The sequence below is a fragment of the Tachypleus tridentatus genome, chromosome 7, assembly GCF_004210375.1.
Source record: "Tachypleus tridentatus isolate NWPU-2018 chromosome 7, ASM421037v1, whole genome shotgun sequence".
In the NCBI taxonomy this organism is placed as follows: domain Eukaryota; kingdom Metazoa; phylum Arthropoda; class Merostomata; order Xiphosura; family Limulidae; genus Tachypleus; species Tachypleus tridentatus.
The window spans coordinates 143,216,428-143,360,606 of NC_134831.1; the positions used below are offsets into that span (position 1 = coordinate 143,216,428).

At 33.7% G+C, this 144,179-nt stretch overlaps 1 protein-coding gene across 1 annotated transcript; it reads right to left on the reverse strand.

The window, feature by feature from the left end:
• Positions 1-3,676: 3,676 nt before the first annotated feature.
• LOC143256794 (rho GTPase-activating protein 8-like) lies at positions 3,677-58,230 on the reverse strand. The gene is given in 14 exon segments (XM_076514478.1): positions 3,677-9,068; positions 9,667-9,773; positions 10,994-11,122; positions 16,447-16,524; positions 22,224-22,300; positions 23,194-23,316; positions 30,058-30,100; positions 30,103-30,155; positions 30,912-30,998; positions 34,743-34,874; positions 37,926-38,013; positions 52,208-52,399; positions 52,716-52,817; positions 57,969-58,230. Coding segments are annotated over 14 exon segments (1,434 nt in total). The 5' UTR covers positions 58,021-58,230; the 3' UTR covers positions 3,677-8,897.
• Positions 58,231-144,179: the final 85,949 nt, after the last annotated feature.

Genomic DNA, 144,179 nt, shown 5'->3' on the forward strand with positions numbered 1-144,179 from the left:
TTCGCTCTTCTATGTAAAATATTTTCTCAACCCCCAACTAGCCGTTTTTGTATATATACCTGAAGTATTGCTACATGTCCTCATTCAATAAAACATAGGAATTGCAAAAAGTAGCTCTGGAGGGAAATTAAAAACAGACCACTCAGTTTCTTTGCATGTTTCTTGAATTTCATGCAAAGCTACACAAGGGCTATCTATACTAGCCATCCCTAATTTAGCAATATAAGATTAGAGGGAAGGCATCTAGTCATTACTACCCAACTGCAACTCTTGGGTTGCTCTTTTACCAATGAATAGTGGGATTAGCCATCACATTATAATGTCCCCATGGCTGAAAGGGCAAACATTGGTGGTGGGATGGGGATTTGAACTCACAACCCTCAGATTACGAGTTGAGCACCCTAACCATTTGGCCATGCTGGGCCACCACACAGATAAAACAGAGTAATCAGTTTCAGAGCAAAAATAAAGATGAGAAGCTGATGGGAGAAATATAATTTAGAAAATGTTGATTTCTCATACAATACTTTACCTCTCTCACATATAGCTGAAATCCCATACTAATGTGGTGGAGGGACTGGTGCAATGAGATGAAAAAAGGGTGCTGGAAAAGTAAAAGAATTTACCTTAGAGCTGGTAAGATGTCTGTAGAATGACCCTGATTGTCCATGAGCATCTGGATCAGGTCTTGTTTAGAAAATTATTCAACATGAGGAAGGAAGAAAATAGAGTCCAGAATGTCTCTCAAGGGGTCAGAAAATAATCCATACATGAAGTTGTATTGACAACACAGCTGGATGTGAAAGAGAGGAAAGAAGTTCAATAACAAAACAGGTAGAGAAGTGTAATTAGGATACAGAAGAACACAGGAGTGATGGGAAGAATCAATTGGATACACAGGCAAAAAAGGATGAGGGAATAGTTTTGAATTTGAACTGATACAAGGAGCTGCAAGCCCAATCTTTAAAAAGGGGGATGGGTATGGGTGGGAGGGAACATTAAACTCCCAACAAGGAAACATAGAAAAATGGGAAGGACAGAGAAAGGTATTGAAAAAAATGGAATAGCACAGTGAGGACTAAGGAGAAGAAAACATAATGATAATAGGAAAACTGGAAAGTATAGAGAGCTGCCAAGCAATAGATACTAATAAACCTTAAACAAATTGCCAAATGAAGAATTCTAGATGATAGAAAACAGAACAATAAGTGAGAAAGGATGGGGCAATAAATATGTACAAACAATACATGATACATGCAGAACAGAAAACAAGGGTAAGGTTGGTGTTATGGTAAGTGACAAATGCATTTATAAGGAGAATACCCAGATGAAAACAAAGCCACTGGATCACCCAAGAATTAAGGGAATATTCCATGGGTAATATTCTGTCATGTCTTGATAGCTAATCAGCAACAAGGTTCAGGACACCTGGAATATGACAGCTGTAATTGTAGGAAATGAGCCCAGAAGAGAAGGTTGAGGGTATAGAAACAGAAAGTGAAACTGAGAACCCTTCACAATATTATAGTAGATACAACTGTGGAGTTGTCCATATGGATGATAATTAGATGGACATATATCACCAAAAGAGAGTGATTCAAAATTCAGTTTGGTACCAAAATGTCCAGAAGATAAAAATGAAGGGTCAATTTGTCTTGGGACCATTGACCCAAAATTACAAGATAGTTGAAATATACTCCCAATCCTCCACTGGAAGCATCTGTAAAAAGATGTAGGTTTGGATGAGAGGTAGGAAAGTAATACCCTTTGTGGTGGTGGTGTTGAATCAACAGGTGAAGATTGTTATAATAAACGAATAAAATTAATGAGGGATGACAGGAGAAAACAAATGATGTTTTATTGATTGTTCAGTTCCATTGCATGTGAGCAGGAGCCAACTGGATAACAATTTCATGGAATCCCAAGCACTTAAGAGAGAGAATCTCTCATGTAAAGAGAAAAGGAGAGGATATGGTAGTGATACTCAATTGCTTCATGTCTTACAAAAGAGAAGGCTAGTCCCCACTTGAGACTGTGCAACTGGGGGAAGGACACAAGATTGAGAAACTGATTAAGACTTGAAATATCTATGACTAGATACCAGTCCACTGTTTCTTGGGAAGCAACAAAAATGGGAATAAAATAATAAAGAAGGATGAGAACCTTACTTGATAGCATCTTTAGCCAAAAGATCCAACCCTGTCATGGACAGATATTGACAAGAAAAGAAGATCTCTTAAAGGAGACAAAGTAAATGGAACAGGAAGTAATGGAATAGGAAAGCAAAATATAAAGGGTAAGGCTTTATGACAGAATACTCAGTACACAAGAATCTGCCACAAACAGAGGAAAAAGTATGCAAATTGAACTAAATGAACCCTGCTGTATGTTCCTGAGCCTATAAGATAAGTCATTGTCAAGAATGATGGCACTGAAATCCATGAACAATAGGATAGATGGGGACAGAAAAATGTGGACAAAGAAAGGAGATGCAACAGGAAGATGGGAGACAAAAAGAGATAAGGAGCATAGGAGAGGCAGGAAGCTAGTAAAGACAGAAAAGAATGCTGGTAAGATATTCCAGTACATGACCTCAGAGAATTAGGCACTCCAGTAAAATCACTATGATAGAAGAAAAAACCAGATGAAAGATTCTGATATAAAAAAGAACAAGTACTTGAGTAAGAAAGTCACATTACCCCAGCAAATTTTAGCAACAGATCAATCAAACATAAAGTGATAAGGCCAAGGAAGATGAACATGTCACTGAACAAGTATTCACTAAAACACCTCGGGAAATCCTGGATTACCATAGAAAGAAGGTGAATGAACAAGAAAAACACGTAAAGGAACAGAGGGTGCAAGACAAAGGTAGGAAAATTAAGCCTGACAAAATTGAACAGAAGACATAATCTGACCACCAAACTCTGAAGAAAAGATTGCTCAGTTTGGCAGTCTAAAAGAAGACAGCACAGCTTGAAGTTAAACCCAATCATATATAAAAGATGATGAGGTATGCAGAAGCAAAATTTGTTTAATCACATATTAACTTGAATTTTTGGAAAAGAAAAAACATAAAAGCAGTAGTCAAGTCACAAAATGAAGGAGAGAAAAGTAACATATCTGATAAATCCCATTTAAAAAATATGAAAAAGGCTTTTCTAGATTCACAACAACATGGAAAAAAAAATAGGTAAAGGTATCTTTTATGGGTTGAAAACATAGCTCGTGGCATTTTAGGTTCAAAGAAGGTCCAGGTTGCATGTAAGACACCACAACCCACCACACAAAAGCTGTCACCCTCTTCCCCCACACACAACAAAGATAAACCTGGCACCATTTTAAGCATTAGTCAAGCATGCACAACATCATGGTATTCCACATCAAAGTGGAAGTTACTGACACTTGTTAACTAATAATGTAGAAATAAAAGACTAGAAAACCTACCAGTGTAGAAAATGTTGGAAAACAGAATCTAACAATTAAAATGTTCACAGCAGTTAATGACTTTGTAGATACTTGTACAAAGAACAACTCCTGTAGTGAAAATTCCACAAGTGAAAAAAAGAAGTTCTTAGACATGAAAACCCAATCAGGAAGTGATGATTGAAAAGTTCAACTTTGTTTTTTGTGATGTAATACGATGCAAATGTAAACCATAATTACTAGGAACCTGTTTGTTCATACAGAATCATATTTAATCTCATAACAAATCATCTGATGTAATACATAATTCTTTGAATTCAAACAAAAGTTTTATATTTATGACACAACTCTTAATAATTTTCATATTAATGAAATGAATAATAATGTCCATAAGCCATTGCAGTATTTCATCAAATCCAAATCCACATAAATGTTTGAAGTATAACAATGTATGAAAATTATTTACATACAACTGACTACATTAATTTCTCCAAAATGAATTGACTTTTACACACAATATTCATAATTTAAAAGTTATACAACTTTCACTCTCAATAAAAAATACAGAGCACCATATCCATCTTTAATATCCTTCAAAGGATGAACTGACAATTGGCCACCAATGAGTAAATGCCTGTGAAACGCATTTCAGTAGGTTCTGAAAGTTCAAGCTCACTGAAAAATTAACTAACTAATAATGCTCTAGAATGATTTTCAATTTCAAAGTCACACCATTAAATTTCTGTAACAATACTGAAATCAGGATATTTTGTTCAAATATCATATTTGTTTATAACACAAGTTATAGACAAGTTACATGATATTTTCTGCACTAACAGAGCAGGTATTTTATAATATTTGAAGAAATGCAATAATGTTTAATTATATATGGATCAGGTCCTAGCAAACAAACAAACAGAAATATAACAGTAATCATGAAATATATAAGCATTTAATAATTTTCAAAACTCTTATAATATCATGAGCAATGATGGCTGATGACAATTTTATCAAAATACAAAAGTTTTTTTTATTATAGTTTGAAAAACAAATATTCAAGCTTTAGTATTTTTATAATATTTCTTTTTAAGAAGACTCAGTTTTTCATCAAACATGTTGCTGGTATGATAGATAACAAATGTATATCTTAAAAAAGTCACAGAACTGAGTTTCTACAACTTATTACAACTAACTACAGTTAATAATAAAATATGTAACTGTAGAAATCTGGAATTTTTCAACATGCATTATCTAACAAATATCCATCCAGGTATTTATATAAATAACCATGGAAATATTTTCTATTGATAACAAAGATATCAAATGCATCACAACCCAAAAGAAAGCCATGAAACTATGCATCTTTATGATTTATTGAGATTACTGGTCTCTTTCAGAAAGGGTACTAAAATATTTGTACATTAATAAACTGTAAGATGTTTAGTTTCTCAAATATCCAAATTATTGACAACTTTCTCCCTCTCTGAGGAATAAAAAATTAATCAATAACATGTTTCTTAATTATAGTTTTGAAGACATCAACAGGATGAATTATTATACACAAACATTCATATATGTATATATTAATATATACATACGACCAGGAATTCTATTATAATTAAAATATTAATATAAATACAACTGAGTACTATTAGAACTAGGGGTCAAATGCTTGTAAATAAAATTTTCATTCCACTTTACACCAACAAAGGATACATACAGTACTCCAAGAGTGCAGCAAAATATAAATGCTGAATTACAGCATCTTACATAAAAAATATTAAATCAACTGTAGCTTATAATTATAATTCATTTTGCAACAAATTATATGACGATCCATAACATACCAACAGGCCTTAGCAAATAATAACAGAAAATTATACAGGACATACTGGAACAGTAGCAACGAATCAACAGGTAGATAATATCTGTTAAGATTATTAGCCACAACGAGTGAAATTTTTACTAACAGTCAAAATTGATTTTGTAAGCACCATCATGACATAAAGAATCATTAAAAAAGCACTTTTAAATATAATGAATAATATATTTTTTGCAAGTATTGTAAAAAAAATGAATCAGACCCCAAGAAGAAAAACAAAGTTGGCTAATTTATCCATGCAAATGCTGTCTTGTCAGCCTTATATGAGAAGTTGTTTTATATTCTAAAAATAAGCAACATCATATTAATATGATTTTACAGCAAATAACTCATTAAATGTCAGGAAATCAAAGAAATAAAGGATAATTACTGTTGTATAGCACATATCAACAATTCATTGTTTATAAAATCCAAGTTCATTACAAAATTCAGAATAATAAAAATTATATCATTGATAAGTAACAACAAAGAGCTGCTAATAGACTGAAATACATGGGAATATATTTGTTTATTAAAAATTTATTTTTACTAGTAAGGAAATGCAAAGAAGTGACTCAATTCATGGAAAATTGGCACAACTCCTTATTGTATCTTACAGTGTCACAGTTAAACGTCACCATTGAAAGTCCCAAAATAATTTGAATACATCACTCACTAACAGAGAATTAGCCCTAAAAAAATTACCAAAGAACTAAAATATATGATCATTGTATTTAAATGAACCAGAACAAACTATTCAGTAACCAGAACTTCTCAAGTAATTGAGAAAGAATCAAGCATAAGAATCTTCCTTCATGTCTGTATACCTATTCTGATACCTCCATACAAAGCTACACACAGTTAACGTAATGAAAAAACACAAGTGACTTAAAACACCATCAATATTTTCAATTATCTGAGTGAATCATCCAGCTTTCAGGCTATTTTAGTACTTTTGTATGCAAGATGTATCCTCTACATCTATTACTTCACCAACACAAATAGTTGTTCAAATGTTCATCAAAAGATGCCAAATACAACATTTAGCCAGTCAGTAGTAAACTCTAAAACACTCATTTAATTAAAACAAAAAATGCAACAGATGTGGAACATCTCCATCTGTTGTAGTAATGACTTTAAAACAAAAGATACACTGAAAAAAAAGAAAGAGTATTTTATCTGTATACATTATTGTGCTAAAAAAGGAAAACAAAAACCAATGTTTGTTGCTCAAAAAGATGTAATTTTTCACCTAAAATCATATAAAAGATGTTATATACATATCTCACAAACATCCTCTTTGGACTTTATGTTCATTTCAGGATTAAAGAAAATTACTATGGCAATTGCTATTATGAAGATATAGGTTGTTTGTATTAAAAAATAAAGGCAGGAAATATTTTGCAATAGAATACGTAAAAGATAGCATTTCCCTACTGTGTTGACATTCAATCACATTACTGTTACTCCCTTCATTTGCAATAAAGTATACCTTACTCTTCTCCGAGTTTAGTATTTCGAAAGACTGTTTAAAACTTACAGATTAGGGACTAGAGTAGCTTTACTAGTGATATGATAGTCATGAAATACATAATGTGACAAGCATTTCCAAATATGCCCAAGTCACATCATACAAGAACAAAATACATTTCTAATAAAAGAACTATTACAACATCAGCTTATTAAAGCACACTCTTCAAATTCAGAAGATTAATAACACATTCTTTATAGTTTATCATACATTATTGTCATCATAATTACATGAGAAACCAAAATGGATTCGGATTCAATAACCTCAATTAATATTCATGTTTTATAGGAATTTCATCTAGTCAGTATAGTGTTTTGCTTATCATAAAACAATAGGTCTTAAATATATACATATATATATTACTTAATGGAAAGTAATTCTAATTTTTATTAACTTAAAAATAAAAATTAAAAGAAAATTTGCATAATTTTTATGAAAAATACAAATTAATGAAGTTATTTTTAAGGGAATGCATAGGCATTGCAATATATTTATTAATATCCAATGACAAGATCGTTATTAATTTTTGTTTATTGAAAACAATATAGTAAAACAATTATGACTATCAATTAATAAAAACAAAAAAGTAGGTAGTTAATTATCTGTTGTGTGTGAAAATTATATACATCAAAATGATATTTAAAAACCCATAAATATTTTTCAACCAACTAAACCAGGAAAACACAAGCAAAATACAACAATTACTGATATCAGAATGATGTGATAAGATTTGTTTTCTTCAACTACACAATATAATTAGTTTTCAGAATTGTGTTAATAATGTAACTGGAAATACATAAAAATATTCGTGTCTCTGTGTTGCAATGGAAACATAATAAACAGAAGAAAAGTCCAAGTTTTTATACTCGTGTATTCATTTCAAGCTGTAAAAATATTATTCAAGAAAGAAAAATATTGTGTCAATGTTCCAATTCAAAACTATTCCATAACATACACCAATCACTATATTTAACTACTTTTAGCCACTGCTGTCCAGGTTGATATTTATTTAATAGGAATGAAAAATGCATATATAAAAAGAAAAACTGAATTAGATATGTGTTATAATGGGAAATACCCAGGAATTACAATTATTTGTATACATTTCAAAAAATTGTGTTAAAGATGTAGAAACAAAAAGTTAGACCTAATAGGTAAAATGTATAAAGTTTAAAATAATTCTTCAGTCTTTTGCAACTTCTACAGTATCTTTACTTTTGTTAGATCAATTATAACAATTGCTCTTGCATTTACTTGTTTTTCCTGTTCTATGCACAGTGTGCAAATTCCAGTAACATACTCAAACCTATACAGCACGGGTAAAAAAAAATCAATATTTTTCTTATTTATTGGTTGTAGATTGGTACAGTTTGTAGCATGTTAAAATTTGTAGATCTTCATCAGCATCTAGTTAACTTTGCTGTAAAAACCACTTGTTTAACACTGACAAGAAATGCTAGTGGACACCATGTAATAATACAGTTGATATAGTGATTCAAATAGGGGATCCAATTTCATACACTTTAGAAAATTATACACAGTTCTTGAGGTTATGTCATATAATATTTCTTCTTCGTGAAGAGGAGTGATGATCTCTTTTTTGCAATACATATAAATAATGCTTTTTGGTACACACACACAAAAGCATACATAATCACTTGCGTTTTGTTTTCACTACAAAGGCTACATCATCCACAACAAATGCCATTGTGTTTTCTTTAAAATTTGTAAAAACAGTAAGAATAACTACTATAAGTAAAAAGTAAACTACTAGAGATTCAAAGCACATTATAAAAGATGATATGTTTCAATTTTATGTTTGGAGATTCATTTGTTTGATTATTCCTTAAATGGTAAATCATATTTAGTTACTACTAATCTTCCAAGCTGAAACTATTAAACTTGGATAAAATCTGAAAAAAACTTGGTAAAAACTAGTCTTTATCAGAACAATTTTATAACAAAAAACAATAAATGTCTTATAAAGAAACAGATCTATCTATAACTGCATTTAGAACATTGTTTTTCATTACTTTCATCCTAAATTTAGCTCAACTTTCACTTTTCTTCTCTCTGCAGCTACTTGGTAAAGATAATGTCATGATTTTTGAGAAGAAACTCCGTGAAGTGGTTAATACGGGAAATAGATGAAAGAGAGGCCTGATGACTCTGTGACCACACCAAGTTGGGTCCAAATACTATAGCTAAGTTGGAAGCAGTCATTTTATTCAGGTCACTGCATTCCATAACCTGCCCAGAATAATGAGTAAAACTGTGACAAGAAACCTGACCGAGAACTAGTTTAAACTAAAGTGTTATAAACTAAAATGATATAAATAGCTAGAAAGATGTGAAATTTATGAAAAACGTCACCTCGGAACATAAATAAGATATACTTTCATTTCCATAAAATTCCTTAGTATAGTATTACATCAAAAGCTAACAACCTATTTCCTTACTGTAACATTTTAATTGTAGGTTTTGTTTTTTTTTCCTTGCTTCAAATACAGAACATAAACTAAATTTGGTTTTATTATCTTTTTAACTGCTTTAACAGGGTGGCCATTTATCAGCATTCCATTGTGTGTCTCTCAAACACATAAATATGTATATTAAGAACTGGTCTATGTTATAATATCACACTTTACGCTTTCAAGATACACTGATATTTTAATAAATATTTCAATTTAGCTAGCTTAACAAATTCAAAATATTCTAATACAATAATGTTCAGATTAACTCTAGAAATATTACAAGTACAAATTATGTTCACTTTAATTGTATAAAAACTAATAGTTAACTACAAAATTTTCTCAAGTTAAATCCAAATTCAATTCTATCAACCTACCATGACCAGAAAATTTACTATATAATTGAGAAGCCAATAGTTATCTTCAGGTAATCTCTGTAACACTAAAGACTTGGCAACAGGAAGTTTTTCTGTCTGTTCCAATTCTATTTAAAATAAATATATAAAGGTGTGTAAAACATAACTTTCTTCTTACTCACACAATTAATTGAATATTTGAAGAAAAGATTAAAAGCAACCACACACATCTGAAATAGCACATTAATCAAATTTGTGTTACAATATAATATGGTTTCTAAATATGTCTCAAGGAAAAATATTATTAATCACAATCTAACAGGTACTGGAATAACAGCATGAGTTGTATGTAGATGTGGCTCATGCTTTTATGCTTGAAGACATGGATTTTATATTTTAATAGAAAAAACAAACAAATGACTCTCCCAGTATTTCAGATATATCTAATGAAATATATAGTCATCTATATTTTTTCTCCAAGCTTAATATAAAAAGTTATATGTTATTTACAAACTTTAATAAATTTGATATTTAAGTAGTTAACCATTCAAAATCCAATTATTTTATTTCTCATTTTATTAAAGTATTTACTGAACAAAACAACAAAATATACTTGTTTCCATATTATAGACATACTGAATAGTTAAAAGGGTACAAGTGGATCTCAGCTATTTATGAAGTTTTAATAATGAATTCTAACTAAAAACAATTACTCGAATAGTTTCAGAAAACAACCAAATCCATACAATACACAGTTTTAATTTAATCTTATGAACAAAGGTTTACATAGATTAACTTAAGTATAGCCCTGGAGTTACACAAGTCCAAGATCTGCTTAGGTTTTAAAGTTAAACAAAAAATATTCATAAACTAACTTAATTTGAGAAATCTTTAAAAAATACTTCTAGGAACCTTAATCATACAACACAATGCTTAGATTTGCTTTTACTTAGCTTAGGTGTTAAAGTAAAGTTTCTTTTCTATTTAGGGTACATTTAAATACTTTGAATTTATTAATCAACAATAAGGTCCTAAAATTATGTATGAAGAAGTATTAATCCAAAAACATGAATTACATAAATTGATTCTTGGTTATATCACTAATTTTATTAATAGCAATATCTATTTATAAGTAAACAGAAAAATAAAACAATTTATAAAAATAATATACAACTTTTTAACAAAGGTAGTTATACTAGAAAAAAACAAAAAAGACAATGTGTAATGTTTAACAAAGCAAAAATGAATTTTATTTCATAAAGTATTATAACTAACATCATTTTAATAATAACTGTTTCACCATTTATCGCATCACTGCTTTTTATAAAATCTCAAATTTTTTACTAACCTTGAAAGCTAATTATGTCATCATATAATTCAAATGTCAACAGTGGTTCTGGTAATTCTCTCAAAAAAGTCTTAATTATCACAGCAGGTACGTGGATGTCACTGTAGTCATCAAAGTTTACTATCTTACCTAAAATATTAGAAAATGTTAATAATGAGATTTACAGTTCCAAAAATAAAACATTTGTTTTATAAGTAGATCTAATTTTATCATTTTTTAACAGCTGTATAAAATTATATTTCCATGGGACATACCTTTCTCCATGTTAAGCACGATTTCATTCATTTTTACCACTAATTAAGTTCTAAAATATAAAAAGTTAATTATGATAGAACAAGTAATAAAACAGATATTAATACATGAGGGAACAAGTTATTTGTCATTTCACTTCCATTAATTTATCAGAATGGAAATCCCCTTTCATATCCATTTGGATCTCCTCTAAAATAATCAGTTAATAAACCTGGACAAAGTAGAAATTCTTTTCCAATTGCCAACAATGTTTGTAGTGTCAGTTACTAAGACACTAGCTAAGTACAGATTGGTTTTGTTTTGTTTATTTAGAATTAAGCACAAAGTTACACAATGGGCTATCTGTGCCCTGCTTTCCATGGGCATCAAAACCCAGTTTCTAGCTGTGCGAGTCCACAGACATACCGCTGTGCCCACGAGGAACATAAAGACTTATTATTTACCACCAAGAAAGAGCAAACATATAATCAGCAACCATAGGATGTGGGCATTCAGAATAAATATCTTAATGGTGTGAAGGGCAGTCATCTTGTACTGTCATATTATCTTACAGAGAGTTGAGTGATGCAACAACATCTCGTCAGATCTGTCCATCCTGGACATGCCATTGTTGTAATCATGGACTATATTGGCTTTCTTCAAAGTTTTATTATCCTGTTTCACAATATCAAATATACCTACTCTGTGCATGTTGTTTCTTGTGAATATTTCCTATTTGTCCATCCATTTACAAATTACCAAGGAGTCTGACTGCTTCATGTTTCCTCCAACTTTTCTGGACAACATCTTTTGATTTCCTTCATGGCCAAACCAGAGTGTTTTTTTTTACATTTAGATTGAATGCTCAGTCAGTTTTTCACCAAACATGAAATTGTAATAATTATTTGTGTACATAATATGATATTTGTTCAGGTAATTAGCTAACAGATCAAGTACAATTGCCACAGTCTATCTCAACCCAGCATCATAATCAAGGCCATTTTCAGTGTATTTGCACATTTTCAACACTAGACATCAAGAATCTCAGTTCATAGTTTTATTCCATATTTTTTGCATTTATTTTTGATATACTGTCAAAACAAGATCCTGCCATGCCAAAGTACAATGGGTTAACAAATAGACAAATCTTTTCTTGGTTAGTAAGTATAGATCATTTCATTATTGAAATGATTCATCAGAAGACTTACCTTATATAAACAATCATCATGAGGTTGAGAATTGTCTGCAAAAAGCCAAAAAGGTAAGAACATTTGGAAGTGGTTGCAACTCATAAAACCACTAAAAAATGATGTCTTGTATAGAATATCAGTATTTCAATAGCATTTCAAGGTAGGTTGACTGTTTTTACCCATGGGAATTAACAAGGCAAGAAATACCTTTATTTCCGTTGCACCTGTGTCCCTTCTAGTATTTTAGACTTGTTTCTCTCCACAATAATTGCTGTTTTGATTTTGGCTGTTGCACATGAATTTGTTTCTGTGACTGTGATATCTTGTAATTGTGGAGTCAGGAATAAGTCAAAATAATCATCAGATGAAACATCTTATTACTGAACTCCAAAACCAGAGTTTTAATTGAAAACAAAATCAGATGGATCTTTTGCAACATTCGACAAGTTATGCAATGGGACACCAGGGTTCACACCTCCAACTGCTCATCTATCCTGAACAGGAGCTACCTTTCTATCATGAACTGGTGTAGCAGAGCCACATCCACCATCTCTTATCTCCATGACTATGTGGTTTTCTGGTGTGAATCCAGTGGACTCTAGGTCTTCCATGTGCTGCCAGTGCTACATTGTTGTCACTTGAAAAATAAGTCTGGTGAAACTATTGGATTGCTATCACCTCTAAACTGGTTATCACTTTATCATCAGTCTACACTGGACATTACTATCACCTAAAATCATTGCTTATTTATAGGTAAAGTTTGAATATGAAGTACATATACATGTATATATGTGGCTTGGCAAAGGAGAGTAATGTAAATATAATAGATGACAGTCAACATGTTAAACAGAAAATAACCTAGTAACTTTTAAAGTGAGCAAATACTGAATGGCAGAGTTTCTTCTTAATTCTCTTCCTTTTTCCTCCACTTATCCAGCAATGATAAAAATGTACATCCTTGTGATTTGAAATTATATTTGTGAACATATTCATCTGTTTAACTCTTATCACACATGAAATGAATTAAACGTTGGTTCCTATACCACAGTGTACATATATATATATATATATACATTTACATCACTTATATACATATATGTATATAAATATATACATTAAAGTATATATATTAGTGAAAATAATTACATTTTAATGAAGTTAAATAGTAAAATAAGTAAAATCATAAGAAAGAACTATTTTTTGTAACAGTGTTCTTAGTACTTTACTAAATTCTTTTATATTTTAATTATGCAATTTGGAACACAAAATATTAACATGTAACAAAAAACAATGTCCTAAAACTATTATAATTTACCTGACTTATTAACTACGCTAAATGTGTATTAAACTATTTTCTTACCTGGTAAAGGTAATCTTGGAAATAGCAAAACATGAAAATGATGCAGAATAACTCAAAAACCAATCATAAGAATGAACTAAATTAAAATATTTTTCTATTAGTTATAAATAATACAACAGTAAATGCCACTGGGATGAGTATGCTAAAAGAGCAATGGCATGTATGTTTCAGATTATGGCATACAAAGCAATTGAAGCATAAATAATAACATGCTATAACATGTTTCAGATTATGGCATACAAAGCAATTGAAGCATAAAAAATATAATGCTATAGGTTTTTATTTTAGCTCATAGATATCTAATGTACAAGTCTATCAGGTCACGTCCTTGGAACTAAGAAAATAACACAGGAATCGAAAGAAGTTTTAAGATTGGTATTCAAAGCAAAGAATGGTCAAATGATACACAAAAAATGAAGACAGGGAATTTAAATTCTTCTTTCAAAATTAAGAAACTAAAACTTGCATTAAAAGTTTAGTTATAAACTATACTTTGATGCCTAGGTTATTGACCCTCACTGATAATATAGTAGTTTAATTAACCTTATATATTAACTCTGTAAAAAGAAAATGACAAGAACACTTAGTTCTATATTTAGTGGATTAGCTAGTTTGAACTGAATGTTTCATGTTATATGTAGTTTAATTATTGTAAAGCCCCATTGCACCAAGTATAAGCTACACTCTGTACTATAAGGTATATAATATTTAATTACATAGCATTTTGTATGGTATTACATCATATTAAATAAAATAATTTAATTAATTTCATTCTTCACTTGTCCAACAGAAGTTTTTAGTGGAAAGTGTGCATATTGGCAGTTCAACCATAATTTGTTGTATGCCACTGCCAACAAGGCCTTTTTGTTTTTCCACTGAATGCCTAGGTTATATCATTGTTTATGAGGCAATAAGACTACAACATGTACAGTAATAGGTGGTGGAATAGGACATTCAGTATTATTATATACTGATGATATCACATCACAATAATACATTATTATCTCATCACTTTGGTTCAGTTAACATCACATGCTATTTTCTGTTGTTGCATTTATTACACTATGTAACAAAATTTTTACTTTTTCTTGTTCTTGGGCAGAAAGTGTTATTTCCCAATTGCTTATACCTAAAATAAATGGAAAAGACTTATTTTTCTCTTCAAACTTTGCTCTTGTGAGCTGGGTAATGAAATTTTCAAATTTACCCATTTTCCAGAACGTTCCAGGTAGATTCAGTGCTGAGTAGCTGATAAAAGAATTTTCTCAAACTTACAAGAATTTTCAAGAACCTTTTAGATTTTTCTAGAACTTTCCATAGTAATATATATACAGGGGCTCACCACTCACCACTTCAGTTTAGTTCTAGCTGCCTAAGTGAACACATAGACCTATCTGATTTTATCAGAGATGGCATCAAGAAGCTGCAAGCATTTTTCAAACACATTCTGCTATGTGTGTGGTCAATTTATCAAGAAAAGAGCGAAAAAGTACTCTGTGACAGCATTTCCTAAAATGTGTGAAGCCTACAAGGCATATTATGGCGTGCCTGTCAGCGATCCAGACATACTGTGGGCACCTCATTTTACCTGCAAGCACTGGAAAAAACACTCTCGATGTTTCCCTGTTATCTTTGTCTTTGGGACAGCAGGAACACTGCACCACACTACAACAGGAAGCACTGGCCATAACAAACTGAGTTCTCTGTGAGGAGGCACAATGTCAAGTGTGAGCCACTAGTGGACCTTCTAAAGTTCTTCCCACCATTGCACATAAAATTGGGTCTTATGAAACAATTTGTCACAGCTCTTAATAAGGAGTCTGCAGCCTTCAAGTACCTTCGAGACTTCTTCCCTAAGCTGTCTGAGGCAAAGGTCAAAGCTGGTGTCTCCATTTGACCACAAATAAAGAAGATCATGGAGTGCACAGAATTCCCCAAGGAGTTCAATATGAAGGAAAAAAAAAAAAGCTTGGGTCAGCTATGTCGCAGTGGTTCGGGGCTTCTTGGGCAAACATAAGGCGAAAATTATGTAGAACTAGTTGAGGCTCTGGTGAAGAACTATGGCAAAATGGGCTACAGGATGTCCCTGAAAGTCCATATTCTTATCACTCATCTTGATAAATTCAAGGAGAACATAGGACCATACTCAGAGGAGCAAGGCAAGCACTTCTATCAAAATATACTGGACTTTCAATGCTGCTACCAAGGAACGTATAACAAAAACATGATGGGAGACTATATTTGGGTGCTAATACATGAAAGTAATTTATATTACAGTCACAAATCTCAAAAAACTACTCACTTCTAAACATTTTTTTCTACAACTTTAGTGTAAATACATGTAAATCTTGATTCATATGTTGTTTTATTCAGACCTTATGTAAATAAAAATGTGCAAATTTACTCGATTTTACATGGAAAATAGGTTTATTTCTAAATTTCATTATCCAGGTCACAAAAGCAAAGTCTGAAGGGAATAATGGTCATTTTCTGTACTTTTACAACATAAGCAATTAAGAAATTATGCATACTATCCAGGAACAAAATTTGTCTTACATAGTGCTATTGTTGATACAAGTATTGGTAATATGTCAAAATTATTTCATTTTAAATTGACAAGACCTTTAAACTTATCAAAATTTACAATAAAAACATCTACTCATACTACATACCTTCATCAAAACAATTCTGTACTGTTTTAAGAATTTGGGTATTGGCTGATCTCCTAAAGATCCCTTCAGTTTCAAGAGCTAGAAATATGGAGGAATAAATAACAGGACTAATTCACACATGTTCATTAATTTCTGCTCAGAAGTTCTCCTATGACATACTAATAAACTAACTGTGAAACATGCACTTCTTTCTGTCAGGTAAAACATTCGAAATTTTGATTTAAAAGAACTAAGTAAACAATACTGTTACAGTGAAAGACTAATTATTTATATTCTATACAATATGTTTTTAACATTAACTCTTAGCTGTATTATTTCTATCATTAACATCATTTGAAACACATTCACTGATACTGGCAAAGAGTGATCTTACAGTTAACTTGGCTCATTGGTTTTATTCTACAGTCTAAAATAGTGGATATATTCAGTAAATTACCAAATAAATCTAAACAAGTTATATTAATACCTGACACAGCAGTTTTATTTTAGTCTCAAACAGTGGATGAAGTTCAGCAAATGATGATTTAAATCTAGAAAGTGTATATTAACTATAAAGAACTCCAATTTTTTTTCCATGACATTCCACATGAAAATGCTATTCAATCTACTTTAAATAAATGTGTTGCATGAGGAATAATGTCAGCAATGTTTGCTATCATCAAAAGCATGTAGTGTACGAGCAGCCTTAGATTAAAGGTAGAAAATGTAAATATAACTCATCAGATTTTATGTCCTTGTACAGCAATACTCTATACCACAAACACTTTTGAAAGGTGAACCTTCCTTCTTCAAGGGGCAAACTGTTTCTGCTGTGACCATAGCAGTATTCTCATCTGGTGCTACTCGAGCTCTCCACGTCTATTTTCATCACATGCTATCAGAAATCTACATAACTAACTTGGCACTTCTCGTTTTATGGAGGAACATCACAGCCAGAATAAGTAATATAGTTAAAGTCATGTTGCATTAAAATAGTATGAAAGTTAGTAAATATACAGAAGTTCAAGGTCAACTACGTTGATATCACAGTTTGATCCTACAGAAAAAAAGTCTACCTTATGAAAGTGCTTATGTTATGGATGTATCATGTCTTTGTGTTAAACTGATTTATTGAACCTAAGTGTTTTTCTAACCTCACGATTATTCTTATACAGTGACAGCTTAATGAACAGATGGAACATGTTTAAAGAATGTGGAACAAGACTACAAACTAAATAAAGGTTTCTTTGCTATTTTTATTCAAACAATACAGTAATAAATGTGAAGTTAATAAGACACATAATACTACATGTTCACATATCCTTAAAGAGCATTTAAATCCTATAGAGACAGGTTGAATCAATTTGACCAACCTTGTAACCACCATGTAACTGTACCTCTGAATATGTTAAATGTACATTCACAAAACGTGGTAAGCTTTTAGTAAAATTACGGATTTGTTGTATACAAAAAAAAAGATTTTTTAGTAAAGTATTCCTACAAAAAAATCTGTCTGTGGACATTTGAATCCTTCACTGATTCAGTCTAAGTAAGTTAATTTACATGCTAAGAACAGAAATACTTGTTTTCAACCTTGCACATTTTATATTCTATTTGTATAACATCTATAACCTCTTAATTTAATATTAAAAGTTTTCTTTGGTGAACCTATATCTCATTTTATTTACTGTGATACACTAAAAAGCATCAATTTGTAGTGAAGTCAAGTTGCAAAATATGAAAAAAAAATTTTTTTTTCTTTCCACAATGGCTGCATATTGTAACATACTATAACAATTATTTATCCAAACAGCCTCAGATTATAACTTTTTCACATCTGCTTCCATTTGGTTTTACTGTTTGACAATACATCTTAGACCATCTCCAAATATGATAAACCAAATATATCACAACAGGACAACTTAACATAAACAAATGATCAAATTATATCAAGTAATTTCAATCTACATGAACTAAGTGAGCAATTCATAAAAATATTCATTTAAGTTTTGTTTTTAAGGTAACAGGTTGCTAATTTTTTCACTTTTTTCTTAAAAATATACATAAAAATAGTGCAAATCAGAAAATAAAAATGTGATAATAATGCTACATAAAACACATTGCATCTCTATTTCTTTATTGTGTGTATTCATTGTGTATACTTTGATACTACTGTATTCTCATCTCACGATGCTCAAATATCCTGTTTTTTGGTTTCTTTGTAATTAAGCACAAAACTGCATAATGGGCTATCTGTGCTCTGCTTACTAACAGGCACCAAAACCCAGTTTCTAGCTTTGTATATCCACAGACAAACTGTTGTTTTTTGGAGTAACATCACAACCATGATAAGTAACACAGCTCAAGTCATGTTGCATTAAAATAGCATAACAACTGCTTCATGTAGATAAATTCAAGGTCAACAATATTGACATAGCATGTTTTTCTTCATTCTGTAATGTTGTTATAAAAACATTTGAAAAAAAGACCAATTTTGGATTTCAATCTACAAACATGGTGACTAAACCTATTCTACAAACAAGTTTTTTTAGATGCATTAAATTAATAGGTTCTTACTGTATAACCTCCTGAAAAACTTAAATATCACTGGACTTTTTTTTTTACAATATGTTGCTTGTTCACAGAATAATTCATGTTGCTTGTAAATATGCAATTTAGAACACAAAAGGTACATCAGACACTAGAACAGAATGTCCCAACATTACTATAATTTAAATTTTTAGTTAAACAATAAATTAAAAAATTCAGTTAGCTGTTGAGAATTGAAACAATGATCTACACTGTAAAACTCATACTAAGTTGTCTACTAGACCCCGTAAAACAAATAAACATTAAGAGAATTGTGTAAAAAAAATATGCACATTCTACTGGTTATACAGAAGTCCAGCAGCAATGTCAGAGAGAACTACAGATACGTCTTTATTAAGACAGAGTGGGGGGATTGTCATGTGGGTTTAACAAATTTATTCATATCCAAGAAATTTGAGAGGAGGTTCTTATTTTATTTTTTGCCATGTAAATATGTGCAGTTTATGTTTCTAATTGGATGGGCAATCTCAAAAAAGGATGAAAGAAAAAACTTAAAAAGGAGAAAATCAGAATGCCAGAAAGTGCATCATGTGACACCTAGCAGTGAAGAGAGACTTTAGTTAAATATTGCATTTTGAAATTAAAAACATAAAACTTTGTATTACAAACTATATTTTGATACTAATTTTACTGATATACATTGATAAATTATTAATTATATTTTTAATGTAACTCTGTATAAAGGTTGTGATATGCCTAGTGTTAAATGCTGTAAAAAATACCATGCAGAGAAAACATGTAGTAATAGTTTACTTTAATTAGGTATTTTTAATTAATTATTCAGCAAAAAATATATTGTTTTTTAAACTGATTAGAGAGATTGCGTTTTTGGTTTTCTTATCACTGAAATAACAGATCTATTAACTGAAATATGAAATCAATGTTTGTGTCATTCCTTATACCCTTTCAGAACATCTGAATGATTTGATAGTTAATAATGAAATATACCTTAAATTTTAGCCATAAAAAAAATGTTTGTTTGTTTTTCTTATAACAAAGCCACATTGTGTTCTTTTATACATGTAGATATTCTTAATACTTAACCATTGCTTTCAAAGTAGAAAGAATTATCTATTTTATAAGAGTTTACCAATTTAGAGAACTCTGTGCTTCAATATCATAGAAATGAAACACAGGGTATCTACTGTAATCACTAAATAATAGGGGTGAGAAAAAGTGCACTGCAATACACATACCACAATACCATACATACAATGTATAAAACTTCTACTACATCTCTGTTTGAATGACTTAAGAGTAATTGTTACATTTTTTACTTTAGCAAATAGCTATTTTAAAAGACATATATTTATTAACCAATATACAATGTGCAATTTACTTACAACCACAAGATCACAGAATTAAGCCTTTTCTTATACAAATTAAAGATGAATAAGTGTGGCAGAATAAATATGACAGCACACTTTTGCACATTTATTGTTGTACTGCGATATATATTTTATGTATCACATATCTTACAGTTTTATAAAATACTGTACTGTTACTTTCTTACAAACTAGTAATAGTTGTGTGACACAATAAACCTAGCACTACAAGTTCAATATCTTTGTTGTTGTTTTTTTTGTTTTGTATTTATGCACAAAGCTATGCAAAGGGCTGTCTGTGCTCTGCCCAACCACTGGTATCAAAACCCAGTTTATTGCATTGTAAGTCTGCAGACATACTGCTGTGCCACTGGAGGGGCAGCTCAAAATCATATATTGCATTACTATAAAATTAAGCTGACTTATAAAACCAAACTTAAAAAAAATAAAAATGGTTTGTTTGGTGTTGGCGACCCACTTCTCTGAGGGTTAGGGTTGACACTTCCATGATATATGCATGTATAAGTGTATATATATTGTGCAGTTGCAGTTATTACAATATGCACTCTAAAGATATATGTTTGTGCATATTTCACCTTTCTTAGGCCTCTACACTCTTCATTTCTCAATTCACCCTCTTCTTTGTGCTTAGCAGATGAATTCATCACTTGTGAACATACTGTTTATTTAAACACTGTGCACCAGCCATTTTACTCCTCAAAAACATATCACCCTCTGGTCCTTAATCAGTAATCACCCTCTGCTTTATGCCAGTTGACTTATAAGATGTAAGCATCTTATAAATTCAACTGTCTTCTTTTATGGGGGTACAACCCCATAACTGTCACATTTTCCATATTTAGTCATAATCATCAAAGCATTTAATAATTAAAATAGGTTAGCATACTTGTGATATTTATCAGTGTTACTACACCAGTACTTTACATTATAAGACTAATTTTCAGTGTTTGTTGACAAACTTGGTATCAGAACACAGTTTAGAATGAAAATGTTTATACTGTGTATTTTTCACTTGTTAACAATGTGAAATAAAAAAAACAGCCTTTAAACATTCCAATCTCTGACTTTGTGAACCATTTGAGCTGTACATTTGATCATCTTATAATGTTGACAAAATTGTTGCTAACACTTCCACTCTATTTCAAGTCCAAACAATACCTATCACAAGTAAAACTACCAGGTCTCAAGCTTTCACATCATGTTTTGATTGAAAAATAAATCTATAGCAACAGAGCAAAACCATAACCCCTCTCCAAATTTCTTGTTTTTTTACATAGTGATAACTTGTGCTACGTTTTATTGCTATAATTATAACCAATAGAAAGCTGATACTTTGGAAAATATACATCTGCAGGTTTCACTCCAGAGAAAACCAAATAGCTGAGATTTTGTGATAATTTACATTAGATTCACTAGTATATCTATTATGTTAAACCTAATCCTTTAGTTGCTTCTTCTGTCCCTTGTTAAAATTATATATTTAGATTTTAGCATTAAAATACATTTGCAAATAAAATAAATATGACACTACTTAAAAATGTGAAATCAAATTTTACACAAGATTAGGAAAAAAAAATTGTATTTGTACATATAATACTCAGGGTTAATAGATATTTTTAATGATTTGAGAGATAAATATAACTATTGTTACAGCACAAAAAACCCTTTCAAAATTACCCCTCACAAAAATGTTTTTAAATGATAAACAAGAGCAAAAGGTTTTCCTTAAACACAGAATGCTTGAGTAAACTGCATTCTAATTTCTTGTGCCAGCTCACAATTAGATTCATTACACATACAGACACACAAATTTATATACACACACACACACAGTAAACATACCTGTATCATTGTCAAGGTAAGCAATGCATGTCTTCACGACACGGGGTATTGCATCACCACTGTTGTGTTCCTTTATACTTAAGGAGATATACAAAGCTTAATGATAAATCCTCAGTAAAACAGCATACATAAAACATACACAAACAGAAACTTAAAAACCAAATTATGTATTTACATTTTAGTATAAAACATTACCCACGGCATGAAAAAAAGACAAAATATTATGCCACTTAAGACATTATATCAACATTGATTTAAGATTAAAAAAAGATACTATCTTGGTATTTATCAAACACTGTTGATGACTGATAAATATGTATTGATTTGAGATGTAAATATAGACAAGTATATTAAGTCCTCCCAATCTATTGTGTCAGGCCTTTTTTAAATGGGCTAAAATAATTAGGTTTTTCATTTTCACTTTTGACAACTTATATTTATATATTAACAAACATTTTTTTATGATCAGTTGTTATATTTCAGCACAAAGATTATTTGATAAATAAAAGTTACATATTGTGATTTATATGCAATATATGTCAATGAAATTACAGTAAAGAATAGGAATGGTTTTCTGTAGTGTTTATGGTACATAATTCAAAATAAATCTGACATAGACCATCACAAACAGTATTTTCAATGTCTTCTAGCAAGCACTAACTGCAAAACTTCATAACATGTGAATAAATTTTGGCAGATAATTAAAAATATGTTGAGAAATGGTTTATCCAATTTAATTCAGGAACATAATTTGTAAAACATGAAAGACACCTGAATTTTCTCAGACAAATTACAGAAGGGGTTAACAAGTACCAAACTATGGATAATATTGAATAATCAAGTTCATCCGAAATCTTTAAAGTGCAGTAATCTGAGTTTAAAAAGTACTTCTCATCAAGATTTCTATTTGATAATTGTTTCTTGTTGGGTTTTACATTATACACTGGTATCTAAATAAAGAATTGCTTACAAAGACAATGAAACTCGGAACTGTTGAGTAGAACAGACAGGAGTTACAACATTTAGACTGCTACAACTTGATGATCTAGGAAACCATGATCCTTTGGCAGCTGCTTTAAGTTGCTTGTCATAACTATGAATGAACACAACATTAAAAATTCATTAAATTAAATGTTATAAAACATCATATATAAGTTAACTTTTAACAGAATGCTTCTGCCTATTAAATAACACATAGTAGTGTAATAGTAATTGTATTATAAAGAGAATACCTTCTCATTACTATATCTTGAAGTCTTTGTGTTCAGTTTTATGTAATTAAATACACAATATATGAACAAAGTATTTTTGAAGAAAATAAATGCATTAAGGTCACAAAGGTTATGCTTTAAATTTTCTTATACCAGTTTAAGTGTGTCATACTTTGTAAATGTAAATTGTGTCTTAAATATTACTATACAGATATAAAAATGCAGGAGGTCATAGACCATTATAAAACACTATTAAGAACATTTTATAAGCAGGTTTGTTTTTCTTTTAGTGGACTCTTCAGCCTAGTCCTAGATTACCCATTATATAACATTGGTGATTACTAAATGTTCCACAGAATGGTCTTTTACTCAGCATAATAGAATATAAAAAAAACCCTCAAAATAACAACATGTTAGAACAGACTTGATTTCATTTTCCTATTGTGTATAGAAGCAGACATTCTTTGTCAACTCAGATTTGATGAAATTATCTAGGATTTTGCAATTAGAAAACAGAGAAATAAACTATTTTAATTTCAGCATATATCTAAGTTTTGTTTCATTTTGAAAGATAAAAATTTATTTCAGTTTAGTATTTGTTTTATTTTAAATTTATACACTGCTGGTCAAAACCTTAAGGCTAATGAATATAAAGAAAAAATTTGCATTTTGCATTGTTAGACTCAACCACTTATTTGAAGAGTCTCAAAAGATGAAAATAAGAAAAGGGAAAATAAAAATAAAAAACTTTTTTAGCATTTAATAGGGAAAATGTGAACACTTTGAATTAACCCTAAACACTAGCTGATTAAAAGTTTAAGACCATACTGAAACAAAGTGTTGATTGGTAAACACGTAACGAAATTTAGTAATTTGTGTTCAACCATTAGTGTTATCAATATCTCTCACTGACATCTCCTGTGTTACATTGGGTAAAAACACGACAAAGGCTAAAAAGTTGACAGAGTATGAACATAGCAGAATTATCGAGCTGCAAAAGCAAGGTCTTTCTCAATGTGCCATTGATGGTGAGATTGAGCATAGTAAAACTGCCCTTGCAAATTTCTTAAAAAACCCTGAGGGATACAGAACAAGACTTTAAAATGGTCGGCCCAAGAAAATTTTACCGGTGTTGAGCAGGAGGATTCGACAGGTTGTCCGACAAAACACCAGTTGATCGTTGAACCAGATTAAGGCCCTTACGGACGCAGAATGCAGCTCAAGAACAATAAGACAGCATCTGCGAGATTAATGCTTTAAAAACCGTAAACATCTTCAAAGGCCACGCCTCCTTCCACACCACGAAGCAACTCGGTTAAACTTTGCTGAGAAGCACCAAACATGGGACATAGAAAAGTGGAAGAAGGTTTTGTTCTCTGATTAGAAAACAATTTAACCTGGATGGTCCAGATGGCTTCCAACATTACTGGCACAATAAGGATATCCCACCAGAGAAATATTCTACATGACACAGTGGAGGAGGTTCCATCATGGTCTGGGGTGCTTTTTCCTTCTATGGAACAATGGAGCTTCAAGTTATACAGGAGTGTCAAACAGCAGCTGGCTACATTGGCATGTTGGAGAGAGCATCCTTATTGACTGAAGGCCCTTGCTTGTGTTGAAATGACTGGATCTTTCAGCAGGACAATGCTGCAATACACAATTCCCGCAGGACAAAGGATTTTTTCATGGCAAATAATGTGATTCTTTTGTACCATTCAGTGTGTTCACCCGAACTGAACCCCATAGAAAATGTTTGAGAGTGGATGGCAAGAGAAGTCTATAGAAATGGATGTCAATTCCAAACAGTGCATGATCTTCGTGAAGCCATCTTCACCACTTGGAATAACATTCCAGCCAGCCTTCTGCAAATGCTTATATCGACCATGCCAAAGCGAATGTTTGCAGTTATTCATAATGACGGTCGTGCAACTCACTACTGAGACCTCTCGTTGGGCATTTCCTACCCTGTTTGGAACTTCTTTTTGGTATGGTCTTAAATATTTGACCAGCTAATATTTAGACTAATTTTATAGTCTCCACATTTTCCCTATTAAATGCTAAAAAAGTTTTTTTTTATTTTTATTTTCCCTTTTCTTATTTTCATTTTTTGAAGCTCTACTTAAATAAGCGGTTGAGTCTAACAATGCAAAATGCATATTTTTTCTTTACGTTCATTCGGCCTTGAGATTTTGGCCAGCAGTGTATGTAGACACACACACATACATACATATAGGGCACTATCATCTTTAGCCTCTTTATAGTGTTGCAATAAAGTCAGGCCTCATGAGAGATGGAAGCATAATCTCTGTATCATAATAAAATGATAAAAGCATTCATAAAAATACCATACACGTTTTCAAATAATATTAGTTTTATTTTGAACAAACAAATAATTGTGTTATGTAAGAAAAAGTACAAGTCTGTAGTTATATGCTTATGGAGAAAATAATGACGTAGTTGGAGATTTTCAAGAATATTATAGACCATATTGTGTCTTATTATATTTAAAAACATGAAGGATCAACTGAAAAAATTAGATTGATTGATTGATTGATTTAGTGTTTTATGGCACAAAGCAGCGAGGCCATCTGCGCGAGACATTCGGTAAAAATGTAAAAAAAAAAAAATAAATAAATAAATGTAGTAATAGACATAAATGGAACTGAAGGTAAAACAAAAAAGTATAAAACCAATGTTGATACCTAGTCTACAATGTTAAGATAAAAGGTAGAGTATAAGAAGTTGTAAGGTATTTACTCTAGCAAAAAGGTAATGATCATAACCCGCCAGGAAGATTAACAGGTAAGTTCAAGAACCACCGTCAATCACCTGAAGTTGGCCTTTCCAGTCCTGGTTCTGGGTTATGTGTCATAGCAGCTATTATCAAAATGTAAAAGAAAGTAAAAGTTTTAAAAGACACTCCATAAAATCGTAATAATGAGTAGCCAAATGTCCAGTAAAAGGATAAAGTCAAGTAAATGGAGTAAAATTTGTAGAAGTAATTGAAGATAAAAGCAAAACGGCAATTAAGACAGAAAATGGCGTAAAAACCAATGTTGACATCCAGTCAACAAAGTTGTAAAGAACTACCTGTAGCAGAATGGTAATGATCGTAACCCGCCAGGAAGACTAACAGGTAAGTATAAAAACCACCGTCAGTCACCTGAAGTTGGTCTTTCCAGTCCTGGTTCCGGTTATGAGTCAATATGGCCAGTACTAAAAGTTAATTAGTAAAAGTGTGAAATGATATGCAGTAAAAGTATAATAACAACTCGCCAGGATGACTAACGAGTAGTTCAAACGGATAGTTCAAACAGGAGCGTTAGTCACCTGAAGTTGGCCTTTCCAGTCCTGGTGTCGAGTTATTTAATGTTCTGGCCATTGTCCAATGTCAAATTGAATGACAGAGATTAAAACTGTAAAAAAGGAACCACAATTAAAAAGGTGTAATGAATAAACATGCAACACTTAAATGAGATTAAAAAGGTTAATGGCCATTAAAAAATTAAAAACATTATCAAGGTGGACAGAGTCACCATAACCAATAACTCTGTCCAATGTTACAGATTGACCCTGGGAAAAATATGTTTAAAATATTGCCGTCGTTGAGAATTGTAACGATGGCAAGAAAGTAAAACGTGGCTGATAGTGATTTGAGTGTTACACAAATTACACATTGGTGCATCAGTTCCAGATAAAAGAAAATGATGAGTTAAAAAACTGTGACCAATGCGTAGCCTAGTGAGAACAACTTCTTCCTTCCGAACTTTACGGAAGCTAGATGGCCAAAGTCCAATTTTGGGTTTGATTTGAAAAAGTTTGTTGTCACGTTGCTCACTCCAAGTGGACTGCCAGCTTGCACGGAGCCGACCCTTGAAGATAACACCATAGACCATGTACGGAATAGACATAGGAGTGATGGTGCTGAAGCAGACATATTTAGCTGCCATGTCTGCAAGCTCGTTCCATAAATACCAACATGGCCTGATATCCAGAAAAACTGGATTGAAGTAGCTGCTAATGAGAAACAGGCCAGTCGGTTACGAATATCAGCGAGAATAGGATGTGAGCCAACGTGTAGCGATTCCAAGGCAAGTATAGAACTAAGCGAATCAGTATAAATAGTGCAGTTGGAGTACTGCTCAGCTGCAATATGATCCAGGGCAAGAGATATGGCATACAGTTCAGCAGTGAACACAGAAGCTGTAGAAGGGATTCTGCGGCAACTACTGACCCATAGCAAACCATAGCAGAGCCCACTGAATTACCTGATTTGGAACCATCTGTATAAATAGGAACTGAATGATTGTTTGAAAGATATTCATTGAATAAAGACGGTACTTCCAATCTGGAGTATCTGCCTTTTTAGGTGACTGAAAGAAAGGTCACATTTGGGGGCTGTAATAAGCCATGGTGGGATGGGCCGACCTGTGGAACATGCAATGTTATCCAAGGACAGACCCAATTCATCCAATTGCTTCCGGATGCGAAGGCCAAACGGAGCAATGACAGATCGTCTGTTCTGAAAAGTACTGCCCACCGAGGAAGGAAAACACATTTCCAGGTGGGATGCTTTGGTAAGGAATGAAGTTTCAAGTATATTGTAAAGATAGTTGCAAATGGCGAAGGTGTAGAGAAGGTTCATGAGATTCAATGTATATACTTTGAACTGGAGAGGTGCGGAAAGCCCCAGTGCAGAGTCGAAGTCCTTGGTGATGAACGGGGTCCAGCATCTTTAAGGCGAGGGTCTGGCAGAGCCATAGACCATTGATCCATAATCGAAGTTTCGATCTAATAAGAGCACGATATACCTTTAACATTGAACAGCGATCTGCCCCCAACTGGTAGAAGAGAGAACACGGAGGATGTTCAGTGCTCTTGTGCATTTGACCAAGCTGCTTTAAGTGTGGTATAAAGGTCAGTTTACGATCAAAGATAAGCCCCAAGAACTTGGTCTCCGGGACAACTGGCAGCAAAACTCCACCGATATGAAGTTCAGGATCAGGGTGAATACCCCGTCGACGGCAAAAGTGCATGCATACAGTTTTGGAGAGAGAGAAATTAAAGCCGTTCGCCATAGTCCACTTCCATTACACAATTGAGGGCGGTTTGTAGTTGCCGCTCAATATATCTCATGTTTGACGACTGACATGAGATGTGAAAGTCATCGACATACAGCCCATTCGCAACAGTGAGAGGGAGTTGTTCAGTGATGGCATTTATCTTTATACTGAAGAGTGTAACACTCAATACACAGCCTTGAGGGACTCCAAGTTCCTGTACAAAAGAACGGGAAAGTGTCGAACCCACACGAACCTGGAATCTCCTGTCCATTAAAAATTTTTTAATAAACATGGGTAGATGGCCACGTAACCCATATGTATGGAGGTCTCAAAACGCCATACCTCCATGTTGTGTCGTAAGCCTTCTCTATGTCAAAGAATATTGATACAAGATGTTGGCGGTTGAGAAAGGCTTCTCTGATAGATGTTTCAAGACAATTAGGTGGTCTGTGGTGGAGTGCTGTCGACGGAACCCACACTGGGTGGGCGAGAGGAGGTTGTTTGATTCAAGGAACCAAACAAGGCGAGCATTAACCATCCTTTCTAATGTCTTACAGAGACAGCTCGTCAAAGCAATTGGATGGTAGTTTGAAGGAATCTTGGGATCTTTCCTGGCTTAGAGAAAGGTAAAATAATAGCCTGGCCAAGCATCAGGAAAAACATTCTTCTGCCAGATCCGGTTGAAAACAATCAGAAGGACATTAAGAGAAGCAGGAGATAAATGGTGCAGCATGTCATAATGAATATCATCAGGTCCAACAGACGTACTGGCAGACCGATGAAGGGCCATTTTAGTTCCACCAGGGTAAAAGGACGATTATAGTCAAAGAAACAGTTAGTTCGAAGGAAAGAGGTGATCGCTCGCCCGAGTCTTGGTGGCCAGGAAGGTGGAGGAACAAGCAGAAGTGCTAGATACCCGGCAAAAGCTTGAAAAAAAAAAAAAAAAATTAGCATGAGAAGAGAAATCCAACAACTCAAACCACTTCTGAAAAGTGGACTGTTTCCTTCATCACGAATACATGCCAATTAACCACCTAATATATTGTACATTTTGCTAAAAAAAGTACTACAAATCCTGCAAAACTTTATTCATTCTATGAATAAAATTTATAGGTACAAGAATTCATCGTAAAATGTTTTCTTCAGCTACACGAATGCAACAGGGTAGAAATTAAAGTAAATTTTAGGGACATCTTTTATTCACTAATTACATATGATAGTTTTGGTGAACAAAGTTATAGGAAATTAGGTGTAGTAGTGTGATATTAATTTGTAAAATAAATCTATAAACATTGATTCAAAGTATTTCTGAGCTCCAGATGTCTCAATTCTCTTCAAGAACATAAATCTGCAACACAAATCTTTCTAAATGAAAAGTGTTTTAAAAATTATGTATAACTGTACAGTATGTTGCATGTACATCATGCCAATAAGAAGTTGTACAAGCAAAATCTGATGTATCAAGAAAAATAGGTACCACCTATCTATGAAATAACATATCCCAATTACTCAGTGATATCAAAAATACATAGTTTATAAGCCCATGCATATACTTACTCTAAAACAACTTTTGGAATGGCCAACTGTTCAAAATGAAGATATTTTTAAGCTCGTCAAGATAATTGACATACATCATTTTCCTTCCAAACTTTACACTGTGAAATAAAATACATATTTACTAATATTCATAATTATTTCAAATACAATTATTTTACAACCAGCAACATGTAAAATACTAACCTAGTCACTCGGAAAATAGTTGTTCTTTTATGATAAATTTGTTACTTAAACTTTAAAAATACAGATAATATATAAAAGGTATATTAAAAATTGAAATACATAACTAGAATTTCAGCCTATACATATTTGTGCCTGGCTTCATATAAGAATATAAAATGTACTAAATTTATTACAATACCAAAACATACAAATAAAATGTTTTACAATTTATTTCTGCAAATCATTCAACTTTCTTCCCATAAGAATTTATTGTCAAATATTTAGTTCCTATTTAAAAGAAACATGTCACAATAAATTTTGTCTTTGCTAAAAGTATTACTAAGACAATGACTGTCATGGGTCATTAGTATGGATGGACATCTTTATTATATAATTAAAACGTTCATTTTTACTTGAAGCCTAAAATAGAGCAAGTTAAGACTAATGCATCAAAGAAAAGTGCTTGTTGCACCTTTCACCTAGCAAAGATCCATTTATATTTGGACAGGTACTGTATCTCTTTAATTCTTACCTTCAAAACCTATCCACATTTCTACAACATGACAATAGCTTTTAACACTTCAAGATAACTGGTGAAGAATGGACAAAAACAATATCTAAAAGTATAGGTATGTATATATTTTAATCATATATACTAAAAACAATGTTTTTAAAACTACATATAAACCTACCTGATAGCAGGTCGGAAAATCTGCCAGACTACTCTTATGAAGGTAGTGGGATGGACTAGATATAATGCTTTAAGATTCTTTTTATACCTAAAATGTATACAAAAGCTTTAGATTAGATAAATATATAAGTACCCTATAAGTCCATGTATTTGGTTTCTAGTTATACCATAAAAATATATGTAGTTTCTAGAATAATGACAATGTTGTTTAATTTTCTTATTATACATTAAATACATACAAATATAAATAAAAATTACACTGGTCAACAATTTTTTCCGAAATCTCAGTTGCATAAGATTTTTTTACTCATTCTTACCCTTTGTGACCTGCTAAATTCAAATATGAAAACGGTTCAGCTCTACATGCTCTAGTTTTAATGCAATTTTAAGTTTTCATTCTAGTCGTTTGTGGTCAAATGAACACGTTTCCTCACGATGCCTATATTGACAAACCGGCAACTGCTGCGATGCTCTTGTACATCTGACAGCTTCAGTGCTGCATGAGCTATGATAACGTGAGGTTGTCGTTACACTTGTCTCTAGCCTGTAACTTAGTTAAAGGTAAGACAATAGTGAGACACCGTGGGTCCCATCGCAGGAAGCGTGTTAATCACTTACACGCTTATGTTATCAACAGAGATATTAAAATTGTTTAGATTTTGTGGTCAAATTAATTACTTACACGTTTATGTTATCAACAGAGATATTAAAATTAGTGATGACGAGAAACCCACTTGTTGAGAATTTATATGCAAAAGCGGCTCGTTTGGGCTGAAAACACTTTACATAGAAGAGCGAACAACGTTTCGACCTTCTATGTAAAGTGTTTTCTCAGCAAACGGCCGCTTTTGCATATAAAGATATTAAAATTGTTTAGATTTTGTTTCAGATCTGATCATGGCTACAAAGAGACGTCAATGTGAGAACAAGCCGGACGCTTTCTGTTATATTTGTGGATGCTTCACGCTTATTCGCCAAAGCGTAATATAACGCCGTTTGTGGCGTGCTTATAAAGCGTACTTTGGACTTGCTCTTGGTGACCAAGACAAGAAATGGGCCCCACATATTGTGTGTCATAACTGCGAGGAAATGCTGCGTGACTGGACAAAAGTGAAACGTAAGGGTTTACCTTTGGAATTCCCATGACCTGGCAAGAACCGATGGACCACACAACTGACTGCTATTTTGTCTGGTCAATACAAAGGGCATTGGCAAGAAAAGCAGACAAAATCTCATATCCCTGTATCCCCTCAGCAATCCGACCTACTCTGCACTCTGATGAGCTCCCAATCCCAGTTTTCAAAGGATTTCTTCCATCTGAAGATGTGGGTAGTGACCAAGAACAAGAGACTGCTGATGAAACTCAAAAATATTTTCAGAATCTGGCGATCCTTCTTATGAGACCCCACAGTCATTAACTCCTCAACAGTTTAGCCAGCCGGGTTGAATGACCTTGTCAGTGATTTGGGTCTTTCCAAAATGTAGCTGAAGTGTTAGCTTCCAAGATGCAAGAAAAGAATCAGCTGAGCCATACAACTAAAGTGTCGTACTTCCGAAATCGGGAGCAGACTTTTGTGCCATTTTTTACAGAAGAGAATATGTTTGTTTATTGTCATAATATCTCAGGTCTTCTCCAGGAATTAGGGATGCCAGTATACCATCCAAATGACTGGCATTATTTCTAGATTGTTCTAAGCAAAGTTTGAAGTGCTTCTACTTCATAATGGCAATGTCTATGCAGCTGTTCCAATTGGACACTCTGGTAATTTACTGAGAGGAATATAATGACATTAAGACTGTGATTGACCTACTAAAATACCACGAGCAAAACTGGACAATTTGTGTGGACCTCAAAATGGTTAATTTCCTCCTAGGTCAACAAAGAGGATTTACAAAGTACCCTGCTATCTTTGCATGTGGGACAGCTGAGCTCGAGAAAAGCACTGGAACCAGAAGGAGTGGCCCATACGTGAAACTCTGAAGGCAGGTATGCCAAATATTGTCAACGATCCAATTGTCAGTCGAGAAAGATCATATTTCCTCCTCTGAAAAGCTGACAACTATGAAACCCTTGTAGCGAATATATGTTGTCAGCTTTTCGCGATCTTGGATGTAACATGAGTGTTAAACTCCATTACCTGTACAGTCATCTTGATAGATTCCTGAGAACCCAGGAGCTGTAAGTGACGAGCAAGGCAGGCGGTTCCATCAAGACCTCAACACCATGGAAGAGCGTCACCAAGGAGATGGGACAAACATATGATGGCAGATTACTGCTGGAGCATTAAACGAGAATGCCCTGAGACAGTCCACAAACGCAAGAGCTACAAGCAGAAATTCATGCCTGAGTAGACTGCAATTGAGCTTTGCCTCCTCATAGTAGCAAATGTCTTATCTACTAATCAGTTTTATATAAATAAATTGAAATATAACTTGATATAAAATTGAATTTATATAAATAACTTGAATACATTTATACTATCTTGCATTTTCTTTTTTATTACCCAGCTATATTAAAGAGTTTTATAACATATTTTATTACATATTTTTCATGATAGACTACAGCGTCAATGTGATGATGACGAAATTTTGAGATTTTCAAATACCTTGATTGCAAAAAAAGTAGAGCACTGAGGAAAAAACTAACTTCAGATCTGAAATCAGGGCAAGAAATTATGTAATACCAAGTGTTTGATATAAATGCAACAAAAACTTTGTTGACCTGTGAATTATTATGAATAAAATTTATGTATTTTGTTGCTATGACAATGTTTATTTTATTTCATTTAATTTCTCAATGAAAATGAAGTACATTGTTAACACATTATTGTTAATCTAAGATGTATGTATCTAGATTGAATTAATTACATAATAAGTGCTTACATATATATGCAAAGCTGATATCTGGTGCCAAATTATATACTACAGGGTGGTCAGAAAGTCACTGAGCAGTTTTGTAATCATATTTTATTCAGTCTATTTCAAGCCAGCAACTGATAGTGGTGTTTAGAAACAAAATAAGAAGGATCTAGGCCTGTATTGATGCCAATGGGGGTCACTTTCAACATTGTTTATAATTGTAATTCATATTTACTTCCTGTATTCTATATTGAAACATGTCTGTTAATAAATATATAAGTGCACAGTGACTTTCCGAACACCCTGTATATATATAATGTAGGAACAAATATCAGTTTTGTTACTGAAGTAAAATGTTAAAAACTTTCCTCTTTGCATCGAAAAAATCTCTTTTCCTCAAATGCAGTGTAATAAAAACAATGCACTGAGAAATAAAAAATAATTATTTTCCTCATTGTTTTTCAGGTATTGCAAAGTGGCTTCATGCAGTTTAAAATTTCCAGATAAAACATTAACATAAAATTTTCACTTCATAATTGTTTTAAATATTCATTTAAAAATTAGCATAAATTTATATGTTGAAAAAGGCTCTCATAATTATTCAAATGCCAAAATTCACTTTCATTTTGGAGACGATAAGTTGCTTCTGCTTTATATGCTGTTTATTTTGGGATCAGAAATCAAACAATGTTTTTTTAAGAGTAACACAGAATAAAGCATTTACATTTTGTTCAATAGCTATGGTTAATAGTTTTTGTGTTGTACATGCATACTTTAAAAGTTTTAAATATTTTAAAATCATATATGTATGTTTTTAACGTTAAAAGGTTTCATCAAACTCACAGCACTAATCACTATTATTTATTATAAAAAATCTACAATCTCATATACATACATATACACACTGATATAATGCTGTTTTTTAAGTGATACCATATTTGGTGTAAAAAGTTCAAAATCAGCTAGAACTTACTTTCTATCGAATGCTTTATAAGCAGACCACAGCCAGCCAAGAGAAGGTTTATTTTTTCTATTGAGACCATAATGGAAATAAACAAGTGTATAGTCATTTTCCACAAACTGGTCTAGTGTGTACATGAGGTACCTATGAAAAACATTATAGAATTAATAGTTTTTTTATGTACTTCTACATGCTAAATTCAATTTCATTATTTCAAGTTATTACAGCATATTTTAAAGTATACACATAGTACCACAACTTTCAATAAACAATTTCACTTAATAATAGTTAATTGAAACTAAAGTTCATCATTAAATGTACTTATATAATAACAGTTCTCCACCAATAATAAGAAACTTGTGAGATCTTTTTATGCACTTGAGAATTAACCTTACTGGATATATAATGGACAAAGATATTAACTCTATGTTTCAGAGAAATTGTTTTTTGATTATGAGATTAAAATGCAGTGAATTATTCAAAGTTACTAATGTAGAGCAAGCTGAGTTTGGGTTAAATGAAAGTAGTAACTATTGCACAATTATTAGCAAATTAAGAGAGTTAACTTCTCAAATCAGATTTTGGATTAACCACTAGATACTGTTTATTTTAGCAACTTTATCACAATCCACTGCAAGATAAAAATACATTTCTTATGTCCATACACAGTAGCATGTCATAGCATGATATATATATATATACACACACACACACACAGTTCACAATGAATAAACAACTTCTGTAACTCGACTGTCTAAGTATAGTTAGTTCAAGAACTGTTAATTCAAAAACACATTAAAGTTAGTAACAAAAATGTTAATCAATGGGACTTTATAATTTATACATCTTTAGAATGGAAGATATTTCTTTATGTTAAAGTTCTTTTACCCATCACAAAAAGAATATTTGAGTTTTATTTTTGAATTTAAAATACTGGCTTCTCAATCTTTTAGCTCAATAAATTTTAATGATATATGGATAACAAACCTATAAACAAAAATTATGTATAATTATTACATGTACCTCTACAAAGACATAGACTGACTTAAAAAGCATTTTCTGTGATTGAACAAGCTGGAATAATGAATGTACTGTTTGGAATTTACCTTTAAGTTAGTATGTTGTGTCTTTTGTTACTCAAACTTAGATAATATAATAGGTATCACATTATAACTTCCAAGCTGGTAAGCTTTGAATTTTTCATAATGAGCATAAAAGCATACTTATATATATATTAAAAAAAAGTTCACATAAGTAAAAATGAATTACAGAATGAAATACTAAATTCCTCGACAAATATAATTTATTTTACTTGCATTAAAATGAGTAATAGTTACAATGTTGTTCAAATCTTAACTAAGAATTTTCCCTCACTTTAAGAAAATCAAAAATTAATTGACTAATGTAATAGAAACCTTTTTGGTTATATTTGTTTTAGCCCTGTAATTGTTTATACCTTTTACCTGGAAATAAACGTTACATGTGGTGTAACAATGAATAGTTGTTTTTTTATATGGATATGGTTATCTTAATCTGCTTTCAATAAATAACATTTATACCGGTGCAGATAAATCCTCATTTTTATTTACCTTATTATTGTTTTTGAGGGTATAATAATACTGCATGTTCATCCCACTATTGTAGTATATCATGATCAGAATGTTTTTCTATTACCTCAGTGAATTAAAGAATTACTTTATATTTGATGCTAATCTATGTAAGAAGATGACAACATTGTACTTTTATATTAAAGTAAATACAGATTAAAATGTGTTTTACATCATTTTTATATTTTTTCATATTTACTTGTATTACAATTTACAAGTCAATTATTTCTGTCTTTCTATGATGGTAAAGAAAAAGAGCTTTTCATACCAATTATACCTGCGTAAAATGAGACTTGAAAACCAAAAGCTTAGGCCAAAAAGTTCCTTAGAGCATATAAATATCTCAACATTATCCCTGTGTTTCATCATTTCAAGCTTGCAAATATCAATCTTCAAGATTCAGCTACTTATTAACTATCAAGCCCTACAAGGTGAAGAAATTTCAAATGAAATAACAACTATCAGAAGAACTTAACAACCATCTAGGAGACTTCCTCAAGAACATCTCATGGTACAATTTTATACAATTAAAATATCTTGTGAACCCAAGCAATGATGACAAAACTGCTCAGGTTGAACATAACTTCTCTTGACCCTAACCATTTAATATTCAACTTAAGTAACATTATTTTATCTAATTAATGTATGTACTTGTCTTGTCTAAAAGTATTACATTGCACAAGTAGTGAATAAGACACAAAAAATGGATCCCAGTGATAGCAAATGGCATAATGATCAGTGTTATGAGGTTTAACAGGAGTTTTTAATTTATTTGTCAAAAACTTGTTTGTCTTGTCATTGATGAGAGATAAAACCATAAAATATACATAAATGTACTGATGAAACTTAAGTTTCTTTACTGAAGGTATATTATCTGGGTTATCTTAATTATAAAATAAAAAAAGCTAGGATCAAGCTTATTCTCAATGTTTTATCTGTATTTCTTTAAACCTACCTGAAAAACTTGGCAAGCTTAATCTCAGAAAATAACTTCAAAATACTTGCATACAAACATGAAGTATTTAGGTTTCATGTTAGAAAACAGTTCACATACAACCTACCACAACAAAGTAGACAGCATTAAGAGTTTTTATAGGTCTATATATACACGTATATTTATGCAAAACTATTAGGATGACAAAGTTCGCTATTTGAAAATTGCTTACTTTTACTGTGATAGTGACACAATTATACTTTTATAAGAAACTTGGACTTAAGTTCTTTATTGAAAAGCATTTTTAGTTTCCTATCTACCTGAAAATTAACACAACTGATTACTTTACTGAAAGGCATCCTCATATTTTAACACATGTAAATAACTTTTGAACTAATGAATTCATTTTTGGTAGCTAGCTTCCCATTATCCATCTGTAAAATTAGTAAGGTAACCTATTTACTGAAAGGAGTATATGTATATCATAGCTGGGAAATTTAGAATGATTAAGTTATTTGTTGAAAGATAGTATATTTGTACTTACAGAAGAAATTTCACAGTTAAATGCATTGTTGAAAATCTACATATTTGTAATTACCTGAAAAACTTGCCATGATTAAGTTATTTGTTGAAAGGTAGTATTTCTGTACTTACCTGAGAAATTTGGCATGATTAAGCTCTTTGTTGGAAGGTATCTTACAAGCAGAAATGACTATCACCTTCCTTCCATATGAGTCATCACCTGAAACCAAATATCAGATACAATGAAACACTAATAGTTTATTAATAAAAACTTATTTAGTATACAAGTATCTGAAGAACAGAATGTGTTTACAAACTTATTTCAGATTGTTATATTCTATTGTTGGATTCTAAAAACATGAATTAATACTAAATGTTTTTGTGTTTTTTAATTTAAAAAAATACATTATTAAGTTCAATATAAAACAAATGTAGTATATTTGCACTTTTGTTACTGGTTTTTATACAACACTGATAAATCTCTTTTGTTGATAGTAATGTAAAAATGTTTTATGCTGTCCTCAAGCACCTCACTGTAATAAAACATTTATGTTAATAACTCACATGGTCTAGTGGGTTAACCACATACAGAAGTGCAATACATGTGGTTCAACAGTTTACCAACATAAAACTGTGATTGAGAAAATTAAGATTACAAAATATTTATAGATACATAAACCTGAAATAATCACATCCTCTAATGCCTATCTGACTGAGATTTAGGCAAGCAACTAGCTAAAAAAGTAGTTTCATATCCACCACATATTTTAAATTAACTCTATGTGTTTGAGTGGGGATTAAAGTGCACGCGTGTCACAATTTTTTGCAGAAAGTCATTGAACATGGTATGATGTATCTGATGTCATAACTATCAACTATTAATTTTATTGCTGATTAAGCAGCAATTCTTAATAGCGGAGAGTAAATGCCAGATATAAAATACAAAAATACTGAAAAAACTGTAGCTATACACTTCAGATATTCTACTGGTTATGCAACTGCAATGTGCAAACTCTGCAATGAACAAAAATACTTAAGATGAGCATCACCTTTCACTGTGACTTGTTAGAATATGTTGAAAATTCCCAGACATACTTTCACCACAAATACTTTTGTAACACCTCAAATTTCTTTTGTATAAAAATAAGTAAATATTAAATTTTGTATAGATTACTCAAAGCTTGCCGAAGTAAATGTGGAATTAGAGTCAACTTTCCTTCTCAAATACAATAGTCAGTTCATTGGACAAGCCACATTCTTGTTCAGCCAGTAGCAACATATTTAAAAAAATCCTAAAGAGTATTAAGAGCTTTTATGTGCAAATACTTTTGCTTAAAAAAAGCCACAACTGTAAGAATTTGTAAAAGTTTTGAATTACTTAATGATTGCCATTTCATACACATGGGTTTACAATTAAAAATCATAGAATAATACTTTTAATAGGTCTCATAGATACAGTTTTACAATTGCAAGTCCACCTTGGAGATTAATGTGCTTCTGTTTCCAATGGATGTTTAACAAATAGTTTTTAAACATTCCATTATGAATTTATATTTAATTCTCCATAACAGTAAGGATCTTTCACTGACACTTTTCATTTAGTTAATATGAATGAAAAAGGTATTTCATAAGTTAATAATTGTTTATTGTTGTTTCAAATTATTAGGTAATTATTTTGCTATAAGTTATGACAACATTTACCCTTAAGCCATTTAATGTAGGAGCTCTAAGTGGGTAAGACATAAAAGTGCACATATACAGTACAAGTTTACCATATACGTTAACACTTACCAAGAAACAATCAACAACAAAAAATATACAATTTGAACAGTAAGTGACGTCACCTACTGGTATTCTTGTGACAGGTTTTAAATATTCCAGTACATAATAGCACTTGACCCAAATATAAACCATTGCCTAGAGCTAAAGGTCACAGGTTTGATCTAATTACTTATAAGTATCAAAATGTGTACACTACTGAATGAAAACTTTTGTGATCCACTTTAATAGGTAAAAAAAAAATATAGAGGAGTAAAAAAAATTACTTCTCATTCAGGCCTTTTTAAAGTATTACAAAGAGCGAAGTATTACTTGATATGTTGGAGTTCAACAACAAGCATATTCTTTCACTTGAGCTACTTACACTAAACTTTAAACTTAATGGATATAGCAAGACAATTTCAGTTTTATTCAGCAGTAAAAAACCTCCAGATCACATGATCTGTTTTATCTGCTAATACATTTTTAACAATAATTATCAGCATGCACAGCAAAAAGTTTATCATTCTACTTTACAGAATACTTTTAATAATTAGGAGAAAATTCTGATTTTTATGATAACTTTGAACTTTTGACTATGTTCCAAGAACACACAATTTATTGATAAAATGCCAGGACATTACATATTATTTGAGATTTACCTGTATGAATACCTCTGCTTTTATAAGTCCAACTTTAGAAAATAACAAAACCTTCTGTGTTATTATTCTACTTGTCATGGCTATCAAAAATTTTCTTTCCTTTGAAAACAGTTACCAGTGACACTATACTATTGTCTATCATTTAATATTTTTAAGTTTCACAACCCAATAATCAATAGCTGTACCTATGTTATAATGCATTTCAAGTGTACAAAATTCAAGTTTTTATGTAGAAATAAAAAAATGGTCTATCCAAACTATGGGCTTTTTAACACAGCAAAACTACAAACTTTACAATCTTAAAACAAATAATTCAAAAATAGATCTCTTGATAAAAAAAATAATATATTAAACAAACAACACTGTGGTGAAGTAATTCATTATAATGAGAAACCTACTTAAAGTGAAAATGTATTCTAAAGATATCTAGTATAGGTAGTACAGGTTTTAAAACTTTAATTAAAATAAAGTACAGAATAACATTTTGACCTCCTTAGGACATCTTCAGGCTAACAAAGAGAGTTTGCAACTGACCATTGTGGGTGCAAACTCTCTTTGTTAACCTGAAGATGACCTAAGAAGGTCGAAACATTGTTTTGTACTTTATTTTAATTAAAGTTTTAATACTCATACCAGCCATTTTTTAGAATACTGAACAGCACTGAAGAAAGATATCATAACACCAACTAGAAACATTTATAGACAGATCTGTTGTATTTAGGTAACGGATTAGGGCTTAATTGGACTCTCTTATCCCAATATACAAATTCAACTGTGAAAAATAAAATACATTGGTAAAATATAGTGATTTCCATTAAATAACATCATGAGAGCAGTGTATTTTATGCTTAAAAATGTACAACCTCAAGTTTTTACATAGTGATAGAAAAATGACCTGTCCACACTACTGGCTTTTCATTTTCATTACTATTCTGTTAAATTTTGTGACAAAAACTAACAGAGGAAAACACAACTTAAGCTTTGAAACTGGTTTGTGTTATTTTTTAACTTTAATAAATCAGATAAACCAACACAGCTGACCTATGAATCAGAGTGATTCATTATACTTTCAGCCCTCTGAATTTTCCACTGGAAAAAACCTATATAGTTGAAACTATAAAACTGATAATTAAATTAATGAATAATACAAAAAAGCACATCTATTCAGTTTTTATTTCCCACAATATTAACCCTATAAGGAATCAGATGACTGATTTGACCAATTTTAGAATGATGAAACTATGTATTCTATTAACACTGGATTTTGTAAGTATATTTCAATCATTAAAACAGTAAACTAAATAACTGTAGTTTAGACAAATTATTGCAATGAATAAAAGTAAAATAAGAATCAGCACTGTGATATTGATAGGTCAAGCAGGTTGTTACAGAATAGGTCTAATGTACTCATCATGCAAAACTGTCCAATGATAAGCAAAAGCCTTTTGGTGTGCCTAACTTAGGTTCACTACTGTTTGGATCAGAAAATGGTGACTATATTTATTTACATTCGTGGCAATGAGTAAATATTAATGATCACATGACATTATTGCTGAACTAATTGCCTTTGGTCCCATCTGAGTCTAAACATACCCACTGATTGATTGAAGTAAGAGAAAGAAGAAAAACGAAATGGCACAAAATTAGTAACATGTTTTGCAACTCCAGTTCTTCATTTCTGTAAAAACATGAAGTGTTGAATCTGTCATTAAAGTCCTACAAATAAAGTCTGATTTTGGACTCAAACAACAAGAAGAGTTCAAGGCTTCCAAGAATACAGAACTGTTTTAGATTTGAGTTTTAGCACATCCCTATGCCATAAATACAATATGAGAACACACTAACTGCCATATGACTTGCCATCTGGGATTTTTCAAAACTTGAATTAGGTAAATTAACAAAAGCACCACTTTTCAATGGGGAGGAAGCAAGTACCGATTAGAAATACATTTCTCCGTTTAGGAAAATTATTTCTGATACATTACCTCCCACTTACATTTATAACTATAGTCTTAAATGAAACAGGTGGAGAGACTAGTGCAATAGATATAAACAAGTATCCTTCAAAAGCATCTGAAAAACACCCAGGAATGGTGATCCTCTTTGAGGGAGAAACACACATGGGAGACCATGCCACTTTTGTACCAAGTATACTCTGCACTCAGTAGAATTAGTTAGTGTATATATAGCCAGAAAGTGAAAAGAGCAAAACCAAAAGGAATGTGGAGAAAATTAAAATGGATGTGCTCCAAGATGTAGACTGACCAGGACAAGTTAGACCATATGCAGCAGGTCACTTCCAGTCAAACACCCAACAGCATTGGAATTACAACTTCTGATCCATGGTATGAAGAGAATCCATATCATCTTCACCACAAGTGAAATAGAATGGAATTATATACATGTCAAACTAATCTACTAAACAGGACACATTAAGCAAACTCAATCTGACTTGATCCCCTTGGTGCAACTGCAGCCTCAGGCAGTGGGAAACTCTGAGCTGGAGTGCTAAATGGAGAACCTTTGGCCCAAAGAACTCTACAGAAGTTGGAATGCATGTGTGTGTAATATCAACCTCTGGAATCCACTGCACAAAGGTGGAGAGTGTGAGGTAAAACTACAATATTGGAGTAAGGGTGAGGAACCAACTTATGTGAGGAGTTATGTTGATTGGTCCATATTCAATCCAAAGCCAATCACGGAGAATCAACATTTCGGTAATGGAAAGAAAAGCAGTCCCATTTAAAGGGATAACATGCAATGTGAAGAAACTTCTCCAAAGTAGCATCATCCTCTGAATATGATCACACAGAAGTTGGAGTGCAACATAAGCCTCTGAGTCCCATTGCAGAGAAGTGAATTGCTTCTGTAAAATATATGAAACCTCATCTTCCACATAGAATTGCAGAGAATGCGGGTGCTGCATCATGAACCTTAAGACCCAGTGTGTATGGTGATAAATAACAGCACTAAAGGAAAGGATAATAACTTATTAAAATAAATTATATGTGAGAATGTAGAGAGATGCAAAAAAATGAAATGTTAAGAATATTTTATAAAATATTAATAAGGTATGTACATTTTTACCATGCCTTTATTTTAAACATTTCATTGTAATGTACTACAGACTATACAGTATAAACTGATTAAGATAGCTACAGTTACTAATATCACAAAGAAAGTGAAAATATATATAAACATTTAACTTCAATTAAAAAGTGCTTTTGATATTTACTTTACCGGATCTAGGGATCTAAGAATTTTTTTATATTCACGTTTCGCTTAGCGAATTACAGTACAGGAGACAAAGGTGGAATGGAATGGAAAAGGAGAAAATATCCTTCTCTCAAAGCTTGGATCACCCAAGAATTGGTTGTGAAAAACCAGGCATCAAGAAACAAAATTGGCTAAACAAGCCTCCACTGGATCAGAAACACCTGAAATCACTGGAATTACTGGAAACAATGAATCCAACATAAGATACATGGCAAAATCTGGAATCCCTAATGGTAGAAATTGGTAAAGGATAGCAATTTGCAAGAGGCAAAACAGTTATGGGAGAGGTTCTGGTATCATGATGAGAAAAACGAATAATCAAAAACTAAAGGGTCTATTGTGAAGTCATTAAGTCTACATGTGATTCTAAGGTTTCTGGAAAATCTCAAAAAAGCTTTAAAAACTTATGGAGAAGAGGAGCTATTTGAAAGTTACAAAGATAAGGGGAAGGTAGATGAACCTGTGAAAACACAGCATCTTTCCCAAAACAATCCCAATAGCAACATATCCATATGTGAAGGGATAGGGCCACAGAGGACAATAGTACCAAGGAGAATGAAGGACAGAAAATATATCCCCAAAAGAATCCTTAGGAAATCAGTGGAGTGCCTTAGAAAGGAGGTATATGTTGGATACAAACTTCAGGAGAGCTCTAAAGATAAGATGAGGGTAGTAAAATGGATATGGCAGAAATGGAGAGGATTATCAAAAACAGACCTCCACATTAGCAAAAGTGATTCAAACTGCTGAAAGTCAAGTAAGAGCTGGTCAACTTGCTGATAAGCCAAAACACAAAGATCAAAGTCCATGGAGGATTAAGCAAAATAACATCAGTCCTCAACTAAGAAACAAATATTCAGCAAAAACTCTGATGTCAGAAGAAGGAAAGTTGGTTGGTTAGTTGACTTAGTGTTTTATGGCACAAAGCAGCTAGGCTATCTGTGCCAAACATCCAGTCCTGCTTTTGAGTTATTTAATGTTATGGCCATTTTTTAATTTCAAATCAAACAAAATGGACTTTGATTCTTAAAAGGGAATCACATAGGTCTAATGTATAACTTAAAATGTTATGGCTTAAATGGCATTAAAAAAAATGTATAAATTAAAAACTTAAATGGCATTAAGAGCCTTTAAAAAACTAAAAACATTACCAAGGTGGACAGTATCGCCATCACCAATAACACTGTCTCACATTATGGACAAACCATGGGACAGAACATGTTTAAAATGGTGCCATTGTTGAGAGTTGTAATGACAGCAAGAAAGTAAAATGTGGCTTATTGCAAACTGTGTGTTATACAGACTACACACACACACTGTATACAGTTCCAGATGAAAGAAAATGAGTTAAAAACTGTGACCAATGCATAGTCTAGTTAGAACAACTTCCTCTTTCCAATCCTTAAGGTAGCGAGAAGGCCAGAGTTCAATAGAGGGTTTTATTTGGAAAAGCTTGTTTTTGCATTGTTCACTCCAAGTGGACTGCCAGCTGGCAAGGAGCCAAGCCTTAAATACAGGACCATAGTCCATGTACGGAACAGGCACAGCAGTGATAGTGCCAGAGCAGATAGATTTAGCTGCGGTGTTGGTGAGCTTGTTCCTGTGAATACCAACGTGGCCTGGTATTCAGAAAAACTGGATAGAAGTAGATGTTAAAGAGAAATGGGCCAGTTGGTTCTGAATATTGGCGAGAACAGGTTGTGAACTAACATGAAGGGATTCCAGGGCCAGTAGAAAACAAAGCGAGTCAGTATAAATAGTGCAGTTTGAGTACTGCTTAGCTTCTACGTGATTCAGGGCATGAGAATTGGCATACAGTTCAGCAGTGAACACGGAAGCTGTACAGGGGATTCTGCGTGCAACCACCGAACCACAACAAACCATGGCAGAGCCCACACAGTCACCTGATTTCGAAACATCTGAAGAAATAGGAATGGAAGGATGGTTTGAAAGATGTTCAGCAAATAGCAGATAGTATTTCCAATTGGTAGTACCTGCTTTTCTCAGATGACTTAAAGATGGGTCACATTTGGTGACTGTAAGCAGCCATGGTGGGATGGGCTGACCAGTTGATACAACGTTATCCAAGGACAAACCCAATTCATCCAATTGTGCCAGGATACAAAGATCAAAAGGAGCAACAGCAAATCGTCTGTTTTGAAAAAGCATGTCCTACCATGGAAGAAAAACACAAATACTGGTGAGATGCTGTGGTAAGGAATGAAGTTTCGAAGTATATAGTAAAGACAGTTGCAAATAGCAGAGGTGTAGAGGAGGTTCAAGATACTTTGTGTATAAGCTCTGGAGTGGGGAAGTGCAGAAGGCCCTGGTGCAGAGCCAAAGTCCCTGATGATGAACAGGGTCCAGCATCTTTAAGGCTGAAGTGGTGGCAGAGCTATAGACCAGAGACCCATAGCCCAGTTTCAATCAAATAAGAGCACAATGTCTTTAGCACAGTATATCGATCTGCTCCTCAAGAGGTGGAAGAGAGGACACTGAGGATGTTCAGTGCTCTTGTACATTTGACTCGTAGCTACTTGATGTGTGGTATAAAGTTCAGCTTACGGTCAAAGATAAGCTCCAAGAACTTTCTCTCAGGGACCACGGATAGTACAACTTTGTCAACACGGAGTTCAGGATTAGGGTGAATACCTCATTGGCAGCAAAAGTGCATGCAAATGGTTTTAGAGAGAGAGAAGTTAAAGCTTTTTGCTGTGGTCCACTTCAGTAAACAAGTGAGGACAGTCTGTAGTTGCCGCTCAGTGTTAGATGACTGACATGAGATGTGAAAGTTGTTGACATAGAGCCCATTTGCAACAGTGAGAGGGAGTTGTTGGGTGATGGCATTAATATTTATACTGTAAAGTGTGACACTCAAAACACAGCCCTCAGGGACTCTAAGTTCCTGTAGAGAAGAACAAGAAAGTGTCAAACCCACATGAACTTGGAATTCCTATGCATTAAAAAATGTTTAATAAAATCAGGCAAATGGCCACATAACCCATATAAATGGAGGTCTCACAAAATGCCATACCTCCATGTTGTATCATAAGCCTTCTCAATGTCAAAGAATAAAAGATATCATTTGAGAAAGGCTTCTCTGATTGATGTTTCAAGTTGAATCAGTTAGTCCACAGTGGAGTGCTTTTGGAATCCACACTGGGTGGAAGGAGGTTGTTTGATTCGAGGAACCAAACAAGACGAGCATTAACCATTCTCTATGGTTTTACAGAGACAGCTCATCAAAGCAATTAGACGGTAGTTTGAAGGAATCTGGGGATCCTTCCCAGGCTTAGAGAAAGGTAGAACAATAGCCTGGCACCAGGAAAAACATTCTCCTGCCAGATCTGGCTAAAAACAATCAGAAGAATAGCAGGAGAAGCAAGAGATAGATGGCACAGCATTTCATAGTGTACATCATCAGGTCCAACCGATGTACTGCGAGACCAACAAAGGGCCAGTTTGAGTTCTACCAGTGTAAAGGGACAATTATATTCATATAGACAATCAGCTCAAAAGGAAAGGGGTGATCACTGTGCCCGGGTCTTGATGCCTAAGAAGATGGAGGTAGAAGCAGAAGTGCTAGGTACCCAGCAAAAGCTTTCATTTGTTTTGAGAATTATTCTTTTGGAGCCACAAAGAGATCCTGGCCATCAGAGAGCAAGACTGAGAGGGGGTCAGAATTATATTTCCCACTGACCTATCAAATCTTGTCCCATGTAACTTTGGAACTGGTGGTAAAAGATATGCTGGTTGTGAACTTAATCCAAGATTCTTTCTGGCTTTGAAGTGTAGCCCACTGAGCGTGTGTACAGACCTGCTGGAAAGCAATGAGGTGCGAGATATTTATGAAAAGTATTCCAGGCTCATTTTTGAGCCTTCCGTGCCACGTGGCAGACAGGATTCCACCACTGATGAGGATATTTTGGAAAATGTGTTGAGATTTAAGGAATACAATAAGCAGCTGCTTGTATAATACATTCAGTTACTGCTGCCACACACTCGTCTATTGATGGCTTACAGATGATGGCAGGATCAAGTTCTGCAAGAGCAATGAAAGAGGGCCAGTTGGCATGATCCAGCTTCCACTGGGTCACATGGGTCAGGTGGCATCAACCACGGCTGGCCTCTCTCAAAATTATAGGAAAATGATTACTGTCAACCCTCCATGAAAAATGTGAGAATACTGAAGGGGAGCAAATTGAGAGATCAATAGCAGTAAGGGACTGACTAGGTGCATGAAAATAAATATAAAAACTAGTATTGAAAAGAGAAAAGTTGTGATCTGAGAGCATATGTTCTATTGAGCGACTCCTCCTCATCAATATCAGTACCTCTCCAGAGGGGATTATGTCCATTAAAGTCCCCCAGGATTAAACAGGAAGATGGCAACTGTTCAATGATAGTATCAGGATCTGATTGATTCAGGAGACAGGTAAAGAGAACAAACAGTGATGGTACGACCAAAGGAAATATGGCCCGGCATGGCCAAGCGTGTTAAGGTGTGCGACTGTAATCTGAGGATCGCGGGTTCGCATCCCCATTGCGCCAAACATGCTCCCCCTTTCAGCCATGGGGGCGTTATAATGTTATGGTCAATCCCACTATTCGTTGGTAAAAGAGTAGCCCAAGAGTTGGCAGTGGGTGGTGATGACTAGCTGCCTTCCCTCTGGTCTTACACTGCTAAATTAGGGATGGCTAGCACAGATTGCCCTCAAGTAGCTTTGTGCGAGATTTAAAAACAAACAAACAAAAATCAAACCAAAGGAAACACGGATTGCTATGGCCTCCAAGGGTGTGTCAAGTGGCAAAGAGAGGGTGGGCACTTTCTGATCAATTAACAGTGCCATGCCTCCAAGCACTCGTCCATCACACAGCCTGTCATTTCTGTACAAAGAAAACTGCTGAAAGGTGACTGTATCAGCAGGTTTCAGAAATGTTTCCTGTAAGGAAAGACATACAAGATGGTAGGAAGCAATCAATGTTTTGATGTCATCCAGATGAGAACATAAACCTCAAAAGTTCTGCTGCAGCAAGGTGGCCATTTTTATTTACATATAGGCAAGTTGAGTGGAGAACCCTTTTGTTTATGACCATGTCTTTTTTCCTTACTGTTCTTATTCAAGGGAGGTCTATCGACCTCCACTGATCCTACCCTGGGTCAATTGGGCAGGTCTTTGCTGTTGGAAGGGGATTCCAGTGACTGAGGACTTGAGCAAATGATCGTTTTGCATCTAGGGATGTGAGAAGAAGGTGTATCCGAGGAAATGCCTGTATCCAGAACCAGAGGAAGTGGATCTTGGGATTTTTTGGAATGTATGTAAGGGACAGTGGATTCATAAACTTTTTTAACCATGGAAGTCAAAAGACTTTTCATTTGTTTTGAGAATGATTCTTTTGGAGGCACAGAGAGATCTGTCTGCACTCCCAATATAGTAGTGGAACAAAGTGCAGCAGCATATTTCCAAGATGAAATGGTGGACAGCAACTTTTGAGCCTCAGGATAAGCAATGTTATGAATCATTTTCAAATTCTGCACCTCTTTTTCTTCCAACCATTTAGGGCAAGAACAAAAGTAGAATGGGTGAGAGCCATTGCAGTTGATGCAATAAGGGTCCATTTCACAGTCATAGACATTGTGGTCCTTGCCACTGCAACGATCACGCATCAAGGAACCATGACATGACATCTTTGAGTGACCAACACTGGAAACATCAGAGAGGGTTTGGAATGTTTAGCTGTACCATCCAATTAAGATAACCAGCCTTGATGGTGGCAGGTGGATGTGATGATGTAAATGTCAGAAAGAGGAAACTGGTGAGCATCATATTTCCATCTTTGTGAGGGGAGATACGTCTCACTGCATAAACTCCTTGAGTGGAGAAACCACCGATAATCTCTGACTCGGGGATGTTCTTCAAATCTCTCTCAACAATAACTCCTTGTGATGAATTCAAAGTAGCATGAGGTGTAACCTCAACAGGTATATCCCCAATTGCTTTTGAATGCAAGAGGAGTTCACTATGTTGAGATGTGGATGTTTCCACCAATATGTCACCAGATAAAAGCTTCTTTACTGAGCTTGGAGAGCCAGCAAGTCCCTTCTGAATGAAAAAGGGAGACATTTGCCCTAAAAGTTTCTCTGAAAGAGAATGTAGGATAAGAAAATGAGGTACAACAGGTGTTACAAATGTTGAAGATTGCTGCTCAGAATCTTCAAAACATGATAGTTTACCTATGGAACTGTTTCTTCACTATTTTATTTAAGTTTTTATTTGGAGGATCCATAACAAAAAAAGGAAATTTTGGTGCCCAATGACCCCAGCTGCCATAGAGCCCTACGAGGGGATGCACTACAATGTCAAACAAGAACACTGCAGCAATCCCACAGTTTCATGAGCACTATACCCAAACACCAGCATCAGATACAATGTCCACAACACCTGTTGAAAACATCCAACACTGGTACTTGGTTGACCCTAGCCCAAGTGGAGAAGCCAATTGACCCAAGGCAAGCCCATCCAAAAGCTGCCTATCTATAGGAATTCAAGGCCAAAGTGGTGTGTTAGGGTTGAACCCCTCAACCACCAAGATACTCTCCTCCCCTTCACAGGTTGCCACACACAGCAAACACATGGGTGGATGTTTAGATCCCAGAGAGGGTAAACTGAAAGAACAGAACCTTCCCTGGGAGGTCCCCTCACCACATACAGGAATCCACACCGAGGGGGAGAAGGAGAGAAAATAAGGGGTTCTAATAACTGATGTCATGCAAAAAAGGAACGAAAAGTATCATGTGAAAACCAGAAAACAGAACACACATAAGAAACCATATCCAAAAGGGCAGAGTTAGGCCTAGTAGATCTCATAGAAGATGCATGGGAAGGCATAGCATAATTAGGGGTAGGACAAAAAAAAAAAAAAAAAGTCAAAATCCTCCTCGCCATGAGGGACCTGAATATTGTCAGGAGAAAATGGGAGCCTTATATAACAACAAATATCTCAACAACTGATGGCCGAAAAATCTACAGTTAAAACTCCCAGACCTGAAGCTAGTAATGGCACCAGAAGTAGTGGTAATAATATCAGAAGTAATAAAACTCAAACTTCAGAATTTATCTTAAATTGTGATGAAGTCAAAAATGAAAAAACAAAATCAAGAAATAAAGATAAAATATTATCATGGCAAACTAATATGGAAAACTAACTGTACCTAGTGAAGAAATCAAGGGAGTCACATGCATCAGGAGGGTGTATCATGCTCCTTTTGGTGGAGGGCTGTCACATGATGACTTACATGCAAAATGCAGTTGAACCACATTGATCATTGGGTAAGTAGAAGTTCAAGGTAGATGGCATGTGAGAAATGCTTTATATATAGAGGGCAGCAATGAAAGACAACAGCTATGCATGCAAAATGCAGTTGAACCACATTGATCATTGGGTACATGGAAGTTCAAGGCAGATGGCATGTAATAAATACTTTGTACATGGAGGGCAGCAATGAAAGAGAATAGCTGTACATGTGAGAGGAGGTAATGTACCACATTGGGATTACTTATTTTAACAGTTAACTTTTTCGCATTTTTTCTTAATTTTATGGTTTCGTTGCTACATTTCGTAGCACTAAAGCAAAAATCCTCATGTTAAAATCAGTAAATCACAGTAGAAAAACTATTATCTGTTTCCAACAGAGCTAATATAAGCAGTTTAGTGTCATATTTCACACCAGTACTAAGCTAGTGAAATTTTAAACAATTTATTTTACTTAAATTTTGTTAAGCCAAACTGAAAGGTTTGTACTTTTTACATTTTGGTTACTTTTTCTAAAAAAAATACATAAAAACAATGATTTCTAGTACTCATTGTGTATTCTAGCTGTTTAAACTTGAGCAAATATTTCAAAGCACTATGTAATCTCACAAATTTGGGTGTCCCCTAAAAAAATACATTTAACATTCAAACATGCATTTTAGAACATGATAAGCACATTAAGTACTACAAAAAGTATGTCTCAAAACTACTACAACTTGTATGGTTTTCTAAGAAGGCTATAGATAGGTAAACAGTTTTGTTACTGTTAATAACGTTAAATTAAATCAACACAAATCAAGGAGTTCCTGCCAAATGAAAAATAATGATGGGAAAACTAAATGTATAATTGTAAAATTTAGATAGGCAGCCATATAAAGGTGATTAGCAAGCAATCTCAAAATTCATAGAGAGAGAGGATGAGTTTCTTTGTTGAGTTTGATAAATTTTATTGATAGTTTAGAAAATACAGAAAGTAGGGGGGCACAAGTTTTAGATTATTGTTAGTATTGATGTACAGTTTGTATTTTCAATTGGTTGGAAACTGTAGCATCCTACTTCAGATGTAAGTAAGTCTGAGCCAAGATGTCATGTGATACAGAAAAATTAAGTACAAGATTTTTCAAAAAAATATTTATTTTAAAAATTAACAAGTAAAAGCTTAAACAATACAAAAATGTTGATTATGAACTACATTTTCATGTCAAAGTTTTTGACATATATTGATAGTAAAGTTGTTCAATTAAATTCTGAATGTAACACTGTAAACAATTATCATGAGCACTCTAATTCAATCATACAGAAATATTTTAAGTGGTAGTCCTTGAAATCTTTGCTCTTTTTATAAACACATGCTAGCAATACAAACCACTAATCCCATGCAAAATTATAATTGTTAGTACAGACCTGCAATTTCTACAATCCCATATTTGGCAATGTCTGAAAAATCATCTATATAATCATCATCTAGTATTCCATTTGTTGTACTGGCTAATGCTTCTTCAAAGTTTTCATCCATCAGTCTGTCAGACAAAGGTGAGTCAAGATACTGGTAACTGTCATCACAGTTCATTTCTGCTTCCTGATCTATTTCTGTTTCTATGTAAAAAAAACAACAAAAAACTAACAATATTTGACACTGAGATAAAGAAGTAAATTTATGAAGGGAAAAAAATAAACACTTTTTTATGATTTGTCTGAATTTACTCATTTAATATCATACTTGATAAATAATTATAAGAAACTGAGATTCCATGGAATATACAATTACAAAATATTAGAAATGTTCCAAAAAAAAAAAAAAATTAATGAATTTTATTTCAGAGTAAAATGTTACAAAGATTTTTTTTTATCTTAAAACTACCAAAAGTACTCAGAAATAAAGTAAATACTATTATACACAAACCAACCTCACCTGAAGATGCTGCCTGAATTAATTCGGTATCATCAAATTCCAAGGCAGGTTCATAGTCACAATCATGATTATCTGGCACACTATCACTGTTGGTAGAGTCACCTACATGTACAAAAGAAAGATAAAGTATACACACATATCTATCAACACTTATATTAATATGCAAGACATTCAGGTGAACACACATACAAGAACTAACCTATCACAGAGGAGAAAGTGGTGAGGTACAAAGGTGAGAGTACACAAGTCCAAGAATCACAATGTATATACTCACTTTGTACACTAAGTTTTGCTATGAAATCATCTAATCACTTAGGATGTTGTAAGTTCCAATTTTAAATATTTGGTACTGTACTGTTAGGAAATTTAACGAGTTAATATTCAATAACTTTTATATATTAAACATTTTAAACAGAAAATTGATGTAGATACACTACCTACTCTCTTCTTTTGAATATCACAGCAGTTTTCAAATCATGAGATGTACATGTATATTGTGGTTTGGGAATGTTAATATCCTTGTTCAACTGTGTTTAAATAAATTAATATAATGCACAACTTCATATATGATGTTTATGCCAAGTAATACATTATATGTAGTGTTCACTATAATGTAATTAAACTTAACAGTCAATATACTGTTTTTCAGAAGATTTTTCACATTGTCAACAAGGCATATTTTGAAAATACCTTGGTTTTAAAGAATAAGGTGTTGTATATATGAACCTACATTCATATGCCTTTGACCTAAGGCATATGAAATAATACTAGTGAAATATATAAAGTGACATGTAAAACTAACAGCTATGTTACATTTTGCAACTTTCTTAGATTTGTTATGTTTGAAATAAATTATTTTTAAACAAATTTTAGACAGTAATTAATCTCAATTGAAAAGTTAAAATACACAAGGCATTACTGTTAACTGCCAACTTTACTTACTTTACTGTCACAATTCTAATTTATAAATCTGTAACTATTCTTTAACATTGTATAAGAAGTTAACTTGTATCAAACCATCACTGTAAATCCACTTGTTGATTTTTTAAAATTTTGTTTGTCCATCTTAAAGAATAACTTTATTTTTGATAAGAGCCTATCACACATTAAGAATATATTATCTATTTATTAATTTTCAAACATTATTTATTTATTTATGTTTGTACACAACCTTCACTGAACCTTGTTCTGGTGCCAAACTAAATGTTTGATCATTTCTTAATAAAACAGCTAAAAAGTCTTAAATATTATTCTATAGATCAAAAATTAAACTATTGGATAATAGTAAATATTTTTTTTCAGTTTTTCTAAGCATTTCTTTCACTTTTTTTGTTGTGAAAATACTTGTTAAATTATATCTGTTTGAAAGCTACCAAAATATTCTAGACACAGGAATACATATTCACTACAAAACAAAAGTTATACAACTACAAGTTGGTTAAGTCTTGATAAAGGTGTACTGTTTATTGTTGATGCATGGCTCTTTGTTTAAAAGTATGGTGTTTTAACTTAACAAATACACTAGGGCCTAAGTGATTTGTGATGTTTGTAAATATTAGATATTTTTGTTCATCAGCATGAGAAAAGATGGTGTTTCTCTAAATAATAAAAATAATAATTTTATTTTTAGAATTTTTGCAAAAACATTAAAGAAGGGTTATTTGTTATAGATATTCCTCAAATAGGAACAGTCAACATTACCCACCACCTAAACTAATCTTTTTTATCTTAATGATTAATGGGATTTAATTATCACTCTAATAGCACATACACCCACCCACACACACATACTTTCTGTAGCAATATGACATGAATCATGAGCCTTAAGATTCACAATGTAGGCACTTGTCTATGCTCAGATAAGAAATACAAAAAAGGTTAGTAGTAGACTGGAATTTGGTAAAGAAAAAAAACAAAAACACACACAACAACAATAAAATTTATAATGAAAAAAATAATTTTAGTTCAGTCTATTTTTTAGCTCATTATCAGAAAAGAAACTCAACAGCCCAAACTATTAGAGAGTGAACTTTCCTTCATCAGGATCAATTGGTTGATTATTTGAGTTGCAACAATCAATCAATTTTAATTATAGCATAATATACTATAAAGTGAATAGGATGAAGGGAAATGTAAAAAACAGCAATATGTTTATCCATATTTGTTTAATTATAAAGAGTTGGTTGTTTATGTTTTAGTCAACAATATAAGAAAAAGGATGGTGACTTATTGAAATTGGTTGTTTAGATGATTCTGGAGATGAGTTATCAAATATTAGATGGTCTTATCAAACCTCATAAGATCATCCATAAGACTGATATAGTAAAGGTTCCTGATTTCTTTGTGCTATATTTTAAAGTTTAAGAATTTCAAAAAGACAGGTTATGTTCTAGTCAAGACAGTTATTTTTCTAAGCACTGTTGGCAGAATGTAAAGCCAGAATTTTACAAAACTTCTTGAAAAGTAAAGGGATAGTTTAAAATTTCTTAACATTGTGCAAGAACAACATTGATTATTTCTGTATTTTACCATAGATAGTTTAACATTTAGATTGATATATCTTAATTGTTTGAATAACTAACACTTATGGAAAATATCTTTAAAATCAGGTAAATGGTATAATGTTTTTCTGGACATAGTTAGAACATATTTATTGAAGTTGATATATTAACATTGAAACTGTTTTAAATGAAAGATATATCTGCAGCTTCAATAAAAGTTTTTAACTGTATACTTAAAAACTTTTAATTATTTATTTGATTCTCTCCCCTTTCTCATTTGAAATTTTAAAATTTCTCAACTTGAAAAAATTTATTGAAGCTAATAGTTTTGCTTCTAAAACAATTATGTTAGACACGCATAGTAAATGTAACAATCTTTGCTCCAACATAGTGGCATCCATTTTATTTTATAACATCACGTTTGTTAATTTCTTCTTAACGTAATCAAATACGTTACCAATAGTTTTTTTCTCTTTTATAATTAGAAGTAACAAAAATATTTCAAAAAGTATAGATAAATTGGTATCATATACAATGCATAAAGTTACAGGATATCAGTCTGAAATAAATTGGTTTCCCATTCAACAATCCCATTAGTTTAATATACAAAGGTTGTATAAATTACATTAAAATGATTTTGAAGCCTCATCATGTTGATAATGTATATTGCCATGTTCTGTCACACTATATCTGACAATTAGACATCTTGGCAATAGCCATTACCAAATGATCTGCCTTAAGGCTATTATGTCCAAAGCACATCATTCCTCCCTAACTGCTTTCCATAAATATCTAGAGTATGAAAAAAATAGTTCCTTAGCACCTAATTCAACATTTTTATTGTACAAAGTTTCATGCTGCCTTTGGCAACATGACTGGTATGTCTTTACTTGTTACAATACATTGCACTTTGTTTATCACAGCTAAGGTATGACTTGTTGTAGGTTTTGTTCTGAATGGTTGTGGCAATTTTCCATATGGAAGAATCTAAATTTTGAATCTGAAAACATTTTTATAATCTGATGAATATTTTTGATACATTTTCAGCAGCATCAAACTACTTAATAAACACCATTCAATGTAAAACTGAAGTTCTGACACAAACTATTCCTCTGCAACATCCTATGGGCCGTTGTTGTCACATGACTTATTGATTTGTTTGTTGAAAATCAATTCAACATAATGTATTTAGCCATTTGCATTTTATTAAACCAAAAGGCAATGAACTGTTGAAATGGAAAGACTTTTGATCTAAATGCTGTACTAGTATATGAAATTAGTTTAATAATAATAATATAACATTCCTAGGTTAATTCCTATTTTATGACTATTTTTTTACTCGTCTTTTTTTTCTGGAAATTAATATTCTAAGTTCTTTCTACATTTTCATATTAAAAATGTATAACTATAATCTTTATCAGCAATTAAACTGAAGTTTTAATCAAATACTGAGTTATGATGGATGGTAGAAGTCTTATTACAGCTAGTCATTGCTGTCATATGGACCACAGGGAACCATTTGATCATTGAATGTTGTCCTAACACACACACACACCCTTTAAAGAGAGTAAAATGTTAAACCCATGCGTTATCTTTCAAAAACATCACTGACTGTTCTCATAAAATGCTCTTCCACAACAGTCAGTACTTCAGAAGTGAATCACCTTGTTAGAAAAATGAAAACTACATTAACTGGAACTCTTAAACTTGTGTCCTCTTATCCTGTTTCTTCAGAATATGACAAAAAAAAGTCAGAAGACTTTATTTTATCACATTTATAGTTAACCTTCTAAACTTCAATAAGTCTCCTCTTACCCTTCCCACTTTAAAGAAAATGAAGTTAAGATAGCTCTTCTACCACTGAAATCACCCTATTTTTAGTATTAATAGCAATTCTCTCCTCTGAACCCCTTCAAATAAGTCATGAACACCCTTTCTTAGATAAGAATATGAAAACTGCATAAAGCATTTTAAGACCACAAGTGTCTATAAATATACCTTAAATTCCTATTAACTTTATTAATAGCAACAAAGTGCTACCTCAATGATTTGGATGACCTATCCACTTCTTGGCAAAGATCCTCTTTTTAAGCAATGTTATTACACTAGTTCCTATCAACAGAAGAACGCTGATCTATTTATGTCAAAAGTGATTTCAAAGGGCAATATATCTACTTTACAGATATGACAAATTGAAGAGGTGAATAGCACTAACAGGATTTTGTGTGTATTATAAAATATATTAAGTACACACTAAATATTATTGAAGGACTTACTCGTACAGCGTTATACTGATTAATTACAATCATTACCCAGTGCAAGTTAGGACTAACAAAACTAGTAAACTAAGCATTAGTTATCAATGTTATTAATATTAAATAAAAATATACAACTTATCATTTTGATTTGTTATTTTATAGTATGCGTGAGTGCAAGCCCACTCCTACAAGTACCCTATTTATAGTTCTATTAATAACAATTAACAATCAAATTACGCTGACAATTTATTATTAAATCTTAGTATTATTATTAAAATTCAGTACTTACAGTATTAAAAAAAAACAAGAGAGAGATAATAATACAGTCGTTAACTTTACTAGTTTGTATAAAAATTACCAAACTTCTGGTTTAGCTAATTCAGTATCCCATTCTGTGAGATGGCCAATGTTACTTGTTGCTGATAAATGTAAACTACCATTTCCAAAGTAATCTAAACTAGGCCTTAAATTAACTAATCTTCAGAAGTCCTTACCCGAGAAACGTCTTTCGTACGTTCTTCCGTTCTCATTTTCACATTTGTCCATCTTCAAAAATTAAAATTTAAATGACTTAACGTTTTCACTAGTACAACTAAATTATTCGATCAGCGAACATTCATGTTAGATTTACTGTTAAAGTACCATGAATATTTGTAAGATATGTTAATCCTGTATTTAGGTATGATCCTTCTACGATGCTCTCATTCCCATTTCTTTCTCACACATCGTCACATAGTAGAAGACGTAGGTTACACATGACACACAAACCCATTTCCGCTCTGTGATCTTAGCTACTGATGTCAGAGATGATTTTTTTTCTTCTTAACTACCGACTTCCATTGCTACTAACAAATACTCACTATTTTTTTTTCTTATCTAACCTTCAAAATGTATTTATTTGTGTTTGGATAATTATAGTATTTTGTGTCAAAATAAACATCACAACAAATACTGCTACATATGAATTTTAACGTTTTACCATTTGTAATGCTCAGGATACTATCAATAAACAAATATATATGTGGTATTTCTGTTTGTCGAATTTCTTGCAAAGCTACTCGAATGCTAATTTTAAAGTGATAGACTATAGGGAATAAAACAAATCAATGCCATCAATCGCCAACTTCTGGTTACTCAATTAGCATGAAAAACTCGATTGTTACCCATGACCTCAAAGTGTGGAGTGCGATATTTTATTTTTCTTTTTAGTGGCATTAGGGCACAAACATAAATAATCTACAGTTCAGCTCCCTAACCATTGGATCGCACTTGGTCGAAACAAACAAATAGCTGGAAACGTTATAAGAATAAAATTTAGACCTAAGCAACTTACACACACAAAAAAACACGTTTTAAAATAAAATTTGCGAAAACAACAATTCAAAAAGGGCACAATTACAAAACAGCTTTTGAATTTGATTGCACGTTCCTATATTTGTCGATAATAATATAAAATTACTGTTCAGTGACTTTGTTCTTCCAGTTAAATTGTTGTCAAACAGTTTTCTTTCAAACATTTATGTTTATAACATTTTATTTCAACTAGATGAAAGATCCTGCCATTGGATAAGATTGCCCAGTTGCTTTGCGCCAATAAACACCAAACAACAACAGTCATTGGGAAACGTAACAAACAAATATCACGGCCTAGCATAGACTAGTGATAATGGCGATTGACTCCAAAGCTGCGGTAGGCGGAATGAAAATTAATTGTCTGACATGCTTGCCTTTTTAGTCGTGAGGGGATTGTAAGTGATGGTATATCTTACAATTCAAGTGCAGAAGCCCATAAGTTACCAATGTATGATGTTGACTAGTTGTCTTCTCTCTAGTCTATCACTTGAACTTTAAGTATGTATCTTAAACGAGATGGAAAAAAATACTTTCAAAAATATAGACAAAACGACAAAGAATTCCTGTATGATAATTTTTTGCTATTTTTGACTCCGATGCAGTTTTTATTTTGCAACAAACAAAAATTGTTAGTATTGTGTCACATCACCACTATTTTATTATATATAAACTTTTGCTGATGAACTGCAACAAACGTCATTACAACCAGGGCCAAACAAAAACAGAAATACAAAACACAATTTTCAAATAACTGCAAATTTTATCATTTACAAACAACCATTAGTAGACCCGTGATGGCCAGAACCAGGTACAAATGTTAAAGAGCAATATGATATAAATCTCAGTGTTATTAGTTTTAATCAATAAAGTGATTAGGAAAAAAAAAAGAACAAAAAATATCATTCCAAAAAGAAACAAAAAACACACAGTATTATACAATTAAATATTTTCTCAAGACGAATAACAATATCGAGCAATAATTTGGAGTAATTCTAACCGTACTCTCTTGAACTGAGATGTTTTCACGATTAAGAAAGACTTTTTTTAATTTTCTGGTAAGACCACGAGGTTGCATCTCACGTGACTAGCTATTCCCATAAATCTACACAATCTTTTACAACATTATCTCTGTACTCCACCACTAGGGGAGGCTTATGTCAGTTTCATAATATATACTCGAAATCAACGTGCTCCAGTTAGAAGATAAGTGTATGACTAAAAATTCTTAATATAAAAAGCTGATGGAAGGAATATTAAATGAACGGTAAACATAACCAAAACAAATTAAAAGTAGAATTTGCAATCTCGCAAACGACATATACTGAATTACTTTTCAATTTCTTAACAAAAGCTTATTCATAAAGTATGCAGTTAGGATTAATTGGTTTAGATTTATTCGAATCCCATTAGAAGATGTTATTAAAAACAAATTAGAGAACCGTTTTAACTGTTGTCTAGATAAAGAAACTATTTTCTTATTTATGACAATTTTTGTTTAAAAAGTATATTTTGTCAAAGAAAATCAACTTTGACAACAGAAAGTATATACTTGTTTGTTATTTTTAAGTTCGCGCGAAACTACAGGAGGGCTATCTGCGCTAGCCGTTCGTAATTTAACAGTGTAATATTAGAGGGAAGGTAGCTAGTCATCATCACCCACCGCCAACTCTTGAGCTACTCTTTTACCAACGAATAGTGGGATTGACCGTCACATTATAACGTTCCCATGACTGAAAGGGCGAGCATGTGTGATGTGACGGAGATTCGAACCCGCTATCCTCAGATTACGAGTCGATTGCCTTAACTACCTGGCCATGCCAGGCCGAGTACATGTTAATTTTCAAAACACTTTATTTCATTAATGAGTTAAAGCGTGCGACTGTAATCCGAGGGTCGCGGGTTCGCATCCGTGTCGCGCCAAACATGCTCGTCCTTTTAGCTGTGGGGGCATTATAATGTGACGGTGGGTGGACTAGCTGCGCTAGTTCTACACTGCTAAATTAGGGACGGCTAGCGCAGATAGCCCTTTAGTAGCTTTACTCGAAATTCAAAACAAACAAAAAATAATTCAAGGCAGAGGCCATACATTTAGGAGAACCATTAGAAGTGTCATAATGTTTTAGTTATTTGTTTCATTCAGTGAATAAAATTCTGCTTGTGAGGTTCATTGTGTCAATGAAGTTACCAATTTTTCTATTTAAAAAATGAAAACAATTTGTTACAAGTACAATTTTGAAACAGGTTTGAAACTATTTACACAACTGCACACCTCTACATACATCTTAAAGAAAACTCAATTATGATTACTAAAGTGAGTGAATAATAAATTATCATAATAATTTAAAATAGTAAAATTGGAGTATAAGTAAAGAATGTGAGTGATAAGAAAGTGTTACTATTTATTGAAAATATATACAATTATATAAAACAATAAATACGCAATTAAAACAAAAGCCTTTCCAATGAATGACCGAATCAAAGCACATAAAAACAAATGCGTTTGCTTAAATAAAAAGCAAAATAAAGTTAAGCCGTTTCAAACTGATCAACATGAGTGCATTTATATAACAAACATGGTAAACCTTTTAAGGAGAAAATTCAAAGCTATGTGCATATATATATAACAGAAAATTAAATTAAAATGTCTATGTATATATAACGAAAGAAATAACAAAAGTAAAATAATCAAATATGAATAGTTTAGACGACATATTTACACAATCTACATCAAAAAATGGCGCTGTTACCTTTGATGATGGAGCTTCCTAGTAGGTACTGGGCAGTTGTTTTGACTTGTCTGAAGTTAGTGGAACCGCATTTGATATCTTGACAAGGGTCTGCTCCACTGATCGGTTAGTGAAGATGATGGTTATTGGTTGGTCCGTTTTGGTTAACTTCTCTGGCTAACTTGATTTCATCATGCTGGTAGTTCGTCATGTAGTGAAAAAACTACCAATTAACTGAAGAACAAAATAGCCAAAGTATTAAAAATTCAATCTTATGCAGCAAAAGCCTAGATTGAAAATGTAAGATTGGATGAATTCATATAGGTAAAAAAAGTCAACATCGAGTGTAGGTTGAAAAGGGGTCATATCTGTTTCGTTACAGCTATTACTTCTCCCTAAAAATTACGTTTAGAGGCTAAGTAATCAATGGATTACCTTGGTTGAGAGACATTCCTACGGGGTTCACATTTGCTCACACTCTAATCACCAATAAAACTTTTGTTAATGACGTACATTGAATTCACGCCCAATAGATTTCATTAGGTCTCTGCTTAATGAATACTTTTCTTAACCAAACTACTCTCTGTTCCCGTTTCCATGATAAATATCAGTACCCTTACCCTTTGACCTAAATTCATTCTTACTAGTACCGTTTAGTTATTATATAAACAACATTCCATAAGGAAGGAATGCAGTCGATACTGCAAAATTGAATCACATATACACGAGTAAACTTGTGTTAGCTCATACTCTTATCATTAGAATCCATTAACCTGTTTTTCGTTTCATGTTAGAGTCCTTCTTCTAGTTACAACCTTAACTAAATTCTACCAACTTTGGTAGAATTTACAAACACATGAGTATTTTATGTTTACTCATTCTACACCTTGTAGTAAAACAATTTTAAGAAAATATTTAAAAGTATTTCAATCTGCATAATTGAAAATATTCTAGTTAATTAGCATAAACACTTGTAGATCTAGTTTATTTTAATTTTTAGTACTTAAACTACTGTTTCCAAATTTCAGTTACTACTGAAAATTTTGCTAACTTATAAGAATGTTGTTTTGATCCAGTCGAAATATCTCTTACTATTACGAAAAAACAACATACAGAAATTTGTTTTGATTCGGAAATACAGTGAATTTCTCACACTGTGAGTCTTTTCATTGCTCTTACTTTTCCGTGAAATTTCGAGTCCGGCATACACAGGTGGTTAGGGCGCTCAACTCGTCATCTGAGGCTCGTGGGTCGGAATCCCCGTAACACCAATCATGATCACTCTTTCAGCCCTGGGGGCGTTATTATGTGACGATAAATCTCACTATTCGTTGTTAAAATAGTAGCCCAAGAGTTTTGGTGGATGGTAATGACTAGCTGTCTTTCCTGTAGTCTTTCACTGCTAAACTAGGGACGGATAGGGCAGATAGCCCTTGTGTAGCTTTGGGCGAAATTAGAAAAAAAAACAAATAAAGCAAAAACAATTTCTATTACACGTCATATACACTAATAGATTTTACCAGACTTCTTCAGGTCCCATATAAAATATTTCATAACTATATTGTTACTTTCTAAAGTGTAACCACTTACGAGCAGTCAAACTCGTGTATTTGTCTTTTCAGGTATCATAAAATAAATCGTCATTGACACATTTCAGATAAAGTAAGATTTTTCAACTAATGTAAGTGAAAATTAATTTTTGTTTTGTTACTGTAGTGTATTTCCGTCACTCTGACAAAACACAACTTCTTCACATCAATGGAAAAGTTATACTTCTTTGAGATGTAGCGAAGAAGATCAAGGAAATATTATGAAACATTTTCTATAAACTTCATTTATCCAAATAGTTCAGATGAGTGATCATCGAAAATGTGTCCAACATCTTGCTTTAGAAAAATTATTCAGTGGCTCAGAAAGTAAGGACTACAAAGTGCTTTCAACAAATATTTTGAAACCTCAAATCTCATCTTCACTTGTGAAAATTGTTATTGTCCTAAGCATTACAGCTAATTGCTCTAGCTGTCTTGTCCTGTTTAGTAATCAAGTGTAGTGTAGACATTAAATGGTGAATACTTGATAGCTTAGAAATCAAGGATTGCACTTTTATTTCAGTTATTGATTTCTCGATTACATGACTGTCCTAAGTTTTGATGATTAGTTTAATCCCAGCCATACGGATTGAGAAGTCATTGTAAATGGTTTCATAGACTGTTGGAACTCAGTCAGTTTTCTTCATACCGAAAAATGGTTCAGTAAAAATGAACAGATCTCTCACATTCATGTAATTATCTACCCTTTCACTAGGTAAACTCTCAATAACTTTGTCAATGAGAATGTCCACGTGGTTTCTTGAAGCCGTTAACATGCGAATGGTGCAGGTTATCTGTGTAAGTAGCCATGTTTTCATGGTACCTCTCTTTAAGCTTTGAATTTGAGCCAATGTATTGCTCTGTTTTCAACCAGGTTAAATATCTGGCACAGTTTTGTAATAGTGACTTCAGTTCCAGGGTTGCCCCATTATAGAGTCTTGGACCAAACTGCCTGAATTTAAAACCAAGAGTTGTATAGCTGGTTGTGGAATCCAGTCACTTCAGGTGATTAACTGCTCAGTAAGGATGAACAGATTTTTCTCACTCAGGTTACTTTCTATCATCTTCATAAATTTGCCAACTAGAATTTCCTTGTGTTACCTGAGACCATTGTAAGGTAAGTATTATCATGTTAATGATGTAGATCATCTGTGTAAGTGGTCAAGCTTTTCATGGTACCTCTCTTTGAGCTTTCAATTTGAGCCAATGAATTACGCAACTAGGTAATGAATGACTTCAGTCCTGGAATTGTCTCTTAATAGAGACTAGGACTGAGCTGCCTAAATTTAAAACCAAAAGTTGCCTGTTCAGGAAAGTCATTTTTAGATAGCTAACTATCTGAAATGTTTCAAAACATGGTCCAAATCCTCATTTGCTGAGGATCTGAATATTAATGGAGCAGTCTATTTCGTCTCACTCATGGGGAACAGTGATTGTGGCGAGATAATGTCTTCCACAACTTCTAGACCATCATCTAGCTGATACGTCCTCGAACTCTTGAGCACAGTGTGTTGGTGGCTGTCATAGACCCCCAGTATTGTTACTAACAGTGAACATCTGCTCTGGGTTGACAAAATTATAAAGTGCGCTTGGCAACTCATCTATTAGTTCAGCTCAACCCCGTCTTCTCTCTGGGTTATGGTTAACTCAGCAGTAGTATATTTTCCAGTTATGGAATACTAACCATTGCCTCATGATTCACTCAGTTTCACACTTAGAGCCCACCATTTAATCTAATTATGAAATATTCCCAGTTTGTAGATGTTGTCCTCCAATGAAATTCCAAAGTCCTATGAATGAAAGTGGGCAGGTTTGATTAAACCTGAGAGTGAATTACTGTGGCTGAGGTAATTCTGGGAGTTCTATACAGATCGTCCTACACACTCTTAGACTCGTCAATATAATGATCCTCAGTCGTCCTTGTTTCCTTTGTAATAAAGTTGATCCTCTTTCGGCCGTCATTTTTTTAACTACGAGGCCTTTTGTAACCTATATCCCGTAAAAACAGAAGTAAATGCAGCACACACTTCAACAGACACAGTATATTCTACAATATAATATCTTGTAGTTACAGCACCAAATGTTTCTCCTTCATATTTAGTTTGTGTATATTCAGATAAAACTGAATTATCTTTAATAATTTAATAACTGGAGATTTGATCGAGATACCAATTACTAAGTAATGCTAAGTTTCTTATTAACTCAGTTATTATGTTGAATGGAATGATGAAACTAGACATAAGTTAAAATAAGAAATGAATAATCGATATTAGAGTAGCTGTATTTGCTTTCATGGATAGAAACACTGTCACTTCTATTATATTTCCTCTTTATGCTATTTTCCTTTTGAGATTCTGTTTTAGACTGGTCATTATTATTGTAATATAAATTAAACCATAAACTTTAAGTATCACATGACATAGCTCTCAACATCCTTGCACAAAAAACAGTATTACAGCAACATTTACCTGGATAGAACAGATATTATCCATCCATAAATAACAAAGGAACAAACACAGTAGAAGAAATCAACTTAATGGTTTGAGCGACTACATGCTACATAAAAAACTTATAAATGTAGAAAACAAAGAATAAACTCAGAATAAATATTATACTATTAAAAGAAGATAGAAACGCATAATGCACTCATATACTACAGATCTTCTTCACTTTGCAAAATGCATCTATCTGTGGTTCACAGAAAAAGAACTATCCGCAGTCCGTAAAATATTAACTGCTTGTACAATCTACTCTGTCTAAATTATGTTTAAAACATATAACACTACTAAGAGAATATTTACATTATCATTTATATTTTATTATTATAAATAGAACTAACTTAAATTTATGAAAGTGTGTGCTGTAAAATGCTCAGTAAAATTAAAATAAACAAAACAGGGAACCTTTAAAAATTGATATTTAATTTTAAAGTAAAAGAAAACGTAAACCTATAAAATGATTACGCTATTCAACATTTATAATGCTTAAGCCAAGACACCTTTGGAGTTAATTGCATACTATTTATGAGCCTCTGGTGTTTATCATTTTATATCAAATTCTTTAAGTTAAAAACAAGAAAAAGTAAGAAATTCGTACGTGAATTATTCATGATTAGAAAAAACTTATTAATATTTGACTTGAATTGATTATTCATAGTTATTTATTTTTATTATTATCTTAGATAATAACGTACATTTTTTTAAAGAAACATCAAATCAATTTGGGTTCGGTTTTTTCTTGCTTATAAAGCAATATTAGAAGTACTACCATGTTATGCTATGGCAAATTTTTATATAATTATACAAAACAAATAATGAAGTAAAATTATGTAAATTATGTGGACATTTTGTGACTTTCTGTTTACAAATCTTTATTTGATGGGATATTCTAATCCGAAGTTGGAAACTATAATTACTGCGGCTTTCATAATCAGTGCCTGAGTTCAACCATAATTATTGTGAACAAACTAAATTTATTAATCAAATAAGAAATTATCAAAGAGTTTGATAATGAAATAAGTTATAACACTGTGTACAACAGATATAAATAGAACTTCTACGTGAAAGACTGATACTAATTTATTAGTTAATTTTTCTATGTCATGTATTAAAAGTATTATAAAATAATATTTATCTGAAAGTTCTGTGAGTTTTGAAAGCAAAGTGCATAAAACTCCTACAAGCTAAGAAAGAAAACAACACCTTCTGGTATTCAAAGATCTAGTTATTATACGCAATAAGGGTCGACTAGTAAAATTAGATGCCTCATTTTATATTAATTGTATTACATAATTTGTTGTCGTAAATCCACTTACGATTATTTTGTTTAATCTCGGTATCCGTTGATAGAGACTTTGCTCTATTGCTGTTAATGGTTTGACATAAACAGAAATTTTCATGTTTATGAAAATTCAAAGAAATTCATTGAAATATACACCATAATATAATATTTGTACATTATTCTTTGAGTCTAATTAACCAACACTTACTTTTGAAATCTAAAACACAAAATATGTTTTCATTTGAATTAAGAATACACTTCACATAAAAATGTTCCTCGCTGGGACAGCGGTAAGTACGAATTTACAACGCTAAAATCAGGGGTTTGGTTCCTCTCGGTGGACACAGCAGAGAGCCCAATGTGGCTTTGCTGTAAGAAAACACATTCAAACAAACAGAACAATAAAAACCCTGTAATCCGAGCGCTTTCGAGAGGTAGATGTTTCTTCCTCAGGCTTTTCAGTTAAGAGTCTTATTCTAAGACTTCTTGAACCTACATGTTTTTCTGACACTATGAATATTACATCAAAATTATAAATAATATATTTGTGGGAAGTAACTGTTGATTTATATAAATACCAAACTGACACAAAATAGAAGAATATGTATTATGTATCCCGATTATTAAAATAAATTATTGCACTATTTAAGAAAAAGAAAAGAAACAAAAACATTACTCCGTTAAGTAATTTTTTCGATAAAATCAAAATAAAGTATTTTAAAACTTATCTTTCAAAACATGTCTACCAGATGGCGATAGCAGTAATAATCTAATAAGTGTGTTTGTTGTTGCATGCAAAGCTACGCAATCGGCCACCGGTATTACTGGTATTGAAACCTAGTTTCTAGAGTATATGATTACGTAGTTACTGCTGCGCCACTGAAGGGTGGTAATAAATTCAGCTAATAAACAATTTGATTAGTAAAACATTCTTCAACTTGTATTTACGTAGCAATTACATGATTAAGGAAAAAATACGAACATCAGGCGAAGCCACCGTCGTAATAAATGATGTATTTGTGAAACGTACATTTGTCTTGTTGTCCGTATTTCTGTAATTATGAAGTTTCGCCAGGTACGATGGTTTCAAGTATCAATTATACGCAGTATTTTTAAAACAAATGTTTATATATTCAAAAATTGGCATGCGTAATTTCAATGTGCTCTTGACTGTTGTGATGTAACAATAAAACTGGTTTATTTTCAAACTGAAAGGTACTAAATAAATGACGTAGCTTACATTTTATTTGATTACTATTTTCAGCAGAGACGTTAAACCTTGAACAATGAACACTCTTAACAATGTGACCATCGCTGAAACTATTGCAACTATGTATGAACTAGTGGTTAGCACATAGAGTTTCAAATCGAAAAATCCAAAGTTCGGATTGCAATGTGCCACCAAAAAGATCTGAACTATCAGAATGCGTTACAGCTATGACAGTAAATCCCACTACTAAAAAAAAAAAGTCATATATTATACAATGGACGTCGCTGATGGTTCTCTTCTCTTTGTTCAACAGTTCTAGATTAAGTGCGACTGTGCTACATCCTTAGATGCCTTTGATATATTCAGTTAATTCATATGCACCATTTTTGTTTCATTGTTTTCAATCATTTTTAAACTTCAACAAGTTTCATTGTTCTTCAATCATTTTCGCCGTCCCTAAAGCAGTGTAAGACTAAGTTTAAGCTGAACCAATGAATAGGGGATTGATCGAGCCCCACATGTTTGGTGCGACGGGGATTCGAACCCGCGACCCTCAGATAAGGAGTCATATACCTTAACCCAGTTGGCCATGCCAGGCCAGAACTATTTGAAAGATAAAGTCTATGAGCATTTACGACTATCCAACAGTACTGGTCTTTACGTAATCAAAACCCATCAACGAGCAACTTGATGGCTTGAAGAAACCAAAGGTAGAAACATATCATTTAACGACTTCACCATCCTTACTACTGGTTATACAGACCTTGAACTTCTAAGAAAAGTATTTCAGTTGTGAAAGATCCCCCTGATTTAAATAACCTACAGACGCGTTGGTATTCAATCTCCAGTCGAGCTCGAACGCTTCCACTGTGGACTCAGCAGACAGGCGGATGTGACTTTGCCATAAGAAAACACACAAACGCTTCCACAGATTTGCTTCACAATGTCAGGAACACTTTCACGAATTTATTAGCACATACTTTTATGTACAGCGATACTTGATTGAAATCAGATTTCATTAAGTAAATAGAGGAAGAAAAGGATTTTCTTACAGAAGTAGGGTGACAAAATAAAAGAGTAGTGACAGAAATAAGAAAAGAACTGGGCACTAACAAAAGCTCTTCACAAAAAGCTGCGGCACCATCATGAACGTTTATTTCGTTTGTTTGAAGTTAAGCACAAAACTACATAATGGGGTATTTGTGTTCTGCCCACAACGAGTATCGAAACTCGGTTTTGCGTTTAAATCCGTAGACATACTGCTGTGTCGCTGGAAACATTTATAAAGATGTTGAGACAGAAGCGAAACATTATATTATCAAACAAATAAAATCATTGATAGAGGAGCCGGGGTCAAGTATGGCCTAGTTGTTAAACTTCCCAAACTCTGAATACAATGATTTATGGTTTGTGTCCCCTGTCACAGAAGTGAACTCTGTCACACTGGAGGTCGTAACTACTCTATAACAGTGACAGTCATCTCAAACTGTTCTGTCATACAAGAGTTGTTCAAGACATAGAGGTGGGTGATGTTGTCTAGATACTTTCATTTTAGTTTATCATCTCATGGAGGGGTATGTTCTTCGTACGGTGATCTTAAGAAAAATAAATTCCAAGTCAAAGTCACGAGTCGCAGCTTCATTTCTACTGAAAAGAACTTAATATCCAGGTTTTCTTTCATTTGTCAGTTGGTATGCAAAAAAACTCATATTCAGGATTAAATTCCATACATGAAACCAAAAGCCATTGTAAATTTATTCTAAATTTCCTTGAAGCTGACATGCCATGTCAAGTGAACCTTGGCAAGAAATATATTGATGTGAAGTCAATACGGATGGCATTTTTGTTAAATACTCTTGCGCTACGTTAATATGGTTTGTTTTGAATTTCGCGTAAAGCTATGCGAGGGCTATCGCACTAGCCGTCCCTAATTTAGCAGTGTAAATCTAGAGAGAAGGCAGCTAGTCATCATCACCCCACCGCCAACTCTTGGGCTACTCTTTTATCAACGATTGATTGTCACATTATAACGCCCCCACGGCTGAAATGGTGACCATGTTTAGGGTGACGGGGATTCAAACCCGCGACCCTGAAATTGCGAGTCGAATGCCTTAACCACTTTGCCATGCCAGATTAAGATATAGTTTAGCTTTATTCCTAAGTAGTTGGTTATTACGTATAATGCAGTTCTTCGGAAGGTTAAAATTAGTTTTCCAATACAATATAACAGTTTCTATATATATATGTATAAACATTTTTATATTTTATTTGTTATTAAAAAAAACTGTATATGAGATATCTGTATTACCTATGCCCACCACAAGCATCTAATCCTGATTTTTAGTGTTATAAGCCTCCAAGATTTAACGTCAAGCCACTGGGAGGACTGAACAAAAACATTTGTAACTAAAATAAGTTGCTTTTTAACATTGTAATAGGGGTCTGTCAATTTATGTAATTTATCAATCTGTAACAACAGGCTTTGAATGTGGAATGGAGATATGAATCCTATTTTACAATTTAGTATTGCTACCCACCACTCACAGGTCACTGTTAAAGTAAGGCGTTCCTATTACAGGCTCGCCTGTTCATGTTCCATTCTGTGAGGCACGTGGAATTCCAGCTGTGACGCGCCTGTTTTTCCATTCAGAGCGTGTGACTCTCATCGCACGCTAAGAATTTAAAATTAAACACAACTTTGTTAAAGATTTACTATGATCAGAGGTTTCATAAATTCATAACTAGAGGCATATTTATATTATCTGAATTTTATCAGTAGCCAATATCTTGTGGTTTAGACAATTAAATATGAAAAAAAGAATGATTTAAAACAGGTTTGAAAGAAGTTTGATATTATACTAGTGGTATATCTTTATGGGCAGGGATAGAGATTCAAAGAAATTTAAAGTGCTGCTATGTATTTGTTTCTTTTTTGAATTACGCGCAAGGCTACTCGAGGGCTATCTGCGCTACCCGCCCCTAATTTAGCAGTGTAAGACTAGAGGGAAGGCAGCTATTCATCACTACCCACCGCCAACTCTTGAGCTACTCTTTTACCAAATAATAGTGGGATTTATCGTAACATTATAACGCCCCCACGGCTGAAAGGACAAAAATGTTTGGTGGGATGGGGATTAGAACCCGTGACTGCGAGTCGAGTGCCTTAACCACTTGGCCATGCCAGGCCCCTACGCTAGTTAAGAGATAGTTTAGCTTTATTCCTAAGTAGTTGGTTATTACGTATAATGCAGTTCTTCGGAAGGTTAAAAATAGTTTTCCAACACAATACAACAGTTCGAACCCGCGACCCTCGGATCACGAGTCGAACGCCTTTACACGCTTGGCCATGCCGGACCGCTGCTATGTATAAACGTTTATGAATCTTAAGGTATTAAATGATCAGACTTGATAATGGTGAGGGGGAAGCAGAACTTATTGGGCAAACAATTCGTATTTACTAACATTATTATGGCTCGGCATGACCAGGTGGTTAAGGCGCTCGACTCCTAATTTGAGGGTCGCAGGTTCCAAACCCCGTCATACCAAACATGCTCGCCCTTTTCAGCTGTGGGGGCGTTATAATGTGACGGTCAATTCTGCTATTCGTAGCAAGAGTTGGAGGTGATGACTAGCTGCCTTCCCTCTAGTCTTACATTGCTAAATCAGGGAAGGCTAGCACAGATAGCTCTCGTGTAGCTTTGCGCGAAATTTAAAAACATACTAATGTTATTGACAAATTTGTAAAACTACTGCACACACTCAGAGATACGTAAAGCAATTTTTAAGAAAGTAAAGAAAATAAAGATAATTTTATAATCATGTTTTTTAATTTGACCTATGTTAGTTACTTTTGTACTTTGAAGTTTACTGGTTACAGAATAACCATTAAGATTCAGTTTTTTTTTCTTTTGGTACTACGGAATTTGAAGCTATTTAGTATGTGTATGTGTTTTCTTATAGCAAAGCGCCTCCAGTGGCTCAGCGGTATGTCTGCGGATTTACAACGCTAAAACCGGGTTTCTATACCCGTGGTGGGCAGAGTACAGATAATTCATTGTGTAGCCTTGTGGTTAATTCAAAAAACAACAACTTATAGCAAAACCACATCGGGCTATCCACCGAGGGAAATCGAACCCCTTTGAAGCTATATAGTCAATAGATAGCAGTGTACTACACATTATAGTATTAAATAATCCACAAGCTTAGGAAAAGTGTGTATTTCACGTCACGTTGTTGATTAAATGGTAAATTATTACATCATATGTCATCTAAAAATAATCTTATGAATATTTCTCATAATATAAACTGGTAACTTACGTTTCATAAACGTATTCTTTTATTAAAGATAAGTGTCATATTTGTAATCTATCGTGGTTTTTCATTATTGCACCAAAATTAAAAAATCAACAGCTTATTTTCATTACAAGAACAAGTAAGAATTAAGATTTTCTTAAGAGCTGACAAGTAAGCTTACTAAACCTAGTTATAAACTAAACCTAATTATACACTAAACCCAGTTATAAACTGTCAAAAACAACTAAAATCTTAGAGAACAACAAAATAGGAAAGTAGTTTGATTTATATAAAACAGGTCGTTAATTTATCGAACTTAAACTTTTCTCATTGGAAAACTCTAAAGTTTTTCTCATCTTTGCGTTGTAAGAACTTTTTGGTCCTCAAAAGGCATTAATAATCAAGAGGTCGTATTTCCCAGAGTGGTTTGATAGTAAACATTTTGTAATTGTGCATATGACCTGAATAAGCTCATGACTTTTTTATGTGTTTTTTTATCTAGCTGGCTAACTTGAAAGTATAAAAAGATGCAAAAAATAATTCAGCAAGAATCACTCATAGAAAATAAAACTTGCGTATTTATGAAATAATTATTATTTTATAAATATTATACATTAAATAATGTGTCACGGTTCAGGATGAAGACTTTCAACATAAAATAATGTGTCATGTTTCAGGATGAAGGCTTACGACATTAAATAATGTGTCATGTTTCAGGATGAAGACTTACGACATTAAATAATGTGCCACGGTTCAGGATGAAGACTTACGACATTAAATAATGTGTCACGGTTCAGGATGAAAACTTACAGCATTAAATTTCAAGAATCAATTCCCTGCAGTGATTACATCGCAAGTTTGGTTTGTTTTGAATTTCGCCCAAAGCTACACGAGGGCTATCTGCGCTAGCCGTGGGTATTTAGCAGTGTAAGATTAAAGGGAAGGCAACTAATCACCACCATCCACCGCCATCTCTTGGGCTACACTTTTACCAATGAATAGTGGGATTGACCTCACATTATAACGCCCCCACGGTTGAAATGGCGAACATGTTTGGTGGAACAGGGATTTGAACACACGATTACGAGTCGAGTGCCTTAATCATCTGGTTATGCCGGACCTACTTTGCAAGTAGCTCATTGTGTAACTTTATGCTCAACAGAACAAACACGAGTCGTAAGTTCAAAATGGCTGAGAACTGATATATCTTAGAATGTAAATGTTTTGATAACAACTTTTCATCACATCATTTTTCTTTTAACTGACTGCCATAATATGTGTATGTTTATACATATAAACTCCAGCTGTTGCCTATTCTCCAGTCTATCAATACTAAATTAGAGACGGTTTGTGCAGATAACGCTCGTGTAGTTTTGCACAAAATTCAAAACAAACAAAACCAACTATTAAAAGCATGAATGCTTCCTGTCAGAATCAATACAGATATACGCTGACCTAAACTTAATTTGTTGTTAGCAACAACATAAAGTCAGGTTTTTACGTTTTAATACTTTTATTTTACTCTATACTAATCTTTGACTGGTATAAGGTCGCCATATTCAAGCTTAAACAACAACTTGTTTAAAGTAATTGCATTTTTTTAATAGACATAGTTAGAAACCTGTATTTAGGTATTTTGTTGTCTTTAAAAAACTATGTTATGAGTCTTAAGGAACAAACTGTTGGATGTGTTTCATATCATTCTACAGTATTTATAATTTTAAATAAATCTGAATATTGGCGTTGTTTGAACATTTATTAACTATTCATAAATACTTTATTTTATTTGAAAAGATTATACAATATTGCATCTTATATAATAGAGACAGTTGTTTTAAATAACTCTGATATACTGTTGTTTGTACGTGAATAAATATTCATGAATATTTTTCTTAGAAAAGATATACACTATCATATCTTATGATGTTGTTTTTTGAATGAAGCACAAAGCTACACAATGGGCTATCTATGCACTGCCCACCACGGGTATCGAAACCCGGTTATTAGCGTTGTAAGTTTACATATATACCGCTAAGCCACTGGGGGGCGCATCTTATGAAGTAGAGACACTTAATATGAGTTTTTAACATTTTTATTTAAAAAGTTGAAACAAGTAAGAATGTTTAGAACCTGATGACGACCTAAAGATGTCGAAACATGTTTCCTTGTTTGTGTTTTTAAATAAAAGTTTTAACTACCTATATCAGTAGACATACTATATATATATTTACTTCAAGTAGGTTCCTTATCACCATGAATCATAACACAATAATTTTTCATGTACGTTCATTAAAATATTTTATAAAGTTTTTAAAGCTATTTTACTTTCAATAAAATAAGATAAGAAAAATTAATAGAATATTTATATGTGTTAGATTGTCTTTAATACTTCATATGGCATCAAAAATTAAATACACAAAAGCGATGGGTCAAATTATTCCAAATAAAACTAACGATTTACTGCAGTGATTAATTTTTGGTTGGGAAATATGGCCACTGATAAAAAACTCTTGAGGCCCGACATGGCCGGACGGTTAAGGCACTCGACTCGTAATCCGAGGGTCGTGAGTTTGAATCCTCGTCACACCAAATTTGCTTGCCCTTTCAGCCGAGGGGGCATTATAATGTATCGGTCAATCGTTGGTAAAAAGAGTAGCCCAAGAGTTGATAGGTGGTGATGACTAGCTCCCTCTAGTCTTACCCTGCTAAATTAGGGACGACTAGCACAGACAGCCCTCGTGTAGCTTTGCGCGAAATTCAAAACAAACCAAACCAAGAAACTCTTGAAAGTTATATTACTGAATTTACTGCACTTTCAGAAGTTTCGATCTCTGGGATTTAAGTGTGTCTCCGAATAAAGACAAATAGTTTTCCTAATTTTTCTTCTTCTGGCAAACACTTTTCAATCGATCGATATTCCTTCATTTCTTGGCAGATTGACTTGAAACTTGGTAGGAATTATGCCCTGGTCTAGTCTTCATCTGGTACAGCAGTAAGCCTACGAATTTACAATGTTAAAATCAGGGGTTTGATTCTTATTGGTAGACTCAGCAGATAGCCTGATGTGGTTTTGCTACAAGAGAAACATATACATACATATCTTGGTCTAAAACTTTTAAACATTTTTTTTATTTAGGTAATTTTAAGTATTTTATGGAGTCGAATTGTTTGTTTTTTTGTATTTCGCGCAAAACTACTCGAAACTATCTGCGCTAGCCGTCCCTAACTTAGCAATGTAAGACTAGAGGAAAGCTGGCTAGTCATCACCACCCACCGCCAACTCTTGTGCTACTCTTTTACCAACGAATAGTGGGATTGACCGTGACATTAAAACGTCCCCACGGCTGAAAGGGCGAGCATGTTTGGTGGGACGGGGATTAGAACCCGTGACCCTCAGATTGCGAGTCGAACGCTTTAACCCACCTGGCCATACTGGGCCGTAGGCTGACTGACATCATGCGAATAGTTTACGAAAATTCCAAAATTGTGCTTTTCTCGCTGAAAAATTGAGCCAATGACCAAATGCCAAATTTGTCTGTATCTCTCGTTGGAACCTATAAAAAAGTACCAATGTACTAAATCCCATATAAATTGAGTGAAATACGGCAGGGTAACAGTAAAAAAAAAAAAGTCATGATTTCCCTACGATTATTAAAACGAAGAAGTCTAACATTTTTGTTTGTCAATGTTTGTTGTCTGTAGAACAGTATATTTGTACCAACTTTATAAGGCACGGCATGTCCGAGTGGTCACGGCGCTCGACTCGTAATCTGAAAGTTGCGGGTTCGAATCCATGCTGCACCAACCATGCTTGCTGTTTCAGCTGTGGGGGTCCTAATAATGTGAGGGTCAATTCGTTGTTAAAAGAGAAGCTCAAAGGTGGCGCTAGGTGGCGAAGCCAAGCTGTCTTTCCTCAAGTTTTTTCACTGCTAACTTAAGAAAGGCTAAAGCAAATAGTCCTTGTATAGCTGTGCGCGATACTTCAAAACAAACAAACCAATATGGCCCAGTAATTGATAAAAAAAATCGAAGTTATGCTTTTTCGTGAGCTCTTACCCTCGAAATCCAACTTAGTTAAAGTCAATGTGTTGAGCGCATGAGCATTTATACTTATACCAAATTTCCTTTTGATTGCTGTAAATATTACCCAACAGGAATACAAAATAAACATTTTTGGGTTGTTTTACCTTCGATTCCATGCCTGACATGGCCAGGTAGGCTAAGGCGCTCGACTTGTGATATGATGGTTGCGAGTTCGAATCCCCGTCACACTAAACAAGTTTGCCCTTTCAGCCGCGGGGGCGTTATATGTGACCATCAATCTTACTATTTGTTAGTATAAGAGTAGCCCAAGAGGTGGGTGATTATGACAAGCTGCCTTCGCTACAGTCTTAAACTGCTAAATTAGGGACGGCTAGCGCAGATAGCCCTCGTGTAGCTTTGCGCGAAATTTAAACCAAACCAAACCAAACCAAACCAAGAAACTCTTGAAAGTTATATTACTGAATTTACTGTGCTTTTAGAAGTTTCGATCTCTGGGATATAAGTGTGTCTCCGAATAAAGACAAATAGTTTTCCTAATTTTTCTTCTTCTGCCAAACACTTTTCAATCGATCGATATTCCTTCATTTCTTGGCAGATTGACTTGAAACTTGGTAGGAATTATGCCCTGGTCTAGTCTTCATCTGGTACAGCAGTAAGCCTACGAATTTACAATGTTAAAATCAGAGATTCGATTCTTCTCGGTAGACTCAGCAGATAGACTGATGGGGTTTTGCTATAAGAAAAACATATACATACATATCTTGGTCTAAAACTTGTAAACATTTTTTTTATTTAGGTCATTTTAAGTATTTTATGGAGTCGAATTGTTTGTTTTTTGAATTTCGCACAAGACTACACGAGAGCTATCTACGCTAGCCGTCCCTAATTTAGCAGTTTGGGACTGTAGAAAAGCAGTTTGTCATAACCACCCACCGACAACTCTTAGGCTACTCTTATACTAACGAATAGTAGGATTGACCATCACATATAACGCCCCCGCGGCTGAAAGGGCAAGCATGTTTGGTGTGACGGGGATTTGAACTCGCGACTCTCAGATCACAAATCGAGCTTCTTAACCCACCTTAAAATTGTTGTTTACTGATTTCAATTAATTATTTTCTTTTTAATTATTTCTCTTATAGGATATAATCACGATAAACCTAAGTATTACAACACGGAGAAATATTTATCGTTGTATTCTAAGCTAGCCGTCCCACTTATTGTATAACACTAGACCACGAAAGCTATTTGTATTTCTCTCAGATAGTAACGTAATATTAATAAATTATTTTTTCGTAAAAAATGACAATGAACGATTGTATTCCAAACTTTAATTTATAAGCAGTGGATTTAGATTAATTTACATATGGTATTAAAGTTGAAATAATTTTATAAATATATATTTCTATGTGTTAAAATTTGTAGATTTCTACCAGTGAGTTTAGTAATTAACATTCTTTAACTACTTCTTTAATACTCCCATGGCAAAAATTTCGGCATGTTTTTTTTCAAATCCAGCTTGGACTTTGAATAAACCAACCTTTACGAAACGTTGCTTAAAAGCTAGAATAAATTATATCATAGTTGCAAAGCTCAAACATATACAGAGCTATGGACACTCCCTTTCATAAATTAAAATGAAAAGAGTGTTTCAGGAACATTTCAATATAACAGTGTCAAACAGATTCGTCTTTCTTGCTCATTGTTGCTCTTATCATGTGGTATATAAAATAATTATCAGTATTCCATTTAAAAAAGTAAACTTCTCTTTATCCGAAGAACTATAAATATTTAAGACGTTTATGCATGTTTTAATGATGGGCAATCTAACCTGATAAAGAAAGCTCACTTCTTTATTTTACTTAAGATTAAACTATACTGAGAGCAAACAAGTCAATTTGTTAATATATTTAGCCTTCAATTAAATTTTATTTCTTGTTTCTCAGAGGATAAATAGTTGTTCCAGTAGCCTAAAGAAAACTCTAGACTCGTAATCTGAAAGTCACGGGTTCTAATCCCTGTCCCAACAAACAGTCTCGCCCTTTCAGCCGTGGGGCGTTATAATATTACGGTCAATCCCACTATTCGTTGGTAAAAGAGTAGCCCAAGAGTTGGCGGTGGGTGGTGATGACTAGCTACCTTGCCTTTAGTCTTACACTGCTAAACTGGGGACGGCTAGCGCAGATAGCCCTCTTTTAGCTAAAAACAAACAAACCTGAGGAAAACTAACTTCTATATAGTTTTTTTTTTCGCCAGAAAGTATCTTTGATTCATTTTTAAGGTAGTGGAAAACTGAACTAATGCATTTACTAATGTGACAGTAAAAAACAAACATTTTACAGTAGTTTTTTTCCGAATTTCGCGCAAAGCTTACCGAAGGATATCTGTGATATCCATGTATAATTTTGAAATGATAAACCAGAGGCAAAATATAGTTAGTCAAAAACACCCCCCGCTAAATCTTTGGTGACCAAAATAACTACTGCAGTTCAATCATATTTTCATAATGGTAAACAAACATAAATCGAATGATTTAAAGGAACAAGAAGTTGTTCTGATGGTTTAGAACACATATTTATTTTTATATTCATAAGTGTTAATTCTGTGAGCGATAATGTTACAATATTTGAACTGTTCTTGTGATATGGGTTTTTAGCTACTGCATAACGGCTCTGAGTTGTTTTCTTGCTTTCTTTTCAAGCACAAACATATAAATAGTAGCTCCCTCATATTTTGACCAAATTGAGATCTAATTACATTTTCGATTCAACAGGTCAACACTTTCGACTGTTATGTTTGACTACGCCCAAGGTCTCATAGATTAATTTACTGTAGTCCTGTTTAAAAGAATTTCAATTTGAGAAAGGGCCAGAAGAGATTCTGATGAGTAATAAAACTGAATCAGATATACTCGCTACTCCTGGCGTACAAAAATATAGCTAATAAAAAGGAACAAAAAAGTTCGTAGATTAATATATTCTAATCCAGTTTAAAAGAATTTCAAGTCCTGTGGTTGTTGAGGATTCCCTCTTATTATACGGTCAAAGACTCAGTACTAGAAGTTGTTTTTCGTGTCTGAATGTTTAAAATAAATTTTCTTGCAACTGATCTATGATCGCTTCGTTAAACATCGTGAATCAAACAGAAACTCCCAAATGATTTTAATCAGCGAGTATTTAGAAGAAAAAAATTGTAAAACAATGAGTCAACGGTAAATTTACAATTTACACTGCTAAAATCCGATGTTCAAATCACGCTACGGACAAAGATACCCCTTTGTATAGCTTTTCGCTGAAACAAAAAACTGAATGCCATTTATATTTAATTTTAGAACCTAATTCTTTATATGGCCCAGCATGGCCAGGCGGTTAAGGCGCTCGACTCGTAATCTGATGATTGTGGGTTGGAATCTCCGTCGCACCAAATATGCTCGCCCTTCAGACGTGGGATTGTTATAATGTGACGGTTAATCCCACTATTCGTTGGTAAAAGAGCAGCCCAAGATTTGGCGGTGGGTGGTGACGACTACTTCCCTTTAGTTTTACACCTCTAAATTAGGAACGACTAGTGCAGACAGCCTTCGTTAGTTTTTCGCGAAATTCGAAATAAACAAATAAAAGTCTATATCGGGACAGAATATTTAACAATAAAGATTACTAGGTATAAATTTTCATTAATACAATATTATTTAAAATATTTTTACTTTGTAAAAATTTAACAATAAAATGTTTGAGAACATTTATTTTGGAAGCATGAGAAAGGGGTAGAAATACAGCTCTAATAACTTGTTTATTTTTCATAAGCTGTGATTTATTATAATATCATTGTTTTTATGATACGACTGTAACTTTTCTGAAAAAAAACTTATAAACTTTTTATGAAATATAACTAATGCATTATAATTTGTTTTGATAACATTTTAACTAACTCTAGAAAAATACTGAGTTAAAGCATAAAAATATGAATCGCGTTTTAATTCACATACATGAAAGAAAACTGAAAACAAACATTGGATAATTCTTTCAGAATTCGGTAGCCAATTCGTTACCACTTTCTAAAGCCTAATTGTTGTTTAATTTCTGATACAGACTTAATCTCACCCTGTGTTATTGGAACACTGAGTCATCAAATGCACTATTAATATAAACATCCGATAGGTTGATGTATACTAACCACTCGAGCCGATGTCTCTCACTATAAATGGCTACCAGCGAACATTTGACAAGTTATTGCAATTTAATGATAAGAAACTCACTTTAAGAGAGTAAAGTTTGAAGACAAGTTGAATGGATAATGAAGAAAACATTATTACAAGTTTATCATAGTAATAAATGTACAACGTTTTGAAAAAAGTTTTGTCAATCCTCTGATGGTGAGAAAACCTTGTTGAAACGTTATGCATTTGTTTGTTTGTTGTTAAGCGCAAAGTTACACAAAGGGCTATTCCCATCAAGGGTATTGAAACCTAGTTTTTAGCGTTATAAGTCTTTGGGCTTACATCTGAATAATAAGCTGTTTATTTGTTACCAAGTTAAACTTGTATTAAAAATGTTCTTGTTATTCATCCAATCCATCTTCAAACTTTATTGACAAGTTATTTGATAGAAAAATTTGATTTTCTAACAATTTAATAGAAACAAAATTAATTTTTATGTTGGGAATGTTTTGAATTAAGCACAAAGCTGCACAATGGGCTATCTATGCTCTGCCCACCACCGGTATCGAATCGCAGATTTTAGCATTGTATGTCCGCAGACATACCACTGAGCCACTGAGGGGGCTAATTTTTCTCTCATCATAAAGATGACATTGATGTTTGAGTCGAAAATGAATATCTGCTTTTTCAATAAATACTTATTTTTCAGACAATGAAATTACGTTATTAATTTATAGAAATGTTGCATTTATATGTGTATAACTTCAGAGAAATTCAAATTAAGTAACTAAGTCAGATTCATAAAGGGTTTATGATCCATTAGGTCAAGGTTGGACGAACATTTGAGATCATATAAACCTAACAGTACCCTTAACAGAATAATATACTATAAATAATAAAATTACAACATAATTAAATCGAAATATTTGTAAATTAAGGTTTTATTGGATGCACGAATTAAAATCTGTAGTTTAAAATTAAAAATTTTAGATATTATTACTTTATGTAATGTAAAATTACGTATTTAGATAACTCACACATAATTAATGATAGAAATACTACTGTACCTCAGAAATTCGAAAGATGGATTATATTACATTTGCACTAATAAAATTTGAATTCTTTAAAATAAGTTTTATTTGATTTATCTACATTATTCTACAACATATGTATCGTTTCACGTTTTACTTATGTTTTACTTTCATTATGACAGGACAAGACTACTATAGTGTGATTATTTCATTTTCGCGTTAGTAAAGCAATGTTTCTTTTAATGTTTCTATCCGTGTAATGCATACAACTCACTAATAACAAAATGTAATAAATGTACACATTAAGGAAATAGTTTCATATCTTTCTTTGACTGGATACCACACATTATTGGTGTGTTATATAAACTGGTATACGTATATTCAGCGTAGTCTAAACAACTATGATAATAAAATTACTAGCACTATAAATAAGGGGTTTGGTCGAACGTAAAATCTACAACACAAAAACTACGTTAGTTATCCTTTTATTTTTTTAAGATTTAAAGAATAAGAGCTGTAGCACTCTGAAAAAAACAAAAAACTACAAACCTATGTGAAGTCATCAAAATTCTTAAATTGCATGAATATTTATGATATTAATAAATAATAAATTTCATTCGTAGTAGCAGAGCATTCCTTTAATACCAATGGTTTGATTCGATTTGGTTAATAAAAAATAGAAGAGATGCAAGAAGGGAATGGAAGAAAAAATAAAACCACAAGCAGCAGACGACCAGCTGAGAGAGCGGCAAACAGAAAACTTGTTAATACGGACACGATGTATTTATTTGGCAGCGAGGTGGCACCCCATGACAGTCGAATTCATCAACTCCCCACCAGGAGTTGACTCTCATGCTGGGAAATAGGTCTGCAGTGTGTGAGAATAGGAAAATACCAAAATGGCCTTGAAAAAACGTCTAACCGTGAAACTGTGTAGAGACGAAGAACCCGTTTTTCACTCGTCCAGCAGTGGTCCGATTGATGGAATGACATTTTGTGTATCAAAATATGAAATTAAAAGTTTCATTAAACTCTTTAGCCTGGCATTTCCTGGTTGTTGGGACAATCAACTCGCAATTTGCTGGTTCGAATCCCCTCTCCTAAACAAATTTTTCCTTTTAGCCATGGGAATGTTATAATGTGCTAGTCAATCCAATTATTCGTTGCTTTAAAAAAATAACTAAAGGTTGGTGGTGGGTTGTGTTGACTAATTGCCTTCTCTCTTGTTTGTCACTGCTAAATTATGGAAAGCTAGAACAGATAATCCTCAAGCGATTTGCTCAAATTTCAAAAAACAAGCAAACAAATACGTTAAACTCAATTTTTTTGCTATATGAAATGAAATTTTTAGTATTATGGACAAACGACTTTCAATCTCATGATTTACCTATTTCATATATCAATATTAATTAGTGAAACTATGTTCATCAAAGAGAAAATAACAGCTCTTTAGGAATACTTGAAGTAGTTTAAATTTCAAAACATTGTATAAGATTTTAGACACTTTTATTTTTTAATTCGATATAGTGATTTACGAAATGTTACCAAAGTAAACTAATTTACCATTTAAGGAACTGTATAATACCAGCATTTTAACTAGCTGATTTTCACTTAATCCCCGTCACATCAAACTTGCTCGCTCTTTCAACCGTATGGGTGTTATAATGTGACGGTCAATTTCACTATTCGTTGGTAAAGGAGTAGCCCAACAGTTGGCGGTGGGTGGTAATGACGAGATGCCGTCCCTCTAGTCTTATACTATAAAATTAGGGACGGCTAGCGCAGGTAGCCTTCGAGTAGCTTTGCGCGAAATTAAAAAACAAACCAATAAACAAACTTAATATTTGTAAGCGATCCTTAACTCTGGTCAGTATTTTAAGAAAGAAATGATGAAAGGTTCTATTAGTAAGTGAATAAAAAGAATTTTCCGTTTTCGAATAAGTTATAATTATTTAAGTAAAAACCAGTGTGTATGCATGAATGCTTAAATATAATTTGAGTTTTAGAAGATATTTTGGAGGTTATGTACAGGTGTTTCTGTATTTCATCTCTTTCTCGTCTTTCATCAACAATGATTATAAGATTGCTATTTTGTAATTGATGAAAATCAAATTCAAAAGTGAAAAAATAGAATTTAGTACCTTTTTAAGATCGTATTAATTGAAAATGTGTTATGTAATTCTATTTAAAAGGTGCTACAAATGTGCTATTGTTTAACCAATTGATATTCTGTTACAAGTGTAATGTGATTGCAATCGTATGAAAAGTATAACACACAAATAAGTCAGTTATTACAATAAAAAGCTAAATATAGTATCAATAAACAAAATGAATGGAAGACAAAATGCTTCGATATTTATGTAATGACATCTTCAGACAACTTGAAAATTAGTACAAAATTAATATTAAAAATGACTTTCTTCTTTCTTTAGTTCGTTAGTCAAAATTCAATTAGACATATACAAATAGATTAAGAATTTAAGCATATTGTCTTGAGTTTAGTTTCGGGCTAAGTTCAAGAATTGTGAGCATTTCTTCTGTGTGTAACAGTTAGTTCTTTATTGCTAGCTCTGTTGATAATGCCTCATTTGCACAGTGGAATTACATTATTTATTCTCGTAACAGAAGACTTGTAATGTGTTACTCAGACTTTTTACTACATGCTCTGAATACCGCTTTTTGAAAATGTTGGATGGTGTTTCCGGCATGCAGATTTTAAAATTTCACGAATCGAACAAACAAATCAATAAACAACGCATAGAGATATCACTTTAGATCAATAAACAACGCATAGAGATATCACTTTAGATATTTTGCCTCAAATATGAAGAAATTCTTAAAAATTTAAATGATTTCAAAACACGGTTCGTAGTGAAATCTGAGATTATCCTTTGGCTATCAAGACTCTCAGCTTGTCGCGTAAGGTATATATATAAACATATATATATGTGTGTGTACATAAAGGGTAGTATTATAGTTAGATGAAAAAGAAATCTGTGTGTTTTTTTTCACTTTACGCCCTAGAATTTATATGCACATTTTTGTACTCAAGACGCAATCACTTAGTCGTCTTGAGAGGCATAGAGAAAAGAATCTGCAAGGATGAAGAAAAAAGTTTTGTTTTCTTGATTCACTTGCTTAATAATTTATTTAGTACATAAACTGCCGCCATCTGGAAGCTATCAACTTGGAAGGTGAATGTTTGCTGTTACTTAAAGCAATCTGTAAGCACTAAACTTTAGTTAGGGTACAGTAGAGAGGTCTATGCTGTTTTCAGAAAAGGGAAATCATACTAGAGTCGAGTGCGGACTAGTGGATGGTGTGCTGGGCTTAGAATAGCAAGATCCGACTCTCCAGCCCGTTATATGTCTCTGAATACATTCTTCATTTTCAGTTCGGAAGTGTTATAACTGTTACAGTAAATCCCGCTATTTGGTTAAGAGTAGTCGAATATAGGTGACAGGTGGTGCTGCCTTCTTACCCTCCTTCTTGTCAGAACGTATACGTTACAGATAGGTAGACCTGAAACGTTAGGGGAGGGGTTTTAGTTTTACCTAGTTGCTTAGCCCATGTGTCAAACAAGGTGCCGTTCAGGGTCGAATTTACCGAACACGTGTCACAGGGTTCCTTGGAAATAAATTTTTCATATTCTCTGTCAACCACAGCAACAGCAACGGAGAGAGGACTGACAATCTGATTATGTATACAAGTAACAGTAATAAATGACAGGAGTTATCTTGATCCTTGGTGATACGATATCTAACTGTAAATCTGCCTGTCTAGCTTACTTCACATCTCACGAAGGGGCTTGCACCTCCAGCACGTAGTATCTGTGTTGCAACTGATGTGAGAAGTGAAGTTATTTGTGTTGCATATGCTAGTAGATGTATATAACCTGTAACCTTACAATTTAGTGTTGAAAGGCTAGATTTAGCATCAGTTGATGATGCTCACGGTTAAGATAATTATTTCTAGTCCAGGTGTTTTTGACTTGATATGTTTTAATCGGTCGTTTAATTAATAAATCGATAAATAAGTACTATATTTTGGATCCATCGTTAGGACATCGATAAGTTTACAGACTTATATCCCTAAAATTTGAGGTTCTATTCCTCGCGTTGAATAAAGTGCAGATAATTAGTTGTGTAGATTTAGGCTTAAGAAATAATAATAATATTTATGAAAATTATATTAATACATCAACTATGAAGAAATGGTCAGTTTAGGGATTTACAAAGCTAAAGTCCGAAGTTCAATTCCTCGGGGGGATACAATGTGGCTTTGTTCTGAAAGAACAAAAACTGCGAATAAACTCCAGGTAAAATCACAAAATAATTAATCAATGCGTTTTCCAAGTTTCAAAGACAGACAAACAGACAGATAGACTGTTTTAATTGAATGTGTAAGCACTATAAATATATAGCTTGACACAATTTTCATTTAGAAAAACAGTATAACACTACTTGTTTTAATTCAAGATATTATGTACTTACAATCACTTGGCTATACTAGGTATTTTTCTGCGAATCCCTGTTGCCGAACGTACCCTCTCTTTCAGCAGTGAGGGCATTATAATATTTCGATCAATCCCCCTATTTGGTAGATGGTGCTGACTAGCTGTCTTCCCTCTAGTCTGTAACTGCTAAATTACGGAAGGCTAACGCAGACAGTTTTCATGTAGCATTGCGCGAAATTTAGAACAAACAGAACAAACTGTTTCTTTTTGTCACGTTAATAATTTGTTGTTGAAATTGTTCAGACATCCTGATGACTTACTTGAAACATGCTATTTTTTTTCTGAAAGCTGTTCGGCCCTGCATAGCCAGGCGAGTTAAGACGTTCTACTCATAATCTGAGGGTCACGGGTTCGAATCCCCGTCGCATTAAACATACTCGTCCTTTCAGCCGTGGGGCTTTATAATGTGATTGTCAATCCCACTATTCGTTGGTAAAAGAGTTGCCCAAGAGTTGGCGGTGGGTGGTGATGACTAGCTGCCTTCCCTCTAGTCTTACGCTGCTAAATTAGAGACGGCTTGTGTAGATAGCCCTCGAGTAGCTTTGCGCGAAATTCAAAACATAAACCAACCAACCAAACAAACATTAATTAGAAAAGACTGAATTGAATAGTTAAAACTTTTCACTTAACTTCATAAGTATCTTAAACAGTTAACTACTTGTATGGCTTATTTTTTGATTTGGATATGTGAGTAATTTGTTTTCATTCAAATGTACAGGGGGAACAGTATGGCGACGAATGTTATTTCAGATGTCTACCTAGACAGGATGAAATGAAGAGATATCAGTTTCTGCATGAACGAACTGCAAAACAAGAGTTTTCTAACAACTCTCTGATAGAGTATTTATTGTTTAACCTTTACTTGTGACACGTATACTTTAACTTCGGTCTCGAACATTTCGAAAATTATAATATGTTTATGGATAAAACTTCCCTCAGCCAACAAAGGACCTTTACAAATCATCATAATATAGTCTCTCGTTTCAATAATTAGTTTATTAATAAAGTTTTTTTTTATATAAATTAATAGTATTAATGATATAGTTGGTATACTTGATGAACGTTATGTGTATGTTTATATATATTAAACACATTTTAGTACCTGGTATTTATTTCATATAATTTTTTTATAAATAGTATTAATAACACAGTAGTTCTTGTGTTGATAAAGTTACTTGAGTTGGTACTAGGTACGGTCTTGGCCATAATGTTTGTATGCTGTTCTATGTTGATGTTATTGCATACAGGTATGGAGTTGCTATTGAGTAAATGCCAGATTAGTAATAGAGATGATCAGAGAAATATGTTCTAGTAGTTATTCTGGTCTGTCTGTATAAGTTGTTTTGAGCATTTGTTCTTCAAAATACACATAAACACCTGTTTTATATAAAAGAGTGTGCTTTTGATATAATCTTTTTCGAAACAGATCAACGCTTTGTTCAGATAATTTGTCTGTATTTGGTGTACAGTCAAACCTCGTCACGTGCCAGAAGTTAAAGGATATCAGATTGTTCGACTTTCAGAAACACTATGAAGTAAACAGACGTTGCCAGAAAACTGAAGTGGCTCCAGCGTACTGTATTCGTAATCCTGAAACGTCATCGGATTACAGGAAACTTTATTTCTAGAAAGTATGTTGGCAGATACCGAGAAACTCCTGTCCGAGACGACCTTTCTTTGATCAGACTAACACGCTGAGATCGAAAGACATCTTGCAACACCTTACGACAGAAATGACATAAACACATCAATTAAAAGTTATCCAGAAGAACAGCGAATATGATACAACTTATTTTGCGAAAAGAGCTATGTTCAAACCAATATCAAACAGAATTTACCGCCGTTACAGTGTTTCTTGGGTAAGACAGTATGCAAACTTACAGTTAGGACACTGATGACATGTCATATATTCAGATGAGTCTGTTTCCGGCATTTTGAAACTGATAGTGGGATTCATTTTCGTAGCTTGCCTGAAAAACAGATGAGGGTAGACTGTCTTTCCCATAAGGAACACGCAGGAGGTGGTGTAGTAGATATTTAGGCAGCAATTCATCATGGCGATAAAAATGTTTTTGATATCCGCCAGAGAAGCGTCGAGACGCCTTCTACATACATTACATGAAGTCGATATTTCTGCCACATTCTAAAGCAAGGTTTGGAAATAACTTTTTGTTCCAGGATGACAGTACTGCTAACTACAGTGTGCGTATTGTACAGGATTATTTTGTTCAGGAGGATTTTACAAATTTACCATAGCCAGTAAAGTCTAACCAGCTATTGTAGTTGAGTTATTATGCCTTCTAGTGACAAGTTGGGATGAAATCATGGTATATCATATCAATAACCTCTTCGACAACATAAATAAATCATCTTGTGGATGTTATTAAAGTACTAGGAAGACTAACCGATGCTGAATGTTTAATATGAGCTGATATAAGGTTACAGACGCTATTTATAACATTTATCACTACATATGTTTTGGTGAGGTTTTGTTATGATAGATGAAATACTGAGTACATATCTTTCTGAAGATGTCTGACAAAATTATTTGCTGTTCTAATAACTCATTGATGATGTCTGTAGAAACTTTCTTGTAAAACATATCGTATAAGCAGATGTTTATAATTAATGAAACATACATTTCTGAGTTTGACAGCGCTAAGTGTATTTGTATGACATCTCAATAATAATGATCTTATTTGTTACCAAATACGCAAACATTTTGATCAAAACTGTATATTAGCCTTCTAAGTAATCTTTTCTTCACCTAAATGTGTATTTTGATGAATACAATGATTTGATAAGTAAATTTCTATGGTAAAGTAAATGTAATTGCCAATATAAATATACATGTTCTACAGTATCCAAAATAATGTACAAAATGTATAGATTTATTAATAGCCTTTATTTAATTTTGGTGCCATTTGAAAAAAAAAAAACATTATTATATTTTTAAAACTTATTTATGGACAGTGAAGTATCACATAGGATAAGCTGAATTAAAAATGATACCTTATTTTGATGAGTCCATACCCTGTTGCTTTTGTTTTCAGAAATAAAATACCATTCTTGATTACGTTGTATTATGTTGCCTGGGGAAGGTCGATAGCCTTTGCCATTAGTTGTTGTAAGTGGTAAAACTTTGCTTATCCTTCATCAGTAGCAAGAGACAAGGAAAACTAGAAATAAGTGTCCCTTGTTATATTAAGCAAATAAAATAACGAAATTTCTCAAAACTTTCCAGAGAAAAATATGAGTTTTATTTTTAATAAAACCTTATACTTCTGTGCAGACGATTATTAAACTCCAAAATAAATAAAACTGTCAATCAGATGTCTAGAGCATCTTAGGTAAGCTGAAACTTGAATCTCGACCTGTCATATACTGTTGGACAATAGTTAATCCTCAATATACAGATAACAATAGCTGGCATTTTGTAAGTTCGGTACAGGCATATCTATAACGTGGATATTGCTTAATCTTCAGTGACAGTTGAGATTTTCTTCCAGCTATCTAACTAACAAAAGAATATATTCGCATTAAGGGAGAAAAGTCGTTTCAACTTTCATGAATCAATTCAAAACCTATTTATTCAACGGACTTTATTTTTCCATTTCTCAAAAATTGTTCTACCCACTCCAGCAGCCAAATTCACATCCAAAGGTGATCCTCAACTTGGTGTTTATACAATGTTTCTTGGTGGTTTTAGGATAATTCGAGGGTACTCATTACGAATTCGATGGACGATTTGTTGTCATATTTGAAAATTTTGACATATCCAAGCTAGAGAACGAAATAGTTGTTAAATAAAAAAGAAACCCATATCTCTGCCCTTATATGATACAGATTTGTTTGTTTTTGAATTTTCGCAAAACTACACGACGACTACCTGAGCTAGCCGTCCTTAATTTAGCAGTGTAAGACTAGAGGGAAGGTAGCTAGTCATCACCACCCACCACCAACTCTTGGGTTATTCATTTACCAACGAATAGTGGGATTGACTGTCACATTATAGCGCATCCAGGTCTGAAAGGGCGAGCATGTTTGGTGCGAAGGGGGATTCGAACCCGCGACCCTCGGATTACGAGTTGTGAGCACCCTAACCCACTTGTCTATTTGACATAGAACCACAATTATGGTATGAAGAAGTTCAAATATGAAACCAAGTGACTTGCCATTGTAAAAGATTATGAGAAAATTAAAATAGTGATTAACAGTATATAGAATTTATAATACATCCCTTTTTGTATGACATAAAACCATAAATTTGATATATATGTCTATGTATTCAGGTTTAAGAAGTTGAAATATATTATTTAAGTGTGCAACTTCATTCGGTAATAATAAATTTGACATGGCGACTAAAATGACTACCATATCAAAGTAGACTGACCTCTGTCTAACCCTTTTAATATTATAGATCAGCACAACAGTTATGACGTTAAAAAACGTTTTATGACACATTCTTGATTTAGAGACCATGGGCTTTACAGTTTAAATCAATGACCTCTTCACACACATATTGAAGGGATTTTGATTTCATAACATTTTCTGTTAAAAGTCTTCCTTAGGTACAATATATCAATATAATTTATTGTAAGCTTTATATAAACAAGATATTGTTTGATTTGGCATCAGTAATGTCTTTATTAAATAACAAAATATAATTGCTGTTTACGATTGTAATGTTTATGGTGCAATATTAAGTAATTTTTTTTCTGCATATCATATACACTACATGGCCAAAAGTATGTGGACACCCGACCATCACACCCATATGTGCTTGTTGATCATCTCATTCCAAAACAATGGGCATTAATGTAGAGTTGGTTCCCCTATCCTGCTATAATAGCCTCCACTCTTCTGGGAAGGCTTTTCAGTAGATTTTGGAACATGGCTGCGGGGATTCGCTCCTATTTAGCCATAAGAGCATTACTTAGGTCGGGCATTGATGTCGGGCGAGAAGGCCTGGCTCGCAGTCGGCGTTTCAATTCATCCCAAAGGTGTTTGATGGAGTTGAGGTCAGGGTTCTGTGCAGGCCAGTTAAGTTCTTCCACACCAACCTCCATGGTTATAGAATGTCATTGTATGCTGTAGCATTAATATTTCCCTTTACTGGAACTAAAGAGCTTAGTCCAATCCATGAAAAACAGCCCCAGACCATTATTCCTTTTCCACAAAATTTACAGTTGGCACTATGTATTCAGGCAGGTAGTGTACTCCGGGCATCCAGATTCGTCCGTCAGACTGCCAAATGGTTAAGCGTGATTCATCACTCCAGAAAACGCGTTTCCGTTGCTTCAGAGTCCAATGGCAATGTGTTTTATTTACAGCACTCTAGCCGACGCTTGGCATTGTGCATGGTGATCTTAGGCTTGTGTGCGGCTGCTCGACCATGGAAACCCATTTCATGAAGTTCCCGGCGAACAGTTCTTATACTGACGTTGCTTACAGTGGCAGTTTGTAAGATGGTAGTGAGTGTTGCAACTGTGGACAGTCGATTTTTACGCGCTTCAGCACTCAGCGGTCCCGTTCTGTGAGCTTGTGTGGCCCATCGCTTCATGGCTGAGCTGTTTTTGCACCTACACGTTTTCACTTCACAATAACAAACACTTACAGTTGACTTGATCAGCTCTAGCAGGGCAGAAATTTGACAAACTGACTTGTTGGAAAGGTGGCATCCTATAACAGTGCCACGTTGAAAGTCACTGAGCTCTTCAGTACGATCCATTCTACTGCCAATGTTTATCTGTTGAGATTGCATTTCTCTATGCTTTATTTTATGCACCTGTTAGCAATGGGTATGGCTGAAATAGCCGAACCCACTAATTAGAAGGGATGCCCATATACTTTTGGCTATGTAGCGTGTTATAAAGCTCTTTGCGCTAATTTCAATTTAGTAAAGAAAATATTTTGTCAAATATACTTGTAAGTTAATATCTTGAAGAGCCATTGTCGTTTGCTTTAAAATATAACACAATGGTAACTAACTTATAATGTTAATATAATAATAATATAATGCTTTAATATAGAGATTACACGTTGCTCAGTATCTTGCTTTATTCTTTTGTCAGCAAGTTATTCAAAAGTTGACGTTTTTATTGTGAAACTGTTGCATAAGTCTTTATTTCTTTAATACCAGCAAAATATTGAAAAGAGCAAGCTTGTTTTACCCGTAGCTATATCTCTTTGATTTGTACCACACGTTGCCATTACAAGCATATTTGATCGAATTCAAAATGTCCGTTGAACCAAGTAACACATCTCCAGGAACTGGTATTGGAAACGAGTTTTTTTTCTGTGTTTTTACATTTTCACCAGACTCGTTTCTACCTGTCTGCTTGATTTAGTTCAATACAGTGAACATATTACATTTGATCAGCTTCTCTGCAATCGATGCTTTACAAAGTCTAGGACATTGCCATTTTTAAGCCAGTGCACTATCTATCTACATCAGAGCATATCCGTCTATGAAGGTGCAGTCAATATATGATGATGTATGTCTCTTTTTTGTTTAATTGTATTACTACGATGAGTGTAAAAAAATCATAATCCTTATTTTTTTAGACATAAAAAATAACCCATAGCACATTCTACGGGCCTCCCTGTCGTATATTTTGACTAGTTCCTTCTAATTCCCATTTTGAAGAAGTGAAAAGTATCTCTTATTGCGTTCTCCAGCCTCATCCTGTTGTAAATTCTGAGTGGTACCTTACTGCGAATATGTTTAAACCTAATCATACTTCATGTAAACATTACCAGTACACATGACAATAATAAAGTTTGCATGTCATAATAGTTTTTTCTTGTTATCATTGTTGGATTGTGGATTGATTTGTGGTGAGATGACTGATGATAACGGTAAGTACATGTTAGATGAAAAAAATGGAGATCATTAGAGTCATCGCAGCATTTACTATTGTGGTGGGTAAAAATGGTAACCGACGGGAAGTTAGTGTGGGTTATTTTATCATAAACAGTCTTGGGTACATTTACTTTAAATTGATATTATAATGTGTTACTGTGTATATATGAATTTACATAGAGGTAAAACCTAGGTGAAAGAGATCTTTAACGTCACCTAATGAAATATCAAGACTCGCACTTGACTCTCATGCTTAGTTTAAGTGGCTTTACTCGAATATCTCATATCCCATAAAAAAAAATCAAAAAATGTTTTACTGTTTGTAATTGAATTATCCAGACCTCAAACGTAATTGTAATGATCATAATTATTATCCATAATATATACAATTAAAAACGTGTGGCTATTTTTGTTTTGACTGCCGTATTGGACCTCATCTTGATATTTGATTTTCTTATTACATTTTACAATGTCTCCAGGCTTCATATTTGAACTCCTTAACATTGGAAACTTACGACTACTTAAGCGTACATGTCATAATTGTGGCTCTATGCTGAGATAAGAGCTCCACTTTGATTAGACAGTCATCTTGGCGGCTGTCTTGAATATCTCAAATGTGACAAAAGTTATTCCAATGAACTCGTAATCAAAACTCTATAATTAACCTAAAACCATAACAACATTAAGACCGAATTCATCACTGTTACGATATTTATTAAAAGGCTGTTTAGTGTAGGTAATATTAATATTTCACGATTGTTTAGTTTTTCATAATAACAGTGTTAAAAAGCAGATGATTATTTGAAAGTAGATCTATATAAAAAAAAAAAAGACATTTATTGGAAGTAGGCCTAATTACGAAAAAACAGTATCGAAAGTTCAAGACACAATTGCGATAAGATTTCGTCCATTATATTTATAATTCATTGATATTAAGGATATCGAATGCCGCGTGAAATTTATTAGTATGGGGGTATAGAGATTTCTAGAAGGCGAGAAGACGATTAAGTGATAAATATATAAATAATGCTCGACGAGCTGGAGTATCAGAAAGATGAAGCAGAGGAGAAAGTAAAGTCATGGGAAGTAGAATTTCGGCCAAAGAAAAGTTACAAGCAAATTAATTACAAGCAAACAACGATTAATATATTAGAGTAAAACTAATTGTTATAAAAGAAATAAGAAGCATAATTTATTATGTTAAAGCGAGAATATGAAATATGAGGACCAAACGATTACTAGAAGAGTAGTATACAACTGTGGTAACTCTTGCTATAATTTTAAGTGAATTATACATGGGATACTAGTATAATAGAAATAGAGAAAGGCGATTCGGCATGTCAGCTAAATTTCTAAAGCAATTTAATAGGCCTAAGTGGACTTTTGACAAGAATAAAGGTATATATATATATAGTTTATGATATGCCTGTGAGAGCCATAATATTAAGAATTTGTTGTATGTCCCTTTACAAAACAAGTAGAGTGCGTGCTGTTTATTTATTTTTTAATTTATCGTCAACAAGTCACAGACATCTATTGTAAAAAAATCCTTAGCCTAACACACCTATATACTTAATTAATAGATATACTACTTAAAAGGTAAGCTTGATTAACCATCACCTTAATTGCTAGACTAGTGTAAGACTTTTATGATTAATTTTACGAGGAAAAACTTTGGCAAATAAAAAACACGAATTTTTATCAACTAGAATCTCAGATAGAATACCACAACTTTAATTTGTAAGCATTGACTGAGGAGTTCTTTTTTATATGATATGATTTAAAATAAACTTTGATAGAAGTAGCCGATTAGTCAACCCTTTACCACAATCGTAGACACTTTTGTTGTTGTTTTTATCATTGCTCATGCATAGTCTGAACCTTGTTTGTCACCAGTTTCTTACTACATTATATTGCCTTTACGCTCAGTTTTACTTTACATGAAATATCACATGATTAATAATAGGGATAGAAAGAAAATATTTGTCTTTGAAAAATATAATCATAATAAGATAATTTAACATTTGTGTTTCTAAGCACTTCTCAAATAAACTAAAATGTCGACGGTAGCTATATCGCAAAAATATTAGTAAGTGACTTGTATGTTTCAGCTTAATTAATTGGACAAGACTGGATAAGCGATTTACAGGAAAAACAAGCAGCAGTTGATGTGATTCGAGGTGGTCCAGAGAGACTATATACATTGATTTATGATTGCCAATTGTGGTTTGCAGACTTCAACGGTTTGTATGGTTGTTAAAAAAGATATTTTACTTGACTTAATTACAATGTAAAGGAGGCTTCGTTCACATCAGACCTATTTAAAGTCACTAAACTGAGATGTCGCAGTTAAAATCATAAAGATAAGAGGGAACCTGTTAACATTTCTTAATGTCTCAGTAAGAGTGTCTACAATTGTAGCTCGTAAAAAATACTATGTGTTTTACTTTACAGAAGCCAACTATATGTGAATGTATGAATCTGATAGATGTAATAGTTTATAACGTGTAATCTCTATTTGTAATATCGTTTAGAAACTGTCTTATAAATGTACACATATTACTTTGATTTAGCCACAAAACTGCTGTTGTTAAGGTTCTAAACCTGAGAGATATAATGGTTACAGACGTTGCTTTCCTGAATCGAGCTATAAATCCCCATAAAAACAATTATTAGTTTATTCCGATCACCCGACCTACTCTATAATATGAAATGAATGCCAATCTTGAAATCTAAATTCCTTTACTTCCAGTAAAAAGGCAGCGCAGACATTTTGTTGTTTTGAAAATCTTACTCAGTGACTATGGCGACCATGATTCATCTTGTTGGAACATCAGTGCTTCAGAAAATACTCGTGATGACTCTCGTTAATTTAGAGAACGTGACGGCCGCCATTAACACTCTCTCAAGTATCCTAATTGTAAGACAGTGATCACAAAAGTTGTCATTCTGCTAGTCTGCTCCAGCTAAATGAAGATGGCTGTTGTGGTTCTTACTCTCTAACCATTATTGTTCTTTAGCATACATGCTTATTATAGCTCTATAAGTCTAAATAGATGTGACTGAAATAATGGTTACAGACGTTGCTTTCCTGAATCGAGCTATAGATCCCCATAAAAACAATTATTAGTTTATTCCGATCACTCTACCAACTTTATAATATGAAATGAATGCCAATTTTGAAATCTAAATTCCTTTACTTCCAGTAAAAAGGCAGCGCAGACATTTTGTTGTTTTGAAAATCTTACTCAGTGACTATGGCGACCATGATTCTTCTTGTTGGAACATCAGTGCTTCAGAAAATACTCGTGATGACTCTCGTTAATTTAGAGAACGTGACGGCCGCCATTAACACTCTCTCAAGTATCCTAATTGTAAGACAGTGATCACAAAAGTTGTCATTCTGCTAGTCTGCTCCAGCTAAATGAAGATGACTGTTGTGGTTCTTACTCTCTAACCATTATTGTTCTTTAGCATACATGCTTATTATAGCTCTATAAGTCTAAATAGATGTGACTGAAATAATTAGCAATGTCTACTACTCTATTATAGCTTAAATATTTAGAGCAAAGTAAACATATCGACTAATAACATATTTATAAACATATTTATAATTGAGCTTCGAAGTAACAAATGTTTGCTGTCATTATTACCCTTACACTGTATATTCACACTTCACGTAGATCGATGCCAGTTTGTTTTTTTTCTCTTTATTCATCCTATCTCAAACAGAGGATATAAACAAAAATACATGAAATAAAACACTAGTTAAATAATTAACATATGAAAAGAAAACATTGCAAGATACCACCTTGTTAAAAAATTACAACAAAAGGTATAAAATGTATTAGAAAAGATAAAGGAAGTAAGAGTTAGTGGTAAGTATCTGAATCAAATTACATGAAAAACATTAATAAAACGAATCAAACAATGGAACACTTGTCATAAAAAAGAAAACTTGTAGAAAAGAATACACTTCATGTTAACAAAGCACGTAACAGTTATTATTGTTACCAACCTACCATTATAGTGATACAATAAATGAAACACTAGTTAAGTAATTAGCATATGGAAAAGAAAAAACACATTGCAAGATACCTTGCTAAAACATTACAACAACAGATGTAAAATGTGTTAAAAAATATATAAAAGAAGTGATAATTAGCTGTACGTTTTAAATCAAAATACAACAAAAACATTAATAGAACAAAGAAAAGAATGGAACACTGTGATAAAAAAAAGAACACATTTTATCTTAAGCACATAACAGGTATCCGTGTAATCCGTTTGTAACCAACCTACCGTTATAGTGATACAACGAATAAAAGACACTTAATGAGTCATGTAACACACATCTATGATAATGTAAATGTATATGTTTGCGTAAACGCATTTTAAAGAACGAAATTAAATGAAGCTTGCGATTGCGTGCTAACTGAACAGACCTCGCAGATTGGATAACAAGCCGTGCAAAACTAGTTAATAAGCGAAAAATATTTAAACACCGACCAAGTAAGAGTAGATGAAATCCCACTAACTGGCATCTCCTCCAGACCCAGTTGGAGATAGGGCATCCATAATAAAATTCCAGTAAAGCATACACATAGGACACAAGGGCTGGACAGAAGGACACATGAAAAACAGATGGTCAATGGTTTCCCGCGTTAGTGCACAAAAAGTGCATAAACCCGTGGGATGCCTATCCATATGTACCAACTTAACATTAGCAGTCACCGCTCGCAACCATAACATATAATCCACGGTACAGACATCAAAAGTGTTTGTCATAAGTATGCTATAAATCTCCGAGTTTCAATTGAACAAAAATGATATTTATAGCTTTTGCACTCGAATAGCTGAGCTTCGTTTAAGAATACTTGGCGGTAATTTGATATAATTTCTTTTCAGGCGCATTGTGCTACTATATAAAGATTAAAAAACACAAAATCGATGTTTCTTGGTACAATAAAACGTAAACTATCTGTTGTTATTTACAGCTGACTGCTTTTTTTTTAACACAATTATTATAATTAGAGTTAGTGTCTAACCGCTAGCTGATGGTAACTGTTAACGAAAACAATCGGCTACATCTAATAAGATACAAGGTATGTTCAAAAAATACGCGGACTGTTTGAATTGCGCGGCTCCAGTTGATTTCAGGGGAATCCGCTTGGTGTCGCTAGGTTTGCACAGATCAGCTGATTACGACGCCATTTCCCGATTGCAGATATCTTCATTTGTATATTAGCTACGCGGTTTTAAGTGAAGTGCGATTTTTTCGTTTGGCGGATTTCAGAATGAATGACTTGAAGGAGCAACGAGTAGCTGTGAAATTTTGTGTTAAACTTGGAAAATCTGCGACTGAAACTTTTGCTATGCTTCACACGGCTTACGGTGATGTTGCTATGAAGCGTACGGCATGTTTCAAGTGGCATGAACGTTTTAAGGATGGTCGAGAGTCCATTGAAGATGATGAGCGTCCCGGACGTCCTTCCACGTCAACTGACGACCCACACGTCGACAAAATCAACACCCTGGTGCGGGCAAATCGACGTCTGACTGTCAGGGAGCTTGCTAAAGAGTGTGGGATATCAGTTGGATCTTGTTACGAGATTTTGACCGAAAAATTGAAGATGCACCGCGTTGCTGCGAAATTTGTGCCACGCAGAACTCGTGAGTTTTTGGCCAAACACTCGATCACTGTTCTTCCCCACCCCCCTACTCACCTGACCTTGCTCCTTGCGATTTTTTCTTGTTCCCCAAACTCAAAAGACCCTTGAAAGGAAGAAGATTTGAGACGATTCCCGAGATCAAGGCAAATGCGACGAAGGAGCTGGAGGACATTACAAAAAAAGCGTACCAGGACTGTTTCAACAAGTGGAAACACCGTTGGGATAAGTGTGTGCGTTGGGGAGAAGAGTACTTTGAAGGGGTCCCAGACCTGTAACTTCTAAATAAAGTACATTTTGTTTTATGACGTCAGTCCGCGTATTTTTTGAACAGACCTCGTATAGTTTACGTTTCGTTGTGCCACAAAACGTCATTTTATGTTTTTCTACTCTTAATGATCATACAGTTCTTGTACTTCAGTAATCCAAACTTCAAATGAGTATATTATTCCTCCAGTATGGCTACATTGATAACTATTCTTACAATATGCATAATCGAGTTTTATCTCAGCAGACACGGCGGTGGTAATCTCTCTTAGAGTATACATAGCCGAGTTTCGTGTCACTATTTAAAATAGTTTTAGACGCTGTACTTATAAACATTTCCAGTAGTGTTGCGTAATAACAATAGCGTTGGTTTTAGATTCGCATTCGACATCAATTTATTCAACAATATTATTTCTATGACTTTAATTACTAATTTATTACAAACAAACCTGTTGCGTTATGTGATATAACTTTTACCTTAATATGTATTTTTATAGATAAGACATTAATTCGGCATTTTCATCCTGAACGATACCTTATGCGCAACAGAAGACAGGTCATAGCTTTTTAACTACTGGTCTGTCAACAGTACTCACCGCCCACCTGAGTTTAATAACAAGATAAGCAGCCATTACTGTAACTCACTCAGAGCAGGTCTGTTCTCAGCGGCACCGCGGCGCGAATCTTAGACCTTTGGATACACGTCTGTTCTGCATTATAATAATTCAAAAATAACTTATGACTGTTTAATATATCTCTCCTTAGCATAAATGTTTCAGTATTTATTCTATTCATAGAGCCAGGTATCATAATATCTAGTGAGCCATTACTCCATTAGATGTGTTTTATATCGAGTAATAGCGCAAAGATATCTTTGAAACAATAGTGCAGAAAACAAAAGTGCGTGTGTGCATTCCCACCTTGGTCTACAAAGGGACATTCTTGTAGAGCTACCACACTCATCCCATTTAGCAAGGCGAATATTAAGTGGGCGTGTTCATTACGAATATGTTCTAACTCGTTCTGTACCACAAGTAATCGAATAGTATTTGTATACTAAGAAACTAATCCAACGAGCATCGTACTCCACGATAAACTACAAAAAAAAATCAAAGTTAAACTACTAACAGAATACAGTTCTTGTAATTTTGGATTTGAAACGTAAAAAACTGTATATTTCATAATCCGGAGTGCTTCTATAAAATTCAAGATAGTACAGTATGAAATATAATAATTTTTAATAATATCTTATACTTTTACATCCATTCTTCAATAAACAACTGTTAGTTAATTTGTTGGAAGCATTATTATTGAATGGATTAGTATATAGATAACTTGATAATCTAGCAACGTAAAATGAGTGGAATATTTTTAGCTTCATAATTGTTACGTAACAACTTGCATTTTATAAGAACGACTTTCCAGGTTTTTGTGTTACTCTTTACACAATGTTCCCCGCTGGTACAGCGGTAAATTTACGAATTTGAAACACTAAAATCAGGGATTTGATTCCCCTTGGTGGAATCAGCAGATAACTCGATGTGGCTTTGCTATAAGAAAAACACACACACACATACACCCTTGACACAAATCCTTCATAGTTGATTACGTTTAACCTGGTGGTTATGGTTATAAGTGGTATGATCCAATACAAAAATTGTGATTCTAACAAAGTCTTGTGAGAAGTGATGAAATCAGTCCTAGGTCCATCTTGACATATTCTTCACACATTTTTTTCTCTACGTTGACGTCAGTTTTCAAGACCATGTATTAAACCAAAAGCATAAAAGTCCATTGTAACGTCATTAAAGAATTCGATAGATGTGTCAGAAATGGATTTGTTGTAGTTCCAGTTTTCTCATTCATCTTTGAATAATACAACTAATTTTGAGGTATAACTGAATGCTTGGTTAATTTCACATAATTGTTTATTGCCTTGTTGATGGTACCAGAGAATATGCCTAGCTTCTATGCAATACGATTTTGGATCGAAGGATTTTCTTCCAATTAAAGATTCGAATACGTTATTATCATTGTAAGTTTAGTTTTCCAGTTTATTGATTCATTACATTATATGATTGTCAGCTTGTTTCATAAGATCGGACTCATTAATTTACAAGTCATTGCTGTTTTGTTAGTACAAAGCTACACAATGGGCTGTAAGTATTCTGTCCACGAATAAGAAATCCCGAATTTTATTGTTATAAGTTTTTAACTTTCCGCTGACATTTAGTAAGTTACATTTTAGTTTTTATGTACATCATTAGCCAAGTTTTGAAATAAAACCAAAACAACGTTTAATTTGTAGCTAAAAGCATTGCTTCGGTTTGGCTTCGAAGACTGTTGCTTTGTTAAAGGTTTTGTTATGCAATTTTTTTTACTTCCATGACAAAATATCGAAACCTTAGTTATTTGTGTTATGTAATTTTACATATCATCCTTCTTCTATAAAGCCATAATAACATCGCGTGGACATTGTAGTGTTAAATAGTAGAAAATTATGGTAACTAAATACAACAAATGTTGCTTCTGTAGCAACACACCACGACATTACATGAAGAAGGTTAATTGCAACCTAAATTAGAAAGATTAGAAGAAGTGCATTAGTAAATATCAATTTCAGTTAATTTTTTTCAAATATAAAAGAGTTACCCCGAAGCATACAAGTTGCTGCTAACATCTGTTTTACTCATAAAATATGTGCTCTGTTCCCATTAACTTTTCCATTTCACTTCCAACATCAATGGTTTGACCAATTCGTTCGATAATTTGATTGTCAACTTAACTAACCATAAACCCACGCTTTTTTATCCACCCAATAATTCATATACGTCTTTCTTTTGGCAGTACAACCACGAAAAGTTCTGTTTTTTTGTGTATGCATGTGCATTATGTAAAATGTTATCTACGTCAAATGTCTCACAGAAGATAAGGGATGAAAGGATAAATACATTTATTCACTAACAAAGTATCTAAGGCCTACAATTACCGATGAAATTATTTGTTTCAGCATTTGTTCAATGACACAATCGTTTGTTTGCTCGTATTTAAGCACGAAGCTGCACAATGGGCTATATCAACCACGGGTATCGAAAACTGGTTTCTAGCGGTGTGAGTTAGCACACATACCATTGTACCAATCCCTTTCTTGTAGTTCACGATCAAAAATACTTTCAGTGTCTTTAAAACTATGGCTACTAGAAACGGAAAAGGTTAAGGTGCATTATATGAAATTCACTGTCTACTTAACGTAAGATTATATTATTAAGCCCCCCAGTGGCACAGCGGCATATCTGTGAACTCACACTGCTAGAAACCGAGGTTCAATGCTCGTGGCGAGCAGAGCACGGATTGTGTAGCTTTGTACTTAGTTCCAAAGAAACCAATACATTTTTCCGTACAAATCATCATTTTAGTCGTTTCTGCTTTTCTGTTCTATAACTCTGAAGCTTTTCTAATTGTTTGTGTACTTACTTATTCGATGACTTTTGTACACCCTGTATACATTGGTTGCTCTTATGTTTGTTTTGTTTATGAATTTCAAACTCTGTTCATTGTTTAATGTAAAGCTACAAAATAGATTATCTACTGTTCAATGCGGTGAATAGAATCTAGGAGTTTGGTATCAAAAACGAACCTTCGATGTTTGTTTTTGAATTTTGCGCAAAGCTATTCAAGAGCTATCTGCGCTAGTCGTCCCTAATTTAGCAGTTTAAGACTATAGGGAACACATCTAGTCATCACCACCTACCGCCAACTCTTGGGCTACTCTTTTACCAACAAGTTGTGGGATTGACCGTCACATTATAATGCCCCCACAGCTGAAAGGGCGAACATGTTTGGTGCGAACGGAATTCGAACCCGCGACCTTCAGATTACGAGTCGAACGCCTTAACTCACCTGGCCATGCCGGGCCACGAACCTTCGAAAACAAACAAAACTCGCATAATATATCATAAGCATGAATATTTTAAAATAACTAAAAGATACGGAATAAGAAAAACAAAAAAAACATGATATTCCTATAAAATATCTGTAAATCAATTGTAGAACATGTTGTTTTTGTTACTGTATCAGCTTACATAGGCATGAAATATTATTATTCTTTACCTAATCTATCCTTATTAAAAGTTTTGATTAATACCACCTAGTCGAAGCTTGTAGATTGCCTTTTTATAATTTTTAGATATTTATTCATGCTATCAAAAGTATACGGATTTTTAATGATGTAAATGTATAATTTGTTGTTTGTTTGACATAATCAAATTATATGAACAAATGCAGAAACCTCTTGACAGAAGTAAAATATTGTTAGGTGTTATTATCTCTGATAAATATACATATTTGTGCGTGTGTAAGTATATATGAGAAAGCAAACTTACTGACTATTCTAATGTATTGAAATTTTTTACGCGGGTCTATGATATTTTTCCCCCTCATTGGTCTCATAGAAATTCTTAGTAACCATCTGAAGAAATGCTCAAGGTTTCCTTTTTCAAAGCCCCCAGTAGCTCAGCGGTATGTTTGCGGACTTACAACGCTAAAAACCGGGTTACGATACCCGTGATGGACAGAGCATAGATAGCCCAGTGTGCAGCTTTGTGCTTAATTCAAAACAACAACAACAACCGTTTTTGAAGCACAAATAAAAAAATAGTTAGCATTATTTTTCGACGCCGTGTGCTTCAGTTATTATATAGTATACAATGAGGTTTTCATATTATTTTTATATCTTACTGTTTTACTCTGAAATCTTCGTCGTTTAAAAGAGAGAGACAAAAAGTAAACAACAACATGAAAGCAATAAGTTTATTTTTCGATAATTAAACTTATGATAATAACCAAATTTCATAGCTTAGTGACTCGAGCGATGTTTTAAGATGACGCTCGTAGGTTTCAACATGTTAAATAGTTTATGTTGAGATAAATAGCCTGAATATGCCTAAATTACATGCTTTGCTTTTGAAAGCACGTAGCGCTGTTTGTCAGGATAGATAAAATAATATTTTGTTGATGTGTGCATGTGCAGACAGTCTAAGCATGTTTTTACTGATGTATCGAATCATTAATGAAAAAAAGCATGGCCCAAAGACAAAAGTTCTTGCTATATATATATATATATATTTACCAGGGAAGTACCGGGCTTCGCTCCGGTTATTAGGTTGATAGTGCGTGTAATCTGAACCACTTTTAGCATAAAAGTATAATCTATAATTTATAATGTGTGTGTCTGTCTGTTATTTCTGTTTGTGTAGTAAGCAACCACTTCTTTTTTATGAGGGTTTTCGCTAGCTTGCCTCGTAGAAAAAATGAGCACTCGCATGTACTGACTGAAATGGATAAGTAATAATGTCCTGATGTACACCCTCAGGATCCATTTAATATGGACGCAAAATTTCAGGTTTCTAAGTTCTTTCACCTTGGAGCTATGGCGATCACACACACACACATGCCCACAGTTACGTCATTTTATGGCCCGACATGGCCAAGTGTTTTAAGGCGTTCGACTCGTAATCCAAGGGTCGCGAGTTTGAATCCCCGTCGCACGAAACATGCTCACTCTTTCAACCGTAGGAGTGTTATAATATGACGGTCAATCCCACTATGGTAAAAGAATAGCCTAAGAGTTGGCGGTAGGTGATGATGACTAGCTACCTTCCCTCTAGTCTTACACTGCTAAATTAGGGACCGCTAGTGCAGATAGCCCTTGAGTAGCTTTGCACGAAATTCAAACCAAACAAACGTCATTTTATTATTATAAATGAATTTAAAACTACCAGATATTTCTTGAGACTCACAATAATGTTAACTTTTAAATTACTGAGTTATATTTAGTGGGTTCCATGTACTGCTTTATACTTAGCAGTTTTTATATTTTTCTTTTCGATAACACTTACAGTTACGACAGAAAGTGTTCGTACCCCTGCGTCACGAGTAGTTTTTTGCTCATAGCTTAAAAAGTATCGATTAGGCAAATGGAAGTATAATATATTGTAAATATTAAACTAACACACATCTACATAAATTTTTAAATTATGAGGAAAAACTATTCACGACGCAGTGGTACGAACACTTTGTGTTGTAACTGTAGTGTATAGAATTGATCATACAGTTGGATGAAATCTACTTTCAAACCTGTGATCTCCACAAGTAGTTTGAATTCTTTAAGACATTTTATGAGATAATCAAGCTTGAACTTTGGCTGAGTGTTGTGGGGAATAATAATAATAATAATCTTTTTGCAGATCACAATGTTCTTTCTTTGATCAAGAAGAGAAAAGGCCCAGCTTCCACTGTCTCTATTTATAACAACCTTTTGTTTTCTTTCACCTAGTCACATACAATACAATCAACTAATCTTTTTTCATCTTTGGGCTGATATGGTTAGTGGTTAGGGGTGCTCGATTCGCAATCTTCAGATTCGAATCCCTATTGCAACAAACATGATCATCACCTCAGCCATGGCGATGTTATAATGTGACGGTCAATATCACTATTCTTTGGTAAAGAAATAGTCCAGAGGTTGGTGGTAGGTGATGATAACTTGTTAATTTCCCTCTAGTCTTTCACTGCTAAATTACGGACGGCAGGTTTCACAGCCTTCGTGAAATTGAAAATAAGTCAGTTCTTATCCTATCGATGTGCTTTTTTGTCTAATCTTGTATCTAAAAGCAATTAGAAAAAGCATAACATAAACAATAGATTAGCATTCTTGTACTAGGCATCCGCTAACATCTATTGTTGTATATCATCAAACAGAAACAACTCAAGGATTGACAAATATAGTAATAAGGGAGAAGGTCTAACATCTTAATCCCATAACATGGTTCGAGAATAATAAAACACACTTTTTAATCTCGATAAAGAAAAAATATAACTTCGAAACTATACAATGACCGTGAAAACCAGGACTGTAGTGTTCAAGAGATGATTGTAATATGTGGAAAAGGATGTTTGCTTCATTGTTGTAACAAAAAATGATTCATTATATGGTAGGAAAATATACCAAGGATTCTCCGGCTTTCGGCTAATCGCCACAACTTATGTCTATTAGTGAAAATGTGTAATACAAAGTATAAAGAGAAGTTGATACTATATTGGTTGGAAAGAAAATAACTTACTAAACATTGGTACACTTTACACTAGCACTTTGGTGTAAGTTATGAATATGACCTCACATACACACACGCACTTATATATCTGTAATAATAAAATGGCACACATGTGGGTCTGCGTGTTTCTGTGATCGCCATAAGTATAAGAAGAAAGAACAGAGAAGCCTGAAATGTTGCACCCATACTAAATGAACCCTGAGGGTGGGTGCACCTGGTTATTATTACTTATCCACGTACACATCATTTTAATAAGGCAAGTCAACGAAACACCACTTGAAAAAAAAAGTGGTTCGTTTTATAACAAATTATAATGTATTAAAAGGTCAGTACGTTTTAGTAACAATGCATTCCAACAATGGATTTTTTATATGTTGCTTAGCAATAAAAGTATGACGTAATATTGCTATTTTATGGATATGTGCAGAAAGTATAAAATAAAATGTCTAAACAAATAATTCAAAAGTATTTCTGTCTTCTAATTTAAAGGTTCCGTTAATTAAAGAGGTTTATTTTTATTATTTCTCTGTAACGTTTAAGTTTAGAATCAATGTACAAATAAACAGGCCACCACTCGTAAAGGAGGAGTATAAATACAGAGATGCCAACCATTACGATTTAAGCGTAATCATTACGATTTTGGTGTATACATTACGACTATATGCTCATACAGACAAATATTACAACTTGTTGCAACTCCCAAATTATTATATATTATATAGGCCTATACAATAGAGTGATAAATTTTTCCCCCAGGGCTTGAAAGGGGTGAAAAGAAAATTTATCATGAGATACAAATAAATTTTGATAATAAATAAAATACACAGTCCAAATGGCTACTTGCGATAATAATGTTTGTGCTTGAAATAATAAAAAATATTTGTATCGCCGACGTCTACCAATAGTTTGAGTGCGGTGCTTTTCCATACTGGGTACATGGGGAAATCCATAGTTACGTCATCAGTGCTCGCGTAGATGGGTATTTTTCGTTTTCTAAGCGGCATAGAAACACCAATGCGATCGTTCACAAGTTGGAAAAAAAGAGGCCTCGTTCACCAGATTGTCATGTTTCTGGCAAATCTTAAAGGACTAAAACTGTGAATCAAAAATTTAGGAAAGAGTATAGCGCAAAATATCCAGTCAAAAGTCAGTGACAGTCATGCGTTTTGTACAGTTTGTTACATTGATTTTTCTGTGGTGCATGGCGGGATAAACGATTGTTCCAGACATACAATATCGGCATCTCACCAACAAAAGGCTGAGGCGAAGACAAAAACGATGCAGAAAACATCATTTATGAGTAAGAATTCAGAATATGAAACCATAAATGCAGAAGTGATGTTCACGCAATTCGTCAATGCTCATAATTTACCATAGCTGTAGCCAATCATGCAGGACATCTATTCAGAAAAATGTTCCCAGACTCTGATATAGCGAAAAAATATGGCTGTGCTAGAACCAAAACTACAGCCACTGTACAAATGTTGGGTTGTGAAGATGACAAATGATTTCAAGCATACTTACTAACAGTGTTTACAGTTTAGCCACAGATGGATCCACAGATATGGATGACTCAAAACTGTATTCAGTGGTTGTACGATGTCTTGACCCTTTGCCTAAAAAAATTGTTTGTTTTCTTTTGACAATGGTGGAATGGAAAGAAGCTTCAACGGGAGAGAATATTTTCAAGCTTTTGGACCAAGAACTGACAAAGAGGAAAATTCCATGGGAAAACTGTATAAGTTTTTCTTCAGACAATGCCTCAGTTATGTTTGGTATAGGTGAAGGTGTGATGGGACACATCTCAAGACGACAGCCTAGCATTTATTTCATGGGCTGTGCCTTTCACCTCATGAATATTGCTGCCCAGTTTCTGATATATTGATAGATATCTACTATTTTCTGGACTAAAGTGCGAGCACAAAACAATATTTCAAAGAGTTTGAAGGATTGTATGACAAAGAAACAAGAAAAATTCTACAACTTGTTAACAAAAGATGGCTATCACTTGGGGTGTGCTTCAACAGAATATTGGACATGTGGAAGCCATTGAAGAAGTATTTTCACTGTGAAAAGGAAAACCTAGATTCAAAAGGATCTAAACATGCAGCTCAGTCAGGCAGCAAGACTTTAACAGTCAGGATATCCTCTCAGACACAGAGAGACACAAGACAGTCTCCAAAAGCAGACAAAGAAACATTTGATATAACTCAATATATGTTTAGGCAGTCTGACCTTGAACTAAAGAAGAGACAATCAATGAAAAAAAAAGAAGAAAACGAAAGCCAGCAAGGAAATAACCAAGAAAAGTTATGCGCAGAGCAAGTTATATAAGTTAACAGTTTTCTTGGACAACAAAATGAACTTGTTATTTTGTCTTTTTCTTCAGTCTGTAATTCCTCTATTTGAGCAAGCCAATTTGATATCGCATAGAAAAGAACTTTGCATACACAATAAGCATAGAACTCTGATTAAACGAGTTAAAAATATACTTGTCAGATACATCAATCCAGAATATCTTGAAGGCAATATCACTGAACTTGACTACAACAATGAATCCTTACACAAATCTGATGAGGCAGTTTCTATTGGAAATGCTGCCAAGGAATACATTGTTAAATATGAAGAGAACCCGGACCTGATCAGCTTCTACACCATTGTTAAGAAATACCATATTGCAACTACAAATTACATGATGAAACATTTCCTTTTAACTGATGAACTTCTAATTCACGCAGAGGTTGCTGTTCCAAAACTGAAAGTCAACAAACATTTCTTTTCTCTACGATTCTTCACAGACAGGTATCCTGTCCTTGTCAATACACATGAGCACGACACTATTAACAAGTTGGAAGGGCAATATTTAAACTATCAAATTGATATTTTCTCAGAAACTGTCCTTCAGTTAAATGTTGGCAAGTTTTGGGTTCAGCTGTCTACAGTTAAGGATGGAAATGGCAACCAGAAGTATGACATTCTGTGTAGGGTTATGCTTGGAATTCTTACAATCTTCCATTCTAATGCTGACAGTGAAAATATATTTAGTTTAGTGACTAAAAACAAAAGCAAGTTCAGACCAAACTTGAGCACCTCAGTTTTGAGCAGTATTATGACACATGAGATGTGTATGCAGTCAAATGGACAATGTTGTTATAACTCCCAACCATCCAGAAACATTCTCATGAAACCAAAGGCTGCAACAGTTGCAAAACTATTACAATAAGTGTCATAAATATGATATAAACTAGTCCTTACACAAAGACTTTTTCTGCTTACTGTTTGTGCATGTTCAATGTTGTTTTACCAGTATGTTTGTTACTCTGAATTGGGCTCGGCATGGCCAAGCGTGTTAAGTCGTGCGACTCGTGATCTGAGGGTCACGGGTTCGCATCCCCGTCGCGCCAAACATGCTCGCCCTTTTAGCCGTGGGGGCGTTACAATGTGATGGTCAATCCTACTATTCGTTGGTAAAATAGTAGCCCAAGAGTTGGCGGTGGGTGGTGATGACTAGTTGCCTTCCCTCTAGTCTTACACTGCTAAATTAGGGACGACTAGCACAAATAGCCCTCGAGTAGCTTTGTGCAAAATTCAAAAAACAAACAAACAAGTTACTCTGAACTAAATAAAAGACATAATTTCAAAAATAAATAATTTATTTATTAAATACACAAAACACAGTCATAAATGAGCAATCTATAGCAGTAATAAATAATAATAGTTATAATAATAACATAATAATAAACAGCTTAGAGACATTGGTCAGGCCTAGTAGCCGCAAATGATAAAGGACTCTGTCTACAATCATTACGCTCAGTCATTTGAAATAGTTGGCATCTCTGTAAATATATAGGTTATACTTTCATAGTAAAATAGGTTCAGAATACACATATTAACATAGTATTCTGGAATAAATCAGCCAAGCAAAGCTAAGAACTTTCACTAATATGTACATAGTCTTGTACAGAATACCGTATACATGTCTTTAAAATGTCTTATTACACTGTGTAACACAAATTTTGTCCCTGGATAGTATGTGTTATTTCTTAATTGCTTATGCTGTAAAAGTAGAGAAAATGGCCATTATTCCCTTCAAACTTTGCTTTTGTGACCTGGATAATGAAATTTAGAAATTATCCTGTTTTCTTTGTAAAAAGTGGCAAACTTAAACATTTTCATCTACATAAGGTCTGAATAAAACAATATATGAATCAAGATTTACATGTATTTATACTACAGTTATACAAAAGTGTTTAAAAGTGAGTAGTTTTTTGAGATTTGCGATTGTAATGTAAATCATTTTCACATATCAGCCCCAAATATAGTCTCCCATCATGTTTTCGTTATACGCTCCCAGGTCACAAAAGCAAAGTTTGAAGAGAAAAATAGGTCTTTTGCATTTACTTTAGACTTAAGCAATTGGGCAATAACACTTTCTGCCCAGGAACAAAAAAAAGTAAAAATTTTGTTCCATAGTGTTATCAGTTATTATGTTACTAATAAAATATGGAAATACAGAAGTTCATACTCATCACCCATTACCACAAAGCCTATTGGTAGTTAAAACTTAAATACAAACTTATTTATTAGTGAAGTTTCATAATATTTTGTACGTAATGTTTTTTCACAAATTAAAACAAGTTTTTAGGTGACTTAGAAAACACGTGCGTTACTTATATTTTAATATATTTAATATGGCCAGCTGGATAAGGCACTCGACTCATAAGCTTAGGGTCGCGGGTTCGAATCCCCGTCACACCAAACATAGTCGCCCTTTCAGCTGTGGGGGCTTTATAATGTGACGGTCAATCCCACTATTGGTTGGTAAGAGGGTAACCCAAGAGTTGGCGGTGTGTGGTGATGACTAGCTGCCTTCACTCTAGTCTTACACTGCTAAATTAGGGACGGCTAATGCAGATAGCCCTCGTATAGGTTTGCGCGAAATTAAGAAAAAGCTAAATATATTTAATACATATAAAATGGAACTTTGCGAAAAATATTTTAAGGCTACTGTCAGAGTAATTTTTGTTCTCGTTCGTAAAATAAGTTTGACCAACAAATAGCTGTAGATAGTTAACATTCAAGGTTGGTTTCAATCCTTTTACGGACACAGTTTATTTCATGGTTCTTCATTACATCCTCTGCAAATGCTGTTGACGTTCTTATTACGTATAGTTCCTTCACATTCTGCGTCAAGATATTTGGAAATACTTTTGAAGATTCGACTGCAGATATTCTTTTGTCGATTGGTCTTCATGATGTAAAGTCAAGCAACATAATTTCGTCAACAACAAAAACAAAGAAAACAATAAATCACATTTGAACATGTAATATTGTCCATTCTATCATTTATTAAAAACAACAACTCACTTCTCGAAACAGATTTAAATATCACACAAATAAAAGGCAATATACAGTTTAACCTCAAAATATTTCTAATTTTAGTTCTTAAGAAAGAACTAAATTTGATAATACAAGTTAAGTTGATATTAAAAGATAATTTGAGAACATCATATTTTGCTTTCTATCCAAAACATGTTTAATAACAGCATCAATTGCAGATCGCCGGACGCAATTTTAAGACAACAGTTTTCAGGTTTTTCTTTATGGATTCAATGTGGATGTAGTAAGCATTGTAAACAAAACCATTCATCAAATTTTCTCCAAATGCAAACTTTTAGCTCACATTTCCATCCCTTGACCGATTTGAGATCTAAATATTGTCGCAGCAATTGAGAATTCTCTCCGGTTTATAAAAACATGTAAAACTATCGCTATGACTAAGTATTCTTGTAAAATTTGGTTTAATGATAAGTCCTATTTTAGATTGATTGCCTAAATTAATCTTTTAGGGTCTAAAAACGACAGCATTAAATATTTTTCTTGCTCAACTGTAAGCGAATGCTGGAGTGTTGTGTATTCAGATATCTCAAGTTTTGAGTATTTTGTTCTGTTTTACAAAAATAATAAAAATATTTTATAGGTTTAAAATTCTTAAAACAATTCTATAGGCATTGTTTTTATAATAACATAAAAAAGACTTGCAAACAAGGTACACATTTTGAAAATATTGGTACTCCATCTTTTTCATTATAAGTTTCACTGCTAATGTAAAATAAGATTTGTCAGGAATATAATTTCAGCTATTAAATAAAAACTGGTTGCATTAACCCTTGAATAATTGTACCAGTTTGAAGCACCAGATTTGAATTTAATTGAATTTCTCCTATTTTATCTGACGGCTGAACATCAAAACTGGTACAGGAAACATGTTAATCAAACTTTAAGTTTCTCAGTTCTTTACAGAAACTAAACAGGTTTTAGCTGAATATGTATATATATTAATTCTTTTGTATTTATAAAACGAACCTATAAAATCAGCAAGTTTATTATTAGAGGTACTTACTTGTATATGAAATTGCTAGTCTAACTGAATAACTGTTTCTAAGAGTCTTTGGTAAACATATAACACACAACAATGGGAACTAACCGTAGTAATTTCGTTATAAACCCTAAATTAATGACGTCTTGTTTTTGTTTTCTTAATTTTATGAGATATTTCTGTTGTTAAATTTCCCTTCATTTATGAACATTAAAGAAGAAAATTTAAAAGATAAATTCTGGTAATTATTTTACCTTTTTCATGATATATTTTCTCGCCTTGGATTTTTGCCTGACGCTTGTTACATGCCAGGTGAGTGCTCTACCAACGCTTGCTGGTAACATCTTTTTGTTAACGCCTCAAAGTATTTTTCCCCTGTCACAAAAATAGTCACCTTCTCGTGGTTCAGAGGTAATTCTGAGGATTCCTACTGCTTTAAACCGGATTTCGATACACGTGATGGGTACATGGTGTAGATTTCTGCTAATAGTAAACAAACAAACAATATCCATCCACGGTCTTAACTTCGGAGTTGTGGTACAGCCACTAATTGGGCGTCAAAGTCGTAATTTTTTAGGTCTCTTTCAGGATTTGAATTCAAGGCATATCACAAGACAGACAAGTGTCCTATCAACAGAACGAAAGAGCTAACCAGTTGGTGAGGCATTTTAATTGTTTGTTTTGTTTTGAATTTCTCGCAAAGCTACACGAGAGCTTTCTGTTCTAGCTGTCCCTAATTTAAAAGTGTAAGACTAGAGAGGAGGCAACTCGTTATTACCACCCACCGCCAACTCTTGGGCTACTCTTTTACCAACGAATAGTGGAAATGACTGTCACATTATAACACTTCTACGGTTCAAAGAGTGAGCATGTTTGATGTGACGGGGATTCGGACCTGCGACCCTCAGGTTACGAGTCGAGTACCTTAACGACCTGACCATCATTTCGTCATAAGGGGAAAGGAGAAATATTAAAGAAGCGTGGGGAATAGTGTTCCAGCCTAACAGTTTAAAAGCTATGTATGCGATAAATATTCATATATATTTATTTTTGTTTTGTTTATTTGACATCTTAAATTCTTGTCATAGTTTCATGAATCACAATAAACTACACCTTTGATATGCACGAGCTTAAACTCGTTAATACAAAGATAAGACAGAGAAAACTGTTAAATAAAATAATTCCAAGCTCGTTCACATCTAATACAAAACACGTTTTGTTTGTCATTTCGCACTTTTGGTGGTCTTAATATCGGTTCTCTATCACAAAGTTGTTAGGACGAGTTTCATTTCTTATTCGAATTCAACAAATGAACTTCCAGAATGAGAAGCCTTACATTATAGTCTGAAAACCACAAATTATATCAGAACAGTTTTACAAAGGAAATTATAATTTCAGCTTTGAGTAAGATAAAGTAACAAAAGGCTGAAGTAGGGAATAACATCATTGTGAAGTTATTCAAATCGAATTTAAAGTGTCTGTATTTCGTCTAAACCAATTAGATAATAACAGAATAATTCGAATGACGACAGATGATCCGGATGTGATTTTTCAAAGTTTCACCAAGAACATAATAATCGATTTTAGGCTTATCAATGAATTACAGATTTATTTTTTAATAAAAGTTATATTTTCAGTAGACATTAAAATGACGTCTCGTGGAGAAGCTTAAAGTTGCAATTTGTATAGTGGTGACGTTAGTGAAACGTTCGAATGCCATGAATCATGTTTAAATGTATGTACTCTGTAGGCTACAACACAGTATAGCATATGAATTTCAATAACAAAAAACAAAAGTATTTGTTACTTTTAATTTTGGCTTTGTTTACTCTTGGCTTGTTTTGAATTCCGCACAGAACTACACAAGGGCTATCTGCGCTATCCCTCCCTAATTTATCAGTGTAAGACTAGAGGGAAGGCAGCTAGTCATCATCACCCACCGCCAACTCTTGGGCTACTCTTTTACTAACGAATAGTAGGATTGACCGTTACATTATAACGTCATTATAGCTGAAAGGGCAAGCACGTTTGGTGTAATGGGGATTTGAACCCACAACCCTCAGATTGCGAGTCGATCGTTCAATCCGCCTGGCCTTTTACTCTTGAAACAGAACACTTTCGGACATCATGTGGAAGTACATCTAGCATTTAAAAGTACATTATTCAGTAATCTTCTACTCAGTTGTTCAATAAAATAATTTATTTCCACAGCAGATTGTAAACAATGACAATGAAACAAACAACTGATGATACTCTAAAGCCTTTTGCTTTGTAAGGCTGTCAATTATCATTGGATCTTTCACTTATTTTCTTCATCCACGAGGTTATTAAATGGTGAGTTACCCCCTGCTCTTCGTTATACCTTGTGTTTGTGTAAACTTGCTTAAGGAGTTTGTTCAAGTAAATACTATACCCAAACTTTTAATTAAATGCATTCTTGAAGAGTTCGTCTTCGTGCAATGGCCCCTCGCTTGTTTACGCATTCAAACGCTACGTGCTAGAGGTCGCTGTAACTTCCACTTGTCAAAATCAGAAAGAAAAAATTAACAGGTAAGCTCTGCACAGAGACACGACACGATTACTACACCCTATATGGTGTTAGGGTTCATTTGCATCAATTTTATTTATATAACAGAGCTAGTGATAAGAAACGCAATTGCTTCGGTGATCACCTTCCCTCGCTATTGACAAGAGTAAACCCTCATTTTAATTCATAAAAAACATTATTCGGTTTACAAGAAAGTAGGGGGGGAGAAAAAGGAGTATATGGGTGAAAAGTATTATTTTTACATTAATAATAAACGCAAGAGTTTACTTAATTGTGCACAAATAATTTTGAAGTAATACTTATGTGCAATTTTGTCGTGATGAAATAATAATCCGTGATGACAAGAAAAACCCACTTGTAGAGAAAATTATATATGTATAAAACGGCTGGTATGGATAGAGAAAGCACTATGTAGAGGAGCGAACATAGTGCTGTCTCTACCCATACCAGCCGTTTTATACATATATAATTTTGTCATGTGTTTTGTTGCTGTTTTTTTTTAAATTTCGGCATCGTTTTAGATGACTGCAAAAATCTTTCTCCTTATTGAGAACTTAAGTTCTGTGAACTATAAGAGAGAATCCTGGTGCCAGTTAAGAGAACAGAAGCGAGACGAGCGTGATATGAATCAGCAAAATGTATAACAAAAATTGCAGCAGATATTTTCGCGACAGTACAAGTAAGGACTTACAAGAGAGGTCATATACTTTCATACTAACTTATGTAGAAGTTGTCTTAGTCATTATCTTTTCCATTCCCAACTAAATACAAATTGTCACGCAACCAGTCATGTGGACAGTTTTTTCTTCCGTTACCATCACGAGATAAAATGTCTATAAACTGAAATCCACAGAACTATTAGGCTATGTTAAAACTGATAACACGCCAATATTATAATTGTATAGATATGTAGATTTATTTATTTATTACTTAAGATGAAACACGAAAACAACCATACTAATGAAAAACAGAGGTATAGCAGAAACCACTCCACGTTTCAAAGAAATGCTGTAAATGATAATATTTAGTATTTTCAACCGAAATGACATCTTATGCGACACCTAAGCTAAAATACCAAATAGTAGGCATGGAATTTCAGGCGTGGCCACCCTTAGTTTAGAACTACTTTCTAGAGGGAGGGCAACCAGTGAGCAGTAGCCATCGCCGACACTGCTACACTTAACATAATAACATGTTGTTATTTATTTTTTGAATTTCACGCAAAGCTATACGAGGGCTATCTGCGCTAGCCGTCCCTAATTTAACAGTGTAAGACTAGAAAGAAGGCAACTAGTCATCACCACCCATCGCCGACTCATAGGCTACTCTTTTACCAATGAACTGTGGGATTGACCGTTACATTATAACGCTCTCACGGCTTAAAGGTCGAGTTTTTTTGGTGCGACAGGGATTCGAACCCGCAACCTTCAGATTACGAGTTGAGCGTCTTAATCACCCGGCCATGCCAGGCCTAATAACAACATACTCTTGACCTTGCGTTACGCAGCTCGCGACTTAATCACTAGTTTATATTTAGCTTATGTTACATGACTGCGTTTTTGCGTTTGTAGGAACTTCCTTTTACAAACTTTTGAATGGATTTTGATGAAAAACAGTCTTAATTCACTGCGATTAAGAAAAGACAAATGCTAGAAATTTAAACTTATTCAATTTCTCTTATTTTCTGTTTTATTATTCTTATTTTCTGTTTTCAGATTCGTAGTATTCATGACATAAATAGTAAAATCGTATGAACATTTCTCCAGCTAGTAAAACAAGAGAAGATAAACTAATTAAAAATACTTTTTTCGTTGCTTGTTTTAGCGCAAAGCTTCAGAGTAAACTACCTGGACCATGCTCATCGCGAGAATCGAACTCCAAATGTTAGCGTTATTAGTTTTCAAGTTTACAACCAATCCATCGAAAGAAATTTCTTGTAAAGAGAAAACTAATACTCCATTTTCTTGTACCTCGCGAGTACAGCGGTAAGTCTACAGATTTACCACGCTAAAATCAGCGGTTCGATTCCTCGCGGTGGGATATCAGCCGATAGCCCCATGTGGCTTTGCTATAAGAAAACACACCTACTCATTTTTTTGTTCTGTTGAAAGTCAAAACTGTTGATGCATTTCTTTAAGGTTTAAAAGTTGTTGACCATATAGATACAAAAATCCTTAGCTGAAACAAAAAAAAAACATGTGAACTGACATTTTAATACGTTAAGTTAAAAAGTGCTTGAAACTACGTTACACTTTTGAGTTTGACTAAAGTACAAAAGCGATATTAAATTACATCGGAGTTATCGTGGCGGTTAGCGACTGTATTAAATTATACTGAAACATTCTACCAGTAGAAATAGCTTTTAACCTGGTATGTTATTATTACAATAATAAGAAATTATATTAAAACTCATGGGTTTTCAAATATTTTTTATAAATTGACGAATTACATTAAAAGAAAAATTTTCATCAAGATTGTGCAACTAACGGGGGTGTGGAGAACTTCACTTCGAATTAGCATCCTGTGTACTTTTATTGAATAGTTTGCCATGACCATAATTTTAGAGTTATTCTAGTACATGGAATATATAGGCTTTATTGGAATGCTCAGTATTATAACTCAATGACATGGAAATCTGTTTACAGTTTTTAAATATCCCTGATTTAGATATTTTGAAATTTTATTCGAATATTTTGCTGTTTTGTTGAAAACTAGATGTCTTACCAAACCACAGCTGAATGTGACATTACCTAAGCAAGACTATTGATTGTGTTTGCATGCACGTACGTCAGTTATGAAAAAAAAACCCACCAAAAAACCCGTATAAAACATAGAGGAAAAACTGTGTTTCAGCTAAAGATAATTTGAATACCTTTTCCGGAGTGGGTCATAGAGATGATTACAAAAAATGCCAACCACTTAAAAATGGCTACATGTTGCAGCAAAATCCTTAATAAAGGAAAACGGGGATCGGGTTTTTCAAATCTTAGTTAACCTTGAACATTCTGCTTAAGATCACAAATGGCGTTTGTCTGAGTGTTCACTAAGTGTTTTTTATTTCATCAAGATTATGAAGTGTTAAAGTGCGAGAAGAAACCTTTCAATTCACATTTAATACGCATTCGAGAATCTTATCTTAACTGATGCCATATTAACTAGTTCTATAATTCTCACAAAGTTTAAGGTTACGTGTCTTTCAAGCAATCAATTATTAGTTTTTGCATGTCATGTCTAAAGAGGATGCGTCGAATGTCATATCGAAATGTCTTTTTACCTAAAATACGACAGGCTTCCTATTTATCCTCCTATTTATTAAGTTGTGGTCTTGAACACTCACATCTCGCTCCTTTAATTTATATTTCTATATCTATTGCTACTCTCTTATTTTATTTCTTTATGTGAGACTGGCGAATTGAGGTTAAAACTGATAGACGGTGTATCCCCACCGCAATGTGGGTCCTACTTCCGCAGTCATCTCCAAAACCTAGGGGACATTTTATATCCCACATTATAGCTTGTTCCTTGGGATCGTTTTAATTAGCGTAGCGATTTTTGTTTGTTATTTTTTAATTTACTTTGTTTCGGCTCGGTTTTAGGTTGTAACAAATTAATATATTATATATATATATATGTATTACATTTAAGAAGATTATTATGCAAGGGTTGTATTAATTTATTCTGATAATTAAAATTCTCCCCCCCCTCAGTAGCACAGCGGTATTTATGCGGACTTATACTGCTCGAAATCGGGTTTCGATACCTGTAATGGACAAAGCACAGATAGCCATTTATGTAGCTTTGTGCTCAACTACAGATAAACATTAAAATTTCTTGTGAAATGTATTTTAGCGTAACATAGTTCTTGTTAGTCCGTTATATAAAATTAGCTGTTTCATTTACCAAGTTATGTTTTATTTCTTATCTATGTTCTTAGAATACTTTCAACAGAAATATGTGATTTATTTCATACTGGAGTACAACCAAGCTAAAACGATTTTTGACACAAGTTAAAAAAAAAACTAGAACCTTCCAAAATGTGACCTGTAATAAGTCGTATCCAAGCCACGGTAAGTAAAGTGCGGTGTCTTCTAACAGGTGAGAATCCATAAATGTGAAGGTTAGTGGCAAAAGCTGTCCACGTGCTTCGAGGAAAAACACATGCAACATAAGATACAAGTCGCGTGCACACAAGTTGTTTGCTCGACACACCGTTTCAACCATCGCATGCCCAAAAAAAGTAGCTAGAGAATGAAATTAGTATTCACGGTGTTTCTTACGAAAAACATACGTAGCATCAAATCGTCTGACGCGCCACCTTTCAACATCCGTGCGTTCGGACTGTTGAAACCGGGGTTGGAACATCGACGACCTTGTATACTACAAGTTTGTATTTCGAAACAGTTTTATTAACTAAACCTTGTATTTTAAGCATTCTTCCTCGTCTTGTTTAGTTGTCGGCGGGAAATATAATTCAGTTTTTAAATCCCATTTTATCTTATCAGCTCATTTAAAAACAACGAATGCAATTATTTGTTTTTTTCTCTCTAATTCTATTGTTTTTATTTCTTGTTTCTTATATATTTATTGAAACAAGGATATGAACATCGAATAATTTACGATTGCCCTGTAACAACCTTTCACTTGTTTGAAAGAGTGTGTGCGGTTTCTTATAGCAAAGCCATATGAGGTTATTTGCCGAGTCCACGGAGGGGAATTGAACCCATGATTTTAGCGTTGTAAATCTGTAGTCTTACCGCTTTGTTAACGGGGGACGTTTAAGAAATACAGTGGTATTGGAATTTTCAGCCTTAATAGTACCTTACGTGCAATGGACCCTTATAATGCACCTATAGATGAAAGTACAGCCGGACTCCAGCAGCACTGTGGCTCAAACTCTGGAGTTTTTTTACTGCAGCCCGGCTTGTAAAACACTGGACTAAGTTCAGCTTTAATTAAAACTTATAAATATTGCTCATCTCCTTTCAGTGATGTTTCTAGAGTATTTAATGAGGGACAAAGAGCTGCTTCATGACTACGGAGCCAGAGTATAAGTGAGAAGAGAAATGTCATTAAATATAAAAGACATATGCTATTTTCCACCCCGATCTCCCGACAATTATCATATAAGCAAGCTTGCAAGTAACCTGCAGATTAGATCAGAAATATTGTCCCCTCTAGTACAGCGGCATATCTACGGAGTTACAACGCTAAAATCAGGGGTTCGATTCCCCTCGATGGGCTCGGCGGATAGCCCGATCTGGTTTTGCTATAAAAAAAAACACACACACAGAGATTATAAATAAGAAACGTATTTTGTAGTTAGTGACTATACTGAGTTTTAAGTTGTGTGAGAAATAACCAGATCGGATACATTCGAAGAACAATGAAAATAATATTTATTTAGACACACACAAAGCATGTGTATCTGTGTAGATAGATGAACGACTACCTCTACTAGATCAGCGAATAACTAATCAGCTTTCCGTTTCTCAAAATGAATCTCTTTCTAAATAGTAACGATGAACAAAAACAGAACTAAATTTAACAGGTAAACTTACTTTTTTTGTCCCGTTGACAGCGTCACCTCGTAGCTATTGTTCTCTCACAGCGTTAATTAGATATCACACTTAGTGAACGACCTACTTCGCCAGTCCTTTCAACCTGAATTCTTTGTAAAAACTGCAATATCGTCTGGGGCATAAGAGTAATTATACAAAGATAAAGTACAAATAAATAAAACAACCAGAAGTAGAACTGAAAAATTTAATAATCTCTATACAAGTAGAACAAATATAAAACATATGACACACTTGCATATCACACGTATACATCATTTTCAATGCTATTTTTAAGCAGGTCAGAGGCAGAGTTATTAGAATTTTATTGAGAGCCTGCAAAAGTTTGGGTCGAATTAGATTGCTGTGGTTGAAAGTGTACGAACTTTTGGAATAAGAATCTTTGTTAACTTCTAATATTTCCATATTAACTTTTTTAATGGTACCAGAAGATATGCCTAGTTTCATGTTCTAGTTTGATTAAGTATCTAGATCGGGAACCTCATTGCTGTCTTAAACGTCTGCTGGCGAGTCTGTCGTTTCTTTAAAAACACTGAAGGCTCTTTTCAACAAAGTAATATGTCTTTTGGCTCTATATTGTTAACAAATCTCACAATAAAAACATCCCCATCCCCTGAAAAGGACCGTAACATTATTATCCAGTCATAAGTCTAATTGTTTGTTTTGTTTGTTTGTGAATTTCGCGCAAAGCTACACGAGGGCTATCTGTGCTAGCCGTCACTAATTTAGCAGTGTAAGATTAGAGGGAAAGCATCTAGTTATCACCACCCACCGCCAACTTTTGGGCTACTCTTTTACCAACGAATAGTGGGATTGACCGTCACATTATAACACCTTCACCGTTGAAAGGGCGAGCATGTTTGGTGTGACGGGGATTCGAACTCGCGACTCTCGGATTACGAGACGATCGTTTTTAACCACCTGGCCATGCCGGGTTAAATCTAATCCTACTGACATTGCATGTCCAATATTTAGGAATTCGTCATTATATAAATATATAAGTGCTAAACATGTCGTTTGTATGTCATGCCTGTAACGACATACCACATTGAGGTCCGGAAAAAAGGTTTTAATAAAGTTTTACTTAACCCTCTGTAAGTGTTAAAATAGGAGTGCATTTAAAGTGTCAGTAATACGTTTGTGTGTGTGTGTTTGTATATACGTACTTACTTGGAAATGGAAATATATGTGCAAGGTAGCATTGATGAAGTATTTACAAGTTTACTGGGATAAGTACGTCTCAACCTATAATGAAATGACCTCAGTGTTGAAATATTGAAACTTAACTTTATTGTGATCGACAACAGGGGCGGTGAGGGAAAAGCTTAGTCTCCCTTCATGGGTGAAGAAAAATAGTTCATCACTAATCGCCCGAGAGACAAACCCCCTTCAACACTTGTCTTTGGACAAACGAACAGCTTCCTCAAATACAATGTCCTTTACGTAGCACTGTTCTCACCAACTCATAAAACTATACCATAGTTTAATTATAAATAGCAGTTTGTTTGTTTGAAATTAAGCATAAAGCTACAGTAAGGGTTCTCTGTGCTCTCTCCACAGGTATTGAAACTCGGTTTCTAGTGTTGTAAGTCCGCAGACATGCCGCACTGCCATTGAGGGTTTGTTTGTTTCTGAATCTTTCGCAAAGCTACACGAGGGCTATCTGCGCTAGCCGTCCCTAATTTAACATTATAAGACTAGAGGGAAGGCAGCTAGTCATCACCACCCACCGCCAACTCTTGGACTAATCTTTTACCAATGAATAGTGGGATTGACCGTCACATTATAACGTCCCCACCGCTGAAAGGGCGAGCATGTTTGGTGCGACAGGGATTCGAACCCGCGACCCTCAGATTACGAGCCAAACGCCTTAATCCACCTGGTCATGCAGTGCTACAACTGAGGGACATGAACAACAGAATGACAGAAGGAACAACGAACATTTTAAACGTGTCTGTATAATAACAAACACTTAATAATTGAATGTTTCGCAATACAGATATTCCACCTTCAGTAAGCTATATTGAACAGGGTAAGATATTAGGTAAAAGACAATCATTAAGTTCAAACGTTTTATAAAGAGTAAATAAAATACAGAATAAAATGTTAAAAAAACATCAACAAATAAACAAGGAAGCGGAGGATAATGTAACAGTTGTATACAAGCATTTAAAACAAACTTAATTGTAGTGGAGCTACTCTATTTTTTTAAAGTTGCAAGTTTGTTTATAATAGATAAACTTTCTTTAATTCAAAGTTCGATACTTGGTGGTCCAGGTGAGATGACTTTGGAATTCGTAATCAGAATGGGGTGATTAGAGTTTTCAATATGTGTGCGAATTGTGGAGCCTGGTGGATTTGATAGTTTTTTATCATTTCTCTTTGAGTCACCTGTTACAATATGTGAATGCAAATAGTGTTTGACACACATACTTTGGTTGCCATAAATCTCTTCTTCCTAGCAAGTTTTTTTCCTTCAACTGGACTAAACATCAACTGAATTGGGCTCGACATGACGAGGTGGTTAAGGCACTCGACTCGTAATCTGAGGGTCGCGAGGTCGAATCCCTGTCACACCAAACATTCTCATTCTTTCAGCTGTGAGGGCATTAAAATTGATGGTCAATCTCACTATTCGTCGATAAAAAAATAGTCCAAGAGTTGGTGGTGGGTGCTGAGAACTAGCTGACTTCCCTCTAGTCTTACACTACAAAATTAGATAGAGCTAGCATAGACAGCCTTCGTGTAGTTTTGCGCAAAATTTATAAGAAACCAACTGAATTGTACTTGTGGCAACCGAACGTATGTTTGTAATATATTTATATACAGCAAGGGACATTTCTGTTATTCGTGTAAAATGTTTAAACTGAGAAACAACAAACCAGTTTACTCTTTTTTGTTTGTTTGTTTATGAATTTCGTTTAAAGCTACATGAGGACTAGGACTATCTATTCTTTGCCCACTACGGGTATCGAAACTTGGTTGCTAGCGATATAAGTCTGCAGACATGCCGCTGTGCCACTGGGGGTTTATGGAGTCTGAAATTCTACTTTTACAACATTAATTTGAAACGTAATAACCTAAACACGAGATAAAAAACACACACCAAAACACAGCAGTCAATGGATATTTTAATCACTTTTCTTCAACCCCCAAGCGAGGCGGTGATGACGCAACTACAGCTCAAGAAACCTTAACTGCGACCTGAAAGACCTGTAATTAGGTGGGTGAGAGGAATAAACGATGCTCTTGAAAAGAGAGGGTCATGAATTGGGTAAGTGACAGAATGTACTACGTTTGAAGATACGATAGGTAAGAACTGTGACTGACAGGGTCTAGTCCTAACTGACATTTGTTAAATGAGATAATTCTTTGACAGGAAAATCCTGGTGTTATATATCGTGCGTTGAGTGTGAGTACACTTCTGAAGAAATGTAAGGTAAAAGCGGGGTAAAAACAATATTTTTTTCTGGTGTTACAAAGTAATCAATTTTTTCCATCTTCTTTCCCAAAGAGTACTTTTTATCCAATATCGTAAATTTTCATAGTCATTCGTGGTTTCACGTTGTTTACCACAGTTTAATTTAAAATAATTCATATTTTGATAGAGTCATATGAATTTGTCGATTGCTTAGAACATGCGATGGAATGCATAACTTCAAAGTAACTGAGTATACGAAAATTGTCTTCCAAGGTGGACCTAACTGCTTATAAAAATTTAAATATAATTAAATCGTTATTATTTTTTACATGTGTATCAGGTCATCCCTTATGTAATGTCCGATTTTAGGTTCAGAAAAAGAGAAAGGATTTCAAACGCTTTTAATGTTATTTAATCAATAATGAATGTTCCATTATTATTAATTAGTTCCTGACAACGATTCACAAGCTTCTGAATGCCACTTCTATAAAATTCTTGGGGTTTGGAGGAAAACAATGTAGAGAGAGTAGTTTTGACATCTTCATGTGTTCCAAGCTCTTTTCCATCAAGATAGTTCTGCAAACTTTAGAATAGATAAGAATCATATGGGGAAATGTCTGGAGAATAAAGAGGTTGTGGAAGTTTTTTTAGTTTAGCTCTTCAATCTTTGCGGATGTGATCTTTGCTGTATGGGGCCGTGCATTATCCTGGTGTAACACAACATCTTTACGACTAATCAAAGCAGGCCTCTTTTCTTTAAGTGCAACATTCAAGTGATCTAACTGTTGACGAAAGAAATATCATGTAATCGTTACATGAGTGGCAGCAACTTAAAGTGGACCACACCAACAATATCCCACTAAACGCTTAACAAGACTTTCCTAGGTCGGAGGTTCATTTTGAGCTGTGCTTTAGCCAGTTTATTTGCACTAAGTCGTTGTCTGCGGCGCTTAACATTTTCATAATACACCCATTTTTCATCTCCAGTCAATAAACCGTCCAAAAATGAAGTGCAAATGTCCATTCTTCCTGTAAGATTGATTTCTGTCAAATGATAGGGGACCCATTTTCCAGGTTTTGACGCCTTTCTAAGCTGTTGCTGATGATCGTGAACTGCTGAAGTGGTTTAATTAAGCTTCTGTTTCTTTCTATTTCTTCAACTGTTACAGCACAATCTTCATCAAGTGCAGCCAGCAGAAAGTCATCATTAAACTCAACAGAAATACCTGAACATGGCGCATCACTTAAGCTGTAGTCATCTTATTTGAACTTCTGAAATCACCTTTGACACCTTGAATGTTTCGTATAGTTTCTGATGAACTATTGCCTTTTTAAACTCATAAAGCATTATATGCCTAATGTGCTCCTCAGACATATTCATCTTTACAAGAGTTTATTTGATTAATGGTCTTAAAAAGTGGAGTTGGGTAAATGTTTTTTATTTGTCTGAACATTTTTATACACGTCCTACTAATATTTTAGTCATTAAAGCCTTCTACAAAGACAGAAACGATGATGCACTTTCTGTATTAAATTTTCTTATTACTTATAGAATGACATGATAGAAACTGTCAAGAGGCAGATTTAATCCAATATAAAAAAGTTATTAGATCAACTAAATAGAAATGTGGTAGTGCTGTAGCCGATGGATACATTTAAATTTGTAAATATTGCGTGTTTAATCGTTTAGCTATATTGTGTTGCTGCAAGTTCAAAAGCTCCGGCATGGCCAGGTGGTTAAGACACTTGACTCATAATCCGAGGGTCGAGGGTTCGAAAACTCGTTCACACCAAACATACTTTCCCTTTCACATAACTGTTACATTATAACAAAAACATTTGCAATGTATCATCCATTTTCCAACTTTACTGAAATTAACCAAGTTTTTCTTTCTCTTTTATTTTAGGCCCGGCATGGCCGAGCGCGTTAAGGCAGGCGCTCGTAATCTGAGGGTCGCGGGTTCGCATCCGAGTCGCGCTAAACATGCTCGCCCTCCCAGCTGTGGGGACATTATAATGTAACAGTTAATCCCACTATTCGTTGGTGAAAGAGTAGCCCAAGAGTTGGCGGTGGATGGTGATGACTAGCTGCCTTCCCTCTAGTCTTACACTGCTAAATTACAAACGGCTAGCGCAGATAGCCCTCGTTTAGCCTTGCGCGAAATTCAAAACAAACAAACAAGCAAGTTCAAAATAAACTTGGAAAAGAAAGTTAGTGCAAGTTCAGTGAAACCGATCTTTCCTAATTAATATACTATTAGTAATGTGTCTAAAATAACAAGTGGCATTTAAAATATATATATATATAGCTATGCATATTGTGTAACCGTTTTATCTATTAAAATTAAGATGTACCACACAATAATAGTTTGAGACCTTCTCTTCTATTGCTTCGTGAAATAAGTACCTAATCAATGGCACTCAACTGAGAGAAACCCCACGTTGAGCGGGCTATTTACTTCACAGATGCATCATTAACTGCTCAACTTTGTCATTAAAGGTGCTTTTCCCGTCATCAGTGGTATCTATAATCAAGCCTAATTATCCTAGCATGTTGTTCACATAAACTACTGTTTTTCAAAGTAAGCGCACTATTTTACTGTGTAATATTGATCTTTTCTTTAGCTAACGTTGAAGAATTCTGCACACCTTCCTTGACTGGATATTAAGTACTCGCTTTGCTGTTGTACTGTGTTAAAAAAAAAGTTTTATTTATTCAAAGTTATTCTGGAAGTCATCAACCGCGCCTACAACTCAATGACCTGCCATTTTTAGGCAGTTTTACGACGTCTAGCGGCCATGATGTTGTTCAGAATTACCGGTAGAGGGCGACTAATGGGTTGTTTGCTACACATATCTAAATCTGTTCTCTAAACTTGAAGATTAATTGCTACTTCTCTTTGTTTTATGGACATTTTACTTCTCACAACATTAAAATTAAGAGAAGAAACTGCGTAGACACGTGTTGCTTTTTTAGAATGAGGATTAAGGAAAATAAGGGGCTCAGTAATTAAACTGATAATTTTATTTGTTTACGCTTTCTACAACCATGCCCACTTCACCTGTTATATCATTGTTAACAATGGATTATAACGAGCGAAATAAAAATGATAAATTACAATTAACATTATAGCAGCTGTTGTTCAAACAACTGACGATATACATATATATATAACGTCTCGATCAATACTGCTATTGCTGTCGTGTCTCAACCAGTCTGATGAGCCCTGGAATTAGGTCCTGAGTATGTTTGATAGATGTTTTAATGCAAACCTACCCAATTGGCTATTTACATTCCGACCACCGAGCGAATCGAACCCAGTATTTTAACGTAGTTAGCCAGAGACTTACTATTGTTAATTCACTGGGGATACGGTACTGGGTTTAGCAATTACGATGTAGTTGAAATTGTTGTTTTCTTCTTTAAGTTCAATCATAATTAGTTCTTTAGCATGAAGTTCAATAACTGATGTGCCATTTTTAAAACTTTTATTCTTAAATGTGAGGCTGACTTCCAAATTGCGTAACGTGATTTCATCTCCTTTTGTGATTAGTAACCTGAAAGCAGTTTATGATATCTTCTAGTACTGCAAAAATAAGTTAATATAAACCTGTCTAACGAGTTTCAACATTAATAAAATGTTATTTTATATTCTGTTTCGTTCAGTAACATACATAAACTAACTTAAAAATAAATAACTTGAAACAAGTATTGGAGGGAAATTGTAAATGCATTTTAATTATTGTTTTAGATTTTGGGAGATAAAAATGGTATATTTTTATGAGCATGCAATATTTTGAATTATAACATAAGAAATATCAGAAAAATAAATACATTTAAGTTGACAATGAAGTTTTTAACCTAACGAAAATGATTAAAATCGTATTTAACTGGAGATTTTATACCTTCACATATCTCTTAATTAGCCCTTCACGGATTTCGCATCAGAGATGTGTATATTAAATTAATTTCATAAATAAAGGTATAAAAACAGACCAAGTTAGGTTCGAAGAACCATGAAAACTTATTTACAAAGATTAAGACTGGAAGAAAAAGGAGAACAATCTGTTAGGGAATTCGATTCGCAATCCGAGGGTCGCTGGTTCGAATTCCCATCAGGCCAAACATGATTGCCCTCTCAGTCGTGGAGGCATTATAATGTGACGTACAATCACACTATTCTTTAGTAATCACTCGACTCGTAATCTGAGGGTCGCGGATTCGAATCCCCGTTATACCAAACATGCTCGCCCTTTCAGCCGTGGGAACGTTATAATGTTACGGTCAATCCCACTATTCGTTGGTAAAAGTGTAGCCCAGGAAATGACGATGGGTGGTGATGACTATTTGCCTTCACTCTAGTTTTACACCGCTAAACTAGAGACACCTAGCGCAGATAGCCCTCGTGTAGCTTTGCGCGAAATTCAAAAACAAACAAACAAATAAACAAATCAAGAAAATGGGTAAGAGTAATATGGTGAAATTTGGGCTTGCGCAAGCACTTGATACAAGTGAGACTTTTAAACTGATGTTGTGCCATAACGTCAAAGATGTTATATGACTTAATACTGTAACTTGTTTGTAAGAAATACAAGTAAAAATATCTGTAGATGTGATCGTTTAATTTTGGTGAGTTTCTTTTTAAACACAAAGCATTATAATAAATAGTTTGTCTGTGGTTTACACACCGTAATTATCGAAATCTGAATTTTAACGTTATGAATCCACAGACATACCGATGCATCACCAGGAGATAAACGATATTAAAGGGAGATTTGGAATTTTAATATTTTATTTTTTCGATGTCGCTGTATATCTATATTTATCCTAAGTAATACAATATTGGTATTGTTAAATATGTAACTGTTATTTGTAAATAATGTTTAAAACTCGTTAATTCTATTTTCAGGGTATTTTTACTCTGTGTCATAACATTTTAACTGATCCAGTTGTCCCCTGTTTCAATTGGAATTTCGGTATAGGTCAGATCGACTGGTTTCCTTATGCTGTTTGTTTGGCTTAGTCTATGTGTATCCCGATGTTACTATTAATTATGGGAAAATATTTTTTACGCTATTTTGTCTTTCTTATTTTCTGTCTCGGGAAACATTTTCACCTTTCTTTGCTTTGATCTCTTATCTTTTCCTACTTTTGAAAAATGACTTCAATTTGTCACACAAACAAACACATGAACTGTGAATGTTGAGTGAGTATAGTTGGAACATTTTCATCGTGCTGAAGTGTAAACTTGTTTGTTACAGAATTTCTCACACCTATACACGAAGGTCTATCTGTGAATAGTTGTCCTAAAATGTTGCAGTAAGAGAGTAGTAGAGAGAAGACAGTTTGTCAACAGCATACACAGTTAACTCTTGGGTTAATTTTTAACCGAATAATAGGGTTCAATAGTTACTCTTACAACGTACCCACTTCTCAAATTGCTTAAAGCATTCTTAGGAAAGAGAGACACAAACAATAAACCCTCAAACTTAAATACCAGGATTTCCAACAGTTAAACAATGTCAAACTCGTTTATATTAATTTTATTTTTGTATGTTAACAATACCAAGCTTGGAGCGCACGTATAACCAATTTGATTTTATTTCTCATCAGGATCTGTACCAGCCTGCCTTTAAACTGAAATTCTTTTTAGCAGAATTAGATTAAATTAATTTATGAAACATTGGGCGTGATCAAATGCATCAGTTGAAGGGGTTTCGTCTCTTGATCCGAAAACTGTAATTAGATCTCAAATCAATGAAAAGATAACGAAGCTATGAACTAAAAGTTTTTACTTAAAAAAAAAATCGGAGCTATTTTATGAGCCGATATACTGCGGCTAAAAACTGAAACTTATGCTTCAGTTTACAGATTCAAAACAAATCCTTTTAACAAAAAAACCCAGTCCTATCGTGTTGTATAATCCTTATGTTACCTTTTAGAACGAACGAAGATTACAGTTATACATTCTATAACCCCAACTTATTTGAACTTAAATTACTATACACTTTTGAGAACTAACACACGCACATAATATATATTTATATATATACAAACATATGCCACTAAATCATGATCTTCAACGTAGGCAACAGAGTACTGAAGCTACTGAAAAATTCTGATGATTTTTGTTTAGTGAATATAGATATTCTACGAACTTTTTGTAGATGGATAAACAAACTGCTTATGAATTAGGGCTGAAATATTTTCTGAAATTAAGAAACGACATGTAGATAACTTATAATCCATTTTAAGCCATTATGATTTTTTTTCAGCATCATGTACAGTCTGTAAGCCAATGGTTGCTTTTAGTCTGTTTATTTTGAAACAGTAAATTCATGAAGTATATGCAATGTATTTGATAATTGGAAACAACTTTTATGCAACTATAATATAGAGAAGTAAAAGGCTATATACTTTGAAATCAATTTGTGCACTTTTATAGCTTGAAATTTATGTGCACCTTGAAAAACGCATTCACACACACAATACATTTTTGTCTTAGGTATAAAGGTAGCATAGGGAACTAGTACTTAATTGTTCCGAGGATAGGAGTAAATGTTGACTGCATGGTCTGTTTCTAAGGTTCGACTTTGTTAAGTTAACTATTTAATTATCTCTTTCTCACGCCATGGACATGACAAGAGGTTAGTAGTTGTTTTGCTGGTAAATTAAACGAAGAAGTTGTAGCGCCCTCTATTATAAGTTTGAGGATCATCTTAGCCTAAGCCTCCTGACGAGCTTGGATAGTTTATGTGCATTTCAGCAAATATGTCATTGCTGAAAACCGGCCTTCTACGCTACATCTTACCCTGAGCTCAGGAGCAGGGTTCTTTGACACAGCTGACACAGATCGACAAGTTAAGGGATCATTTATAATGTCCATTAAAATTGTCTTGTTTTAGACTTATTACATTAAAACAGGTTTTTTCCATATTTATTGCTTAATTATGTAGAATTCACCAATAAAAGGCTTCATTATTTTCATTATTTCGTGTGTTTTGTTTACTTTTAAATTATACTTTAGGATGAAATAGCTTACAGCCGATCAAAATTGAAATTCTGTATCACAAGTATGTTTCGCGCTAACCTGTAATCGAGCTCATTGGGTGATCACTCAGTAAGAAGGAGCGTGAGCAGGAATTTAAATATGATTGCTATGGGGGAGAGGGCATAGTAAGCACACACACACACACACACATATGCGTTTTATAACTTTATATATACATGTATATACCACATCGACACACACATATAGATCACATGCAAAAAAACAAACGTTACACGTAGAAAATAACAGTCCGTATGCTTATTGGTTTTTTGTTTGTTTTTAATTTTGCCCAAAGTTACACGAGGATACCTGCGCTAGACGTCCCTAACGTAACAGTGTATTGTTTGTTTTTTGAATTTCGTGCAAAGCTACACGAGGGCTGTCTGCGCTAGCCGTCCCTAACTTAACAGTGTAAGAGTAGAGGGAAGGCAGCTAGTCATCACCAACCATCGACAACTCTTGGGCTACTCTTTTACAAACGAACAGTGGGACTGACCGTCACTTATAACGCCCCCACCGCTGAAAGGGGGAGCATGTTTGGTGTGACGGGATTCGAACCCGCGACTCTCAGATAACGAGTCGAACGCCTTAACACACCTGGCCATGCCGGGTCCTGTAGCAGTGTAAGACTAGAGAGAAGGCAACCAGTCATCAACACCCACCGCCAACTCTTGGGCTACTCTTTTACCAACGTATAGTGGAATTAACCATTATATATACCGTCCTCTAGCTGAAAAAGTGAGCCTGTGTCCCTCAAATTGCGAATCAAGCACCGTAACAAACTGGCCATGCTGTATTGTAAAGAGGTGAGAGAGTTTTATGTATTACATTACCTTGAATGTCTTACGACGTTTAAAACAAAGTGTCATGTTTTCGTGTACATTTCATAGGTGATCATTACTAAAATCGCGAAGTTTGAAATGCACACAACTCTGAAACTGTGTCTACAAGACATATCACAATAAGCCAGTCAACAGTTTTATTCGTATATTTCTCAACAAGTCTGACATGACAGTTACACCTTAGAAATTCCATGTTATTTTACACTTGCACGAATATATTGTATTCGAACACCATTGGAGAATATGAAAGGTGGCCCGGCATGGCCAAGCGTGCGACTCGTACTCCAAGGGTCGTGGGTTCGAATCCCGGTCGCACTAAACATGCTCGCCCTTTAAGCCGTGGGGCATTATAATGTGAGGTCATTCCCATTATTCATTGGCAAAAGAGTAGCCTAAGAGTTGGCGGTGGGTTTTTTTCTAGTCTTACACTGCTAAATTAGGGGCGGCTAGCGCAGATAGCCCTTGAGTAGTTTTGCGCGAAATTCAAAACAATTGAATATGATAGGAATAACTATGTTATTGTAATGAAATGAATTAAACCCAACAAATTACATTATATAAAAAAAAACAACAATAAATCCTATTTTGACGTATTTAATCTAAGCATAAAGAATAACAGAAACAGAAGTAAAATAGAATAATATTAATCAATGAACAACGAATATAGACTATTTATAAAAGCGTTCGATTGTGTTTATTCAGAAATTGTCATCTAATAATGACAGGCAAATGTAGAGAAAAGTTAGTGTTTAAAAAAATGTTTTTATTTATATTGACTAGTTTATCTACAAATAAAAAATTCCATATATTTCTGGTTTAATAATTTAGTGTAAATTAGCTGTAAGTACGTAAAAATAGTGTTGAAAAGTAAAGACAACAGAGGTCGTTTTAATTTTCATTTCAAAGAAAACTTTAGCTTCTGCGTTTTTGAAGACATTCATTTAAAGTTTTAAACCCTATACAGCGTCAAGTTCAGAGTATATTTCGTTTAGGCTGGAAATAAACTTTGAAAATACATTTTCTTAAAAACTAAATACTTAACCTAAAAATCATATTGTATGTAGACACAGAAAATGTTCAGATTGATTTGTTTCTCAAGCATAGATCTGCACAATGGGTTGGCTAACTGCGCTCTGCCCACCATGGGTTTCGAAACCAGGTTTTTAACGTTATATACTCAGAGAATTACCGTGGTATCATTGATTGGGGGGGAGATCATAACTTGAGGAAAATATAAGTCTATGGAAAACTGAAGAATAGTGTATAAGTGCTAATTTTAACTAACTGCGGAATTTGGGAGAGAGTGAGTGTAAGGTTTAGTTAACAACATTAATTTTAAAAAGCAGATAAAACTCTGGCGCTTTGGACGAGTCCAACTATCGGAATTACAATCGTTTTATCTTTAATACCAATATTTAAGTTTGTTTGAGCCTCAGCTTTATGTTGTATGTTGAACAGTTACAAATAATAAATTCTTTACTACGAATCAATGTTAAGCCTGATACTTTAAAACTTTAAAAGAAGAGTGAAAGCCAACCTCATTTTATGAATTACCCATAATTCCCTATCCAGGATATAAAAAAATTTCTTGTTTGAGCAACAACAACAAACTCAGATTCTCGTTGTTGCATTATACTTGATTGCTGACCCGAGTGAGCCGGGCATGGCTGGGTGGTTAGGGCGTTCGACTCGCAATCTGAGGGTCGTGGGTTCAAATCCCCCCACACCACTCATTCTCGCTCTTTCAGCCATGGGGGCGTCATTTTGTGACGGTAAATCCCACTATTCGTTGGTAAAAGAGTAGTCTAAGAGTTGGTGGGGTTGGTGATGACTGACTGCACTCCCTCTCGTCTTACACTGCAAAATTAGAGATGGCTAGCACAGATAGCCCTCGTATAGCTTTTCGCGAAATTCAAAACAAACCAAACCAGACCTTCTAGTTTTACACTGCTTAATCAGAGACGGCTAGAGCAGATAACCTTCGTGTAGCTTTACGCGAAATTCAAAAACAAATTAGGTGACCTGAGCAGTGGCGGTGCCACGGGTGGGGGAGAATGGGTGCCTTCAAGAGTAGGTTCTGCTTCTCCACAGAAAAAGTTTGAAAATTGAACTAATAGCGAAGAAATAAATATGGAGCCTGTTGCTTAAAATATGAAAGAATTTGTTCTTTATCAAGATTCGAATTAAGTTACTAGTCCACCTTGATAAAACGTTTGAGACAATAGTCCCTTTAAACACAAAATACATCTTCCGCCCACCAGGAGAAGGCTTTGCCCCATTCTTACCCCCTTTCACCAAACCATTCAGAGTAATCTGGTACCACCACTGGGCTTGAGATAGAAGGATTTCTAGCAGTGGTAGGAAGATTCGGTTAAGATATTAAATGAACCTTAGTGTTTTTATGTGTGATGCATTAATAGTGAAACTTGTCACTACAACTTTCTTTAGCTGTTGTTACACGTTCGATGACTTTTCGGTGACTACTAAAACTAAAAAAAAAAAAAGGGTAATTGTTTCAATATTGAAGTGAGTTTTTTGTTTCTTTTGTGTTGTTATGTCAGAGATTCAGTACACTTTGAACGCACGTGACTAACATTCTGGTTTCATATAGAATAGACACCAACCTGCGTTCATTGTCCTAAAACATGAAGGACATTTTTATATATAACAGGCCACGCTATGAATGAGAATAAATTTAGGGTCAAATGAAACTAATATGTCATTTGTACTTCTGTTCTTTATCTATAATTCACAATTGAACAGGAAGTTGTTCTAGCTAATTCACAAGACTGAAAGATGTTATTAGGTGTTTAAAGTTATACTATTGTTGCAGTGGTCCACAGTCGTATTTTCTTTTCGATTTTTAGAGACAATATAAAATATAACTACTAATCATGTGTAGGTATAAAAAACATTAAAGTTAACACAGTACGAGGTACTTACTGATTGTATCAATCTAGAAAAATATTGAAGTTAGCGAGGTATTGTTTTCACTTATACATTTGAAAATAATATATCTATAAGTATAATAGTATTTTTAAAAATTGTATTCTTTGTTTTTTTATTTTAGCGTAAAACTACACAATGCACTCTGCACTTTGAACCCCAAGGTAAATCGAACTACTAAGTTCCTTTTCAATGAAAAACTGTATTATGAACACAGACGGTATGTAACTTAGAAATTTAATCAGTTTATTTCTTTGTTTTGAATTTCGTGAGGGCTATCTGCGCTGGGCGTCCCTAATTTTGCAGTGTGAGACAAGAGGAAAGGTAGCTAGTCACCACCACTCACCGCCAACTCTTGGGCTACTCTTTTACGAACGAATAATGGGATTAATCATAACATTATAAAGCCCCCACGACTAAAAGGGCGAGCATGTTTGGTGCGACCGGGATTCGAACCCGCGACCATCGGATTACGAATCGAACACCTTAACCCACCTGGCCATGCTGGGCCTACTTCTGATAATAGACCTAAAAACAAGCTAAATTGTAATGAGCGTTTAGAATGTTGTTTATATTCTAAAATAAATAAATTAACTTTCCATGAAGTGTTTCTTGAAGTACTTTCACCAATTACTGATAGAAATAATTATAATGTTCTGCTCTTCTTCGTGCAAAGTAACATTGTTTATAAAATATTTCACCAAAATAAATTCTCCCACAATTCATGTGCTGTTTTGAACCCGTTCCAAGTACTGTATTCGTGCAAAATAGTAAAGTGACCGCCGTCTCAAACAAAGACTTCAAGTCACGTACGTTATAGTTCCCCAACTAATCAACACTGGTTCAATAAACAATAGTTATATTCCGGGTGTGGCCCACCTGTTAGCGTGTCGGGCTACAGAGATCGAAACGTGACGTTGGCGGTCACGTTTCACAACTTTCAATAGTAGGCGCGTTGTAAGAACGACAGTCAGTTGTGTTATTTCGTTTCAACTAGCCCTTATTACTATTTTTTTTGTATTTTTACCAAAAAAAGGAAAATTTAGACATGTGCGATAATTTTCAAACTTCCAGGTGGTGAACATTAATCAGCTGCTACTGTACTCTAGTGAACGTCTTCTACATAGACCCTACTGGTTCAGCGATAAGCCAAAAGCTTATCACACAAAGAACTGTGTTTCGACAATCGTAGTGGGCAGAGCACATAGCCAATTATATAGTTTTGTGCTAAAAAACAAACAAACAATCTTCTGAATTCACACCAAATATTAAGAGCTCTATGACAAAATGACTGTTGTTGGTGTAATAATTAAACGTTGTTTTTATCAATAAACAAGGCCCAGCATGGCCAGGTGGGTTAAGGCGTTCGACTCGTAATTTGAGGGTCATGGGTTCGAATCCACGTCGCACCAAACATGCTAGTCCTTTCAACCATGAGGGTGTTATAATATGACGATCAATCTCACTATTCGTTGGTAAAAGAGTAGCCCAAGAGCTGGTGGTGGGTGGTCATGACTAGCAGCCTTCCCTCTAGTCTTACTAAATTAGGGACGGCTAGAGCAGATATCCCTCGTGTAGCTTTGCGCGAAATTAGAAAACAAACAAACAGTCTTCTGTATTCACATTAAATTTTAAAAGCTCTATGAAAAACGAAAAGACTGATGTTAGTGTAATAAGTGAGTGTGGTTTTTATCAACAAACAAACAGTCTTCTGTATTCACAATAAATTTTGAGAGCTTTATGAAAAACAAAAAGACTTTTCTAGTGTAATAAATAAGTGTGGTTTTTATAAAAAAAGTGGATTTTACAGATATTTGTAGCTAAACTTCCAAACATTTGATAATATTTCTAAATTTTTTGTTTCACTTTTGGATGCAGATTGGTGAAAAATACTGTAGTCGTAGAATGTTTTAATCTTTTGCTAAAATTCCCCCAAAACATCCTTGTTGTTTCAGATCCTTCACTGGTCTCAAAGATAGTGTTTTATTAAGTTGATGTTTTAAAATATAGACATTAACTTTAAGAAATTGTTCTATCAGACATAAAATCTCAAAGATAGTGTTTTGTCAAAAATAATACGCGACGTTAATGAAGATTTCCTGTATTGCCCTCATTAAGTAAAGATTTATCGTTGCCAACAGTAGATAAAATTATAGAAATGTCATGAATACTAGCTTGTATCATTTATTAGTACCTAAGATAAATCTACAACAACTTTATGGCTAATGAGACTATTGCTTTTTTTACCACTTAACGGAAGCAGTCTATTTATTATTCTGACATCAAAGTATGTGATTTGGCGTGTTCCGTATATTGAACACGATAGCTATCGCCTTTTGTGCTATAGTCTGTTGTTTCCTTCCAAAATGATTAATAAGTGCAAATAAAATCAGCTACTGTTTATTTGTTGAAAATATTTTTCTGTGGTGACGTACTTTATTTATAGGTTTATTTCATTTTAAATTTGTTAACAAGTTTTCTACACACGTTATCCTCTGTTTAATTTATCGGGTACGAGCTACATTGAAAATTAATTTAATGTACGTTTCATAACCAGAACTAATACAGAAAGATGCCAATTAAAAACACATTTCTATCTTTCTGAGTTAACATTTACTGACAACAGAATAAAATATGTAACAACTCTGCATATCATATTACTAGGGCTGACGAGACAGAGGTCAAGGACACAGCTGTCCTGGGTCCCGACATTCGGATATTTTATTTGTATAAGTAAGATCAGCCTCCAGGTGGCTCAGGGGTATGTCTGCGGACTTACAAAGCTAAAATCCGGGTTTTGATACCCGTGGTGGGCAGAGAACAGATAGCCCTTTGTGTAGTTTTGTGTTTAATTCAAAACAACAATAATTAAGATCAAGGCATCAATAATAATTAAAATAATAGTTCTAATAATATTTGTGCTTCTTTGTGGTTTAGAGCTGTAATAAACTAGTAAGACATCTTTACACCTATGTTCATTCATTCTTAAACTATGTTGTGTTTGTATTCCTTTTCAAATAGAGACTTGATACACAGAGATGAACGAAACAACATATTGTATAATAATCAATCATTTTTACCGCATTATATATATAATGACACTCTTAAACTTTATTTAATTTCAATACTTATAGGCCTAACGTGAGTTAAAATAGTCACTATTTTTTCATGAATTCATGAAAAAACAGTAACCATTTTAAGATTCATGAAGAACTTTCACCTGAATTTCTTTTATGAAACATCACCAAAAGTTAATAAATGTAATGAAAGAAGAGCCCGATGATATTACTGACCCTGTGGCCTGGGCTGGATCTCGACGAACGTCTATATTAATAATATAAACAAATGATACTTTTAATTCACTTTATGGAAAATATAAAATTATTCCGTATACAGAATAACCATTCCTAGTATTTAATCCGTCTCTTCTGTGTGTTTTTTATACAGTTATAATTAACACAGATTAAGGAGGTCTTAGTTTTTCAACACGTATTTAAACAATATTGTCATTTGTGGACATTCACAAACAAGGCCCGATCTAGCTGTTTTAGTAACTTGTTCATCCTGTGAGTTTTATTAAGTAATTTAAAATGTCTAGAACACTTATGACAATTGGAAGATACGATATATTATCTGTAAGAGAGGCTAGTTTGGAGAGCAGGTGCACTTATAGATATTCCATTTGCACTGTAATGTAGATTGATAGATCACTTAGTTATTGCACTTTTCACACGCTTTTAATATGTTAAAACCAAATAAACATAGCGTGTGTTTTTTTGTTTATTTATGGTAGCACTGCGATTCACGAGAATCTCGTTTGATTTTTTGTTGTTGCTAAACGAGTACAAGACTGTTTAATGAGGCTCTCTGTGTGTAATGTATTAACTGTTGTACATTTATTTTAGTGCCTTCGCTTGTTTCTGTATAGTTTTTTTTTTCCATGTGACGTATATTATTGGCTGTGTATTGCGTAAGTCCCGCCTGTTCTCGAAACCTGTAGAGAATTTTTGGAAGTGAAAAGCAACAATATTTGTTTACGAAAACGAACTACGATGTTGTTGCTCAAGAAAATCGCGTGATTCCCATAAATGAAGCAAGCCGAGAAACGGTGGAGATATCATTGAATAGATACAGTCAGTACCCTATAGGACTAGGAAGCTATAATTTTGATTAACGTTTATTAATCAGAAAACTACAGAATTTGATAAGAAACGTTATAGATTAAAAACATTACAAACCGTTTAACTTCAGTGAATTACTTTGGATGTTATTATTTATAATAGGACATTATACCTTCGCCGGAATAAGTGGACTTTGTAAGGGTGTGAAGCTAGCCAAGAAAGACATCATTAACTTAAGCGAGGTGCACAATAATCAAATCAGAATTATTTGCTCGTCGTGGACCTTGATCGTCAATAAAATATTCTGTTCTAGACGTGATGTAAAACTCAGTATTGTTTGTAATTTTGTAAATCTCTTGTATATAAACCATCATTTGTAATAACTACTAGTAATAACCGTTATTATAAATTATCTTATTTTTTATGTTTGTATATTAAAATACATTTATGTTAAAAACGGAAATTATGTGTTTCAATCTTGTTGACAAATAGCATAAATTTGATATACATTAACATATTATTAACTTCCAAATTCAAAATCAAATTTCCAGTTATTTGAAATAGTAACACGTTAACATACGTATCATAATAAATCGGTGTGTGTGTTTTCTTATAGCAAAGCCACATCCGGATATCTGCTGAGCCCACCGAGGGGAATCGAACCCCTGATTTTACATAATAAATTGGAGACTCGTCAAAAAAATACATAACAGTCACTCAATAAATTGGGGGCTTGTGTCCCAGATCTGAATCAGAGACAAAAATCGAAATAAATTAAATTTCACATCATAATATGATTTCTACTTATCAGTACCTACACAATATGATCATGTCTGATTATTAAGGTTTTCATTGAATCATCCTCCCTCGAACAACTAGAAAGATATGAGAAAAGCTAATCGGTTGAAAATACCAAACTTTTAGAATTACAGTTTACAAATCAATGAGGAAAAATGAATTAAAACATTTATTGTTGAAATAATAGTCAATGATAATTTGTTGTCTGAGGAAACATTAGAGGATTTTTTTTAGAGTGTCCACTAGTCAATCAGAGTTGAGTGAATAAGATAAATTAAAAAATCCAGTTAAAACTCAAGCAAATCGAGCTTGAAAAAGCCTGTATTAATGTCGAAAAAAGAAAAAGCAAATCCGCATCAAAACCCAGAAAGAAAAAGCCTGTATCAAAACAGAAAGAGAAAGTGGACGTCTAGAGGCCGAACAAGCCCCTTTCAAAGTCCGTCTTGAAGCCAAAATGGAAATTAATCTCTATTCTGAACAATCAAGGCAAAAAGACAACTTTAAACTCAATTTATATATTAAAGTACAACCATTTAATGAAAATGAACTTGATAAATATTTTTAAAAAGTTGCCCAAACCATGGAGTGGCCCACAGAAAAATGGTCATTATTTTTATTACAGAGTGTTTTGACTCTTAAAGCCCAACAATTTTATGCTGCTCTGTCTCTGGAAGATTGTACTGATTATGATAAGGTGAAAGCGGCTATTCTCAAAGCATACTAGTTAGTACTGGAAGCTTATCGCCAAACGTTTTGGGGTTATCACAAGCAAGATAGCCAAACTTTTATGGAAATCGCCCACAAAAAAAAAAGGTTTATTTCGAGTGATGGTGTAATTCTATTCATACTGGCAATTTCGAAAATTAAGAAAATTATCTCTAACTGACGAATGTAAACACTATACAAGTGACGATCTCAAAACTTATTTGGATGAAAATAAAGTTGAAACACTACCGAAAGCAGCTTCTTTTCTGATGATTACACTTTAACACATAAAAACATTTTCATAAAAGGAAATTCTTGCCATCTGAGCAAAATTCAATATCAGTCCAATTTATTAAGGTTGAGGATTCTTCAAAAATATCCAGCTCCCATGGCTCGAACTCTTCAGACAATCATGATAAAACTTTATCAAAATCATTAAAGCTCACCAAATGTATCAGCTTTGGAGAACAGGGCTATAGTTCATGAAATTGTTATTCCAAAAGCATATCGGAAATATTGAAAGTTAGCCATGAACTTCCCATTGGAGCTCGTTTATGACTGAACAAGATGTATGAAAAATTGAGACACTTCTTTTGGACACAAATTAAGCAAGATGTTTCTTACTCTTGTAAAACTTGTCATACGTGTCAGTTGGCTGGAAAGCGTGTAAGAAAATTTGTGTTAATCCTTTGAAATTTATCCAAACGTTTGAAGAACATCTTAATAATGTAATAATTGATTATTTAGCCCAAAAACAAACATTTGTGTTTAAGCACTTCCACGTGTTCTGCAATTTTATTATCATAAGGTTATTTGTATTCTGTTATATATTGTCTCAGATAAAATACTTAAGATATTTGGTCACTGCATTTAAAATGAGTCAAATCGCCAAAGATGTTACGAAATTAATATTTTTAACAGCCTGCTAAGGCTATGTTGATATTCAAGTTTAATTCGTTTTCTGGGTAGTATTTTGATTTGGTAAACAAACTGCATTTTCATATATGTTGTGCAGGTATACATACAGTATTCTCAGTAATTCACAAGTTTTGAATTTGGAAACACATTGATTTTACAATTTTATATTTTCATACAAAGTTTTAATATTTTTCACAGATTAGGAATCGGTTCCCATTCATGAATTGTATTATTTTCTACCGTACGAACGTGAAGCGAAAAATTGACTTGCCCACTTGTGTTTTCTCCTTCTATGTGCTATCCTACAAATTAAACACAGTATATCCATACTTTATATATATACAATAATTAAAAAGGGTATTTCTAGTCACCTTAGATAATTGTTTTTAATGCCAACAGAATCTGTGAATGAAATACCAATTGAGAAGATAAATCAAACAAAATGGTTATTAGTAGCAGAAATAAAGAAGAGAAAAAAGAAACAAGCTACTGGAGTCTTTTCCACTTTCTTAAAATTTACCCACGATGTATATCGACTCGCAATCTGAGAGTTGTGGGTTCCAATCTCCGTCATAAACACGTTCGCCTTTTTAGTCATGAGAGCGTTATAATGTTGCGGCCCATTCTACTATCAGTGAAAGAGCAACCCAAGAGTTGGTTGTGGCTAGTGTGACTAACTATCTTTCCTCTAGTCTATCAGTATTACATTAGAGACGGCTAACTTTGCGCGGAATTCAAACCAAACATCACTATGTATAAATTATGTATGCTAATTACTATACTGCAGAGTCAAAAATGGATAATTTCATTTTTTATCCTGAACACTACGCATCTCTAAACTAAAACTGCAAAATTTTATTTATCAGCTTTATTTTTTTATTCTGGAACCACGCGAAAAATTATAATTCAGTGAATATACTTTTAAAAAGTTTAATTGTCAAAATATAAAATATATTTTAAAAAGGTTTTCAAAATCACCCATATTTCGTCATTATTCGCCACTAAGAGAACCAGCTACAAAATATAATAAGCACACCAAGGTGCAGTAGTAAGTCCTGAACTGTGAGTTTGCATCACCAGCACCTGGTAACCATGGCTAGAGGGTCCTTACTTTCCTTTTTGCACAGAATTTATGGCATATACTAATTCTAGTGGCAGATTCAAAGGAAAACAGTTAGCCAACAACACCTACGGCTAGCTCTTGTCCAAATAAATATTGGAATTCGATCTTCTCATAACACATCTATTGCCCCAGAGCTCGGAACGCGTTTTGGTAGCAAGAGGATGCAAACCATAAATTATTGCATTTACACTGTGAGTACACTCTACATTCTACTTCCATTCTGCGTTTGGTATTTGTGTAAAAATGATGCTATTCTGTACCTTTATTTTCAATGACTCAACATGCATTTATTTGTAATCAAAACTTGAAAGAACACGTAAAATGGAATTATGAAGTAGAGGTAATATATTGTATAAGGCAACGTTAACTTACTTTGATGATACGATATAAACAACCATTGAATAATTACTAATACGTTATAAATAACCTTTGTGATCAGATTATTAATTAAGAATAAATACGCATCTTTATATATAATAAACCAATAGTGTAGATCTTATAAGTTATTAATTTTTAACTTCACTTTCAATGAACGTATCATTTGACAAGAAGCTATAACATATTTCACAAACTAGGAAATAACTTAACACTCCTACGAAAAGACGTTTCTAGTCCTGATTTCTCCAAGCCCGTTCCCCTGGCTGTGGTTTCGCTAGATAGTAGATAGGGACAGTGGGAATCTCGTTAATCCAATCATTAATGGATTTAAATGGCAATTTCATTTAAATACAAAATTATTAGCCTAATATTAATAACCTTTCAAGTTGCTCTGGAGCCTATTAGGCCCCACTTTTCGTAGGAGTGTTAAAGGTGAGTGAAACAGCTCTTAATGTCTGGAAAGCTATCAAGTACCACTTGGCCGTGACTTTCAGTTTTAAATAAGTGGTGTGTTAAGAATCAAGTAAGGTCGTTTTCACGATAACAAGTTAAAAACAACCAATACAACGTGTTTTTCTTTGTCTATTTGAATTACTTCAAGAGAACAATTACTGAGAAATGCATGTTTTCTTCAGCTTAACAAAAGCACTGAAAACTTTACGTAGGTGCAAGTTTTCACGCTACCCAAATTTCCTCTTTTCATTAAGTATTTGCACGTGCTTTTAATACTTACTATTTTTGGACGAAAAAAGTAACTTGGAGTTTATGTATAAAAGTATGAAGGAATCCAAAGAAAACCAGTGCCTTAAGATAAAAAGGAAGGACTAATGCATACATAAAAACAAACGTATTACTCTCAAAACACCTAAGCTTAACCGATTGTTCAGTTACAGAGATATATGTTAATTTCGAACCCCCCTTATAAGCAAGTTACTGCAATTTGAATTGAGTTGTTTCTTTTTCAGTTTTGTATAGAGAAGAAATAAAATTAAAAACAGAAATGTTAACTGGCTTATATCTGATTTGTGATAATGGATAAAAAGTCGCGTTTCAACCGAATTGTAAAAAAATAAGGTAAGAACGTTGTTGTAAAACATGTAATGGTCCTTGCCGACTTATGAGTTGAGATGTGAAAATGCATTAGTACAGTTAACATAATCAATTATTGCGAATATTTTCATTTTAGGAGTTTAATAAACCTTACAGAAACTCTCCGTTGTGGATTTTGGTTTCCAAAGACACGTTTCAATTTAATAAAGGTACGAAAATCAACTGGAATTGTATTGA